The sequence below is a fragment of the Canis lupus genome, chromosome X, assembly GCF_048164855.1.
Source record: "Canis lupus baileyi chromosome X, mCanLup2.hap1, whole genome shotgun sequence".
Taxonomy (NCBI): Eukaryota; Metazoa; Chordata; class Mammalia; order Carnivora; family Canidae; genus Canis; species Canis lupus.
Window position 1 is genome coordinate 5,881,637 of NC_132876.1, and position 123,607 is coordinate 6,005,243.

Genomic DNA, 123,607 nt, shown 5'->3' on the forward strand with positions numbered 1-123,607 from the left:
CTTGACCGGATGAGCACTGGGTGTTATTCTATATGTTGGCAAATTGAACACCAATAAAAAAATAAATTCATAGGAAAAGTGCTCGCAGGGAGCTGGAGCCGGATCCCAGGAGAGGCGAGGATGCCCTTAGGCTTCCTGGGACACTAATAGAAGACCTGCGCCCCAGGGAGAGTCCACCACACACCGCAGCCGAGCTCCCCAAAGAGCTGCATTGCGTGTCCCACTGGACCCGGGAGCAGCTCGGTGGTGGCTCAGGTTGCGGCTCCGCGGGGAGGGAGCTGCTCGGCCCTGTTCCAGCAGCGCAGTCCCCGGAGCCCAAGGCACTCGGAGACACAGCCCAGGGGCCGGCGCTCCCCCCGGGACATGCAGAGGCTGGGAGGGCACAGGACAGCAAGGACACTCCTGCCGCCGGGCAGCCCCGCGTTGTGCAGATCAGCGGCCCCCAGCCCTGGAGCATCCAGGACCCTGCAGACTGAGAGCTCTGGTAGTTACTGTGGGAGCGGACTCCAGGGCTGGAGAGCTGGGCGCCACCACTGTTGTTGTTCCTCCTGGGGCCTCACAGGATAAACAACCCCCACTGAGCCTCATAGTGGCCTCACAGGATAAACAGGATCAACAACTTTCACTGAGCCCTGCCCCAGGCAGGGGGCTGAGCATCTCCCCCAAGTGCTCACCCCTGACAATCAGCACCGCAGGCCCCTCCTGCAGAAGACCAGCTAGACGGACAGGGGAAAAACAGGTTATTGACCAAGCAGCACTGGAAAGTTCCAGGGGAGGTTGAGGGATTTATAGTATACAGAATCAGAGGATACTACCCCTAGTTTTTTTGTTTTCTGTTTGCTTCCCCCCCTTTTGTTTTTTTCTTTCATTTCCTCTCTTCTCTTTTTTTCCTTCTTCTTTTTTTTCTTCTTCTTCTTTCTCTTCTCTCTTTTTCTCCTTTTCCCAATACAACTTGTTTTTGGCCATTCAGCACTGAGAAAAATGACTAGAAGGAAAAACTCACCTCAAAAGAAAGAATCAGAAACAAACCTGTCTCCCACAGAGTTACAAAATTTGGATTACAATTCAATGTCAGAAAGCCAATTCAGAATCACTATTATAAAGCTACTGGTGGCTCTAGAAAAAAAGCATAAAGGACTCAAAAGACTTCATGAATGCAAAATTTAGAAATAATCAGGCAGAAATTAAAAACCAATTAAATGAGATGCAATCCAAACTAGAGGTCCTAACGATGAGGGTTAACGAGGTGGAAGAACGAGTGAGTGACATAGAAGACAAGTTTATGGCAAAGAGGTAAACTGAGGAAAAAAGAGAAAAACAATTAACAGATCATGAGGATAGATTAAGGGAAATAAATGACAGCCTGATGAAGAAAAATCTACGTTTAATTGGGGTACCCGAGGGCACCGAAAGGGACAGAGGTCCAGAATACGTATTTGAACAAATCATAGCTGAGAAGTGTCCTAATCTGGGGAGGGAAACGGGCATTCACATCCAGGAAATAGAGAGATCCCCCCCTAAAACCAATAAAAACCGCTCAACACCTCGACATTTAATAGTGAAGCTTGCAAATTCCAAAGATAAAGAGAAGATTCTTATAGCAGCAAGAGACAAGAAATCTCTAAATTTTATGGGGAGAAATATTAGATTAACAGAATACCTCTTCACAGAGACCTGGCAGGCCAGAAAGGGCTGGCAGGATATATTCAGGGTCCTAAATGAGAAGAACACGAAGCCAAGAATACTTTATCCAGCAAGGCTCTCATTCAGAATAGAAGGAGACATAAGAGCTTCCAAGATAGGCAAAACTGAAAGAATATGTGACCACCAAACCAGTTCTCCAAGAAATATTAAGGGGGATTCTGTAAAAGAAAGAGGAAGTCCAATGGAACAATCCACTAAAACAGGGACTGAATAGGTATCATGATGACAATAAATCCATATCTTTCAATAGTAACTGAATGTGAATGGGCTTAATGATCCCATCAAAAGGCGCAGGGGTTCAGACTGAATGAAAAAGCAGGACCCGTCTCTTTGCTGTCTACAAGAGACACATTTTAGACATAAGGACACCTACAGCCTGAAAATAAAAGGTTGGAGAACCATTTACCATTCAAATGGTCCTTAAAAAAAAGAGGGGTAGCCATCCTAATATCAGATAAGCTAAAGTTTATCCCGAAGACTGTAGTGAGAGATGAAGAGGGACACTATATCATACTTAAAGGATCTATGCAACAAGAGGACTTAACAATCATCAATATATATGCCCCGAATGCGGGAGCTGCCAAGTATATCAATCAATTAAAAACCAAAGTTAAGATAGACTTAGATAATAATACACTTATACTTAGTGACTTCCATTGAGCGCTTTCTACAATCGACATGTATTCTAAGCACAACGTCTCCAAAAAACAAGAGCATTAAATGATACACTGGAACATATGGATTTCACAGATATTTACAGAACTTAACATCGAAACGCAACTGAATACACATTCTTCTCAAGTGTACATGGAACTTTCTCCAGAATAGACCACATACTGGGTCACGAATCAGGTCTTAACCGATACGAAAAGATTGGGATCGTCCCCTGCATATTTCAGACCGTAATGCTTTGAAACTAAAACTCAACCACAAAGAAGTTTGGAAGGATTTCAAACACGTGGATGTTAAGGACCATTCTGCTAAAAGATGAAAGGGTCAACCAGGAAATTAAGGAAGAATTAAAAAGATTCATGGAAACTAATGAGAATGAAGATACAACCATTCAAAACCTCTGGGATACAGCCAAAGCAGTCTTGAGGGGAAAGTCGATCGCAATACAACCATCCATCCAAAAACTGGAAAGAACTCAAATACAAAAGCTAACCTTGCACCTAAAGGAGCTGGAGAAAAAACAGCAAATGGATCCTACACCCAGCAGAAGAAGAGAGTTAATAAAGATTCGAGTAGAACTCAATGAAATCGAGACCAGAAGAACTGTGGAACAGATCAACAAAACCAGGAGTTGGTTCTTTGAAATGATTAATAAGATAGGTAAACCATTATCCAGCCTTATTAAAAAGAAGAGAGAAAAGGCACAAGGTAAAAAAATCATGAATGAGAAAGGAGAGATCACTACCAACACCAAGGAAATACAAACTATTTGAAAAACATATTATGAGCAGCTATACGCCAATAAATTAGGCAATCTAGAAGAAATGGACGCATTCCTGGAAAACCACAGACTACCAAAACTGGAAAGGAAGAAATAGAAAACATGAATAGGCCAATAACCAGGGAGGAAACTGAAGCAGTCATCAAACTCCTCCCAAGACACAAAAGTCCAGGGCCAGATGGCTTCCCTGGGGAATTCTATCAAAAGTTTAAAGAAGAAACCTTACCTATTCTACTAAAGCTGTTCGAACAGATAGAAAGAGATGGAGTACTTCCAAACTCGATCTATGAGGCCAGCATCACCTTAATTCCAAAACCAGACAGAGACCCCACCAAAAAAAAAAAGGAGAATTACAGACCAATATCCCCGATGAACATGGATGCAGAAATTCTCAACAAGATACTAGCCAATAGGATCCAACGATACATTAAGAAGATTATGCACCATGAGCAAGTGGGATTTATGCCCGGGATGCAAGGCTGGTTCAACACTCGTAAAATAATCAATGTGATTGATCATATCAGCAAGAGAAAAAACAAGAGCCATATGATCCTCTCAATAGAGGCAGAGAAAGCATTTGAGAAAATACAGCATCCATTTCCGATCAAAACTCTTCAGAGTGTAGGGATAGAGGGAACATTCCTCAGCATCTTAAAAGCCATCTACCAAAAGCCCACAGCAAATATCATTCTCAATGGCAAAGCACTGGGAGCCTTTCCCCTAAGATCAGGAACAAGACAGGGATGTCCACTCTCAACACTGCTATTCAACATAGTACTAGAAGACCTAGCCTCAGCAATCAGACAACGACAAAAAATAAACGGCATTCAAATGGGCAAAGAAGAAGTCAAACTCTCCCTCTTCACCGATGACACGATACTCTACCTAGAAAACCCAAAAGACTCCACCCCAAGATTGCTAGAACTCAAACAGCAATTTGGCAGTGTGGCAGGATCCAAAATCAATGCCCAGAAGTCAGTGGCATTTCTATACACTAACAATGAGACTGAAGAAAGAGAAATTAAGGAGTCAATCCCATTTACAATCGCACCCAAAAGCATAAGATACCTAGGAATAAACCTAACCAAAGAGATAAAGGATCAATACCCTAAGAACTACAAAACACTTATGAAAGAAATTGAGGAAGACACAGGGAGCTGGAAAAATATTCCATGCTCATGGATTGGTAGAGTGAATATCGTGAAAATGTCGATGTTACCCAGGGCAATTTACACGTTTAATGCAATCCTTATCAAAATACCATGGACATTCCTCAGAGAGTTGGAACAAATTATTTTAAGATTTGTGTGGAATCAGAAAAGACCCAGAATAGCCAGGGGAATTTTGAAAAAGAAAACCATAGCTGGGGGCATCAGAATGCCAGATTTCAGGTTGTACTACAAAGCTGTGGTCATCAAGACAGTGTGGTCCTGGCACAAAAACAGACACATAGATCAATGGAACAGAATAGAGAACCCAGAAGTGGACCCTGAACTTTATGGTCAACCAATATTCAACAAAGGAGGAAAGTGGGAAAAAAGACCATCTCTTCAATAAATGGTGCTGGGAAAACTGGACATCCACATGCAGAAGAATGAAACTAGACCACTCTCTTGCACCATACACAAAGATAAACTCAAAATGGATGAAAGATCTTAATGTGAGACAAGAGTCCATCAAAATCCTAGAGGAGAACACAGGCAACACCCTTTTTGAACTTGGCCCCAGTAAATTCCTGCAAGATACATCCATGAAGGCAAGAGAAACAAAAGCAAATACGAACTATTGGGACTTCATCAAGATAAGGTTTGCACAGCAAAGAAACAGTCAACAAAACTAAAAGACAACCATCAGAATGGGAGAAGATATTTTCAAATGACGTATCAGATAAAGGACTAGTATCCAAGATCTATAAAGAACTTATTAAACTCAACAGCAAAGAAACAAACAATCCAATCATGAAATGGACAAAAGACATGAACAGAAATTTCACAGAGGGAAATAAAAATTAAAAAAAAAAAGAAATTTCACAGAGGAAGACATAGACATGGCCAAAAAGCACATGAGAAAATGTTCCGCATCACTGGCCATCAGGGAAATACAAATCAAAACCACAATGAGATACCACCTCACACCAGTGAGAATGGGGAAAACTAACAAGGCAGGAAACCGCAAATGTTGGAGAGGATGTGGAGAAGGGGGAACCCTCTTGCCCTGTTGGTGGGAATGTGAACTGGTGGAGCCACTCTGGAAACCTGTGTGGAGGTTCCTCAAAGAGTTAAAAATAGACGTGCCCTACGACCCAGCAATCGCACTGCTGGGGATTTATCCCAAAGATACAGATGCAGTGAAGCGCCAGGACACCTGCCCCTGATGTTTATAGCAGCAATGTCCACAATAGCCATACTGTGGAAGGATCCTCGGTGTCCATCGAAAGATGAATGGATAAGGAAGATGTGGTTTATGTATACAGTGGAATGTAACTCAGCCATTAGAAACGACAAATACCCACTTTTGCTTCGATGTGGATGGAACTGGAGTTTATTATGCTGAGTGAGATAAGTCAATCAGAGAAGGACAAACATTATTTGGTCTCATTCATTTGGGGAACATAAAAAATAGTGAGAGGGATTAAAGGGGAAAGGGGCAAAAATGAGTGGGAAATATCAGAATGGGAGACAGTACATGAGAGACTGCTAACTCTGGCAAATGAACTAGGGGAGGTGGAAGGGGAGGTGGGTGGGGGGTGGGGGTGACTGTGTGACGGGCACTGAAGGGGGGCACTTGATGGGATGAGCACTGGGTGTTATTCTATATGTTGACAACTTGAACACTAATAAAAATAAGTTTATATAAAAAATGAAAAAAGCAGTTAAGACCAACTAACAAATGCCAGTTCTTCGAAAATACTCAGAAAACAGACATTTTTTTTTGCAAAAATGACCAGATACTAAAGAACAAAATCTCAAGTAAACAATGTCAGTTAAAACTGTAGAAAATATAGATGCAGAAGATATTTAAATGATGTAAAGATACAGAACAAATACATGATCCTCTCAGGATAACCAAATGATGGACGAGGAAATCTTTCTACATATGGAAATTTTTCAGCTAATAAGCTAAGAACAAATGAGAGAAGTAGAAAATTCCTATTATGCAACCCCATGCATGCAAATAAAATTGATGATCATCAATGATTGCCAACTTCAGCACAAAGGACAATATATAATATGTTCCTCATAATGGAAGTATGTAGCATTATCTATGTAGCAATCTTGGTTTTTTTTTTAAAGAAAATACAGCAGAAAAACAAGCATGCAAACTTAATTTGATCAAGTGTCTATTTGGGACTATCAATTTAAGGAACTAGGACGCCAAAGTACATGTTCAAGGACACCAAAATGTTTTGTTCAACATAATTCAGATTATGGGAAATGTCACAAAATTTGACCTGCTTTTTTCCCTCAAGAACAATAACTGCAAGGGGAGAAAAGAGTGATGTGGGAGGAAATCTACTGATTAAAAAAGACTAAAGGGATATAACCAAAAAAGTCACAGAATATAGGCCATATTTGTGATTCCAATAAACTTAAATTTTTTTTCCAGATCAGTTAAATGTGAAAAGTAACTGGACATTTGATACTAACAACTTCTTTAGATTTGTAGGAATGATAATTGTATTGCATTTATGTGTTACCAAAGATTTTTTTTTTGTCTTTTGGAAATGCATATTGAAATACTGATGAGATGAGATGAAACAGCAGTGTATCAGATGATCCTCACGTTAATCCATTGGCAGAGATGTGGGGAAGGTGAGGGTATATTGGAACCAGACTGGCCATGTACGAAAGATGATTACTGCTGGCCATTGGGTTTGTTATACTCTTCACTACTATTGTATGTGTTTTAGACTTTGTGTAATTAAGGTTTTATTATAATTATCATGCAATTGCTTTAGAAATCCTGGGTGAAATGGGCAATATATTTTTAAAAGAATTATTTATTTATTCATGAGACACACACACACACACAGAGACAGAGAGAGACAGAGAGAGGCAGAGACAGGCAGAGGGATAAGCAGGCTCCACGCAGGGAGCCTGACACGGGACTTGATCCCGGATCTCCAGGTTCAGGCTGTGGGATGAAGGCAGGCGCTAAACCGCTGAGCCACCCGGGCTGCCCAAAATGGACATTATTTTTAAAAAGAAAAGGACCATATCAGCCCATAGAGAAATAGAAAATTTAATTAAACAATACAAACTGAAACCATAGTCAACACCTAAACTATCCTTAGTTCCTGGACAGGCAGTATAGGTGGCCAAAGCTGAATGTTGCCAAATTTAACTCCAATTAAAGAAATTAAAAAATAAATAAAAAATAAAATGAGAAAAAAAGAAAACCTTATCTCCATCTTAACTCAAGTCTCCTGAAGCATACAAAAATATGGGGTTATTTAACTCGTTTTTCCAGGCTAGCTCTCTATACTTCTCATACCAGATGAGCACCCCATTTCCACACCGAAAACACTTGAGCCAAGTTCATTCTTACAGTAGCAAATATCCTAAGTAAATTGATACCATATTCATTATAGCAGTGAATTGACTGAACAAGCAGGCTTGGCTAAGAAGTGAAGAAATGATTTAAAGTAGAAAATACTTTGAATTTTATTTGGCCATGCTGACAAATTAAAGGGAAACATTATATCATGCCAATGGGTATGATAATAGCGCTTGAAAAAAATTCACCATAAGTACAAGACAAAAACTTTTAACAAATTTCCTAATAGCTACTCCAAATATACTTAAATGTGAAATGCGAGGTGCATTCCCAATGAAGACACGGATAAGACACAGATGTATGCTTTTACCTGTACCATTCAAAAGTACACTAGAACAGGGCAGCCCCGGTAGCTCAGTGGTTTAGCACCGCCTGCAGCCCAGGGTGTGATCCTGGAGACCCAGGATCGAGTCCCACATCGGGCTCCCTGCATGGAGCCTGCTTCTCCCTCTGCCTGTGTCTCTGCCTCTCTCTCTCACTCTGTGTGTCTCTCATGAATAAATAAATAAATAAATAAATAAATAAATAAATAAATAAATAAATATTTAAAATCTCTATAAAATAACAAAAACAACAGTACACTAGAACAGAGCCAGAACTATGCAAATCAAAATAAATGACTATCAAAAAGGAAGATAATGTTGCATGACAATATGATCATGTATATAGAGAATTCAGAGAAATAGGTATATGGGATATCTGAATTAGTAAGAGACTTCAGAAAAATTGTGTATGCTACATCACTATTGCAAGATCAAGGGCCTTCTACACACGCAAAAGTAATAACTATTTTGAAGATGTCATAGAACATATCCTGATAGATTGAGGTGAAAAAAAAGCCCTGAATAAAAGGAGCACTAAACCCTATTCATTGATGGGGAACAAAATGTTGTAGAGATGTCAATTCTGCTTAAAATTACTTTATTATTTTCTTTTCTTTTCTTTTTTACAGATTAGATGCCTTACCTGTACCTGGCAAGATGACGGTGAAGTGCAGGCTACTGTCTTCTGTTTCCAAAATCAAACCAGGAAAACTAGAGAAGGGAAAACAAAACTAATAAAAAAGCACAATATGAACAACAAAAACTTAACAGCAAAACATGAGAAACCCCTGGGGTAGACGGAAGACTGTGCTGAACTGATGAACAACAACAAAATCCCAGAGGAGAGAGTGCGAGGCTCTGCGTTCAGGGCAGCATTCAACATACCTGCCGTTCATCCAGATTCCAATATATGCCAGGCGCTGTGCAAGGTGCTTCTCATCCCTGACACATTCCTGTCATCCTACGGGGCAGGGCGGCTCAAACCCACGTACTTCACCGATGACAACCCCAATGCTCTCAGGGTTGGTCCTTCTCCCAGGATCCCATGGCTGGTGAGTGACAAGGCAGAGACTGGAACCCTGGTGCGAAGTCATGTCCAGTCCACAATGTTCCCATCCCACCCATCCTGTGGCCAGGCTTCTGACTCCTACTTCAGGAGTGAGGACAGCGTGGTGTCTCCCAAGTGACAAAAGGAAGGATGCCGTGGCGAAGGTAGAGACCTGGGCTAAGGAAGGCAGGTGACACTGAGAATCAAATACAGTTTGGAGATTGTCTGAGTTTTGTTCAGAGTAGACTGCAGATGCCACCATTTCTGTCCAGTTGCAGCACTTTCCCACGTGACAACATCCTTCCCTGGTCTTCCCCCATGTGTCCTCCTGTCCACCTCTGGTACCTGGCCTGCTGGCCAGCTTATCACTGCTACCTCCTCTCCAGGATGCACAGGGTCTTCTGTCCTCCCCTGACACAGAGCGTGCCTACCCCCTGCAAAAGCACCCCCTGGATACTCACCTTGGAATGACTCTGGTAGCCACAGTCCCTTTGACTTTGGGTAGGGACCTTTAAACCCTGGCAGTCCCTTTGGGCAATTTCAACACATTCTGAAAATGTTTCCCCAAGTGGGTGTGTGAGTAGACTGATTGGCTGCATAATTGACTAGATCTTTGGATACAAACTGGACTTTAAAGAGAGGGTTTTGGAACCTCCCTGATATTTGCAGTAAAATTTTAATGGGATGTGCTATTGGAAACTGGCTACTAAACACATATGCAGAGAAATGAACTTACCTAGGTGATCAAAACCCAGAGTTCCCCTCAAAAGTTGTAGTGAGAGAATACCATGGAAGGCAATGTGGAGCAAACATCTATTAGATTGAACTCTTAAAAACCCTACTACGAGGTGAAAAATGGTGCCTTAGTGGACGTGCTAGCTCAGATTAAAAGGGAAAAATAACTATCCTTCTTTGCGTACCAGCCCACAGGAAAATCCTGGCTTGCATTGTGCCTATTGGCCCTGGTGCAGGTGTTAAGGCATGTTCAGTCATGTGGAGGGCAGCAGATACTCAAAGGTTAAGATGTGACTCGTGGATCAAAAGGAAGGAGAAAATTCTCAGCCTACTGACATGATAGTTGCAAAGGGCAGCATAGAAAGGTACTATTGATTAAAGAATGGCAAATCCCCCCACTGACATTTACATGATCCTCTTAAAATTACGTGATATTGTATTTGAAAGCATCTGAAATTTGGAGACTATCCAAGCAAACCTGGCCTTCTCAGAAAGTCCTGCAAGAAGTGAAGAAGCTTGTGGTCATCACAAATTACAAGGGTCACTCTTAATTGAGCACCACCTACTGTGTAACAGTGTGTGGGAGAGACTACAAGTACTCACCACAACTCATCTTCCTTTCCCTCCTGGATACAGGGACACTACATTTCCAGTTGGCTTGTAGGTAGGAAGAGTCATGTGACTAGCTATTGTCACTGAGATATGAGCAGAAGCATTGTGTGTCCCATCTGAAGCCAGCATGCCATTTCTGTGCTTTCTCTTTTACTCAGCAGCCGACACGGTAATCTTTTTTTTTTTTCCAAAGATTTTATCTACTGGGGCACCTGGTAGCTCAGTCAGTTAAGTGTCTGCCTTTGGCTCAGGTCATGATCTCAGGGTCCTAGAATCAAGCCCTATGTTGGACTCCCTGCTCAGCGGGAGTCTGCTTGTCCCTCTCCCTCTGCCTGTCTCCACCACTCATGCTCTCTTTCTCTGTCTGAAATAAATAAATAAAATATTTTAAAAATATTTGATCTATTTATTTCCAGAGGGAGAATGAGAGCGTGAGAGAGCAGGGCTTGTGGGGTGGGAGTCAGAGTGAGAGGAAGAGAGAATCCCAAGCAGACTCCATGCTGAGCACAGAGCCTGACCAGGGGCTCAACCTCACGACCCTGACACCATGACCTGAAACAAAATCAGGAGTCCGATGCTAACCCAAATGTTCTTCCCAGGTGCCCTCAAACATGACAATCTTATGCTGAGATGGAGGCTCTTCAAAACAGCCTGGAAATTTGGGTCCCTTGAGAGTGGTGAGACCCTGCCAAACAGCATCAAAATTTAGGTGCACAAAAAACCAAACCTCTGCTGCGTTAAGCCATTCAAAGTTCGGGTTTTGCCTATTGCATCAACTAGAATTTGCATTAGCTGGCAAATACTCAGATGCTTTTATAGAGAATGACAAAAGCTTGCCACCCAGAAGGGGAAGGAGACAAGGGAACTCCCAGAGGATAGGGAAATCAGCGTGCTCTCACCCATCAGCACAATATAAATTCTCTAGGTCAGAGAACTGAGAAAGACAGCAGTGGCTTGGAGGTCTGAAAGCCCTAGAATTACCTTATCTATGCCCAGCAGATGTTGGGCACAGTTTTCTAGGGTATGCAAAGCAGGCAGTCCCTAAAAGGCTAAAAGTCAGCTTATTTGGAATACATTTAAAGCAACTAGATGTGTAAAAATTTGAGTGTGTTTGAGGATATTTTAGGAAAGGCCTTGGTTTCACATTTCTGCAGTCATCAAGAAACTGTGGAACACTCTGTCTCCGGCCCCCCTTTCTGAGAGCTTAATTTGCCTTCCTATTGTGCTTGGTTGGCCATTTCATCCTGAATGGTAGAGCTGTCCCTCTATGACTTGGCGGATACTGGTTCAGCTCGCTCTCCTTGTGAGGAAATCTCTCCTGCCACTATTTTGTTCTTTCACATCATTTTACTGATTTCCATGAAAAACGGGACTTTTAAAGTTACACATAGACTGGAATGGTTCCATCTGCCATTGAGTGTGTAATCATTAGGCATCTCTCCTACAGATGTTTTATTTTATTTTATTTTACTTATGAGAGAGAGAGAGAGAGAGAGAGAGAGGCAGAGACACAGGCACAGGCACAGGGAGAAGTAGCAGGCTCTATCCAGGGAGACGGACCCGGGACTTGATCCCAGGTCTCCAGGATCATATCCTGGGCTGAAGGGGGCACTAAAACACTGAGCCACCGAGGCTGCCCTCCTATAGATGTGTTAAGATATGCCATTTGTGTTACTTATCCTGCTTGTGCTTATGTTGGTGTTGACACGTTATGTGTACTGGAGGCCAGATTAAGTTGATCCAACACGATTGTGTGAGTTTTGAATAAGATATTGTTTAACACACATTTCCAGGTGTCAGGAGTATGATGAGTCAAGATACATGACTCCTGCCTTGCCTAGCTCACCCTCTGATAGGGTGGAATGGGCACATAATGTAATTTATCTCTGTTTCCAGAAGTGCTACAGCACATGGAAAACAACAACTTTTTTTTTTATTGGAGTCTCATTTGCCAACGTATAGCATAACACCCAGTGCTCATCCTATCAAGTGCCTTCCTCAGTGCCCATCACCCAGTCACCCAACCTCCCCGCCCACCTCCCTTTCCACCACTCCTTGTTCGTTTTCCAGAGTTAGGAGTCTCATGTTCTGTCACCCTCACTGATATTTCCCACTCATTTTCTCTCCTTTCTCCTAAATTCCCTTTCATTATTTTTTATTCCCCAAATGAATGAGACCATATATACTTTGCCCTCCGACTCTGCCTTTGACTTACTTCAATCAGCTTAATACCCTCCGATTCCATCTACGTCGAAGCAAAAGGTGAGTATTTTTCCTTTCTGATGGCTAAGTAATATTCCATTGTATCCATAGATGACAGCTTCTTTATCCATTCATCTTTCGATGGACACCAAGGCTCCGTCCACAGTTTGGCTATTGTGGACATTGCTGCTAGAAACATCGGGGTGCTGGTGTCCCGGCATTTCACTGCATCTGTATCTTTGGGGAAAATCCCCAGCAGTGCGATTGCTGGGTCGTAGTGCAGATCTATTTTTAGCTCTTTGAGAAACCTCCACACAGTGTTCCAGAGTGGCTGCACCAGTTCACATTCCAACAGGGTTCCCCTTTCTCCACATGGTCTCCAACATTTGTTGTTTCCTGTCTTGTTAATTTTCCCCATTCTCACTGGTGTGAGGTGGTATCTCATTGTGGTTTTGATTTATATTTCCCTGATGGCAAGGGATGTGGAGCATTTTCTCATGTGTTTGTTGCCCATGCGTATGTCTTCTTTGTGGAATTTCTTTTCATGTCTTTTGCCCATTTAATGACTGGAATGTTTGGTTCCTTGCTGTTGAGTTTAATAAATTCTTTATAGATCTTGGATACTAGCCCTTTATCTGATGGGTCATTTGCAAATATCTTCTCCCATTCTTTAGGTTGTCTTTTAGTTTTGTTGACTGTTTTCTTTGCTGTGCAGACACTTTTTATCTTGAATAGGTCGCAATAACTCATTTTTGCTTTTCTTTCCCTTGCCTTCATAGATGTGATCTTGCAAGAAGTTGCTGTTGCCACATTCAGAAAGGGTGTTGCCTGTGTTCTCCTATGGGATTTTGATGGAATCTTGTATCACATTTAGATCTTTCATCCATTTTGAGTTTATCTTTGTGTATGGTGTAAGAGAATGGTCTCGTTTCTTTCTTCTGCACGTGGCTGTCCCATTTTCCCAGCACCATTTTTTGAAGAGACTGTGCTTTTTCCAGCGGATAGTCTTTCCTGCTTTGGAATGAAGGTGATGCTGGCCTCATAAATGAGTTTGGAAGTACTCCATCTCTTCCTATCTTTCGGAACAGCTTTAGTTGAATAGGTATAGTTTCTTCTTTAAACGTTTGACAGAATTCCCGTGGGAAGTCATCTGGCCCTGGACTTTTGTGACTTGGGAGGTTTTTGATGATCGCTTCAATTTCCTCCCTGGTTATGGGCTTGCTTCGGTTTTCTATTTCTTCCTGCTGCAGTTTGGGAGTTTGTGGTTTTCCAGAAATGCGTCCATTTCTTCTAGATTGCCTAATTTATTGGTGTACAGTTGCTCATAACATGATTTTAAAATCATTTGTATTTCCTTGGTATTGGTGGGGATCTCTCCTTTTTCATTCATGATTTTATTAATTTGAGTCTTTTCTCTTTTGTTTTTAATAAGGCTGGCTCCTGGTTTACCTATCTTATTAATTATTTCAACGAACCAACTCCTGGTTTTGTTGATCTGTTCTACAGTTTTTCTGGTGTCTATTTCATTGAGTTCTGCTCGAATCTTTATTAACTCTCTTCTTCTGCTGGGTGTACGTTTTATTTGCTGTGTCTTCTCCAGTTCCTTTAGGTACAAGGTTAGCTTGTGTTTGAGGATTTTCTCCAGTTTTTTTCGGGGATGCTTGTATTGTGATGTATTTCCTTCTCAGGACTGCTTTGGCTGCATCCCAAAGATTTTGAATGGTTGTATCTTCATTCTCATTAGTTTCCATGAACCTCTTTGATTCTTCTCTAATTTCCTGGTTTACCCTTTCATCTTTTAGCAGGATGGTCTTTAACCTCCACGTGTTTGAATTTCTTCCAAATTTCTTCTTGTGATTGAGTTCTAGTTTCAAAGCATTATGGTCTGAAAACATGCAGGGGACAATCCCAATCTTTTCGTATCGGTTAAGACCTGATTTGTGACCCAGTATGTGGTCTATTTTGGAGAAAATTCCACATGCACTTGAGAAGAATATGTATTCAGTTGCGTTTGGATGTAAAGTTCTGTAAATATCTGTGAAGTACATATGGTCCAGTGTGTCATTTAAAGCTCTTGTTTCTTTGGAGATGTTGTTCTTAGGAGATCTGTCATTTGCAGAAGGCACCAAATTGAAGTCTCCCAGTAGAATGTATTATTATCTAAATATGTCTTAACTTTGGTTATTAGTTGATTGATATACTTGGCAGCTCCCACATTATGGGCATAAATATTCATGATTGTTAGGTCTTCTTGTTGCATAGTCGCTTTAAGTATGATATCGCGTCCCTCTTCATCTCTTACTACAGTCTTTGGGATAAACTTTATCTGAAATGAGGATGGCTACCCCTGCTTTCTTTTGTGGGCCATTTGAATGGTACATGGTTCTCCAACCTTTCATTTTCAGGCTGTAGGTGTCCTTAGGTCTAAAATGAGTCTCCTGTACACAACAAATAGATGGGTCTTGCTTTTTTGTCCAGTCTGAAACCCTGCGCCTTTTGATGGGATCATTAAGCCTATTGACATTCAGAGTTACTATTGAAAGGTATGAATTTAGTGTCATCAAAATACCTATTCAGTCCCCATTTTTGTCGATTGTTTCTTTGGGCATCCTCTTTCATTAACAGAGTCCCCCTTAATATTTCTTGCAGAGCTGGTTTGATGGTCACATATTCTTTCAGTTTCTGCCTATCTTGGAAGCTATTTATCTCTCCCTGTATGCTGAATGAGAGCCTTGCTGGAAAAAGTATTCTTGGCTGCCTGTTCTTCTCATCTAGGACCCTGAATATATCCTGCCAGCCCTTTCTGGCCTGCCAGGTCTCTGTGCAGAGGTCTGCTGTTAATCTAGTTGTTCTCCCCATGTAAGTCAGGGATCTCTTGTCTCTTGCTGCTTTAAGGATTTTCTCTTTATCTTTGGAATTGGCAAGTTTCACTATGAATGTCGAGGTGTTGAAAGGTTTTTATTGATTTCAGAGGGGGATCTCTCTATCTCCTGGTTCTGAATGCCTTTTTTCCTCCCCAAGGTAGGGAAGTTCTCAGCTATGATTTGTTCAAATACATATTCTGGTCCTCTGTCCCTTTTGGCACCCTCTGGAACCCCAATTAAATGTAGATTTTTCCTTCTGAGGCTGTCATTTCTTTCCCTTGACCTTTCCTCATGATCTTTTCATTGTTTTTCTCTTATATCCGCAGCTTCCTTCCTTGACATCAACCTGTCTTCTATGTCACTCACTCATTCTTCTACCTCCTTAACCCTTGTCGGTAGGACCTCCAGTTTGGATTGCATCTCATTTAATTGATTTTTACTTTCGGCCTGATTAGATAAATTCTACGTCATGAAGTCTCTTGAATCCTTTATACTTTTTTTCCAGAACCACAAGTAGCTTTATAATTGTGCTTCTGAATTGGATTTCTGACATCAAATTGTAATCCAAATCCTGTAACTCTGTGGGAGAGGGTACTGTTGCTGATTCTTTATTTTGTGGTGAGTTCTTTTTCTCGTCATTTTGCTCAGTGCAGTGGCTAAAAATGAGTTGTGTTGGAAAAAGGAAGAAAAAAAAGATAGAAAAAAAGAAAAAGCAAACAAAGAAACAAAGAGAAACAAATAAACACAAAAACAAGGAGGGGTATCCTCTGGTTCTATATACTGTAAACCCCTGGAATTGCCCTGGAGCTTTCCATTGCTGCTTGGTCCACAACTTGCTCTTCCCCTGTCCTTCCAGCTGGTCTTCTGTGGGAGGAGCCTGCTGTGCTTTTTCTCAGGTGTGTGCACCTGGGGGAGCTGTGGAGCCCCCTGCCAGGTGCACGGCTCAGTGGGAGCTGTTTACCCTGTGAGGCCTATATCCCTTGGCGGCCTCAACGCTCCCAGGCACAGGTGACACCAGGAGGAACGACCACACTGGTAGCGGCCAGCACTCCAGCCCTGGAGTTAGCTCCTGCTGTAAGGATGGCAGCTCCCAGAATGCACTGGCCTGGATGCCCCGGGGGTGGGGGGCGCTGTCGTGCACAGCTCAGCGGGGCCAGGTGGTAGGACCATCCCCGGTGTCCTGGGCCCTCCCGGCCTCCGCCTGTCCCAGGGAGACCACAGGATAGGGGGCTGTGTCCCCGTCACCCTGGGCTCCAGTGCCTGCACCACTGGAATCATGCTCCCAGGGCTGCCAAGTAACCTCCACCAGAGCCACCGCCTGAGCTGCTCCCGAGGCCCCACTGGACACCCGCTCCAGCCCTTTACCTTGGACCGGGGGTGTGGGGTGCTCTCCCCAAGGCACTTCTGTTCTGTGAGGGACCCCGGGAACCTGGGAGCTCCACTGCCCCTCCTGGGATCCTGCCCGAGGTCCCTGCCAGCACCTTTCTATCCGGGAATAATCCAGGTGGATTTTTTATCATTCCTGCTTCTCCGGGACTGGGCTTTCCTGTCCCAGGGTCTCTCGCTGCCCGCCCCCCTTAGCCCAGCTCCTTGTGGGGCCCCTCCCCCACCGAATTCTTTTTTATTTTTTTTCCCATGGTCCAACCTTGTTAGAAGCGCAAACTCCTCTCTCTGTAGCATTCCCGCCATTCTCTCTGTAAATCAGGGGATGATGTGGGTTTTCAGGACGATTTGAAAGTTATCTAGGTAAGTTGGTGGGGACAGGTGACTTGGGGACCCTACTATTCTGCCATCTTGCCCCGCCCCTCTCGACAACAACAATTTATAATTACAAATGTGTTTGCTTCTGAGAGAGAATAGTTTATTTACTCAGACTCAGATATAAAGGACACAGCCAGGTACATGGCTGAGAGCAGGGACTCTGGACCCAGGCAATGGGGGTTTGAATCCTGACTGCCACTTCCCAGCTTTGGGATCTTGAGGAAGCTCCTGTCCTCACTGTGCCTCAGGTCCCTTATCTATAAACCGTGGATAACAGTTGTACTTACCTAATGGAGCCGTTATGAGGACTAAGCCAAGTAATCCATGTAGAGCACATATGACAGACCTGGCACATAGCAAATGCCAAGTGAGTACTCGTGAATGTTGCAAATCCTGGCCTCACTCCACACTCATGTATGGTCTCAGGATAAAGTCAGTCAAGTAACAGAGGGTTCGTAAAGCAGGGGTAATACTTGTACATCATAGAGCTCTGGTGAACCTGAAGCACTTAGCCTCCTGCAGCACATGGTATTGCAGTTACTGTCATCCTTGGGGCTGGCACTGACATCCTCCCTTTTATCCCTCAATGCTCCAGAGGGCACTATTACATCTATCAAATATCGCCCTTTGCCACCATCCAATGGCCAGTTCTAATAAAATCCCTTCATGTCTGGAGCAGGCTTCTGTCATCATCACACGGCGCTGTTCATCAGTGTAGGGGTCACAGGCATTTTCTCACTGGAGCCCAAAAGCAGCCTGGGCATTTTGATTGTCCATGACCCTACCGACTTACTGCAGGATACATATATTGCTGTCATCATGATAAAAATAGCAACCTCTTACTAGAACTTTTCAATCTATACAACGGGTCATGGAAATGATCTCATTTGCTAAAGCAAGCAGCAAGGAACAATAGGCTTTGATTCTGGCTTTTGATTGAGCCCAAACCCAACACCTAGGGGGCTGGAGGTCTGGAATTTCTGTCAGAAAACATGGATGGCCCCTTTACCTCTGACTTAAGCTTCCAGTAGCTAAATCTCAGAGTCTAACTTGAATTTCCTCCTGCCATTCGCTTCTGCCACCATTCCAGAATGAAGTGGTCACAAGGAATAATTTGAAACCGGATGTTGACCACTCAGTAGGCTCTTCTCATTTAGATAAATAAGTAGATCAGGCTGTGCTCTGGCACTCCAGGCAAAGATGGTGGAGCGCAGTTACAGCTTTTCACTGACTACATTCAGCCCATCTGGTAAACTTGTCCAGATTGAATATGCATTGGCTGCTGTAGCTGGAGGAGCCCCTTCAGTTGGAATTAAAGCCGCAAATGGTGTGGTATTCGCAACTGAGAAGAAACAGAAATCTATTCTGTATGATGAGCGAAGTGTCCACAAAGTGGAACCAATTACCAAGCACATAGGCCTGGTGTATAGTGGCATGGGCCCAGATTACAGAGTGCTCGTGCACAGAGCTCGAAATCTTGCTCAGCAATACTATCTCGTTTACCAAGAACCCATTCCCACAGCTCAGCTGTGGAATCCTGTGAATATACTAAATTACTAAATTACTAATTACAGAGTTGCTTAAGTGATGCAAGAATACACTCAGTCAGGTGGTGTTCGTCCATTTGGAGTTTCCCTACTAATTTGTGGTTGGAATGAGGGGCGACCGTATTCATTTCAGTCAGATCCATCTGGAGCTTACTTTGCCTGGAAAGCCACAGCAATGGGAAAGAACTATGTGAATGGGAAGACTTTCCTTGAGAAAAGATATAATGAAGACCTGGAACTTGAAGATGCCATTCATACAGCCATATTAACCCTAAAGGAAAGCTTTGAAGGAAAAATGACAGAAGACAACATAGAGGTTGCAATCTGCAATGAAGCTGGATTCAGAAGGCTCACTCCGACTGAAGTTCAGGATTACCTGGCTGCCATAGTATAATAACCAAGTGACTGAGAAATCTGGAATTTCAGATAATCCCTCTACTTAAATATGTTTAAAGTATGTTTTGTTTTGCAGACTTTTTCATACTTATTTCTACATGGTTTAATGGACTGATTTTTTTTGTTTGTTTTACTATCTTTTTATTTTTTTTAATTTATTTTTTATTGGTGTTCAATTTACTAACATACAGAATAACCCCCCGTGCCGGTCACCCATTCACTCCCACCCCCTGCCCTCCTCCCCTTCTACCACCCCTAGTTCGTTTCCCAGAGTTAGCAGTCTTTACGTTCTGTCTCTCTTTCTGATATTTCCCACACATTTCTTCTCCCTTCCCTTATATTCCCTTTCACTATTATTTATATTCCCCAAATGAATGAGAACATATAATGTTTGTCCTTCTCCGACTGACTTACTTCACTCAGCATAATACCCTCCAGTTCCATCCACGTTGAAGCAAATGGTGGGTATTTGTCATTTCTAATAGCTGAGTAATATTCCATTGTATACATAAACCACATCTTCTTTATCCATTCATCTTTCGTTGGACACCGAGGCTCCTTCCACAGTTTGGCTATCGTGGCCATTGCTGCTATAAACATCGGGGTGCAGGTGTCCCAGCGTTTCATTGCATTTGTATCTTTGGGGTAAATCCCCAACAGTGCAATTGCTGGGTCGTAGGGCAGGTCTATTTTTAACTGTTTGAGGAACCTCCACACAGTTTTTCAGAGTGGCTGCACCAGTTCACATTCCCACCAACAGTGTAAGAGGGTTCCCTTTTCTCCGCATCCTCTCCAACATTTGTTGTTTCCTGCCTTGTTAATTTTCCCCATTCTCACTGGTGTGAGGTGGTATCTCATTGTAGTTTTGATTTGTATTTCCCTGATGGCAAGTGATGCAGAGCATTTTCTCATATGCATGTTGGCCATGTCTATGTCTTCCTCTGTGAGATTTCTCTTCATGTCTTTTGCCATTTCATGATTGGATTGTTTGTTTCTTTGGTGTTGAGTTTAATAAGTTCTTTATAGATCTTGGAAACTAGCCCTTTATCTGATATGTCATTTGCAAATATCTTCTCCCATTCTGAAGGTTGTCTTTGAGTTTTGTTGACTGTATCCTTTGCTATGCAAAAGCTTCTTATCTTGATGAAGTCCCAATAATTCATTTTTGCTTTTGTTTCTTTTGCCTTCGTGGATGTATCTTGCAAGAAGTTACTATGGCCGAGTTCAAAAAGGGTGTTGCCTGTGTTCTTCTCTAGGATTTTGATGGACTCTTGTCTCACATTTAGATCTTTCATCCATTTTGAGTTTATGTTTGTGTATGGTGAAAGAGAGTGGTCTAGTTTCATTCTTCTGCATGTGGATGTCCAATTTTCCCAGCACCACTTATTGAAGAGACTGTCTTTCTTCCAATGGATAGTCTTTCCTCCTTTATCGAATATTAGTTGCCCATAAAGTTCAGGGTCCACTTCTGGATTCTCTATTCTGTTCCACTGATCTATGTGTCTGTTTTTGTGCCAGTACCACACTGTCTTGATGACCACAGCTTTGTAGTACAACCTGAAATCTGGCATTGTGATGCCCCCAGATATGGTTTTCTTTTTTAAAATTCCCCTGGCTATTCGGGGTCTTTTCTGATTCCACACAAATCTTAAAATAATTTGTTCTAACTCTCTGAAGAAAGTCCATGGTATTTTGATAGGGATTGCATTAAACGTGTATATTGCCCTGGGTAACATTGACATTTTCACAATATTAATTCTGCCAATCCATGAACATGGAATATTTTTCCATCTCTTTGTGTCTTCCTCAATTTCTTTCAGAAGTGTTCTATAGTTTTGAGGGTATAGATCCTTTACATCTTTGGTTAGGTTTATTCCTAGGTATCTTATGCTTTTGGGTGCAATTGTAAATGGGATGCAAAAATTCTCAACAAGATACTGGCCAATAGGATCCAACAGTACATTAAGAAAATTATTCACCATGACCAAGTAGGATTTATCCCTGGGACACAAGGCTGGTTCAACACCCGTAAAACAATCAATGTGATTCATCATATCAGCAAGAGAAAAACCAAGAACCATATGATCCTCTCATTGGATGCAGAGAAAGCATTTGACAAAATACAGCATCCATTCCTGATCAAAACTCTTCAGAGTGTAGGGATAGAGGGAACATTCCTCGACATCTTAAAAGCCATCTCTGAAAAGCCCACAGCAAATATCATTCTCAATGGGGAAGCACTGGGAGCCTTTCCCCTAAGATCAGGAACAAGACAGGGATGTCCACTCTCACCACTGCTGTTCAACATAGTACTGGAAGTCCTAGCCTCAGCAATCAGACAACAAAAAGACATTAAAGGCATTCAAATTGGCAAAGAAGAAGTCAAACTCTCCCTCTTCGCTGATGACATGATACTCTACATAGAAAACCCAAAAGTCTCCACCCCAAGATTGCTAGAACTCATATAGCAATTCGGTAGCGTGGCAGGATACAAAATCAATGCCCAGAAGTCAGTGGCATTTCTATATACTAACAATGAGACTGAAGAAAGAGAAATTAAGGAGTCAATCCCATTTACAATTGGACTGATGTTTTTAAAACGATACTTATAAATCATAATAAACTGTTAAATCCAACTTCTAGCTTTTTAGGAGTTAGTAAAATTTTAAAATAGTGATTTCCTGCTTTTTATCACAGTTGACTTCTGGAAACTACACTGCAGAGCAGAAGGGTGAACTCATTCTTCATGCAATTTTGGTTCAGTCAAGTCTTGGTATATTCTTTACTGTCAGATATTGTCTGTCAGTAAAGCAGAACTGCTTTTAGTAAACATCATTGCATTTACAGCTGAGAGAAGCTCTAGGATTCATGAGATAAGACGGATAGCATAGGTGTTTTGTAGGCATCGTTAGATGTGGATCAGTGAGACCCCAGGACAGTGACATTGTACTAGAGCTATGAAGGGTGCTAGGCTGAAGGGTTTCCTATGGGAGATCCGTGATGTAAGTAAATAAAAAATGGTTTATTGGTTGGTTTGTCCATCACAAGTAGGTAAATATTTAAAAGGAGCCCCTCAGGTTCTTTTTTTTTTTTTTTTTTTTTAAAGATTTTTATTTATTTATTCATTCATAGAGACAGAGAGAGAGAGACAGACAGGCAGAGGGAGAAGCAGGCTCCATGCAGGGAGCCCGACGTGGGACTCGATCCCGGGTCTCCAGGATCACACCCCGGCTGCAGGTGGCGCTAAACCGCTGCGCCACCGGGGCTGCCCGCCCCTCAGGTTCTATTAGACTTCTTACACCCAAGGATGAACCTTAAGTGCTGGAAATAAAATCCTAATACTTAAACATCAAAAAAAAGATAAATAATAAGTAGATCAATAGCCTGATATGTGCGTGTCACACCCAAATACTCATGCATATCTTTCCACCACCCCGTCATGATTTATGAGTCAAGCAGCACAAGGCACGTGTTATGTTTGCTGACCATCAAACACATCCTGTGGTTACTTGAGATATAGTTGGGAGCCTTGGCCTAGATGGAAAATTGATGTCAACAGGATTCTCATATTTGGGATCAGCCTCTAAATAGTTCTATCATGTCTCTCTTCTTCTAAACCTACACTTGGGTTTTCCCATACATCTGCTCCCCTCGTATGTGAGGATGCATGCTGCTTTCTGGTCCTTGCTGTTATCCCAGAACATACAAAAGAGCTCAGCACCTGAAAAGGCAGTTCCCTGCAGGGAAGAGGTACCAGTAAGAGGAGCCAGACAGGCAGCTCTCTGTGAGGTTTCCAGAGAAACAGCTGTTGCAAGTCATTCCAATTTTGTTTAAGGGACCCCAAACCAGTTGCTTTCAAATTAGTTGTAAATACATTAAAACTGTTTGCTACTCAAAATTTCCCAGCATCTTAAGGAACCTTCGCGAGTCCTGCCATGAGGTTTCATTCCTGAATTGTGTCAAGTGCTGCCACACTGCCTGGCACATTGGAGGGAGCAGATAAACTGTGACCCAAGTTCATGGGAGATGTCAGCTCATGGAAGAGCTAAAGGAAACAAAGAGCATCTTGGTAGATGTGCCCACAACTTAGGCTTTGTTTCACTTGTTACAGAATGTAAACTGCTTCTTTCACCGTCTCTACCACCTTGGTTTCTAGATGTGTATGATGTTAGACCTGGAAGAGCCCTTAGAGACTGTATCAGTTGGGAAAGCCTACATTATGCTGTGCCCCTCACCCCGTGCATTTTCTGACCCAACCTTCTATTGTTCTGCTGCTCACTCCTGATTTATCTACTATTTATATACTACTGGTTCTCTTTCTCTGGTTGAACTCTTAACTGCTACAACACCTATAGGATGGATAAAATAAAATAGGATAAATGTTGGAAGGAAGCGAAGACATTGGAACCCACATATATTGCTGTTGGGAATGTAAAAGAATGCACCTACTTTGAAAAGCACTTAGAAAGATCCTAAGAAAGTTAAACACAAAGTTATCATATGACCTAGAAATTCCATTCCTACATATATACGCAAGAGAAGTGAAACACACGTTCACACAAATTTGTGTGTCTGAATATTCACAGCAGTGTTTTTCATAATATCCTGAATGCGGAAACAACTCAAGTGTACATCAACAGATGGGTAAAGAAAATGTCGTACTATGTCATACAATGACTACTCATGCATTCAAAAGGAATGAACTAAACACATAAGATAAAAAAAAAAGAAGGCGGGACTGATACTTTCTTCCACATGGATCAAACTTTAAAATATTCTGCTAAGTTAAAGTCCCCAAAACAGGCAAATCCACAGATGTGGAAAGGAGACCAGTTACTGCCAGAAGTTTTGGGTAAAAGTGAATGATTCCTAATGGCTATGGAAGTCATTTAAGTCATTCCTTAAAAGGGAATGACTCTTTTTGGGGTAATGAAAATATTCTAGAGTCAGACAGTGGTGATGGATTTAAAATCCTGTGAATATACTAAAATTACTAAATTACATATTTTAAAGGGGTGGATTTAGTTATGTGAATTATACCTAAATAAAAGTATTATTAATAAAAAAAGAAGGTGGTTCTCCTACTTGGGGTCTAAGAATGAGATGCAGTCTCCTACTCAAAAACTTTAATTTCTGTCTTTTGGGAGTGTGTGGATGGGCTGCCTTTTATGGCAGGAGCAGCAAGGCTCTTATACCTGCAATTCTTTTTTTATTTATTTATTTATTCATGAGAGTTACAGAAAGAGGCAGAGACACAGGCAGAGGTAGAAGGAGACTCCCTGCTGAGTGATGAGTACCAATGTGGGACTCGATTCCAGGACCCCGGGATCATGACCTGAGCCGAAGGCACATGCTCCACCATTGAGCCACTCAGGTACCCTACCCACGTTTCAACAGTGCTAAGGCATAGGGGGAATTCAGTCATTGACTATAAGATTCCCCCTTCAAGAGACGACTTGCTGCCCTGCCTCAAATATTATGATTCGCTGATAGTCCCTATCAACTTCTATGTGTTCTGTCTTTACGATATAGCCAAAGTCAGAATCTTCTAAGGATGGCCACTGGTCAATGACTAAGCAATGAGTTTTAGCCAGAACCACATACTTCTGAAAGCGAGGACCAGCTAGTGACTGAATAATCCAGGGGTTCACTTTAGCAAACCTATAGTCAGATCATTCAAGAAAAGAGAAGTGTCAAATTATTCAAATAAAGAATGAAAGAGTAGACAATATACATATAAAAAGGATTAGGGAAGAGGAGGGGCAAGATGGCGGAAGAGTAGGGTCCCCAAATCACCTGTCCCCACCAAATTACCTAGATAACCTTCAAATCATCCTGAAAATCTACGAATTCGGCCTGAGGTTTAAAGAGAGACCAGCTGGAATGCTACAGTGAGAAGAGTTCACGCTTCGATCTAGGTAGGAAGACAGGGGGAAAAAGAAATAAAGAAACAAAAGGCTTCCAAGGGGGAGAGGCTCTGCGAGGAGCCGGGCTAAGGCCGGGGCGAGTGTCCCCAGGACAGGAGAGCCGCGTCCCGGAGAAGCAGGAGCTTCACCAACCTTCCCCAGTCAGAAAGGGGCTCGCAGGGAGTTGGAGCAGGACCCCAGGAGGGCGGGGATGACCTCGGGCTCCTTGGGACACTAACAGACCCATGCGCGCCCAGGAGAGTGCGCCGAGCTCCCTAAGGGCTGCAGCGTGCATGGCAGGACCCGGAGCAGCTCGGAGGGGCTCGGGGGAGGCTCTGTGGAGGGGGCTGCAGGGCGGGAGCAGCTCGGAGGGGCTCGGGCGGCAGCTCCACGGAGGGGGCTGCGCGGCCCGGGAGCAGCTCAGAGGGGCTCGGGCGGCGGCTCTGTGGAGAAGCAGCTGCGCGGCCGGGAGTGCGAATCCAACAGCGCAGGCCGGGAGCACAGGGCGCCAGGACACAGCCCAGGATCCGGCCTCCCCCCGGGACAGGCAGAGGCCGCGAAGGCCCAGGACAGCAAGGACGCTCCTGCCCCGAGCTGAGCAGATCAGCGGCCCCGCCCCCGGAGTCCAGGCCCTGCAGACGGAGAGCTCTGTAGTTACTGTGGGGGCAGAATACAGGGCTCCAGAGCTGCCGCAGCCACTGGGGTTGTTCCTCCTGGGGCCTCACGGGGTAAACAACCCCCACTGAGCCCTGCACCAGGCAGGGGGCAGAGCAGCTCCCCCAAGTGCTAACACCTGAAAATCAGCACAACAGGCCCCTCCCCCTGAAGACCAGCTAGACAGACAAGATCCAGGGGAAGTCAAGGGACTTAAAGTATACAGAATCAAAGATACTCCCCCGTGTTTTTTGTTTTTTCTTTTGTTGTTTTGTTTTTGTTTTGTTTTTGTTTGTTTGTTTTTATTTCTGATTGCGTCCCCCAGCCCCTTTTTTCCCTTTCTTTCTTTTTCTTTCTCTTTTTATTCTCTTTTTTCCTTTTTTTCTTCCTTTTTTCTTTTTTCTTTTTCTCCTTTCTTTCCTTCTTTCTCTCCTCTCTTTTGCTCATTTTCCAATACAATTTGTTTTTGGCCACTCTGCACTAAGCAAAATGACTAAAAGGAAAACCTCACCTCAAGAGAAAGAATCAGAAACAGTCCTCTCTCCCACAGATTTACAAAATCTGGATTACAATTCAATGTCAGAAAGCCAATTCAGAAGCACTATTACACAGCTACTGGTGGCTCTAGAAAAAAGCATAAAGGATTCAAGAGACTTCATGACTGCAGATTTTAGATCCAATCAGGCAGAAATTAAAAATCAATTGAATGAGATGCAATCCAAACTAGAAGTCCTAACAACGAGGGTTAACGAGGTGGAAGAACGAGTGAGTGACATAGAAGACAAGTTGATGGCAAAGAGGGGAACTGAGGAAAAAAGAGACAGACAATTAAAAGACCATGAAGACAGATTAAGGGAAATAAACGACAGCCTGAGGAAGAAAAACCTACGCATAATTGGGGATCCCGAGGGTGCCGAAAGGGACAGAGGGCCAGAATATGTATTTGAACAAATCATAGCTGAAAACTTTCCTAATCTGGGAAGGGAAACAGGCATTCATATCCAGGAAATAGAGAGATCCCCCCCTAAAATCAATAAAAACCGTTCAACACCTCGACATTTAATAGTGAAGCTTGCAAATTCCAAAGATAAAGAGAAGATCCTTAAAGCAGCAAGAGACAAGAAATCCCTGACTGTTATGGGGAGGAATATTAGGGTAACAGCAGACCCCTCCACAGAGACCCGGCAGGCCAGAAAGGGCTGGCAGGATATATTCAGGGTCCTAAATGAGAAGAACATGCAACCAAGAATACTTTATCCAGCAAGGCTCTCATTCAAAATGGAAGGAGAGAAAAAGAGCTTCCAAGACAGGCAGGAACTGAAAGAATATGTGACCTCCAAACCAGCTCTGCAAGATATTTTAAGGGGGACTCTTAAAATTCCCCTTTAAGAAGAAGTTCAATGGAACAATCAACAAAAACAAGGACTGAATAGATATCATGATGACACTAAACTCATATCTGTCAACAGTAACTCTGAACATGAACGGACTTAATGACCCCATCAAAAGGCGCAGGGTTTCAGACTGGATAAAAAAACAGGACCCATCTATTTGCTGTTTACATGAGACTCATTTTAGACAGAAGGACACCTACAGCCTGAAAATAAAAGGTTGGAGAACCATTTACCATTCAAAAGGTCCTCAAAAGAAAGCAGGGGTAGCCATCCTTATATCAGATAAACTAAAATTTACCCCGAAGACTGTAGTGAGAGATGAAGAGGGACACTATATCATACTTAAAGGATCTATCCAACAAGAGGACTTAACAATCCTCAATATATATGCCCCGAATGTGGGAACTGCCAAATATTTAAATCAATTAATAACCAAAGTGAAGAAATACTTAGATAATAATACACTTATACTTGGTGACTTCAATCTAGCGCTTTCTACCCTCGATAGGTCTTCTAAACACAACATTTCCAAAGAATCGAGAGCTTTAAATGATACACTGGAACATATGGATTTCACAGATATCTACAGAACTTTACATCCAAACTCAACTGAATACACATTCTTCTCAAGTGCACATGCAACTTTCTCCAGAATAGACCACATACTGGGCCACAAATTGGGTCTGAACCGATACCAAAAGATTGAGATCGTCCCCTGCATATTCTCAGACCATAATGCCTTGAAATTAGAACTAAATCACAACAAGAAGTTTGGAAGGACTTCAAACACGTGGAGGTTAAGGACAATCCTGCTAAAAGATGAAAGGGTCAACCAGGAAATTAAGGGAGAATTAAAAAGATTCATGGAAACTAATGAGAATGAAGATACAAAGGTTCAAAATCTTTGGAATGCAGCAAAAGCAGTCCTTAGGGGGAAATACATCGCAATACAAGCATCCATTCAAAATCTGGAAAGAACTCAAATACAAAAGCTAACCTTACAAATAAAGGAGCTAGAGAAAAAACAGCAGATAGATGCTACACCCAGCAGAAGAAAAGAGTTAATTAAAATTCGAGCAGAACTCAACGAAATCGAGACCAGAAGAACTGTGGAACAGATCAACAGAACCAGGAGTTGGTTCTTTGAAAGAATTAATAAGATAGATAAACCATTAGCCAACCTTATTAAAAAGAAGAGAGAGAAGACTCAAACTAATAAAATCATGAATGAGAAAGGAGAGATCACTAACAACACCAAGAAAATACAAACGATTTTAAAAACATATTATGAACAGCTATACGCCAATAAATTAGGCAATCTAGAAGAAATGGACGCATTCCTGGAAAACCACAAACTACCAAAACTGGAACAGGAAGAAATAGAAAACCTGAACAGGCCAATAACCAGGGAGGAAATTGAAGCAGTCATCAAAAACCTCCCAAGACAAGAGTCCAGGGCCAGATGGCTTCCCAGGGGAATTCTATCAAACGTTTAAAGAAGAAATCGTACCTATTCTACTAAAGGTGTTTGGAAAGATAAAAAGAGTTGGAGTACTTCCAAATTCGTTCTACGAGGCCAGCATCACCTTAATTCCAAAACCAGACAAAGACCCCACCAAAAAGAATTACAGACCAATATCCCTGATGAACATGGATGCAGAAATTCTTAACAAGATAATAGCCAATAAGATCCAGCAGTACATTAAGAAAATTATTCACCATGACCAAGTGGGATTTATCCCCGGGATGCAAGGCTGGTTCAAAACTCGTAAAGCAATCAATATGATTGATCATATCAGCAAGAGAAAAAACAAGAGCCATATGATCCTCTCAATAGATGCAGAGAAAGCATTTGAGAAAATACAGCATCCCGTCCTGATCAAAACTCTTCAGAGTGTAGGGATAGAGGGAACATTCCTCAACATCTTAAAAGCCATCTATGAAAAGCCCACAGCAAACATAATTCTCAATGGGGAAGCACTGGGAGCCTTTCCCGTAAGATCAGGAACAAGACAGGGATGTCCACTCTCACCACTGCTATTCAACATAGTATTGGAAGTCCTAGCCTCAGCAATCAGACAACATAAAAGACATTAAGGGAATTCAAATGGGCAAAGAAGAAGTCAAACTCTCCCTCTTCACTGATGACATGGTACTCTACATAGAAAACCCAAAAGCCTCCACCCCAAATTTGTAGAACTCATACAGCAATTTGGTAGCGTGGCAGGATACAACATCAATGCCCAGAAATCAGTGGCATTTCTATTCGCTAACAATGAGACTGAAGAAAGAGAAATTAAGGAGTCAATCCCATTTACAATTGCACCCAAAAGCAGAAGATACCTAGGAATAAACCAGGCTAAAGAGGTAAAGAACCTATACCCTAAAAACTATAGAACACTTCTGAAAGAAATTGAGGAAGACACAAAGAGATGGAAAAATATTCCATGCTCATGGATTGGCAGAATTAATATTGTGAAAATGTCAATGTTACCCAGGGCAATTTACACGTTTAATGCAATCGCTATCAAAATACCATTGACTTTCTTCAGAGAGTTAGAACAATTTATTTTAAGATTTGTGTGGAATCAGAAAAGACCCCGAATAGGCAGGGGAATTTTGAAAAAGAAAACAATTGCTGGGGGCATCAGAATGCCAGATTTCAGGTTGTACTACAAAGCTGTGGTCATCAAGACAGTGTGGTCCTGGCACAAAAACAGACACATAGATCAATGGAACAGAATAGAGAACCCAGAAGTGGACCCTGAACTTTATGGCCAACTAATATTCAATAAAGGAGGAAAGACTATCCATTGGAAAAAAGACAGTCTCTTCAATAAATGGTGCTGGGAAAATTGGACATCCACATGCAGAAGAATGAAACTAGACTAGTCTCTTGCACCATACACAAAGATAAACTCAAAATGGATGAAAGATCTAAATGTGAGACAAGAGTCCATCAAAATCCTAGAGGAGAACACAGGCAACACCCTTTTTGAACTTGGCCACAGTAATTTCTTGCAAGATACATCCACGAAGGCAAAAGAAACAAAAGCAAAAATGAACTATTGGGACTTCGTCAAGATACGTTTTGCACAGCAAAGGATACAGTCAACAAAACTCAAAGACAACCTACAGAATGGGAGAAGATATTTTCAAATGACGTATCAGATAAATGGCTAGTTTCCAAGATCTATAAAGAACTTCTTAAACTCAACACCAAAGAAACAAACAATCCAATCATGAAATGGGCAAAACAGATGAAGAGAAATCTCACAGAGGAAGATATAGACATGGCCCACATGCACATGAGAAAATGCTCTGCATCACTGGCCATCAGGGAAATACAAATCAAAACCACAATGAGATACCACCTCACACCAGTGAGAATGGGGAAAATTAACAAGGCAGGAAACAACAAATGTTGGAGAGGATGTGGAGAAAAGGGAACCCTCTTACACTGTTGGTGGGAGTGTGAACTGTTGCAGCCACTCTGGAAAACTGTGTGGAGGTTCCTCAAAGAGTTAAAAATAGACCTCCCTACGACCCAGAAATTGCACTGTTGGGGATTTACCCCAAAGATTCAGATGCAATGAAACGCCGGTACACCTGCACCCTGATGTTTCTAGCAGCAATGTCCACAATAGCCAAACTGTGGAAGGAGCCTCAGTGTCCATCGAAAGATGAATGTATAAAGAAGATGTGGTTTATGTATACAACGGAATATTACTCACCCATTAGAAACGACAAATACCCACCATTTGCTTCAACGTGGTTGGAACTGGAGGGTATTATGCTGAGTGAAGTAAGTCAATCAGAGAAGGACAAACATTATATGTTCTCATTCATTTGGGGAATATAAATAACAGTGAAAAGGAATAGAAAGGAAGGGAGAAAAAAAAGACTCCTAACTCAGGGAAACGAACTAGGGGTGGTGGAAGGGGAGGAGGGCGGTGGGTGGGGGTGAATGGATGACGGGCACTGAGAGGGGCACTTGAAAGGATGAGCACTGGGTGTTATTCTGTATGTTGGTAAATTGAACACCAGTAAAAAATTAATTTATTTAAAAAAATAAAATAAAAGAGAATCAAGAAAGAAGAAAGATAAAATAAAATAAAATAAAATAAAATAAAATAAAATAAAATAAAATAAAAAGGATTAGATGGAAATACTATGAATAACTGTATGCTGAGAAAAGAGATGGCATGTATAAAATGTAGAGTTTCCTAGAAGACACAGAGAAACAACACTGACTCAAGAAGCAAGTCGGAATAGACCTATATAACAAGTAAAAAACTGAATTACAGATCAAACACCTTGCTTTTTTTTCTTTTTTCTTTTTCTTTTTAAATCAAAGACCTTTCTACAAAAAGAAGACTCGGGACCGGATGGCTTCACTAGTAAATTATGCTTTTTAAACTTTTAAAATTCCTCTTGGGTGTGTTGTGACGATTAACAGGTAAAGTAGTTGGAATGGTGCCTGGCACACAGTGACTGCTTGGTTCATATTAACTATAATTATAAAAAGTCTGTTGACTAAATGGCTAAACAAATTAATGGGGTGACAAGACGGAAGCAAAAGCCACTGTGAGTGTCTGTGCTGCCTATTATTACAAGAGGCTGGGGCATGGCAGTGTGGAGAGGTCTGATCAGAATCCAAAGAACCAGGACATAAAAGGACAGAAGGCTGGGGTGGCAGGCTGAAGGAAAGGCAAAGAGTAGTTAGCCCTGGGAAAGGGCCTAGGAACCAGGAGTCAGGGAGGACCAGAAAGCAGCCTTTGGGGAAAGCAAGTTTGGTAACAGGAGTTGAAAGCAGGCGTCCTCCCTGAAAACCCAAGAGGTTGGTAATATCACTAGACCCATCTAAGAGATGAGCAAACTAAGGAACCATGAGTTTAGGTAATTGTTTGTTTGTAACCTTTCCGGGAGATTCCTGGGTATAATCTGAAACTGGGTCCCATATATGGAGGCCAGGGGGAGATCAAAGAAAGATGCAGGCCACTCCAGATCGGGAGGTGGCAGGTTTAATAAACAAGGGAACTTATATATGAGGCTTGTCTTGCGTGGCTGCAGGATGAGTCAATCTCTACATCCACCCACCAGAATCCTAAGTCATTATCTAGTGGCCTCAGTCACATCTACTATCCAGATGCTGACCACACCACGCTGTAACTGGAGGCTACATCCTATGGCAGCTTCTGGGAGCAGGGAAGGTAAGCAGAATGCACAGTCCAAGGACGGGGGAGGAGGTGAGGAACCTCCCATTGCTGGGGTCCAGCTCAGAAGCCAACTGGAAGTCATGCCCTCGGTGACCTCCTCCAATAGTAATTGGACCAAGACTCCATGATTATTGGTGGAGACAGTCATAATGAAATAAAATACACTGAAAACAAAGGTGATGAATACTCAAAACTCATCACTTCTTAATTCGTTTCTAAGTTTCCAATTATCTATTCTCTTCAAGTAATTCACATGTATTATATACAAATGGTGGAAATATTAAATGCAATGGACTGAGGAGCAGTGATGCAGCAGAAGCTGTGAACAAAGCAGAAGAGGGAGGAAAAAGAAAATACATACGGGGGGGGAATATCTGATTAAGCAGAAAGGTGAGCGGAAATAGAAGAAGGTTCAAGATATGAGATAAAAAAAATTGTCATGAAGGTCCGTCGAGAGGTTGGCAGAATTTTAAACCAGGGCACAGAGGCAGGATTAGCGCCATCAGAGTAGGGGCAGCCCCTTCTCTGAGACAGGCAGGTAGGATGAAAGGTGGCTTGGGATGGGGGAAGGAAGCTTGGAGCTAAGAGCCCATAATCGAATGACTGAAGTTCCAAAGACCCCTAAGAGGAAATATTTAAAATCATACCTTTATTTTTTAAAGATTCTATTTATTTAAATGAGAGACACACGCACACATACAGAGAGAAAGAAATAGAGAGAGAGACGGAGAGACACAGGCAGAGGGAGAAGCAGGCTCCATGCAAGGAGGCTGATGTGGGACTCCATCCCGGGACTCTGGGATCACACCCTGGGCCGAAGGCAGGCTCTAAACCGCTGAGGCACCCAGGGATCCCAAAATCATACATTTAAAGTATAATCAATGATGCTGTAAGGAATTGCATTACTAGGGCTTCTGGGTGACTCAGTCGATTGAGCGTCTGAGTATTGATTTTGGCTCAGGTAATGATTCTGTGGTTGTGGGACCAAGCCCTGTGGAGCCTGCTTGGGATTCTCTCTCTCATTTTCCCTCTGCCCCTACCCCCACTCATGTCCTCACATTCTCTCTGTGTGTGTGTGTGTGTGTGTGTGTGTGTCTCTCTCTCTTTCTCAAATAAATAAATAAATCTTAAAGGGAAAAAGAAAGAAATTGTATTACTAAATCCTAGAGAAGCAACCAAGAACAGCAATGGTTTACCAGCCCCACCTCTGCAAAAAGTCATTGTAGGGGCAGTGTGACACTATTTCCAAATTGGACACGGCCACCACAACCTCGTCTTGCAGAGACAGTGCAGCAGAATCAGGGAGAACTTCATCATTGCTTGGGGGCAAGTTTTAAGATGAAGGAGAGACTCTGCACTGCCCCAAGAGCCACTTTCCTCCTCTTCCATAATCTCGAGCCTTCCCTTTCAGCTTCCTGTAAGTTAAATGTCGCCATGGGACTAAGCTCTGGCCAAGGAGACACTGGTGTCATGAAAGTGTCTCGGGAAAATGTGCGGCAGCCTTCCTGGAAGAGCCTGTGGCCTGTGCCCTATAACCTGCTTCTTCAGTTGCTCCTCACTCCTCTTGGCTGAGACGCTTACAGGAACAGCAGCTTGGACCCTGAGGGAACCTTGGGAACCCTGCCTATGTACAGCGGAGGAAAGAAGCCGGGCAGCCCGGGTGGCTCAGGTGTTTAGGGCCACCTTCAGGCCAGGTTATTATCCTGGAGAGCCGGGATCGAGTCTCACGTCGGGCTCCCTGCATGGAGCCTGCTTCTCCCTCTGCCTGTGTCTCTGCCTCTCCCTATCCCTCTGCCTCTGTGTTTGTGTGTGTTTCTCTCTTGAATAGATGGATGAAATCTTAAAGAGAAAACAAGGCAAGAAGTCAGAAGGACTCAGGATTCCAAAGCACTCGGTGGACGAACAGAACCAGCAAACCAGCCCTGAGCTATCTACCTGTGGCTTCCACCTGAGAGAGAAATGACCCTTCCTGGTTTGTGAGCCTCTGTCTGCGGCCCCCGCTAATCACAGCTACAGCCCATCTTAGGGGACCCAGGAAACAACTATCCCAGGCCCCTAAGGGCTCCCAGGGGCCCGACGGGCTAACAGACTTTCTGTTTCCAGCCCAGACAGAGGAACACTGACCACATTTCTAAAGCCTCGCAGTGACTTGAAGGAGTGAAGGGAATGGAGTCAACAGTGAGGCTGGGTCAAACGGGGCGCAAAGGGGATCCTGTCCCAGGGAGACCAGGGTGTCCGCTGCCCTTGCCAGAGACCGTGTTACACCCACCAGACCACGGGGGTGCTAAGCCTCTGACCTCCGCTCTTCTCCCCTGCCCTCTCTTTCTCTTCTGCCGCACTGACAACACTCTAAAGTCCTGGGGCGCCTGGGGGCTCAGCGGTTGAGTGTGTGCCTTTGGCTCAGGGCATGACCCCGGGGTCTTAGAGCTGAGTCCTGCATCACGCCCCCCGCGAGGAGCCTGTGTCTCCCTCTGCCTGTGTCTCCTCCTGTCTTTCAGGAATGAATAAGATCTTAGGAAACTAAACCAACCCCTAGAGTCCTGAGGAGGAGAGATCAGCCTTCCTACTTTTCTGTGGTCCAGTGCCTGACTCTGAGCCTTACCTCCCCCAGCGGCTCACAAGTTACTGAGGAAGGGAAACACGATGCTGACAGAGACCAGGAGGATTCCAACCACGTAGGTGACAGTCTCCTTTCGGAATACTCCTCCTCATGTTTAACCTACACCCCTCGCTCTGCTTCAGGAGTTTGCTTGTCTGTGCGACAGCTGCAGCTCACCTGGGATTCCATCCGTGACAGGGCAGCAGAATTGGTAGCCACACGGCTTCTCCATGTGCGTGATGCCTGTCACGCGGCTCAGGGAAAGTACGGAGAGCGCAGGTCTCCCGAAGGCTGCCGCGACGCACCTGCCCATTGCTCTGGAGTGCGGTGTCAGGAGCCCCGCCGCCCCCCCAACACGCGGGGTCCCCATTAGCCACCCTGCTGGGGACCTTCCTGGAAGGCACACCGATGGACAGTGGTTGGGGCCAGTCTCGGATCACCACGTTGCGGCAAAGAGCGCCAGGGTGGGCGAGTCGAGGTTCTACCTCGACCCACCTGCTTCGGGTACTCAGACCACCCGTGGACTACTGCAAGGCATGAGTTCGTCCTTGAGGCGTAGTTGGAAGGAAGAGAAGGCGCATAGTCCACCTCAGAGCCCAAGGCTGGGACATGGGCTCGTGCTGTGTTCGGGTGCCGCTCTGTAAACTGCAGGAGGGGTGGGCGGGTAGAGGCAGCTATGGCCTGGAGAGCTGGCATGGCTCTGTCTCTGTGAGCAGACTTCCACCCGTCTTCTATTCAGGATGCCACAAACGTTGTGCAGCCCCCGTCGGCGGGAGAGCACGGACGTCCTCAACACACGAGAATGAAGCCAGGTGGCCCCTAGGGAGGCCAAACCTACAGGTGAAAGCGCAGGAGGTACAAAGAGGCTACCACTTTATGAGCTTTGCCCACGGGCCCGGCCCTTGGATAGATCTGCCCATGTCAAGGTGCGGGATTGGAGGAAGGGGAAATCGAGGTGGCAATGCCAGCAGCCTGGTAATACTGGCATCCGGGAGCCCAGGTCTGTCCAGTGGCTCCCACTGAGTTTGAATGACACCAGGGGCCTCGTACACTGCTAGGCTAGACAGTACAGTATTAGCTTGGTCCCCCCTCCTCTTCCCTATGCGCCTCAGTCCCTGTGTCTCCACCTCATTCAGTCATCAGGGTCCACCAATTCTACCTCAAAAACGTCTCTAGCTCTCTTCCTCCCTTGGGCACTGTCTGCATTCAGGCCCTGATCATTTCTTGCCTTCTGACTGGTCTCCTTTCTCAGGCTCTTGCAATCCCTCCTCCACACTGCTGCTGGGGAACCTCAAGAAGTAGTAACAGGACCACTGAGATAGGCTTTGGACCTTCCATAAGTAAAGGAAGATGTCTACAGTTGAACACCAGCCCACATGAACCGTGCTTCTGTGCGGGGACTCTGCCGCTCTCCAGAGGACCCCACGGGTCACGACAACAGGCACCTTGCAGTTTGCCATCCTGAGAGGGAGTCGGAAGCCAAGAAGTGTGCACTGAAGCTAAGTGGGAAACCCAGAAATGCGGGCCTCTTTCCTCCTCTGTCCTGTATGCAAATGCTCAGTGCTTTCCGACTCTTAAAAATAGTCTTTGCACTTCACATAGCACCTTTCATCAGAGGATCTCACAAAAGGAGCTCAAAACCGTCTCCTCACAGACTCTTGAGCCGCATCCCTCTCTGAGCAATGGGCACCCAGGGGCGCAGGAAGGAAGGAGACCCGGTTCTAGGGCTTCCTTGGGAGGTTTTCATGCTGCTTCTGAATTTCTACCTGGCTCCCTGAAATCCCAGGTAGAACCCCATTTAATAAGAGGAAAAGAAACAGCATCTTGTATGTGGGAGAGAAACGGGGTGGGGGTGGCAAAGAAAGGCAGAATGTAGAAGAACCGAATGGTTATCCATGGCTACTACCTCCCCTGGGAGAGTGGGCAGGGGCTAGAATGATCCCTCCATTCACTTCTGGGTTCCACGGGTTTTTGTTGTGTATATCTTTTTGCAAGAAGGTATAGCTATTTAGAGCTTGGGTAATATCAGAAAGCAATCTCTTAATAACGTCAAGTATCATGAATACTGGTGAAAAGAGAAGTGAAGTATTTCGACAGGTAATATATTAGCACCGAACTGTATGGCCTCACGTTTTTGAGGAATCTAAAGAACAAAACCAATGAATAAACCAAGAAAAATCCGGGATGGACTCATAAAAACAGGGGACAAACTGGTGGTCACCAGAGGGGAAGGGGGTAGGAGCCGGATGAAATGGGCGGAGGGGTTGAAGAGGTACAACTTTCTAGTCACGAAACAAATGAGTCACAGAGATGAAAAGTGCAGGATAGGGAATAGAGTCGATAATACTCTAATAACCACCCATGGCGACAGACAGGGACCACACTTATCATGGTGAGAGCACTGAGTGACTCACAGAAATGTCGAAGCTCTACGTTGTACACCCGAAATAATATAACGTTGCATGTCAACGGTATTTCATAACCTTAAAAAAACTCAAACCCCCGAGATAGTGCTGAATATTTACATCGAATATAATATAGATCAATATTATATTTGTTTCTCCAAAACAAGTGTGAGATACTGTGCGTCTCAAACTGAAAGATATTGAAAGGAAAAGATTTTTAATGATATGTTATCAGTAAAAGGTTCTTATATCCTGTTTGTGATGATAGTTACATGGTTTAATGTCAAAAGTCAGAACTGTACAATAAAAAATTGTGATAGTCAATTATGTCTCTCAATTACGTCTCCAAAAATTAGTAAAACAGTAAGTACCACCAGGAGGTTAATTGTTCACGAGCAACTACCACTTCTAATTGAGGATTTCTGGAGTATAAGCCTGTTTATCAGCTTCCATACAGTATTTCATGGTGAGCTTGATAGCGTCATCAACACCATTTTACAGATGAAAGAACAGATGCTCAGAGATGGAATTTGCCCACCCATGTGCCTGCTAAGCAGCTGATCCGGAATTTTAGTTCACGACCGTGTGACATCCTGCCCTGAACCACCCTCTAAATGCCCATCAACATGGCCCACGTGAGATGGTGCACTCCATCCCTCGGGGCTGTGTTTGCTGCTGACGCCCTTGGCCTCTGGGGAGAATCTGTGGTGAATTCATTACAACTGTGTATTCAGGGTTCACCTTCACGTCCAAAGGCAGTAAACTTACACTCCCTGCCCACACTTCCACCACCCTGTCCCAAAGCAGCCTTGGTGGCTAATGCTGCAGGTGTCCGCCTGGTCAAGTCCTGACTAACCACCTGCCCCCAGATGGACCAGCCTCATCTAAATGAAAACCAGAAGCAGTTGGGTCCACCTAGCAAGGCCTGGCCTGTATTCCCTCCACATCCATAGGCTGGGCTCTATGGTGTGCTCTCCCATCTCCAGGGCAGCTGGGCATCCCAACTCCAGTTGCCTTTTGTGGGCCCAAACATCGTTCCAGGAAACTCAGGGAACAGGAGTGACATGTCAAATTATTATTTGCTTGCTGGTTTGTAGGCTCAAGCCAGCCAGGTGTCCTACCTGTGGGAGGGAGGAAAACACCTCTGTGCTAGGACAGGTAAGGGCAGCAGGGACTCAGCAGGCGCTGGGCTGCAGGAGACCTGACGCCATCGAAAGTCCCTGCACTGCCCTTCTGTCACCCACTGCTCAGACACAAAACCCAATGGGCGAGTGGGGACACGAGCAGTGCAGTGAGCCTGGCCACTGGCACCTGCCAGGAGCTAGAGAGGGGTACTGGGGGACGGGGTTGGGTTTGGGGTCCTGGAGAAGAGCACAGGATCAGCAGACGAGTGTGAGCTCGGGAGAAGGCCAAGGATCCTGAGAGGACACAGGGTCTGGGGAGAATTGCGCTCAGTCTGAGGAGGGGCTGCGAATAGGGTAGGGCAGCGGGGCACTCCTGTGTCTGGAGAAAGCTGCAGGGTCTGAGGTCAGAAGAGGAGGTGGGATGGAGGGGTGCAGGGTAAAGTGCAGTGAGCAGATTTCTGGGAGAGAGGTGGGGGAGAGGGTTCCCCGGAGGGGAACAGGATCTGGGGAAAGGGCACAGGACCAGGAGACAACAGCAGAGACTTGGGCGGGGCACAAGGTCCTGGGGATTTGGAAAGGACCTGGGAGGGAGGTGGGGAGGGCGATGTGATCCAGGAACAGCCTGCAGAAGGGCAGGGGGTCCTGGGGAGGGGCTTGGGGCTTGGGGCAGGAGCACGGGGTGAGAGACAGGGCTTGGCATTGGGACAGCACCCAGGATCCAGGGAAGGAAAGGGGTCTAGCGAAGGAGCGCAGTGTCAAAGCAGGGCATACACAGAGCGTGGGGAGGGACGTGGAATTGGGACGGGGATTAAGGACCCAGGAAAGGAAGGAACACAGTGTCCAGAGGAGAAGCTTGGGGTCCTGGGGAGGGACTCAGATTCCTGAGGAGCAGGAAGTCGCAGGGGTGGGACCTTAGGGGACTGAGCCAGCACTTCACCTGCTTCAGATGTAGTCCTTGTCCACTTCCCGGCAAGTGTACCACAGGATCACATAGAGGATGAGCAGGATCGTGAAGAGGAATAGAGCCACGAAGATGGCCTTGGTAACGGGGGAGACCAGGGCTTGCATGGTCCCTCCAAGGAGGTGCCGCGGGGCCCTGAAGGAGGGACCAGGAACAGAGCAGCGCGAGATGCCACCTGCACCTGCACAGGCAAGGAGTCCTGGTGGGGAGGAAACTTGCCCAGCTGCGTTCCTGGCAGCAGCAGCGCCTGCGCAGCACCCCAAGGCCCTGGGCCAAAGGCTTGGCCAGTGTAGGCTAGGGCACACAGAAGTCTCCGTTTCCCCTAGCAGAGACCCTCTGGGAGGGGTGGGCCAGTCGTAATTAAAGGAGCTAAGGGCCGAAAGAGGACTGGCAGGCACTGGTGGGGCACCTCCAGAGTGGGTTCGGCATCTCCTTGAGGACCCGAGGCTGCAAAGAAGGGTAGGGTGTCCCTTGTTTACCCCAGAGGTTCCCTAAAGGACGATCCCCCTCCTGTCTCCAGCACTTCGAGTACAAACCTATCAGGGAGGTTGCAAGCTAGCCCCACCCCCACTTCCACACCCTGCCCACTTTGCACACACATCCTTTCCTGCACTCCTGTGCTGTTCCCTGCTCTTTGTAACCATCCCTCAGGTGGATCCTTAAGCAGGAAGGAGGGGCCGAATGTGGCGGGGGCAGGAGGTGGGGGTTTTGATCAAATCCCAAGCCTTGGGGAGTGGGGGGACCACCATGGTGCATTTGAATTACTCCCAATCAGTCTTAAAGTTTGCTCACCCTGTAGATCCCAGTGTGTGGCATCTGGAAAAGGCTGAATGACAAATCACATTGAAAAGATTGGCTAGTGCTGTGGGATTTGGCAAAGGGAAGACTGACCTGATAGCGGAAGGCTGGGGATATATTAGGACACTGAAACCATTTGGTGCCATCCTGTCCCTGTGGCTCTACAGTGTCATGTGCTTGTCTTAACCCAGAGAGCGCACAGCATAAGATCGTACCTTAGGGACGCGCAGTGCACACGCCCACAAGACCACGGTGGCCGTCGGTGCAATCCCAGGGAGGTACGCAGCCTGTTCCAGGATCCCAATCCTGGCACGAGTATCACAAACCTGTGACTCATCCTTGGGGGAGGGGCTGGGGAGGTGCTGACCTAAGGGGATTGGAGGCAGGGGACTCTGCGGGAATAAAGCCCCAGGGGATGACATAAGCACAGTGTTCCAGTCCATGGAGCTGCTCCCCGAGATGGTGCACACAGGTGAACACTGCTGATGCTGACCAACAAAAACACCCGAATGGACAAGTATGCAAATGGTGGCCACTGGGGGGAACCGGGTTTCTCACTGTTGAAAGGGATGTTTACTTATCAACCAGGGCAGGAGCCTACAAGGATCCAGCTGGAACTGGATGTGAGTGGGGTTGGTCAGCAAGAGGCCAAGGGAAGCTTCCTGTAGAAACAGTAGATCAAAGCACAGGAAATGTGTGGGGACACACACAGGGCTGAGGTCCGTGTATAGGTTTCCCCGCTCTGTCAGCAGACACGGCCAAGAACTAGTAACACCCCAGTCGCAAGGAGCACACCCAGCAGGCACATCTTGGCTTCTAAAGCCATTCATGGAGGAAAGGAGCAAGGCCCTCAGACATCAGGATGATTCCGGACTCGGGCAGGAGATACAGAACATGAGTGACTAACAGATCGTCACAGTTCCCCCCACGTTCCTTTTTTTTTAAATTTTTTTATTGGAGTGCAATTTGCCAGCATTTAGCATAACACCCAGTGCTCATCCCGCCAAGTGCCTACCTCAGTGCTCATCCTGCAGTCACCACAACCCCCCGCTCACCTACCTTTCCACTATGCCCTGTTCATTTCCCAGAGTTAGGTGTCTCTCATGTTTATAGCAGCAATGTCCACAATAGCCACACTGTGGAAGGAGCCTCGGTGTCCATAGAAAGATGAATGGATAAAGAAGATGTGGTCTCTGTATACAATGGAATATTACTCAGCCATTAGAAATGACAAATACCCACCATTTGCTTTGACATGGATGGAACTGGAGGGTATTATGCTGAGTGAAATAAGTCAATCCCCCCACGTTCTTGTCCTCTATTCCCACACCCTGGCCACACCCCAAACACATCTAACACTTCTGTGGGCTTTCCCTCCCCCACCCCTCGCACCAAGCGATTCCCTGCAGCACCAGCTGGGTGTCCCGATTCCATTAGTGATTCGCTTCCCACACTCTCTACCCGGAGACAGCACCACACCCCACGGGTCAGGGACTCAGGCCCACAAGACCACTTCCCACCGTCGATGCCAGTCCCAGGGAGCAGGTCCCCAGGTTCCCCACGACTCTGCCTGAGAGGGCTATAAATCGGAGGTTCCCTCGGCCCTCCCACCGTGGAGCTGACCTTTTGCTAGAACAGGTCAAGGAACTCAGGGGAACACATTTACCCCTCGAGTAGAGGGCAAGAGCGGCCAGGTGAAGACAACCCGTGGGGGAGGTCTGGGAGGATCCTGTGCACAGGGCCACCTGTGCCCAAAGATTTGGGTGGCACCACTCTCCTGGAATGTGGAGGTGTTCACCCTCCAGGAAGGCCCCCACATCCCATTAATATTGGGATTTCATGGAGGCTTCCTCGTGTTGCCATGATTGATTATTGATTGCTTGAGCCTGGGTAACACATCCTCAGAGGGACAGAACGACCTCCCTCCTCCCTGGGCCCGGGGATCAGAAGATGAGTGTTGCCCGGTTCCCAATCTCCACATCCGAGGAAAGCAGGCCCAAGACACACACTAATGACCATGGTGTCTGTGGATGCCGATGTGGACCGGGCCTTGTACGTCAGGGCGTCACCCTGCCAAAGTACAGCAATGCTTGACCTTGCAGGGAGACTATGCCCATGTCACCCGTGTGATCTTATGAGCTGTGTGAGCTGTGCACAGCGTCAACCTCGTGGAGCATCCATCGGAGGCAGGGGGAGCGGTACAACACCCTGTCCAGTTGAGCGCCCTCCAGGGGCAAAGCCTGGGGCTTAGGCCTCAAGATCTTCCCTGCCATCAGTAGGGGTCCAGCTGTCCTCCGAGGGGAACGTTGTGCCAACACTCCATGACCCATAATTGGGGGACCGTGGGAGTACCAGGCACTGATGCCACCAGCAGCCTGACATGAGTCCCCGCCCACACGGCCTCTTAGCAGTGCCTCGGGGTCACTGTCATTCCTACTTGGATGCCAGGCCCCGGGGCCACATGGGGGCATGACGGAGTGTGTGAGGAGGAAGAAGATCGCACGCGCCCGGGGCTGGAGGAGCTATGGACCCTCGAGAGCCACCCTGAGGTTCAGGCGTGGCCCCGGCCAGGTCTTCTCCCCTTGTCTCCCAGCAGATTGGGGCCCCACGTCATCCTGTAGGCTCACTGCCCTGGGCAGGCCGCACATCAGACACCCAGCAGGCCAGCAGGTCAAAACCCCACCCAGGGGGTCGAAGGACCCACACTGCATCCCCACAGGGGGACAGTCCCGGGGACCCTTGGCTCTCTGTAAGGGTGGGGCCAGCATGGCTTGGCCAGCTCCGGGCCTGAGGACAGGCTGGGAGGCCCAGGACAGGCCCAGGAATGACCCCAGAGCAGTACCAGCAGTATTTGTCACACAGGGCAGGCAGGTGGAGGCCAGACAGCAGGTCAGAGCCCCGCCAAGGGGTGCATTCAGAGCAGGCTTGGCTATCGCGGGACAATGGGGGCTTCTGAGGAGCAGGACCGCAGCTGAGGCACTGGCTCAGGGCATTTACATAATATCAGGACTTGCTGCTGAGGACAGGGGACTTCCTGCATAATCTGCCATGGCCTGGTGACAACTGCCAGACACTTGGCCGCTGTGTGTGAACACAGACATTGCAGGACAGGACCTGGCACACCGGAGATGCCTCCCCGAGGACCCTTATGCTGGTTCTCGGCGCCCCGAGTGCTGTGCGCCAGCAGTCCATGGTGGCCTGATCAAACCCCTGGCCCGAGCAGTCACACTTCCCTCCCAGGACAGCATGCAGGGTCCCCACATCTAGCTGCGACTGTCCCACAGGGCCTGCTCCTGGGACTTGTGCCAAGGCCACCAGCCTCAGGATACCAGGTGCTCCTCCTCCCACCTCTCATGGGGCGGCCAACCTTCTGCACAGCCTGCCTCCTGGGGAACCAAAGGCCCTCCTGCCCGGCTCCACACAAAATCCTCATGTGAGCCTGTGGGGGAGCATCCCAGTGACCACCGCCATCACCCACTACACTTTCCTCTGCTCAAAGTGCCCGTTTCGGGACTGTAGAGTCCTGGCGGCTCTGGGGATGGCTGATAGCTCCACACCCCGTCTCTGGCTCAGCCTCAGAAAGCCAACCTCGCAGTGGTCTTCACGAGGACACCAACTTCACGGACCGGTGGCTATGACCCAGGAGTTCTCTGACAAGAACCCCTGGGGCACAGCCTCGCATGGTCACCAATCTATGAATATCATTTGGCGGCCCCTAGGGCACCAACAGCCAGCGCGGCCCGTTCAGCAACCCCGGGATCACAGGTAGGCAGACAAGGGATCCCCATTTGGGGTCCCCCACAGCAATATGAGCGCCAGTGAGCAGCAGCACTGGGCAGGGAGCAGTTGGCACTGGAGAGACAGGACCAGCCCGAAGGTCTGTAGGCTGAGGCTACGGTCAGGAGAGACAGAGCAGGGTGGGCAGCAGGTGCCATGGGGCTGCCGGCTAGGCCTCAGGAGCAGAATGACCCTGATCCCGGCCTGGCCACTGGGCAGCGGGCTGCCCACCTCCTGAAGGCACCTCATGCAGGGCCTGAGGGGATTTATGGCCTTGTCCAAGTGACTCCAGGGTAAGGTGGCAGGAAGGACTGCCCACTGGCCCTCTCTGCCAGGCACAGATACTCGTCTACAGAATGCCCCCAAGCGCCCACCGGCTGTGGGGCAGGTGCTTCCAAAGTAGGATCACATCTGATTGTCACTACTTTGCACACTCAAGGGGCTGTGGTGGTTCCGGGGGAGGGATCCCTCCTCACTCCTAGCACCCTGCTGCCAGTCCCGTGGCAGGAACCTCAAATATCTCCACGAGATGACAGTGTGCTCTTCCCAAGATGCACTGCCACCTGCCTGGCCCTGCTATTATCCCATTTCTGGAGAGACCCGCACATGGGACTCACGGGACTACTGGCAACTGAGGCCCGTTTGTGGTTGGGAGAAGGTCCAGCCTTATTGCAACGTCCACCACCACACCCCCTGCCCTAAGAATTTCCTGTTCTCGTGACATATCCCAGGATGGGAGAGCAAGGGGAACCAAAAAAAAACTGAGCAGAATGAGCTGTCTGCACACGACCCTCCCAGACCACATAGGATTCAATCGCCAAGACGATGGGGCAGGCTTCTTGCCCCGCTGGGGGCAATTGACATCTCCCAAAATTCCAGGAAAAGCTCGGGGCTGGCAGGCTGGCGCAGGTCTCAGGGCACTCCTCCCTGCCTTCCTGTGTGACAGCGGCCGCTAGACACAGTCGCCAAAAGGCGGGGTTACCCCGGGCCACTCGTATCCCCACTGCTCACACACAGGGCCTTGCAGGGAGCAGAGCTCAGCTGCTCTGTGGCTGTGAGGGAGCCGCCAGCAGGGCTCCCCTGGCCTCAGACAGGACCCTTCTCTTCCGCTCCCGCAAAACCAAGTGAATGCAGGAGTGCACATTGACGTTACTTTGGAAAAATGGCATATGGCATGGAGAAGAAGCAAAAGTGAACAAGGTTTCTTTTCCTATTTCCACCCTCCAGCACTTGCCTGCTGCACTCTTGGCCTTTCCAACAAATTCCAATGCCATTGCCCTGTGATTTCATCCAGAACCCAAACAAGGAGGGAAGGTCTCCCAACTTGTATCCAGGACATGACAAAACTGTTAACTCTTGAACTGAGTTAAGCACGAACGCAAGGGGGTGCGTGACACTCACACACTGGACTGCGGGAACCTTCTATCCCAAGGAACAAACATGGAGAGCTTCCTCAAGGAAACCAAGCTCTGGATGTCGGGGTCATCGCAGAGCCCAGGCCCCCAGAGAGGCTCTTGGCCCTGCTTTACCCCAACCTTCCCTGATCCTTAACTCCTGAGATTGCCAGGTCTTTCTCTTTACACACCCAACAGGACAACACTGAGAGGAAGCATCCTAAGGCCTCCCTTTTTGCCGGCCCCACAAAACTTTAGAAAGGGCCTGGCTGGCCCTGGAGCTGCGACCCCCCTCTTCCATATCTCAGAATCTGTTCTCATAGGACCAGGGAGGACCCCAGGTTGTTGCTACCGATCTGGAGCATGTAGTTCATGACCTGCAACTTGCTGGTTTCCTCGGAGGCCCTGGGCCCCCACAGAAACTCATTGCGGGCAGGGTCACTGCCCGCCACCTGCCGGCGCTCCAGGTAGCCTTCCTGCACCCAGACGTTGGTGAGGAGATCCCTGGGCTCCCCATAGACGATGTGTTCTTGGCCACCGTACACCCCCATGAATCCGAGAGCCTCCCACATCAGGGAAACATCCGTCCTGCAGGAGGATCAACCCCAGGACCAGCCCCAGGAGGCCGGTCTTGGGGAGACCCCACTGACCGCTCAGCATCCCATCCCAGGTGAGGCCCAGGATGGGGTTGAGGACGTAGGAGTGCTCCCTGGGATCCACTTCAATCACGTCTAGGCCAAATGCCAGCCGCAAGCAGATGGACGCTTGGCTCAAGATGGTGGGGAAGTCATCCTGGTATTCTGGGGTGAAGACCTCCAGCATCTCTGCCTTGCTGGTGGGCTCCTTGGTGCAATACTTGAGGAGCAGGAATACCACCAGGGCAGCCGTCTTCATGTGGAAACTGCCCTCCACCAAGGGCTCCTCATCTCCCGCCTCCCCTGGGCCGCTGGGGCAGGAGGCTCGGGCTGGCCAAGGCCACCAGCTGCCCCACCACTGGGGGAGGGGTAGGCACTTTGAGAGCCCTGGGGAGCACTCAGGGCCCTGGGAGCAACAGACTCCTCCTCTGGGGGGCCAAAGACCATGGCAGAGAAGGACAAGGGAGGGGAAGACAAGGAGGAGCAGGAGGAGGAGGAGGAGGAAGAGGATAGAGAGAGATGAGATAGGTGGTACGGGGGAGATGGGGTAGAGGGGGGAGGTGGAGTCTCCTCCTCCCCTTCCTCCTCCTCCTCCTCAGCCCCAGACAGCTGGGCATCCACCAGGCCCTGGGCCTCCTCTAGGTCTTCTCCCTGCTTCCAAAGCTTGCTGCTCTTCCCTAGGGGCATGGTGTCAGATTCGGGCTGAACCTGAAGAGAGAGGAGGGAGAGCTTGTCAGGGGGCAGCCCGGCCAAGACACCCCGAGGTGCCAGGGCTGACAGAGGCCATGCTGGGCTCCCCTGCACAGGGCTCCCCTGTGTTGGGCTGGGAGAACCCCTGACATCAGGCTCAGAGAGAGCGTGTACCTCACCTCGACAAGTGGCTCTGGCCCACACCTCCTCAGCTCTGTGTCCTGAGGGACGCCCACCTCAGACCGAGGCCTCCGCTGCCAGTTCTTGAAGTCCCTGCACGAGGGAAGGAGGAGGCACCTCAGGGTGTAGACTGTGAGCCCAGCCCTGGGGCCCAGTGTGGACAGGAGGGCTGGCTCGCTCTGGGATGTCCCCTGCAGTCCAGGTGGGACGGTCCCCCCCCATCGGCCGCTCAAGGGTCTGCCCCGGCCCTGTCCTTCTCAGGCCAAATATCCCTGCAAGAACACAGGGCCCCGACCCTGCACAGGAGGAAGCCAGGGGCCCAGCCTTGGCCACACCTGCCAAAGTCTCCAGGACTCCTCTTGGATCATGCACAAGGGATGGCCCAGCTCCTGCTTCCATCTGGGCTGGGATGGGGCACGTCTCGCTCTTCACCTCGAACCCCATGTAACCCTGGGAAGACTCCCTAGCTATCCCTGAGGCCACCCTCCTTGCACCTTCCTTGCAAGGCCCCCTGACACGACCCCCCACCAGCCAAAGTCTAGAGAAATCAGTCGGCCCACCTGTCCCACCTCTCCCCATGGCCCACACAAGTGGTCGGGGCGGCCTGGTCCCTAGGGATCCTGCTGTGGGAGGCATCCCCTCATTTCTCACCTCGACCCTCGCCAGGGCCTGGTCCAGGGCCAGGACAGGGCACCCGCTTCCTCTGCTGACCTGAGTCTAGACCCTCAGGCCCTGGCCCTCCCCTCCCTGAGCCCAGGAATCTGAAGCGGAGGGGGGGGTCCTTGGGACAGGCCCAACCCCGGTTTCCTTTCCCAGGGCTACCAGGGAGGGTACCCATATTTCTGGACCATCGCTTCCTGGGCCTGAGGGCTGGCTTAGGAGCCACTCACCACTTCAATGTGGGGTGGGCGGGGGTCCCCACACTGACACCTGGCAGGCCCTGAGAGTCCTGGGCATCTACCCCCCAGGTGGGCTTGCTCACAAGCTCTGACTGGGACTTCTCCCAGTGGGGTCCTCACCTCCTTGAGAATTGGGAGAGGAACAGGAGGAGGTACCCTGTCATGTCCTGTGTCCCCATCCAGGCAGGTCACAGACACAACCCCTCCCCCCAAGTCTCCAAGGAAGATCAAGAAGGGCTGGTCTGTTGCCTGGCCCCTGTGTCCTGGGGGTTCATGCCCTCAGGCTACCGAGAGTGTCCTCAGCATTATCCTGCCAGGGCCTGCTCTTCCTCCGGGCCCCCAACCTCCCATAGAGGACATGTGCCCCTCACACCAAGACCATACCAACCCCAGGCCAGCCCACCTTCCTGCCCCCACCCGCCCCAGGGACAAGCGAGCATGCCACTGAAGGCCACCTCTCTCCCATCCTCTGAGGGCTGCCGACAGGGCAGGGCCCCACTCCACTGCACTGGCTTCTTTGCTCATGGGCCAGGTGGGGCCAGCCAGGCCATCCTCAAGGTCCTCACCCTGACTCCCCGCAGGCTGTGTGCCCTCCAAACACACCCTCTCCAACCACCCCAGAGGCCCTGTTCCTTTGCAGCAAAAGCCCTCAGGCCCTAAAACCCAGACGTGGACATCAGGACGGCAGCATGGGCTCATCTTGCACGGGGGACTCCTTCCTCCCTGGACTGCACGTGCTGGGGCCCAGGGTCCCTCAGTCCCCCATCTGGTCCTCACCTTCAATCCCCTCAGGCCCCAGGTCAGCCCTGGGCGGGCTCCAATCCCCCTCCTTCCACCAAGCCCCCAGGCTCTAGGAGACTTGGCTGGCAAGCCAGAGCATGCCCCAAGTGGTCATCAGGCCCCGGGGAACCCCAGGACCCAGTCTAGTCTGCGTATCTAGGGCTGCAGTGCCCCTGTGGTCCTGCACTTGGCTGCCAGTCACACGTGGGCCATTGTCCCCCACCCCATCTGACCCCACTGCCGCCCACGACCACGCAGCTCGGGACTTGTCTACCCGCCCCCGCAGCCTCACGAGGCTGAAGCAGGGACAGGGCCATGGTGCTGGGGGCTCCCTGGGGACCCACTCCCTCGGGGGTCTGTCTCTCGGGGGTCCTTGCCTCCACCCATAATTGACCCCGGGCATCTCGGGCAGCTGTCCAGAGGCCAGGCCGCTCACACCAAGGCCCTCTCCTCCGCCCGGACCTCAACGGGGACAGGGAGTGACCGTCTGTCCATCAGGATCGTGAACCAGTCTGGGGGCTTCCCAGGGCTCACAGAGGGGACTGAGCCGGGGGGGCGGGGGACAGGCTCCCTGGGCCCTTCTTCCCTACTCCTGCTGGTGGGACCCCCTGGGCGCCTGGGCCTCTGCCTGGCTCCACTCGGCCTGCCTGCCGGGACTGACTGTGGACTGGGGTGCGGGGTCCCTCCGTCCTTCATGGACATCCTCGCCAGGAACCCAGCAGGACCTGGGCCCACTCTCTGCCCCCTCAGGGAGGCCCTGCTCTGAACACCAGCCCCCTGGTCTCTCAGAGCCCGGATGCGGAGGGGGGCCTCACCATGTGTTCCTATCTGCCCACCCCCCATGACCTTCCCGGGACCGACTCTGGGCTGAGGTGCGGGGTCCCCGGGGCTCCTCCACATCCTCACCGGGATTCCCAGCAGCACCCGGGGCCCTCCCCTCTGCCCACGTGTCCTAGGCCCTGCTCCTGACGTGAGGGTCCCCAGTGTCTCAGGAGATCGGGATATGGAGGTCTGAGCACCCATACTCCCACGTGAGGGCAAGTCCCCATCTCCCGGGGGGGCTTCACAGCCCTTGTGACCCTCCGACAGGATCCTTTTTGTCCCTGTCAATGGTCCATCCCTCAGTCCCCTTAGCCCCTGGACCCTCCCTCCGCCCCCCTCAGCGTCTGCTCCCGCCACACCAGGCCCCAGGCTCTCGGGTACCCGGATGTGCCAGGCCTGCCGCACCCGCCGCCACCATCCGGCCCCATCCCGCTCCCCCGCGGCCTTCCCGGGCTCACCGTGGGCCCTGACCTCCGCCGGGTCCCCTCTGTCCCCCTCAGGGTCCATCCCTCGCCTCCCCTTAGCCCCGGGACCCTCCCCTCCGCCCTCAGCGTCTGCTCCCGCCACACCAGGCCCCAGGCTCTCGGGTACCCGGATGTGCCAGGCCTGCCGCGCCCGCCGCCACCATATGGCCCCGTCCCGCTCCTCCATGGCCTTCCCGGGCTCACCGTGGGCCCTGACCTCCGCCGGGTCCCCTCTGTCCTGGGCACCTGTGCCCCCGCCCACCCACCCCGCCCCCACAGGCACTCCCTGTGCCCCTCCCCCCTCAGACCTGGCAAACCTCCCTTCAGACCATGCTCCTGAGCTCCCTGGGCTCAGGTCCTGACCCCCAACCCCCTAGGCGCATATCCCGGGTGGCCGCGTGTGTCCGGCCTCCCCAGAGCCACCCCCTAGGCCCGAGGTGGGGGCCCAGTGCCTCTCTCTCTCAGGGAGGGTGGGCCGCAGGTGGACGCAAGGTGGTGGGGTGGGGGACCCCGGGGGACCCCCGCAGTTCTCCCTCAGGTCCTCACCCTGCTCCGGGGAGGGCCCGGGCCCGTCCTGCCTCCGGGGACCGAGGCCACTGCCCCAGCCCCAGCATCCAGGCCTCGGCTCGACGCCGCGGCCCCGCCTTCCCCCGCGTGGTCTCTCAGGGTTCTGAAAGGGTCCCCCCACCCCCCGCCGCCCTCCGGGGCCCCTCCCCCGCCCTCCGAGCCCCCGCCCGGGCCTGGCCTCCTTCCAGGGGACCCCACTGTGACCCCCCACACGAGGCCCTCCGCTCTCTCAGACCTCCGAGGCGGAAGTCGGCCCACGTCACATCCGGACCCCGTGCCAGGGATCCCTAAGGGCTGATTGCACGTCCGCGGGAGACGGCCCCGCGTGGCGGGGGTAGGAGGACCCGTGTGGGAGGTTCCCTGGGTCCTCTCGCGGGTCCTCCGTGGACTCGCGAGATCTGCCTATTTTCCCATATTTATGTGTTTAATAAGTCAAATTCTTTTCTCAGTGCAGACACATGGGCACTTCTATTACACTGGGTTAAAATCCAACACCATTCTATATATTTGTTTTGTTTAACTTGTTCCAGGTTTGGCCACTGGACGCTCTTCCTGTTAGCTCCCTCTTTGTATACCTTCTTCATTCCCCCGGAAAAGTTTTCATTGGTTTGTTTTTATGTAATTGGGTTTTTTTTAGCATTTCTTTATTTTCAGGCACTACAAGTTGCTTCAGGCTCATCTTGCATATTTCCCTGTCCCATTTCTAGAATCAACAATTTTTCCATGGAGCCCTTGTTCCATTTACTGTAGAATAGTATGAGAAACCTAGGTCTGTGCACTACGTACACACATTGCATCTGTGATCATTGCTCCTACGGCTCCTTGGCGGACAGTGGAAGACATTATACGTGTGTTCACTACCTTGTGTGTATTCACATATGTATACAAATTTGTTGATGTAATCATCTGTATCTGTATTAAGCTACATAAGAGTTTTTACTAATGTTTCTGGCTCTAATCCACCACCATATACATCACTATAGCTTCCTCCTCTACAGTGAAAAACCTTGAGATTTGGAAGTTGTTTATATGTCAGTGTCCTGTTGTCTCTGCTGGGTAGCCCCCAGGGCTTGGTAATCTCTGAAGGAGCTGCTGAAACAGAATTCGTGGATGTGTAAAGCAGCACTTCAGTTCAAAAACTCCCTGGAACCTCATCAAAGTTATGCCTGCCCTCTAGCCTCTGGACTCTGATAAGGCTACCTGGCTCCTGTCTATGGAACTCTTGAAAGGTCAAGAGTACCCGTTATTTGAGTGTCTGAACTAATGAACAATTCTACTTTTGATGCTTTTGGGAGTTGAGATCACCTGTAACTAACTTTGGTCTTCCTTATCTGTCTGGAAAGTCTGTCTTTCTTACAAGAGCATGAGCTACAGGGTAAGCTGGACCCCAAGATGAGACTTTTGTTTCCTCACCTTTATTTAGCTTTATGACTCAGGGCATGTTATATGAGCTTTTGGCGCCTCAGTGCTTTTTCTCTATTCTGTATTTGAATAGTCACTGGGAAGCTCCTCGAGGCTGGGAATTAGACTCTACCCAGAGGAAGGTCAGGATAGCTGGATGAAAAACAGACACCCCTCAGATTCGACAGCCGACAAACCTGTATATGTTACTCATCCTTAAAAGTAACTTATATAATAATACAAATTCTCCACTGAGTGTTGGAAAGCCTAATTAGAAATTGTGAAATGTGCCCAAGTTTTCAGATTAAAGGTAATACATCATGGGAAATCATGAGTTGATACTTTGATTGATTATGATCAATCAATAATAATGATACTCTCAAGCATTCCTTAAATAAATAGCATAAAATTGCCTATTTCAAACTCTGCTATTGTGCAAAGTGTGACATATTAATATTGTGCAAAGTTTTCCATACTATTATTATTGTGTAAAGTTTTATTATTACTGTAAAATATTATGAAAATAATATTTATTATTTATATAATAATATAAATAATATAATTATAATATGATACATAATTATAATATACAATTATAATGGAAATTATATATAAGTTAATAATAAATATAAATACATAATTATAACATCAATGATATAATTGATATTATAAACAATGAGATTATTCTGTAAATTTTTCCATATTGTGTAAAGTTTTCCATATTAATACTTGAAGAATATGAAGGTATTGCTGTAATCACAAAAACTCTCAAATTGGCTGGAAATGAAGACAGTATACTAGGTCACCTTCTGTGATCTGGCGTAGTGTGGTATGGCCTAACACAAACTAAAAGAACACCTGTAAAGACTGGGATTTTAATTTTGATTCCATACATTGAAGGAAACTTCCACCAAATCACTAGGTGACAACTAAGCAAAGCTGGTTTTTTGAAAAGATAAAAAATATTGACAAACATTTAGTAAGACAGAAAAAAGAAGACTCAACTACTGAAATAAAAAATAGAAGTCAGGGTAATATTACAGATCTTTTATTTAAAGAGGATTTTATTTATTTATTTATTTATTTATTTATTTATTTATTTATTTATTTATTTATTTTGAGAGAGGCAGAGACATAGGCAGAGGGAGAAGCAGGCTCCCTGTGGGGAGCCTGATGTGGGACAGGAACCGGGATCACGCCCTGAGCCACAGGCAGATGCTGAAGCCCTGAGCCACCCAGGCGCCCCAGTATTATTGGTCTTAAGGAAACAAAAAGGATTGTAAGAGAGTACTCTGAACAATTACACTCCAAGAAATTATATAACCTAAATGAACTGGATACATTTTAAAAAAACATAAACAACGAAAAGTAACTCAAGAAGAAACGATTATTCAAACAGATCTAACAGGTAAGGAGAATGAATCTGCGTTCAAAAATCTCACAAGAATGAACATCCCAAGACCAGGTGACTTCACTCATGAATTCGACAAATACTTGAAAGAAGAACTTATACAAATCCTCAATTTCTTCCCACACTATGGAAGAGGAGGGAATACTTCCTATCTCGTTCTGTGAGGTCAGTAGTACTGAGGTAGTAAAGCCTGACAAAGACATTAAAAAAAAAAGTAAACTAACACTCTCTCATGATAATAAAAAAATTCAAGAAACTAGAAATAAAATTTTAACATGATAAAAGGCATTGATGAAAAATCCACATCTAGCATACTGAATGGTCAAAGACCCAATTTTTTCCATTAAGCCAAGAAATAAGAAAGAAGCCAAGGGCCGCCTAGGTGGCTCTGTCAGTTAAGCAGCTGGCTCTTGATTTCTACTCAGGTCATGGTCTCAGGATTGTGAGATCAGGCCCTGCACTGGGCTCCATGCTCAGGGGCGTCTGCCTGAGATTCTCTCTCTCCCTCTTCCTCTCCCTCTCCCCCTCCCTCTCTCTCTAAAATAAATAATAAATAACATTCTTTTAAAAGCCGAAAATGCCTGCATTTGCTACCTTTATTTTTAATATACTGGAAGTGCTAGCCAGAGTGATTAGGCAAAAAAATATATTTTAACAAATAATAAATAAATAATCATAATAGGAAAAGGAAAAAAAAGGAGTAAAAGCAGAATCAAATACTTAAAAATAAGTTTATCCAAGGAAATATAAGACATGTATACTACAACTTACAACATATTGTTCAAAGAATTTCAAGCAGTTTTCAGTATTTGGAAAGATATATTGCATTCATGGAGCTGAGGACTTAATTTTGTTAAGATAGCAGTTGTACTAAAGCAGTTTGCAGATTCAATACAATTCCAATAAGAAATCCAGAAAAAAAATCCTGCTTGAAGAAACAGAAAAGCTGACTCCAAAGTGTATATGGAGGGACGCTTGGTTGGCTCAGGTGTTGAGCATCTGCCTTTGGAGGCGGTGATCCCAAGGTCCTGGGATCGAGTACCACAGGGAGTCTGCTTCTCCCTCTGCTGATGTCTCTACCTCTCTCTCTGTATCTCTCATGAATAAATAAATAATATCTAATAAATAAATAAATAAGTAAATAGTCTATGGAGGGCAGATGCCCCTTTGGATAATTCTCTTGGTACCCTTTGGGTAAATACCTTGTAGAAAAGAACCGAGATGTCCATCAATAGATGAATGGATAAAGAATATATATATACTGTCTGGCACATTGGTGGTAGGAATGAAAAAATGGTGCAGCTGTTGTGAAAGATGTTTGCCAGTGGTAAAAGTCTATCAGTTTGTCAAAAAGTTAAACTTTTTAAAATTTATATTTATATTATTTACTTTTATTTAAATTATATGACTATCAATTCCACTCCTATGTATATGCTCAAAAAATGGAAAAGAGGTATTCAAACAAATACCTGTGTACAAATGTTCACCAAAATTCACAGTAGCAAAAGAATGAAACGACCCAAATGTCCTTCAATTTGTGAATGAATCAGCAGGATGTATCGGGCTATAAAGAAATATTCAGCCATAGAAAAGAATGAAGTCCCTATAGAGGCTTTACTGTGGATGCACCTGAAAGCTGCTGAGTGCAAGAAGCCAGACACAAAGATATCATATTGCAAATTCCGTTTATATGCAATGCACAGAACGGGTATATTCATAGAGAAAGCAGAGTAGCAGTTGACAGGGTTTGAGTGAGTAGGGAATGGGCAGTGACCACTGAGCGGATGCAAGGTATGCTTTTGGGGTGATACAAGTTCTTTGAAACCAGACAGAGGCCAATGTCGTACACCACAAATGTACGAAATGGCACTGAATTGGACACTATAGAATGACTTTATGTTATGTGTATTTACCTTAAATTAAATTAAATAAATAAATAAATAAATAAATAAATAAATAAATATTGATAAATGCTGTGAAACAAGAAAACATGAATCTGCTGGAAACCAAGGAATACCTTCCATTTCCTAATTGCCCTTTGCCCTCAACCTAGGTTCAAGCTCTGCGGCCTAACATGCTGGGTGAAAGATCTAGCCCGAGCCTCTGCATCTGGCCTCGTCTTCTGCCTTCCACCACACTGTGGCCTTTCTCTTTCCGTACATGGAACTGTTTTCTCTGACATTGAACAACCGGGTCCTCACTATCTCAACTACGTTCACTGTTCATTCCCACCTCGCAAACAGATGAGCGATTAGAGAATTGCTAAGTCCTACTCCTGTGAAACACAGATATACTAATTGGGGTACAAAACTCGTGTCCCCTTCAATGCGGTTTGGCTGTTCTTACAAGAAATATACACAGGATCGGATGAGTCCATATCACAGGCACATTGGCATTGACCTGGAGCTTCTGTTAACTGGGTGACAGATGAATTTAAGGAGCAAGGGGATCAGAGGATACTGGTGAGAGGATCTAATTCGGGCTGCTGGCCATGCGGACGGGAAAGATGGACAGCTGGGCACAGGCTAGTGAAACAAACTTACTTAGAGACCAGTAAAGATTTTTCAAGTGTGGCTGAGTCTTGTCCAGCCGGACATTCCAAGGCACTCTCTCTACTACAGGGCAGATGGCAGAGAATGGCTGGTGGTGACAAGACCTATCAGCAAAAAGAAAATCTATCACCTGTCCAGGTGTGAGCTGCTGAGAGCATGACTAAGACATGGACTGGGGGTGGAGAGGACAGAGACACAGAATGTACTCACGAGCCCTTCACTGCTTTCCTCAGAGAGGACACTTTTCCAGCAGCCAACCACTGCCCACAAGCTTCACTTCCTCTTCACTCCTGGAGCCATGTAATCGGAGACTACATTTTTGCTTGAACTCCATCCTCCTTGCCAGCGAGGCTTCTCCTTTAGTTTAGCAAACCTAACTGCGGTTTTGGCTTCATTCACCCAGATGCCACCCCCAGATCTCAGTAAGAAGCACAAGTGTGAGCAAAATCCTAAAACATCCCTAAAGAGTTACTGTGTCCCTTCTATCTCCACTACAGCATCTCATATGATACTCTGGAAAGTAGTCTGCAGGTTATGGTCCTTCACAGGTTGTGTAAGTGTTTTAAGTTGGATTCTTTAAATTGGCAGACTCTTTCTTCTTTTGAAATCCCTTGCAATCCCTGAATGAAGAGCAAAGCCCAAGCTCACAGAATCCAAGAAAAGGACCACCCTAATCCTCACACCTTTCACCAACTGGACTCTGGGTCTTTCCCACTCTTCCTTCACAAAAAAAGACCATAGTACCCAAACAGGTTTTTATAGACACACACACACACACACACACACACACACACACACTGGGTGGAGAATCAAAAATGTCTTGAGTGTACGGAACACAAATGTAAAGTGTGTTATCGAGGGATAAAGGACTCATGGCTACTGCAGCCTAGTGGAGTTTGAAACTGTATGGCACTCTAGATATGTGTGTATTGTGGGGGGCTTGAACATATGATTGGATTCTGGAAACAATGGAAGCATCCTCTATTTCAAGAAAACAAGCAATGGCTATTTCTGTGTTTCTTTCCAGCTTTGGTTGTCAGCTTCACTCTCAAACTACCAGACACATCCCACACACAGCCAGCCAGCCACAGACGTGAAAACTCTTCCTAGCATCTCCTGCTGGGTTCAGGAAGGACTTCATGGAATGAATGCTCTCTTCTCTTACCCAGAGAGGCACTCGCTTTGGAATGCTTCATTCTTCCGTTTCTGCCTATCTCTTCCCAGGCCAGTTTCATTAGTGTTACTCAACCTAAAATTAGTCTCAAGTATATGTAGGTATGCTAGATGGTTGGTTGTGAATAATAGTTACTGAAAAGCATTGGCGTAAAGCTTCATGAAGTCATGTTAGGCGATAATTTTTTTAGATATGACACAATCTCAAGCTGCTTGAGCTACCATAACAAAACAATATAGACTGGGTGGCTCACACAACAGTAATTTATTTCTCAAGGTTCTGGAGACCGGAAGTCCAAGACCAAGGTCTGGCAGGATTCAAATTCCAGTCTGAATCCCTCTCTTGTCTTGCAGATGGGCACTTTTGTTCTGCATCCTCCTATGTCCTTTTGTCTGTGCTTACACACAGAAAGATAGTGTAAGCACACTAATCCCATCATGGGGATTCCACCACCATAAAGTCGTCTAATTCTATCTCCCAAAGGCCTATCTCCAAATACCATCGCATGAGTGGCTTTAACCTGAATTTGTGGGTAGGGACACAGATCAGTCCATAGCAGATATCAGCACCCAAATGACAAAAATATAGATAAATGAAATTTCATAAAAGTTAAAAATGCTTCTGCTTCAAAGGACATAATTTAAAATATACCACCCACAGATTGGGAGAAAATACTTGTTCATCATTTATAAAAGTGTAGTATACAGAATATATAAGAACTGTTACAGGGATTCCTGGGGGGCTCAGCAGTTTAGAGTCTTGCTTTTGGCCCCGGGTGTGATCCTGGGGGTCCTGGGATCAAGTCCCATATGGGACTCCCTGCATGGAGCCTGCTTCTCCCTCTGCCTATGTCTCAGCCTGTGTGTGTCTCTCATCAATAAATAAATAAATAAAATCTTTTAAAAAATGAACAGTTAAAACTCAACAGAGAAAAGAAAAATCAACCAATTCTAAGAGGACCAAAATATTTGAAAAGACGTTTCTGCAAATAAGGTGTATAAATAACCAATAAGCACATGAAGAGATACTCAACAGGATCCTTAGGGAAATGCAAATCAAAGCCACAATGAGTAAAGACTTCAAACTTGCTGGCTAAAATTAGAAGACAAAAAGTAACAACTATTGGTGATGATGTGAAGAAATTGAAATCTTCATATATTGCTAGTGGGAACATAAAATGGTGCAGTCACTGTGCAAAGCAGTCAGCAGTTCCTGCAAAAGTTAAACATACAGTATAACCGTATTACCCATTGATACCACTCCCAAGTACATATCCAAGAGAAATGAAAATATATGCCCACACAAAAACCCTATCGATAAATGCTCATTGCACCTTTCCTTACACATAATAACCCAAATCAGGAAACAATTCAACATCCATCAACTGATGAATACAGAAAAAGTATGGCCTTTCTACTTAGTGTAATATTATTTGCCAGTACGAATAGATGAAACGCTGATACATGGTATAATATGGGTGAACCTTGAATACTGCATGCTTAGGCAGAAAAACTAGACACAAAAGACCACATATTTTATTATTGTATTCGTATGAAATATCCAGGCAATGCATGTCACTAGACACAAATAGTAGAGTAATGCTTGCCTAGGGCTAGGGGAAAGGGTAATGGGAAGTCACTCTGAAAGTTGAGAGCCTTTTCCAGTGATGAAAGTGCTCTGGAGTTAGATAGTGGTGATGGTCCACAATCTAGTGAATATAGTAAAAACCACTGAATTGTACACTTTATTTTCATCTTTTAAAAAGGTTTTGTTTATTTATTTGAGATGGAGAGAATAAGAGAGAGAAGACACAGGCAGGGTAAGGGGCAGAGGAAGAGGGAGAAGCAGACACCCCCTCATCTCCCACTGAACAGGGAGCCCGATGCAGGACTCGATCCCAGGACACCCGGATCATGACCTGAGCCGAAAGCAGACGCTTAACTAACTGAGCCACCAAGGTGCCCCTGAATTGTATACTTTAAAATGGTAAATTAGATGGCATGTGAATGAAATCTCAATAAAGAATAAGAAAGTGAAAACAGGAGAGGAGAGGGAAAGAGCACAGATGGAGAGGCCCTGGGTGGTGCAGCCTGCTGAGACTGCTGGCAGCTAAGACATTGGGGACTCGGGGAAAACCCTGACATCACAGGCCCTATACTTACAACCGGGAAAGGCAGCTCACCAGTGGAACATTTTGAAACTTGTAGCAACAACAAACCTTGGACCCAGCTAAATTACGGAGTAGATGTGCTACTCCCCACACACTAACAGCCCAGAGAAGAAGAGGCATGCCAATTCCCAGTCATAAATGCTATTCACCTCAGTCCCTGCTGTACTCCTACAGATGATGTCTGGCTGCAAATCAATAAAAAATATTACAAAAAACCAACACTCCAAAATTGAGAACAGTCAACCCACTGCCAATAGAAAAAAACAATAAAAGAACTGTACTCCAAGGTGATCTATATTTAAGCTATATTAGGTAGAAATTTTTGTTTTATTGTTTTATGATTTTATTTACTTATTCACAAGACACAGAGACAGGCAGAGACACAGGCAGAAGGAGAACCTGGCTCCCTGCAGGGAGCCTCATGTGGGCCTTCATCCCAGGACCTCGTGGACCACAACCTGAGCGATGGCAGACACCCAATCACTGAGCCACCCAGGTGCCCCAGGAAGAAACTGTAAGTCATCTATGATTAACATGCTAAATAATCTAGAAGAACAGATGAATTACGTGCATGAAGAGATTGGTAATTTTAATACAGATATAAGCAATAAGACAATCAAATGGAAACCCTAGAATTGAAAAACAATATCTGCTGAAAGGATTAAAAACCGATGGAACATGGTAGAGGAAAGACAGAATCAACTTGACATAAGTAAATTAGAAATGCGGGTGAGGCAAGATCGTGGAAGAGTCGGGTCCCCAAGTCACCTGTCCTCACCAACTCATCTAAATAAATTTCAAATCATCCTGAAAACCTAGGAATTCGGCCTGAGATTTAAAGAGAGAACAGCTGGAATGCTACGCTGAGAAGAGTTCGCGCTTCTATCAAGGTAAGAAGACGGAAAAAAAAAAGAAATAAAAGAGAATCCAAGAGGGAGGGGCTCCCGCAAGGGGCTGGCCTGAGGCCAGGCATCGAGAGCCCCCAGGAAAGGAAAGACCAGTCTCTGAGAAGCTGGAGCTTTACCAATCTTCCTGGAGGGAAAGGTGCTCACTGGGAAATCGGGCAGGATCCCAGGAGGGGCGGGAATGCCCTCAGGCTCCCGGGTCACTAATAGAGGAACTGCGCCCCAGGGGAGAGCATGCCACACACCTTGGGCCGAGTTCCCTATAGGGCAGGACTGTGTGCCAGGTAGGGCCCCGGGAACAGCTAGGCCAGGACAGGTCCCAGAGCCCAGGGCACCAGGGGACACAGCCCAAGATCCGATGCTCCCCCCAGGGACAAGTGCAGGCTTGGAGGACACAGGGAAGCAAGGACGCTCCTGCCAACGGGCAGCCCCGAGCTGTGCAGGTCCATGCCACCCGCCTCCGAGGCATCCAGACCCCTACAGACTGGGAGACTGCCATAGTTACTGCTGGAGCTGACTCCAGAGATGGAGAGCTGGCTGCCGCCACTGTCTGTTGCTCCTGGTGTCACCTTGAGCCTGGAACTGAGCAGGGCCACCGGGGGGAAGGGGCCTCAAAGGATAAACAGCTACCAATGAGCCGTGCACCTGGGAGGGCCTGGGCACCTCCCCCTGGTTCACACACCTGAGAATCAGCACCGCAGGCCCCTCCCCCAGAAAACCAGCTGGAAGAACAGGGGAAGAGCAAGTCCTTGACCAAGCAGCGCTAGAAAGTACCAGGGGTAGTTGACAGATTTACAGTATATAGGACCAAAGGATACCCCTCCTTTTTTGTTTGTTTGTTTCCCCCACGCCATCTTTTTTCTCGCTCTTTTTCTCCTTTTTCCAGTACAACTTGTTTTGAGCCACTCTTCACTGAGCAAAATGACTAGAATGAAAAATTCACCACAAAAGAAAGTATCAGAAATAGTAATCTCTCCCACAGTGTTACAAATTGTTCTCATTCATTTGGGGAATATAAATAATAGTGAAAGGGAATAGAAGGGAAGGGAGAAGAAATGTGTGGGAAATATCAGAAAGAGAGACAGAACGTAAAGACTGCTAACCATAGGAAACGAACTAGGGGTGGTAGAAGGGGAGGAGGGCGGGGGGTGGGAGTGAATGGGTGACGGGCACTGGGTGTTATTCTGTATGTTAGTAAATTGAACACCAATAAAAAATAAATTAAAAAAATAGATTACAATTCAATGTCAGAAAGCCAATTCAGAAGCACAATGATAAAGCTACTGGTGGCTCTAGAAAACAGCATAAAGGATTCAAGAGACTTCATGAATGCAGAATTTAGATCTAATCAGGCTGAAATTAAAAATCAATTAAATGAGATGCAATCCAAACTGGAGGACATAACGACGAGGTTTAACGAGGTATAGTGAGTGACGTAGAAGACAAGTTGATGGCAAGGAAGGAAGCTAAGGAATAAAGAGGAAAACAATTAAAAGATCATGAGGATAGGTTAAGGGAAATAAAAGACAGCCTCAGAATGAAAAATCTACATTTATTTGGAGTTCTAGAGGGTGCCAAGAGGGACAGAGGACCCAAAAGTGTATTTGAACAAATCATAGGTGAGAACTTCCCTAACTTGGGAAGGGAAACAGACATTCTGATCCAGGAGATGGAGAGATCTCCTCCCTAAAATCCTTATATGAGATAAACTAAAGTTTATCCTGAAGACTGTAGTAAGAGATGAAAAGGGACACTATATCATACTGAAAGGATCTATCCGACAAGAGGACCTAACAATCATGAATATTTATGCTTCGAATGTGGGAGCTGCCAAGTATATGAAACAATTAAAAACCAAAGTTAAGAATTTCTTAGATAATAATACACTTCTACTTAGAGACTTGAACACAGACTTTCTACAATTGATAGATATTCTAAGCACAACATCTCCAAAGAAATAAGAGGTTTAAATGATACACTGTACCAGACGGATTTCACAGATATTTCCAGAAGATTTCTCTTGTTTGATAAGGTTTGATTACTAAATCTCATCAATATTTAAAGAAGCTGTTTTGCTAACAACCAAGAAACCCTCTGTTTTTGCCTTTGGGATCTTTTATTGTCACCTTGGTTAAATACATGATAAAGTATTAAACTTTTCAGTGACCTATGATCCTATTTAGGCATATCATTTAGAATCTTCTGAGATTCATAACAAACTTCCTAAAAATTCAAATTCTAAATAATCATTTTGACTAATTAGGTTTCTTTATTTGCTAAATTAATTTTGGAAGTATTGTAAATAATGATTAATTTTATGAGGTTATATTATGTGGGTAAATGTTATGATGGTTCTAAAAGTTATGTAAAATTCTTAAACTTTTAATTTGTCCTGACATAATGTCATTACATGTAATTCTAATTAGTAAAACATTGTGTGCCACAGAAATAATTGGATTTCTGTGTTAACCACATTATAATAAAGTCTTATCAGAATTAAAAACAATTCGATATATATGACATAGTTTTCATCATTTTGTGTGTAGGGGGTAATTTTTGAGTATATACATATTTTACAAATAAATTATCTAAAGATATATATACACTCATAGTGTGAACTATTGTCAAAAGAAATCACTTTAGTAAAACTAAAAAAATTAAATTAGAAATTATTCAAATGAAATAGAAAGAGGAAAGACAATAACTGAAAAATAGAATAGAGTGTCCAAAAGTGGTGAGATAATATGAAATGATGTAGTTCGTATGTTATTCTGGAGTTCCAGAATGAGAAAGAGGAAAAGAACAGGGGAGACCATATATCTGAAGAGCTGATAGGCAAGGATTTTCTAACGTCAGCAAAAGACAAAATACACAAACAGATCCAATTAGCCCATGAAACAAGAGCCAGGATAAAAAGGACACACAAAACCCAAACATATCATGAGGATATGTCAAAGGGCCACAGAAGTCAATGAAAAGAGCCCCCAGTGGCCAAATCTGGAAAATTTGAGCAAATAAAATTTTACTGCATTATAACCCAAAGCATAATATAAATATCCGTGAGGACAAATTTCTTATGCCAAAGAATTCCAAATCCTTATTAATGTAGATAGTCTCCCACTCAAGGAGATGAAACCTAATCCTTCCTCTCTAACTGTGGCCAGCACATAGTCACTTCCTTCCAGATAATGGCGGAAAGAGAAAGAAAAAAACATTTGGTGGAGAAGCCTAACCAACACCATCTCAGCCAGATGATCAAGATCACCATCATCAGGGATGAGTCATATTGATAGAATGTACCCTTGATAGGATGTGATGAGAAGAGCACTTGACCTTTCAAGGCTTCCTCCACCAAACTCATAACAACAGTCGATTTATGAGAAAGACACCAGACAAATTCAAATAGAGGGATATTCTAAAGTATGCCTAACTGGGATCCCTGGGTGGCGCAGCGGTTTGGCGCCTGCCTTTGGCCCAGGGCGCGATCCTGGAGACCCGGGATCGAATCCCACGTCGGGCTCCCGGTGCATGGAGCCTGCTTCTCCCTCTGCCTGTGTCTCTGCCTCTCTCTCTCTCTGTGACTATCATAAATAAATAAAAATTAAAAAAAAAATAAAGTATGCCTAACTAGTACTCAAAATTGTCAGCATCAAAAAGAATGGAAAGACAGAGAAACTGTCACTGCAAAGGGGATCTTAAGGAAATATGATAGTTACATGCAATGTGGTTTACTGGACAGGATCTTGTATCTGGAAAAGGACATTAGGTAAAAATAAAATATAAAATATAAAAAATATTAATATAAATATTAAATAAATTAATAATTAAATGATTGGATTAACTATAAATGTTAAATAGAAATACACCTGAAACATCAAATCGATATGAATATGCATATCATATGAAAATAAAATATAAAACCTATGTTAGGGAAGGTTTGGTCTACAATGCCAAAAATTTTTATAGTCTAGCCTTTTATGGGAAATATATGTCAACCACGGTATAGAGCAAATGCGCATGAATGTACGGAGGGATTTATCATGTAGGTCGAAGGAAAGCCCCCAGCCCAAAGCTGAAACCCTGTGGCAGAGCCTCAGCAACAGCAGGGCAGATACCTTAAATGGGGAGGGAAGGTAACGTGTTTCTCTGTAAAGAAAAGCTTTGGTACCAAAAAGTGGGAGGTAACTACTTTGCTATTTTTCTCTCAATTATCCCACCTCTTGGCCACCAAAGCCAATCCATTCAAGGGAGTGCTTAACAGAGTGGGGAGACTATGGATCCCCTCCTAGTTAGAGGACAAGGAAAGGAATGTCCCGGTAGCCAGGAGAGGGGGGAATGATGAATGGGGTAAATACAAGCGAGGGATCAAGTTCCCTAGGATGCCCTGATTTTACCTGAGTTGCTCATGGTGGAATCTCACCACAAGGATGCCAAAAGCTTGGAGAAGGGAACCATCAGCCAGAGCTCAGTTTGGCCCTGGGTTAGTCAGAAACACTATGAATCCAAATATCACTGCTCCATCACAGCAAAATGCACGTTTATTTCAAGCACATACGGAGCATAACCCAGGATCAACTACATCCTGTGTCATTAAAATGTTTTTTTAAAATTAAATGATCCAGGGGCACCTGGTGGCTCAGCAGTTGAGTGTCTGCCTTCGTCACAGGTCATGATACCAGGGTCCTGGGTTTGAGTCCTGTATTGGGCTCCCCACAGGGAGCCTGCTTCTCCCTCTGTCTATGTCTCTGTCTCTCTCTGTATGTGTCTCTCATGAATAAATAAATAAAATCTTTTAAAATATATATTTGAATGATCTAGAGGATATTTCTGATAATAAAGGAATCAAAGTAGAAATCAAACAGTAGTGGAAGAACAAGAAAAGCCTCAAAACATTTGGAAATTAAACAGCATACTCTAAAATCATCCCTAGGGCAAAGAAAAGACTGATTTCAGTTTTATTTCTTTGTCTTCCGTTGTTTTATCTCTTTATTTCTTTCTTTCCTTCTTACTGCTTTGGGTTGTTTCTTCTTTTTCTAAGTTATGGTGGAAACAGATTATTGATTTGATATCTTTCTTAATCTAAGCATTAAATGCTATAATTTCCCCTCATAACAATGATTTGCTGCATTCCATAAGTTTTAAAACTCTATCCAGACAAAGTAAAAAGTTGAGAAGACGTACATTATCAATATCAGAAATTAAAGTGGGTTTCATTGCAAGATCACGAGCCCCACACTAGACATTAGAGAATAAAAAGAAAAATACTAAGACAAATCAATGTACATACGGTCAAGAACTTAAATGAAACTGTAGAATTCTACAAATACCAGAAACTACTCAAAGTTATCCTCAATGAAATTGCGTAAAGTGATAGTACCACAGCTATTCAAGAACTGATTTCAGTTTTACATTTTTTCAGAAGGATATCTTCAGAACCACCAGAACGTCAAAAATAAAGCATAGGGGCGCCCGAATGGCTCAGTGGTTGAGCATCTGCCTTTGGCTCAGGTCATGATCCCAGGGTCCGGGGATCGAATCCCACATCGGGCTTCCTACAGGGAGCCTGCTTCTCCCTCTGCCGGTGTCTCTGCCTTTCTCTCTGCATCTCTCATGAATAAATAAACAAAATATGTTTAAAAATGCCGTGAAAGAATAAAATGATGGCAAAAGGGGAGTCCTTGTAGAGTTAGCAAGCTGAGCCAATGTCCTCCAAGTGTTGGAGAGACAGCTCTACCGTTTAGGAAGAAATGACCAATTTAGTAAGAAATGGCACAATAGGAAGTCAAAGTAGGTTTGGAGGGGGAGGTTACAATATTCCAATGGGCTCTAGAAGTAGAAAATCAAGCCTTTGCCTAAAGTATCCCCTGGTACATTCAAGAGACAGAGACTTTTTTTTAAAGATTTTATTTATTTATGAGAGACACAGAGAGAAAGAGAGAGAGAGGTGGGCACTTGATGGGATGAGCCCTGGGTATTACTCTGTATGTTGGCAAATTGAACACCAATAAAAAATAAATTTATTTAAAAAAATTAAAAATTAAAAATTAAAAAAATTAAAAAAGATAAAAGATCTAAATGTGAGACGAGAATCCATCAAAATCCTAGAGGAGAACACAGGCACCTCCCTTTTTGTATTGGCTATAGAACCTTCTTGCAAGATACATCTATTAAGGCAAGGGAAACAAAAGCAGAAATGAATTATTGGGACCTAATCAAGATAAAAAGCTTCAGCACAGCTAAAGAAACAGTCCCCAAAACTTAAAGACAACCTACAGAATGGGAGAAGATATTTGCAAATGACCTATCAGATAAAGGGCTAGTATCCAAGATCTATAAAGAACTTAGTAAACTCAACAGCAAAGAAACCAACAATCCAATCATGAAGTGGACAAAAGACATGAGCAAAAATTTGACTCGTGAAGATATAGACATGGCCAAAAAACACATGAGGAAATGCTCCACATGCCTTGCATTCAGGGAAATACAAATAAACACCACAATGAGATATCACCTCACCCCAGTGAGAATGGGGGAAATTAACAAGACAGGAAACAACAAATGTTGGAGAGGATGTGGAGAAAGGGGAACCCTCTTGCGCTGTTGGTGGAATGTGAACTGGTGCAGCCACTCTGGAAAACTGTGTGGAGGTTCCTCAAAGAGTTAAAAATAAAACTGCCCTACGACCCAGCAATTGCGCTGCTGGGGATTTACCCCAAAGATACAGATGCAGTGAAACACGGGGACACCTGCACCCCAATGTTTATAGCAGCAATGTCCACAAGAGCCACACTGTGGAAGGAGCCTCGGTATCCATCAAAAGATGAATGTATAAAGAAGTTGTGGTCTATGTATACAATGGAATATTCCTCAGCCATCAGTAAGGACAAATACCCACCATTTGCTTCAACGTGGATGGAACGAACCGGACGGTATTATGTGGAGTGAAGTAAGTCAATTGGAGAAGGACAAACATTATATGCTCTCATTCATTTTGGGAATGTATAAAATAGTGAAAGGGAATAAAGGGAAAAGAGAAAATGAGTGATAAATATCAGTAAGGGTGACAGAGCATGAGAGACTCCTAACTCTGGGAAATGAACAAGGGGTCATGGAAAAGGAGGTGGCCGGTGGTTGGGTTGACTGTGACAGGCACTGAACGGGGCACTTGATGCAATGAGCACTGGGTGTTATGCTTTATGTTGGCAAATTGAACTCCAATTTAAAAAAAATGTTTGTTGTCCATGTGCTGTAGCACTTCTGGAACCAGAGAGAAAGAACTTTATGTGGGCATACCACCCTATCAGAGGGTGAGCCACTGAAGACAGGAGCCATATGTCATGACTCATCATACTGCTGGCACCCATCATGGGCTTTGTCACCCAATAGGAAATCAGGAAATGTTTCTTAAACAATATCTTATTCAACAATTACACAATCAAGTTGGATCAACTTTATCTGGCCTCCAGTACACATAACATGTCAACACAAATATAAGCACAAAAAGGGGATCCCTGAGTGGCGCAGCAGTTTGGCGCCTGCCTTTGGCCTAGGGCGCGATCCTGGAGACCCGGAATCGAATCCCGCATCGGGCTCCCGGTGCATGGAGCCTGCTTCTCCCTCTGCCTGTGTCTCTGCCTCTCTCTCTCTCTGTGACTATCATAAATAAATAAAAAAATAAAAAAAATAAGCACAAAAAGGATAAAGTCAAATGAGATATCTTAAACATCTATAGGAGAGGTGCCTAATGCTTACATACTCAACGGGACATGGAACCATTCCGTTATGGGTAACCTTAAAAGTCATATTTTTCAAGAAAATTAGTAAAATGCTGTGAAAGAAGAAAATGGTGGCAGGAGAGAGTTCCTCACATAGAGAGCGAGCTGAACCAGTATCCTCCAAGTGCTGGAGGGAGAGCTCTACCATTGAGGAAGAAATGACCAACCAAGCATAATAGGAAGGCTAATTAAGCTCACAGGGAGGGGGTCAGGAGACAGAGTGTGCTAGTTTACTGATGACTCCAGAAGTGTGAAACCAAGGCCTTTCCTAAAATATCCTCAAACAAACTCAAATTTTTACACATCTAGTTTATTTAAATGTATTCCAAATAAGTTTTTAGCCTTTTAGAGCCTGCCTGCTTTGCGTATTCTAGAAAACTGTGCCCAACATCTGCTGGACATAGATAAGGTAAATCTAGGGCTTTCAGACATCCAAGCCACTGCTGCATTTCTCAGTTCTCTGATCTGGAGAATTTACATTGTGCTGATGGGTGAGAGCACGCTGATTTCCCTATCCTCTGGGAGTTCCCTTGTCTCCTTCCCCTTCTGGGTGGCGAGCTTTTGCCATTCTCTATACAAGTAGCTGTGTATTTGCCAGCTAAAGCAAATTCTAGTTGATGCAATAGGCAAAACCCGAACTTTGAATGGCTTAACGCAGTAGAGGTTTGGTTTTTTGTGCACCTAAATTTTGATGCTGTTTGGCAGGGTCTCACCACTCTCAAGGAACACAAGTTTCCAGACTGTTTTAAAGTGCCATCATCTCAGCACAAGTTTGTCATGTTTGAGGGCACCTGGGTAGATTGGGCAAGCATCCGACTCTTCATTTTAGCTCGGGTTATGATGTCAGGGTCGTGAGATTGAGCCCCTGGTCAGGCTCTGTGCTCAGCATGGAGTCTGCTTGGGATTCTCTCTTCCTCTCACTCCGACTCCCACCCCACAAGCCCTGCTCTCTCACGCTCTCATTCTCCCTCTGGAAATAAATAGATCAAATATTTTTTAAAGATTTTATTTATTTATTTCAGACAAAGAAAGAGAGCATGAGCAGGGGAGACAGGCAGAGAGAGAGGGACAAGCAGACTCCCTCTGAGCAGGGAGTCCAACACAGGGCTTGATCCCAGGACCCTGAGATCATGACCTGAGCCAAAGTCAGATGCTTAATTGACTGAGCCACCCAGGTGCCCCAGTAGATAAAATATTTGAAAAAAAAAAAAAGATTACCATGTTGGCTGCTGAGTAAAAGAGAAAGCACAGAAATGGCATGCTGGCTTCAGATGGGACACACAATGCTTCTGCTCATATCTCAGTGACAATAGCTAGTCACATGACCCTTCCACAAGCTTCTTCATTTCTTGCAGGACTTTCTGAGAAAGCCGGGTTTGCCTTGAATACTCTCCAAATTTTTAAGCACCGATTATATGACAGATGCCTTCAAATACAATATCATGTAATTTTAAGAGGATCATGTAAATATCAGTGGGTGGATTTGCTATTCTTTACTCAATAGTACCTTTCTATGCTGCCCTTTGCAACTATGTCAGTAGGCTCAGAATTTTCTCCTTCCTTTTGATCCATGAGTCACATCTTAACCTTTGAGTATCTGCTGCCCTCCACATGACTGAGCTTGCCTGAACACCTGCACCAGTGTCATTAGGCACACTGCAAGCCAAGACTTTCCTGTGGGCTGGTATGTAGAGAAGAGGCCAGCGAACGATGATTATTTTTCCCTTTTAATCTGAGCTAGCATGTCCACTAAGGCACCATTTTTCACCTCGTAGGAGGATTTTAAAGCATTCAACCTAAAAGATGTTTGCCCCACATTGACTTCCATGGTCCTCTCAATACAACTTTTGAGGGGAACTCTGGGTTTTGATCTCCTAGGTAAGTTCATTTCTCTGCATATGTGTTTAGTAGCCAGTTTCAAATAGGGCATCCCCTTAAAATTTTGCTGCAAATATCAGGGAGGTTCCAAAACCCTCTCTTTAACGTCAGGTTTGTGTCCAAAGATCCAGTCAATTATGCAGCCAATCAGTCTACTCACAAACCCACTTGGGGAAACATTTTGAGAATGTGTTGAAGTTGCCCAAAGGGACTGCCAGTGTTTAAATCTCCCTACACAAAGTCAAAGGGACTGTAGCTCTCAGAGGAAGACATAGACATGGCCAAAAAGCACATGAGGAAATGCTCCACATCACTTGCCATCAGGGAAATACAAATCAAAACCACAATGAGATACCACCTCACACCAGTGAGAATGGTCTCATTCATTTGGGGAATTTAAAATTAGTGAAAGGGAACAAAAGAAAAAGAGAGAAAATGAGTGAAAATATCAGTGAGAGTGAAAAAACATGAGAGACACCTAACTCTGGGAAATGAACAAGGGTAGTGGAAGGGGAGGTGAGCGGGGAATTAGGGTGACTGGGTCATGGGCACTGAGGGGAGCACTTGGTGGGATGAGCACTGGGTGTTATGCTAAATGGTGGCAAATTGAATTTCAATAAAAAAATTTAAAAAATAAATTTACAATTGCTCAATGAAAAATAGTTCTGATGAATGGAATTGAGACTGCTGGAAATGATGAGGCAAGTAACTATATATTGGAAAACAGGAAATGTATAAAAAGGTATGAGGAATAAAATGCATGTTTGTTGAGGGAAAGATTGCATTTTTTCCCAAAATGAGATTGGCTCTTTATAGAGAGGTGAGGCTTATGAAATAATTTGAGTTAAAAAGGAAATTGGAGGAAGGTTATAAACGGGAATCTTGGGGAAAGAGTATGCATGATCTGGACTTACTATGATTGGAATATATGAATTTTTTAAATATGCTGATATAAAATTGGACTTTGTTTTTTTCTCTGGAAATTGGCTTAACTTTGTTAAAGACACAAAAGCTTCTTTTTATACTTGCTCTGTTCTCGATAAGAAATTATAAACTAGCTACTTTATCTGCCCAGAAAAACAAGATTTCTCTGTTTTTATTAGGTGTTTGATTACTATATATTCTCAATATTTAAATGAAACGCTGGGACACCTGCACCACTATGTTTATAGCAACAATGTCCACAATAGCCAAACTGTGGAAGGAGCCTCGGTGTCCTTCGAAAGATGAATGGATAAAGATGTGGTTTATGTATACAATGGAATATTACTCAGCCATTAGAAACGACAAATACCCACCATTTCCTTCAACGTGGATGGAACTGGAGGGTATTATGCTGAGTGAAATAAGTCAATCGGAGAAGGACAAACATTATATGGTCTCATTCATTTGGGGAATATAAAAAATAGTGAAAGGGAATAGAAGGGAAGGGAGAAGAAATGGGTAGGAAATATCAGAAAGGGAGACAGAACATGAAGACTCCTAACTCTGGGAAACGAACTAGGGATGGTGGAAGGGGAGGAGGGCGGGGGGTGAGGGTGAATGGGTGATGGGCACTGAGGGGGGCACTTGACGGGAGAACACTGGGTGTTATTCTGTATGTTGGCAAATTGAACACCAATAAAAAATAAATTTATTATTAAAAAATAAATTAGATAGATAGATAGATAGATGATAGATAGATAAAATAGAAAAAAGAAGCTGTTTTGCTAACAATCAGGTAACCTTCTGTTTTTGCCTTTGGGATCTTTTACTGTCACCGTGGTTAAATACATGATAAAGTATTAAATTTTATAGTGAACTATGATCCTATTTAGGCATATCATTTAGAATCTTCTAAGGTTCTTAACAAACTTCCTAAAAGTTCAAATTCTAAATAATCATTTTGACTAATTAGGTTTCTTTATTTGGTATGTTAAGTTACATTGGAAGTATTGTCAAATAATGATTAATTTTATGAGGTTATATTATGTATGTGGGTAAATGTTATGATGGGTCTAAAAGTTATGTAAAATTCTTAAAGTTTTAATGTGTCCTGACATAATGTCACTACATGTAATTTTAATTAGTAAAACATTGTGTGCCATAGAAATAACTGGATTTCCTTGTGAACCAGATTATTATAAAGTCTTATCAGATTTTTAAAAATTGGATATATATGACATGGTTGTCCTTTTGTGTGTAGGGGTAATTTTTGAATGTATACGTATTTTACAAATAAGTATATAAAGATATATATATATCTATATCTATATCTATCTATACATTTTGACCTTCCATATTACCAGAAACCCTCATAGTGTGAACAGTTGTCAAAAAATCACTTTAGTAAAACTAAAAAAAAAAATTAAATTAGATATTATTCAAATGAAATACAAGGAGGAAAAACAATAAATGAAAAATAGAATAGAGTGCCCAAAAGTGGTGCGATCATATGAAATTATGTACTTTGTCTGTTATTCTGGAGTTCCAGAATTGGAAAGAGGTAAAGAACAGGGTAGATTATATAGCTGAAGAGCTGATAGGCAAGAATTTTCTAAAGTCAGCAAAAGACAAAATACACACACAGATCCAATTAACTCATGAAACACTAACCAGGATAAAAAGGACACACAAAACCCAAACTGCTGAAATGAAAGGGAAGTTTCCATGAAGGAAAGAAGGGCCACAAGAAGGAAAAAATATTACATACAGAGAAAAATGGGAATTATGGTAGATTTCCATCCAGAAGGCAAAAGAGTGATTTTTAAAGTGTTAAAAGGAAGGGAACATACCTTCTAAATCCAGATTCCTGTATCTAGTGAAAATTTTGCTCAAAAGTCAATGGGGGGTGGTGTCCTGGGTGGCTCAATCAGTTGAACATCCAATTCTTCATTTCGGCTCAGTTCATGATCTTGTGGGTCCTGGTATCCAGCACCACAGTGGGCTCCTCACTCAGCAGGGAGTCCGCTTGAAGGATTCTCTTCCTCTACCCCTCCCCCCACTTGTGCAGGTGCACTCCCTCTCCCTAAAATAATGAAATGTCTTTTTTTAAAAAAAAGATGATGTGTCCCTCAAAAAAATTTTACAGACAAAAGTTGAGAAAATTCGTTGCCAGAAATACACAGTAAGAAATGTTAAAGAGAATCCTTGGTGCAGATGGATACAATAATATGTGTAAATATGGATATATACAAAAGAACAACAAGCACCAGAAATTGAAAAAATGAGGGTAAATATAAAAGACATTTTATTCTTATACTTATATACCTTAAAAAATAATTAACTGTCCAAAGCAAAGGTTGGCCAACTGCCACCTCTAGGTCATATCCAGACTGCGGCATGTTTGTATTCAGCCTCTGAAAACAGAATAGTTTTAAAGGCTTGTATCTTTAATGGACTTTGCATCTTGCAAGAAGTTGCTGTGGCCAAGTTCAAAAAGGGTGTTGCCTGTGTTCTTCTTTAGGATTTTGATGGAATCTTGTCTCACATTTAGATCTTTCATCCATTTTGAGTTTATCTTTGTGTATGGTGCAAGAGAGTGGTCTAGTTTCATTCTTCTGCATGTGGATGTCCAATTTTCCCAGCACCATTTATTGAAGAGACTGTCTTTTTTCCAGTGGATAGTCTTTCCTCCTTTGTCGAATATTAGTTGACCATAAAGTTCAGGGTCCACTTCTGGATTCTCTATTCTGTTCCATTGATCTATGTGTCTGTTTTTGTGCCAGTACCACACTGTCTTGATGACCACGGCTTTGTAGTACAACCTGAAATCTGGCATTGTGATGCCCGCAGCAATGGTTTTCTTTTTTAAAATTCCCCTGGCTATTCAGCGTCTTTTCTGATTCCACACACATCTTAAAATAATTTGTTCCAACTCTCTGAAGAAAGTCCATGGTATTTTGATAGGGATTGCATTAAACGTGTAAATTGCCCTGGGTAACATTGACATTTTCACAATATTAATTCTGCCAATCCATGAGCATGGAATATTTTTCCATCTCTTTGTGTCTTCCTCAATTTCTTTCATAAGTATTCTGTAGTTCTTAGGGTATTGATCCTTTACCTCTTTGGTTAGGTTTATTCCTAGGTATCTTATGCTTTTGGGTGCAATTGTAAATGGGATTGACTCCTTAATTTCTCTTTCTTCAGTCTCATTGTTAGTGTATAGAAATGCCACTGACTTCTGGGCATTGATTTTGGATCCTGCCACACTGCCAAATTGCTGTATGAGTTCTAGCAATCTTGGGGTGGAGTCTTTTGGGTTTTCTAGGTAGAGTATCATGTCATCGGTGAAGAGGGAGAGTTTGACTTCTTATTTGCCAATTTGAATGCCTTTTATTTATTTTCATTGCCTGATTGCTGAGGCTAGGACTTCTAGTACTATGTTGAATGGCATTGGTGAGAGTGGACATCCCTGTCTTGTTCCTGATCTTAGGGGAAAGGATGCCAGTGTTTCCCCATTGAGAATATTTGCTGTGGGCTTTTCATAGATGGCTTTTAAGATGCTGAGGAATGTTCCCTCTATCCCTACACTCTGAAGAGTTTTGATCCAGGAATGGATGCTGTATTTTGTCAACTGATTTCTCTGCATCTATTGAGAGGATCATATGGCTCTTGTTTTTTCTCTTGTAGATATGATCTATCACAATGATTGCTTTATGACTGTTGAACCAGGCTTGCATCCCGGGGATAAATCCCACTTGCTCATGGTGAATAATCTTAAAGTACGGTTGGATCCTATTGGCTAGTATCTGGTTGAGAATTTTTGCCTCTGTGTTCATCAAAGATATTAGTGTATAATTCTCCTATTTGGTGCGGTCTTTGTCTGGTTTTGGAGTTAAGGTGATGCTGGCCTCATAGAACAAGTTTGGAAGTACTCCAACACTTTGTATCTTTCGGAACAGCTTTAGTAGAATAGGCATGGTTTCTTCTTTAAACATTTGATAGAACTCCCCTGGGAAGCCATATGGCAGTGGACTTTTGTGACTTGGGAGGCTTAAGATGACTGCTTCAATTTCCTCCCTGGTCATTGGCCTGTTCCAGTTTTCCGTTTCCTCCTTTTCCAGTTTTGGTAGTTTGTGGTTTTCCAGAAATGCGTCCTTTTCTTCTAGATTGCTTAATTTTTTGGTGTATAGAGCAAATAATATGTTTTTGAATTCATTTTTATTTCCTTGGTATTGGTTGTGGGTCTACATTTCATTCGTGATTTTACTAATTTGAGTCTTTTTTGTTTTTATTTTTTTTAATTTATTTTTTATTGGTGTTCAATTTACTAACATATAGAATAACCCCCAGTGCCCATCACCCATTCACTCCCACCCCCCGCCCTCCTCCCCTTCTACCACCCCTAGTTCGTTTCCCAGAGTTAGCAGTCTTTACGTTCTGTCTCCCTTTCTGATATTTCCCACACATTTCTTCCCCCTTCCCTTATATTCCCTTTCACTATTATTTATATTCCCCAAATGAATGAGAACATATAATGTTTGTCCTTCTCCGACTGGCTTACTTCACTCAGCATAATACGCTGGCTAATGGTTTATCTATCTTATTAATTCTTTCAAAGAACCAACTGCTGGTTTTGTTGATCTGTTTCACAGTTCTTCTGGTCTCTATTTCACTGAGTTCTGCTCGAATCTTTATTAACTCTCTTCTTCTGCTGGGTGTAGGATTCATTTGCTGTTTTTTCTCCAACTCCTTTAGGTGCCAGGTTAGCTTGTGTATTTGAGATTTTTCCAGTTTTCTCAGGGATGCTTGTATTGTGATGTATTTCCCTCTTGGGATTGCTTTTGGTGTATTCCAAAGATTTTGAACGGTTGTATATTCATTCTCATTAGTTTCCATGAATGTTTTTAATTCTTCTCTAATTTCCTGGTTGACCCTTTCTTCTTTTAGCCGGATGGTCTTTAACATCCACGTGTTTGAAATCCTTCCAAACTTCTTCTTGTGATTCAGTTCTAGTTTCAAAGCATTATGGTCTGAAAATATGCAAGGGATGATCCCAATCTTTGGTATCGGTTAAGACCTGATTTGTGACCCCGCATGTGGTCTACTGTGGAGACGGTTCCATGTGCACTTGAAAAGAATGTGTATTCAGTTGCATTTGGATGTAAAATTCTCTTAATATCTGTGAATTCCATCTGGTCCAGTGTATCATTTAAAGCTCTTGTCTCTTTGGAGATATTGTGCTATGAAGAACTGGAATTTTCAGAAAGCACCGGGTTGAAGTCTCCAAGGATAAATGTTTAATATCTAATTATGTTTTAACTTTGGTTATTAATTGATTGATATACATGGCAGCTCCCACATTAGAGGCATAAATATTTGGGATTGTTAGGTCCTCTTGTTGGATAGACCCTTTAAGTATGAAATAGTGTCCCTCTTCATCTCTTACTACAGTCTTTGAGATAAACTTTATCCTATATGAGGATGGCTAACCCTGCTTTCTTTTGAGGACCATTTGAATGGTAAATGGTTCTCCAGCCTTTCCTTTTAAGGATAGGTGTCCTTCAGTCTAAAATGTGTCTCCTAAAAAAAAAATAAATAAAATAAAATAAAATAAAATGTGTCTCCTGTAGAGAGCAAAGAGATGGATCTTGCTTTTTTATCCAGTCTGAAACCTTACACCTTTGATGGGATCACTAAGCCCATTCACGTTCAGGGTCACTATTGAAATATATGAATTTAGTGTCATCATAATACTCATTCAGTCCTAGGTTTTGTGGACTGTTTCTTTGGGCATCCTCTTTCTTTTAAATAGTCCCCCTTAATATTCTTCCAGAACTCATTTGGTGGTCACATATTCCAGTTTCTGCCTATCTTGGAAGCTATTTATCTCTCCTTCTATTCTGAATGAGAGCCTTGCTGGATAAAGTATTCTTGGCTGCAGGTTCTTCTCATTTAGGACCCTAAATATATCCTGCCAGCCCTTTCTGGCCTGCCAGGTCTCTGTGGAGAGGTCTGCTGTTAACCTCATACTTCTCCCTATATATGTTAGGAATATCTTGTCTCTTGCTGCTTTACGGATTTTTGCTTTATCTTTGGAATTTGCAAGTTTCACTATTAAATATGGAGGTGTTGAACAGCTTTTATTGATTTTCAGGGGGGATGTCTCTATCTCCTGGATTTGAATGCCTGTTTCCCTCCCTAAGGTAGGGAAGTTCTCAGCTATGATTTGTTTAAATACACTTTCTGGTCCTCTGTCCCTCTCAGTGCCCTCTGGAACCCCCAATTAAACATAGATTTTTCCTTCTGAGACTGTCTTTTATTTCCCTTAACCTATCCTCATGATCTTTTTTTTTTATCCTCATGATCTTTTAATTGTTTTTCTCTTTTTTACTCAGCTTCCTTCCATGCATCAACTAGTCTTCTATGTCACTCACTCGTTCTTCTACCTCATTAACCCTTGTCATTAGGACCTCCAGTTTAGATTACATCCCATTTAATTGATTTTTAATTTTGGCCTGATTAGATCTAAATTCTGCAGTCATGAAGTCTCTTGAATTCTTTATGCTTTTTCCAGAGCCACCAGCTTTATTATATTTGTGCTTCTGAATGGGCTTTCTGACATCAAATTGTAATCCAAATACTGTAACTCTGTGGAAGAGGGTACTGTTTCTGATTCTTTCTTTTGTGGTGAGTTCTTCTTTCTAGTCATTTTGCGCAGTGAAGAATGGGTATAAATGAGTTGTGTTGGAAAAAGGAAGAAAAAAGAGAAAAAAAAGAAAAAACAAAGAAACAAAACAAACAAGCAAACAAACAAACAAAAACAAGGCAGGGTATCTGTGGTTCTGTATACTGTAAATCCCTCGACTTGCCCTGGAGCTTTCTAGTGCTCCTCGGTGGAGAACTTGCTCTTCCCCTATCTCTCCAGCTGGTCTTTTGAGGAGCCTGCTGTGCTGATTCTCAGGTGTGTGTACCTGGGGGTGCTGCCGTGCCCCCTGCCAGGAGCATGGCTCCGTGGGATCTGTTGACCCAATGAGGACTCTGTCCACTGGCCGATCCGACCCTCCCAGTCACAGGTGACACCAGGAGGAACAACCACACTGGCTGCGGCCAGCTCTCCAGACCTGGTGTCAGTTCCTCAGTAATGACCACAAATCCCAATCCCCACTGGCCTGGATGCTCCCGAGATTGGGGGCACTGACCAGCACAGCTCGGGGGCACCAGCGGGTAGGACCATCCCCGCTGTCCTGGCCCCTCCCGGCCTCCGCCTGTCCCAGGGGTAGTGCAGGATCCTGGCTGTGTCCCCTGTTGCCCTGGGCTCCGGGGCCTGCACTGCTGGAATCCTGCTCCCGGTGCCGCGCAGCCCCCTCTGCCCAGAGCCACCTCCTGAGCTGCTCCCGAGGCCCCAACAAGTGCACACTCCTGCCCTTTAACCCGCTCGGCCTTCGGGGTGTGGAGCTGTCTCTCCCTGAGGCACACTTCCTCAGTTAGTGACCCCGGGAACCTGGGGGCTCCACTGCACCTCCTGGGATCCTCCATGTGTTCACTGTGAGCGCCTTTCTATCAGGGAATATTGTTAAAGGTTCTGATTCTCTGGAACTGGGCTTTCATGTCCCAGGGTCTTTCACTGCCCCTCTTAGCCCAGCTCCTTAGGAGGCCAGTCCCCCAATGGATTCTTTTCTTTTTATTCACTAATTTTTTTTTTCCGTTTTCTTACTTCGTTAGAATTGCAAACTCATCTCTCTGTAGCATTCCCACTGTTCTCTCTTGAATTTCAGGCCTATGTCATAGGTTTTCAGTATGATTTGAAAGTTATCTATGTAAGTTGGTGGGGACAGGCGACTTGGGGACCCTACTCTTCTGCCATCTTGCCCCACCCCTCTCAACAATTTGTAATTACAAATGTGTTTACTTCTGAGAGAGAATAGTTTATTTAATCAGACTCAGATATAAAGGACACAGCCAGGTACATGGCTGAGAGCAGGGGCTCTGGACCCAGGTGTCGGGGTTTGAATCCTGACTGCCACTTCCCAGCTTTGGGATCTTGAGGAAGCTCCTGACCTCACTGGGCCTCAGTTCCCTTATCTATAAACCATACATAACAGTTGTACCTACCTAATGGGGCCGTCAGGAGGACAAAGTCAAGTAATCTATGTAGAGCACATACAACAGTCCTGGCACATTGTAAATGCCAAGTGAGTACTCGTTAAAGTTGCAAATCCTAGCCTCACTTGACACTCAGTTATGGCCTCAGGATAAAGTCAGTCAAGTCACAGAGAGTTCATAAATTGGGGGTAAAACTTGTACTTCATAGAGCTCTGGTGAAACTGAAGCCCTTGGCCTCCTGCAGCACATGGTATTGTAGTTATAGTCATTCGTGGGGCTGGCCCTGAAGTCCTCCCTTAGATCCCCCAACGCTCCAGAGGGCACTATTACATCTATCAAATATCGCCCTTTGCCACCATCCAGTGGCCAGTTCTAATAAAATCCCTTCATGTCTGGAGCGGCTTCTGCCATCATCACACGGCACTGTTCATCAGTGCAGGGTTCACAGGCATTTTCTCACTGGAGCCCTAAAGCAGTCAGGGCATTTTGATTGTCCATGACCATACCGACTTACTGCAGGATACGTATATTGTTGTCATCACGATAAAAATAGCAACCTCTTACTAGAACTTTTCAACTTATACAAAGGGTCATGGAGATTATCTCATTTACTAAAGCAAGCAACAAGGCACAATAGGCTTAGATTCTGGCTTTTGATTGAGCCCGTGTAAATGTAAAAGGATGCAGCTACTTTGAAAAACACTTAGAAAGATCCTAAGAAAGTTAAACACAAAGTTATCATATGACCTAGCAATTCCATTCCTACATACATACGCAAGAGTACTGAAAACACACGTCCACACAAAATCGTGTGCCTGAATATTCACAGCAGTGTTTCATAATACCCTTAATGCGGAAACAACCCAAGTGTACATCAACAGATCGGTAAAGAAAATGTCGTACTAAGTCGTACAATGACCTACTACTCATGCATTCAAAAGGAATGAACTAAACACTTAAAAAAAAAGAAGGAGGTACTGATACTTGCTTCCAATGGATCAACCTTTCAATTATTGTGCTAAGTTAAAGTCCCCAAAACAGGGGAATCCACAGACGTAGAAAGCAGATCAGTTACTGCCAGAGTTTGTGGGAAAAGGGGGAATGATTCCTAATGGCTATGGAAGTCATTTAAGTCATTCCTTAAAAGGGAATGACTCTTTTTGGGGTAACGAAAATATTCTAGAGTCAGACAGTGGTGATGGTTTTACAATCCCATGAATATACTAAAATCACTAAATTACATATTTTAACGGGGTGGATTTAGTTATGTGAATTATACCTAAATAAAAATATTATTAATAAAAAATGAAGTTTGTTCTCCTGCTTGGGGTCTAAGAATGAGATGCTGTCTCCTACTCAAAAACTTGAATTTATGTCATTTGGGAGTGTGTAGATGGGTTGCCTTTAAAGGCAAGAACAGCAATGCTGTTATAGCCGCATTTCTTTTTTTGTTTTAAAGATTTTATTTATTTACTCATGAGAGATACAGAGAGAGGCAGTGACACAGGTAGAGGGATAAGCAGACTCCCTGCAGAATGGCGAGCCCGATGCGGGACTCGATTCCAGGACCCCGGGTTCACGACCTGAGCCGAAGGCAGATGCTCAACCATTGAGCCACCCAGGTACCCTACCCACATTTCAACAGTGCTAAGCCACAGTTTCTAAGGTATAGGGGGAATCCAGTCATTGACTATAAGATTCCCCATTCAAAAAAAAAAAAAAAAAAAAAAAAGATTCCCCATTCAAGAAACAACTTGGTGTCCTGCCTTAAATATTATGATTAGCTGATAGTCCCTATTAGCTTCTATGGGATATATCTTTATGATATAGCCAAAGTCACAATCTTCTAAGGATGGCCCCTGGTCAATGACTAAGCAATGAGTTGTAGCCAAGGCCACACACTTTTCAAAGCGAGGACCAGCTAGTGACTTAATAATCCAATGGTACCCATTTGCCAAACCTATAGTCAGATCATTCAAGAAAAGAGAAGGTTCAAATTATTCAAATCAAGAATGAAAGAGTAGACAATATACAAATAAAAAGGATTAGATGGAAATACTATGCATAACTGTATGCGGAGAAAGGAGATGGAATGTATAAAATGTAGAGTTTCCTAGAAGACACAGAGAACCAACACTGACTCAAGAAGCAAGTCGGAATAGACTTATATAACAAGTAAAAAATTGAATTACTGATCAGACACCTTGTTTTTCTTTCTTTTTTCCTTTTTCTTTTTTAATCAAATCTTTTTCTACAAAAAGAACACTCGGGACCACATGGCATCACTAGGAAAGTATGCTTTTTAAACTTTTAATATTCCTCTTGCATATGTTGTGACGATTAACAGGTAAAGTAGTTGGAATGGTGCCTGGCACACAGTGACTGCTTGGTTCCTATTAACTATAATTATAAAAAGTCTGTTGACTAAATGGCTGAACAAATTAGTGGGGTAACAAGACAGAGGCAAAAGCCACTGTGAGTGTCTGTGCTGCCTATTATTACAAGAGGCTGGGGCATGGCAGTGTGGAGAGGTCTGATCAGAATCCATAAATCCAGGACATAAAAGGACAGAAGGCTGGGGTGGCAGGCTGAAAGATAGGTAAAGAGTAATTAGCCCTGGGGAAGGGCCTAGGAACCAGGAGTCAGGGAGGACCAGAAAGCAGCCTTTGGGGGAAGCAAGTTTGGTAACAGGAGTTGAAAAAGGCGTCCTCCCTGAAAACCCAAGAGGTTGGGAATGTCACTAGACCAATCTAAGAGATGAGCAAACTAAGGAACCATGAGTTTAGGTAATTGTTTGTTTGTAACCTTTCCAGGAGATTCCTGGGTATAATCTGAAACTGGGTCCCATATATGGAGGGCAGGGAGAGATCAAAGAAAGATGCAGGCCACTCCAGATCGGGAGATAGCAGGTTTAATAAACAAGGGAACTTATATATGAGGCTTGTCTTGGGTGGCTGCAAGATGAGTTGATCTCTACATCTGCCCACCAGAATCCTAAGAGTTTATCTAGAAGCCATAACTGGGTTCAGTCACGACTACCATCCAGATGGTCACAATACCATGTGGTAACTTGGGGTTATGTCCTTTGGCAGCTTCTAGGAGCAGGGAAGGTAAGCAGAATGCACAGTCCAAAGACAGGGGGGGAGGTGAGGACCCTCCCATCGCTAGAGTCCAGCTCACGAATGAACTGGAAACCATGCCCTCGGTGACGTCCTCCAATAGTAATTGGACCAAGACCCCATGAGAATTGGTGGAGACAGTCATAATGAAATAAAATACACTGGACACAAAGGTGATGAATATTCAAACTCATCACATCTTAATTCCTTTCCAATAGTTCCCAATTATTTATTCTCTTCAGGTAATTCACATATATTATATACAAATGGTGGAAATATTAAATGCAATGGACTGAGGAGCAGTGATACAGCAGAAGCTGTGAACAAAGCAGAAGATGGAGGAGAAAGAAAACACGTATGGGCCAGAGGGAAAAATATGTGATTTGGCAGAAAGGTGAGCAGAAATAGAAGGTTCAAGATATGAAATTAAAAAAATTTTGTCATGAAGGTCCCTCGGGAGGTTGGCAGAGCTTTGAACCAGGGCACAGAGGCAGGATTACTGCCAACACTTTAGGGCAGCCCCTTCTCTGAGACAGGAAGGACGGATGAAAGGTGGCTTGGGATGAGGGAGGGAAGCTTGGAGCTAAGAGCCCATGATCGACTGACTGAAGTTCCAAAGTTCCCTAAGAGGAAACATTCATAAATCATACGTTTAGTTTTAAAGATTCTATTTATTTAAATGAGAGACAGAGACAGAGACACAGAGAGAGAGATAGAGAGAGAGACAGAGAGACAGAGAGAGAAGCAGGCCCCATGCAAGGAGGCAGATACGGGACTCAATCCCGGGACTCTGGGTTCATGCCCTGGGCCGAAGGCAGGCTCTGAACTGCTGAGCCACCCAGGGATCCCCAAACAATGATGCTGTAAGAAATTGCATTACTGGGGCGCCTGGGTGACTCAGTCGATTGAGCATCTGAGTATTGATTTTGGCTCAGGTCATGATTCTGGGGTTGTGGGATCAACCCCTGTGTCAGGCTGCAGTGCTGGGTGTGGAGCCTGCTTGGGACTCTCTCTCTCCCTTTCCCTCTGCCCCTACCCCCACTCATGTTCTCGCATTCTCTCTCTCTCTCTCCCAAATAAATAAATCTTAAAAGGAAAAAGAAAGAAATTGTATTACTAAATCCTAGAGAAGCAACGAAGAGCAGCAATGTTTTACCAGCCCCACCTCTGCAAAAAGTCATTGTAGGGGCAGTGTGACAGTATTTCCAAATTGGACACGGCCACCACAACCTCGTCTTGCAGAGACAGTGCAGCAGAATCAGGGAGAACTTCATCATTGCTTGGGGGCAAGTGTTAAGATGAAGGAGAGACTCTGCACTGCCCCAGGAGCCACTTTCCTCCTCTTCCACAATCTCAAGCCTTCCCTTTCAGCTTCCTGTAAGTTAAATGTCACCATGGGACTAAACTCTGGCCAATGAGACACTGGTGTCATGAAATTGTCTTGGGAAAATGTGCGGCAGCCTTCCTGGAAGAGCCTGTGGCCTGTGCCCTATAACCTGCTTCTTCAGTTGCTCCTCACTCCTCTTGGCTGGGACACTTACAGGATGGCTGGAGCTGGAACAGCAGCTGGGACCATGAGGGAACCTTGAGAACCCTGGCGATGTATGGTGGAGGAAAGAAGCCAGGCAGTCCGGGTGGCTCAGGCAATTAGGGCCACCTTCAGGCCAGGTTGTGATCCTGGAGAGCGGGGATCAAGTCCCACATTGGGCTCCCTGCATAGAGCCTGCTTCTCCCTCTGCCTGTGTCTCTGCCTCTTCCTCTGCCTCTCACTCTCCCACTGGCTCTCTCTCTCTCTCTCTCTCTCTCTCTCTCTCTCTGTGTGTGTGTGTGTGTGTGTGTGTGTATTTGTCTCTCATGGATAGATGAAATCTTAAAAAGAAAACAAAGCAAGAAGCCAAAAGGACTCAGGATTCCAAAGCACTCGGTGGGCGAACAGAACCAGCAAACCAGCCCTGAGCTATCTACCTGTGGCTTCCACCTGAGAGAGAAATGACCTCTCGTGGTCTGTGAGCCGCTGTCTGCAGCCCCAACTAATCACGGCTACACCCCATCATAACGGATGCAGAAAACAACTATCCCAGGCCCCTAAGGGCTCCCAGGGCCCGACGGGCGAACAGACTTTCTGTTTCCAGCCCAGACAGAGGAACACTGACCACATTTCTAAAGCCTCACAGAGACTTGAGGGAGTGAAAGGAATGGAGTCAACAGTGAGGCTGGGTCAAATGGGGTGCAAAGGGGGTCCTGTCCCAGGGAGCCAGCGTGTCCGCTGTCCTTGCCAGAGACCGGGTTACACCCACCAGACCACGGGGGTGCTAAACCTCTGACCTCCACCCTTCTCCCCTGCCCTCTCTTTCTCTTCTGCCGCACTGACAACACTCTAAAGTCCAGGGGCGCCTGGGGGCTCAGCGGTTGAGTGTGTGCCTTTGACTCGGGGTATGACCCCGGGGTCCTGGGGTTGAGTCCTGCATCAGGCACCCCCCGCGAGGGGACTGCATCTCCCTCTGCCTGTGTCTCTTCCTGTCTTTCAGGAATGAATAAGATCTTAGGAAACTAAACCAACCCCTAGAGTCCTGAGGAGGAGAGATCAGCCTTCCTACTTTTCTGTGGTCCAGTGCCTGAATCTGAGCCTTACCTACTCCAGTGGTTCACAAGTTACTGAGGAAGGGAAACATGATGCTGACAGAGACCAGGAGGTGACAGTCTCCTTTCAGAATACTCTCCTCATGTTTAACCATACACCCCCCTCTGCTTCGAGAGTTTGCTTGTCTGTGTGACAGCTGCAGCTCGCCTGGGATTCCGATCCGTGACAGGGCAGCAGAATTGGTAGCCATGCGGCTTCTCCATGTGCGTAATGCCTGTCACGCGGCTCAGGGCAAGTACGGAGAGCGTGGGTCTCCCGAAGGCTGACGCGATGCACCTGACCATTGCTCTGGAGTGCAGTGTCAGGAGCGCTGCCGCCCCCCCAACACGCGGGGTCCCCATCAGCCACCCTGCTAAGGACCTTCCTGGAAGGCACACCGACGGACAGTGGTTGGGGCCAGTCTCGGATCACCACTTTGTAGCAAAGAGCACCAGGGTGGACGGGCCGAGGTTCTGCCCCGACCCACGTGCTTCGGGGACTCAGACCACCCGTGGACTACTGCAAGGCATGAGTTCATCCTTGAGGTGGAGTTGGAAGGAAGAAAAGGCGCATAGTCCACCTCAGAGCCCAAGGCTGGGACACGGGCTCGTGCTGTGTTCGGGTGCCGCTCTGTAAACTGCAGGAGGGGTGGGCGGGGGGAGGCTGCTATGGCCTGGAGAGCTGGGCAGGGCTCTGTCTCTGTGAGCAGACTTCCACCCGTCTTCTATTCAGGATGCCACAAACGTTGTGCAGACCCCGTCGGCGGGCAAGCATGGACGTCCTCAACACACGAGAACGAAGCCAGGTGGCCCCAACGGAGACCAAACCTACAGGTGAAAGCGCAGGAGATACAAAGAGGCTACCACTTTATGAGCTTTGCCCATGGGCCCGGCCCTTGGATAGATCTGCCCATGTCAAGGTGTGGGATGGGAGGAAGGGGAAATCAAGGTGGCAATGCCAGCAGCCTGGTAATGCTGGCATCTGGAAGCCCAGGTCTGTCCAGTGGCACCCACTGAGTTTGAATGACACCAGGGGCCTCGTACACTGCTAGGCTAGACAGTACAGTATTAGCTTTGGTCCCCCCTCCTCTTCCCTATGCACCTCAGTCCCTGTGTCTCCACCTCACTCAATCATCAGGATCCACCAATTCTACCTCAAAAACGTCTCTAGCTCTCTTCCTCCCTTGGGCACTGTCTGCATTCAGGCCCTGATCATTTATTGCCTTCTAACTGGTCTCCTCTCTCAGGCTCTTGCAATCCCTCCTCCACACTCCCGCTGGGGAACTTTCTAGAAGCCCTGACAGGACCACTGAGATAGACTTTGGACTTTCCATAGGTAAGGGGAAGACGTCTCCAGTGAAAGACCAGCCCACATGAACAGTGTTTCTGTGCGGGGACTGTGTTGCTCTCCCGAGGACCCCAAGGATCAGGACAACAGGGGCCTTGCATGCTGCCACCCTGAGAGAGAGTCAGAAGCCAAGAAGTGGGCAATGAAGCTAAGTGCTTCATTGGAAGCAAAGGTTCCATTTTGGAAGCCCCCAGAAATGCAGGCCTCTTTCCTCCTCTGTCCTCTATGCAAATGCTCAGTGCTTTCTGACTCTTCAAAATAGTCTTTACACTTCATATAGCACCTTTCATCAGAGGGTCTCACAAAAGAAGCTCAAAACCATTTCCTCACAGACTCTTTATCCACATCCCTGTGTGAGCAATGCCCACCCAGGGGCGCAGGAAGGGAGGAGACCAGGTTCTGGCGCTTCCTTGGGAGGTTTTCATGCCGCTTCCGAATTCCTTCCTGGCTCCCTGAAATCCTAGGTAGAACCCCATTGAATAAGAAGAAAAGTAACAGCATCTTGTATGTGGGAGAGAAAGGGGGTGGGCAGTGGCAAAGAAAGGCAGAACATAGAAGAACCGAATGGTTAACCATGGCTATTACCTCCTCTGGGAGAGTGAGCATAGGGCTAGAATGATCCCTCCATTCACTTCTGGGCTGTATGGGTTTTTATTTTGTTTATTTTTTGGAAGAATGTATAGCTATTTAGGGCTTAGATAATATCAAAAACAATCTCTTAAAAACGTCAAGTATCATGAATACTGGTGAAAAGAGTAGTGAAGTATTTTGACGGGTAGTATACTAGTACCTAACTGTATGGATTCACGTTTATGAGGAATCTAAAGAACAAAACCAATGAATAAACCAAGAGAAAACCGAGATGGACTCATAAAAACAGAGGACTAACTGGTGACCACCAGAGGGGAAGGATGTAGGAGACAGTAGAAATGGGCGAAGGGGTTGAAGAGGTACAACTTTCTAGTTATGAAACAAATGAGTCACAGAGATGAAAAGTGCAGGATAGGGAATAGAGTCGATAATACTCTAATAACCACCCATGGCAACAGAAGGGGACCACACTTACCATGGTGAGAGCACTGAGTGACTCACAGAAATGTCAAACCTCTACGTTGTACACCCGAAATAATATAACATTGCATGTCAACAGCATTTCATAACACAAAGAACTCAACCCCCCCAATAGTACTGAACATTTATATTGAATATAATATAGACTAATATTATATTTGTTTCTCCAAAACAAGTTTGAGACGCTGGAGAAAGTCCATGGTATTTTGATAGGGATTGCATTAAACGTGTAAATTGCCCTGGGTAACATTGACATTTTCACAATATTAATTCTTCCAATCCATGAGCATGGACTATTTTTCCATCTCTTTGTGTCCTCCTCAATTTCTTTCAGAAGTGTTCTATAGTTTTTAGGGTATAGATCCTTTACCTCTTTGGTTAGGTTTATTCCTAGGTATCTTATGCTTTTGGGTGCAATTGTAAATGGGATTGACTCCTTAATTTCTCTTTCTTCAGTCTCATTGGTAGTGTATAGAAATGCCACTGATTTCTGGGCATTGATTTTGTATCCTGCCACCCTACCAAATGGCTGTATGAGTTCTAGCAATCTTGGGTGTAGGCTTTGGGGTTTTCTAGGTAGAGTATCATGTCATTGGCGAAGAGGGAGAGTTTGACTTCTTTGCCAATTTGAATGCCTTTAATGTCTTTTTGTTGTCTGATTGCTGAGGCTAGGACTTCCAGTACTATGTTGAATAGCAGTGGTGAGAGTGGACATCCATGTCTTGTTCCTGATCTTAGGGAAAGGCTCCCAGTGCTTCCCCACTGAGAATGATATTTGCTGTGGACTTTTCGTAGATGGCTTTTAAAATGCTAAGGAATGTTCCCTCTATCCCTACACTCTGAAGTGTTTTGATCAGGAATGGATGCTGTATTTTGTCAAATGCTTTCTCTGCATCTAATGAGAGGATCCTATGGTTCTTGTTTTTTCTCTTGCTGATATGATGAATCACATTGATTGTTTTACGAGTGTTGAACCAGCCTTGTGTCCCGGGGATAAATCCTACTTGGTCATGGTGAATAGTTTTCTTAATGTATTGTTGGTTCCTATTGGCTAGTATCTTGTTGAGAATTTATGCATCCATGTTCATCAGGGATATTGGTCTATAATTCTCCTTTTTGGTGGGGTCTTTGTCTGGTTTTGGAAGTAAGGTGATGCTGTCCTCATAGAACGAATTTGGAAGTACTCCATCTCTTTCTATCTTTCCAAACAGCTTTACTAGAATAGGTAGGTTTCTTCTTTAAACGTTTCATAGAATTACCCTGGGAAGCCATGTGGCCCTGGACTCTTGTGTCTTGGGAGGTTTTTGATGACTGCTTCCATTTCCTCCCTGGTTATTGGCCTGTTCAGGTTTTCTATTTCTTCCTGTTCCAGTTTTGGTAGTTTATGGTTTTCCAGGAATGCGTCCATTGCCTAATTTATTGGCGTATAGCTGTTCATAATATGTTTTTAAAATCGTTTGTATTTCCTTGGTGTTGGTAGTGATCTCTCCTTTCTCATTCATGATTTTATTAATTTGACTCTTCTCTCTCTTCTTTTTAATAAGGCTGGCTAATGGTTTATCTAGCTTATTAATTCTTTCAAAGAACCAACTCCTGGTTTTGTTGATCTGTTCCACAGTTCTTCTGGTCTCGATTTCGTTGAGTTCTGCTCGAATCTTTAATAACTCTCTTCTTCTGCTGGGTGTAGGATCTATTTGCTGTTTTTTCTCTAGCTTCTTTATGTGTAAGGCTAGCTTTTGTATTTGAGTTCTTTCCAGTTTTTGAATGGATGCTTGTATTGCGATGTATTTCCCCCTTAGGACTGCTTTTGCCGCTGCCAGTTCTTGAAGTCCCTGCAGGAGGGAAGGAGGAGGGTCCTCAGGGTGCAGACTACCAGCCCAGCCCTGGGGCCCAGTGTGGACAGGAGGGCTGGCTCGCACTCTGAGAGGTCCCTGGCAGTCCAGTTGGGACGGTACCCCTGGGCCTCTCAAGGGCCTGCCCAGGCCCTGTCCTTCCCAGGCCAAAAATCCCTGCAAGAACACAGGGCCCCGACACTCCACAGGAGGAAGCCAGGGCCCCAGCCCAGGCCACACTTGCCAAAGTTCAGGGCCACCTCTGGCTTCCATCTGGGCTGGGATGGGGTGCCTCTGTGTCTTCACCTGGACCCCACACAAGGCCTGGGAAGACCCTCCGGCTAGCCCTGAGGCCACCCTCTTTGCACCTTCCTTGCAAGGACCCCTGCCACGACCCCCCACCAGCCAAAGTTCCGAGAAATCAGTTGGGCCACCCATCCCGCCTCTCCCCATGGCCCAGACATGGTCCTTAGGGATCCTGCTGTGGGAGGCATCCCCTCATTTCTCACCTCAACCCCCCCCCAGGGCCATGTCAGGGCACCCGCCTTCTCTGCTGACCTGATTCCAGACACTGAGACGCAGGCCCTCCTCTCCCTGAGCCATTTCTCACCTCGACCCCCCCAGGGCCATGTCAGGGCACCCGCCTTCTCTGCTGACCTGATTCCAGACACTAGGCCCAGGCCCTCCCCTCCCTGAGCCCAGGGATCTGGAGAGGAGGAGTGGCTCCACGGAACAGGCTGCACCACGTGTTCCCTTCCCAGGGCTGCCAGGGAAGGGCACCCAGATTTCAGGACCCTCTGCTCCTGGGCCTGAGGGCTGGCTTGGGAGCCACTCATTCCTTCAATGTGGGGTGGGCGGGGTTCCTCACACAGACTCTTGGCAGGCCCCGGGACTCCTGGGCATCTATCATCCAGGTGGGCCTCCTCCTACACTCTGACTAGGACCTCTCCCAGGGGGCTCCTCAACTCCCTGAGAACTGGGAGAGGAGCAGGGGAAGGTACCCTGTTATGTCGTATGTCTCCGTCCTGTCCTGTGTCCCCTGCCAGGCAGGTCACAGCCGCAAAGCCCCGCCCCCCCCAGTCCCCTAGCAATATCAGGAAGGGCTGCCCTGGAGAGTGGCCCATCTGCCCTGGGGTGCAGATGCCTTCAGGCTCCTGAGAGTGTCCCCAGCATTATCCTGCCAGGACCTGCTCTTCCTCCGGGCCCCCAACATCCCATAGAGGACACCTGCCCCTCACACCGAGACCATAACAACCCCAGGTCAGCCCACCTTCCTGCCGCCCACCCGCCCCAGGGACAAGTGAGCATGCCACTGAGGGCCAGTGCTTTCCCATCCTCAGTGGGCTGCCCACAGGACAGGGCCCCCCTCCACTGCACTGGCTTCCTTGCTTACGGGCCGGGGGGGCCAGCCAGGCCGTCCCCAGGGTCCTCACCCTGACTCCCCACAGGCCGTGTGCCCTTCACTCACACCCTCACCAACCACCACTAGGCCCTGCTCCTTTGAAGCACAAGCCCTCAGGCCCTAACACTCAGAGGTGGACATCAGGACCGTAGCACGGGCTCATCTTGCACGGGATCCTCCTTCCTGCCTGGATTGCACGTGCTGGGGCCCAGGGTCCCTCAGTCCTCGGTGTGGTCCTCACGTTCAATCCCCTCACGTCCCAGGTCAGCCCTGGGGCGGCTCCAACCCCGCTCTTTCCACCAAGCCCCCAGGCTCTAGGAGACTTGGCTGGCAAGCCAGGGCACATCTCAGGGGGTCATTGAGCCCCGGGGGCTCCCAGGACACAGTATAGTCTCATCGCTAGGGCTGCAGTGCCCCTGCGGTCCTGGCCTTGGCCACGAGCCACACGTGGGCCATTGCCTCCCACCACACCTGACCCCGCCGCTGCCCACACCCTGGAGGCAGTGCTCCAGCCCAATGGCCACAGTGTGGGAGTCCCCGTCGCACCAGCCGCCACGCAGCTCGGGGCTTGTCCACCCCCCCACCCCCGGCAGCCTCCTGAGGCTGAGTTGCTGGCAGCTCCCTGGGGAACCACTCCCTCGGGGGTCTCAGTCCCTCGGGGGTCCTCGCTTCCAGCCCTAGCTGACGCTGGGCCCCTCGGGCAGCCTCCCGAGGCTGGGCCACTCACCCAGGCCCTCACCTCCACCCGGACCCCAACGGGGACAGGAGTGACCGCCTTTCCATCAGGACCAGGACCCAGCCTGGGGGCTTCCCAGAGCTCACAGAGGGGGCTGAGCTGGGGGGCGGAGGATAGGTTCCCTGGGCCCTTCTTCTCCCCCTGCTGGCAGTGCTCCCTGGGCGCCTAGGCCTCTGCCTGGCTCCACTCGGCCTGCCTCCCGGGACTGACTGTGGACTGGGGTGCGGGGTCCCTCCGTCCTCCATGGACATCCTCGCCAGGAACCCAGCAGGACCTGGGCCCAACTTCTGCCCCCTCAGGGAGGCCCTGCTCTGAACACCAGCCCCCTGGTCTCTCAGAGCCCGGATGCGGAGGGGGGCTTCACCACGTGTTCCCAACCCCCACCACGAACTTCCCGGGACCGACTCTGGGCTGGGGTGCAGGGTCCCCCGGGCTTCTTCCGCATCCTCCCCGGGATTCCCAGCTGCACTCGGGGCCCTCCCCTCTGCCCACATGTCCTAGGCCCTGCTCCTGACGCCAGGGGCCCCCAGTGTCTCGGGAGGCCCGGATGTGGAAGTCTGAGCACCCATACTCACACGGGAGAGCAGGTCCCCATCCCCCGGGGGGCCTCACAGCCCTTGTGACCCTCCGACGGGGTCTCCTTTGTCCCTGTCAATGGTCCATCCCTCAAACCCTTAGCCCCTGGACCTTCCCTCCACCCACCTCAGTGTCTGCTCCCGCCACACCAGGCCTCAGGCTCTCGGGTACCCGGATGTCCCAGGCCTGCCTCACCCGCCGCCACCATCCGGCCCCATCCCGCTCCTCCGCGGCCTTCCCGGGCTCACCGTGGGCCCTGACCTCCGCCGGGTCCCCTCTGTCCCCCTCAGGGTCCATCCTTCGCCTCCCCTTAGCCCCTGGACCCTCCCTCCGCCCCCCTCAGCGTCTGCTCCTGCCACACCAGGCCTCAGGCTCTCGGGTACCCGGATGTGCCAGGCCTGCCGCACCCGCCGCCACCATCCAGCCCCATCGCGCTCCTCCGCGGCCTTCCCGGGTTGACCGTGGGCCCTGATCTCCGCCGGGTCTCCTCTGTCCTCCCTCAGGATTCATATCTTGCCTTCCCTTAGCTCCTCAGCCATCGCGTCTGACCACCTAAGAGTTGCTCCTAACACCTAGTCTCTCAGAGACCCCGATGAGGAAGTGGGGCCTCACCACGTGTTCCCATCCCACCTCCCACGACCTTCCCCGGACTAACTCTGGGCTGGGGTGTGGGGTCCCCCGGGCCTCTTCTGCATCCTCACTGGGATTCCCAGCAGCACCCGGGGCCCTCCCCTCTGCCCACGTGTCCTAGGCCCTGCTCCTGACACCAGGGGCCCCCATTGTCTCGGGAGGCCCGGATGTGGAAGTCTGAGCACCAATACTCCCACGTGAGGGCAAGTCCCCATCCCAGGGGGCCTCACAGCCCTTGTTACCCTCCGCCGGGTCCCCCCTGTCCCTCTTAGGGTCCATCCCTCGCCTCCCCTTAGCCCCGGGACCCTCCCCTCAGCCCTCAGCGTCTGCTCCCGCCACACCAGGCCCCAGGCTCTCGGGTACCCGGATGTGCCAGGCCTGCCGCACCCGCCGCCTCCATCTGGCCTCATCCCGCTCCTTCGTGGCCTTCCCGGGCTCACCGTGGGCCCTGACCTCTGCCGGGTCCCCTCTGTCCTGGGCTCCTGGGTCCCCGCCGTGTCACCGCGTCCCCACCGGCACTCCCTGTGTCCCTGCCCCTCTCAGGCCACTGCCCCAGGCCCTGGCATCCAGGCCTCAGCTCGACGCCGCGGCCCCGCCTTCCCCCGCGTGGTCTCTCAGGGTTCAGAAAGGGCCCCCCCACCCCCCGCCGCCCTCCGGGGCCCCTCCCCCGCCCTCGAAGCCCCCTCCCGGGGCTACCTGCTGCCCGGCTGCCGCCGGCCCGGGCCTGGCCTCCTTCCAGGGGACCCCAATGCGCCCCCCACACGAGGCCCTCCGCTCCCTCAGACCTCCGAGGCGGAAGTCGGCCCACGTCACATCCGGACCCCGTGCCAGGGGTCCCTAAGGGCTGGTTGCACGTCCGCGGGAGATGGGCTCTGCGTGGCGGGGGTAGGAGGACACCTGTGGGAGGCTCCCTGGGTCCTCTCGCGGGTCCTCCCTCCCCGGACTCGGGCGGGCTGCGGCCTCGGCTCTCTGCAGACCTCAGTCGGTGCCCCTTACACCGAGCCTCTCAGGCCCCGACGTGTCGTCCCTGAGCGCCCGAGGGGTGGTTGCTGCGGCTCGGGCCCCACCGGCTCTGCAGGTCCCGGGGTGGCCCAGGGCTGCCGGCAGGGGCACAGCAGGGTTCGGCGGCCCCCAGCGTCCTGGCACAGGTCGGCTCTCAGTCCTCACCCAGGAGGCCCTCATCAGGACACAGGCCTGCTGTGCAGCCGCAGCGCCCATAGCCCCGGGGCAGGGCAGGGGCAGGGGCCGGGAGGAAGCGCCCCTTCCCACGGGGTCCCTTGGCCAGCAGCCAGACTTTAGGGACATCGTGTTAAAGGTTTAGTTTCCTGGGGGCGGCCGAGCAGCTGCAAGGGTGTCTAGGGGTGTCCCGTATTGCGGGGCCCACTGCAGGGAGTTTTCCCCTGACATGCTGCGTCATCGGGAGAAACACACCGTCCCTCTCTACCTAGCGTGTGTCCAGTGCACGCGTATGTATAAGGTGTGCAGATTATAGGTGCTGGTATGCAAATGTACGTACATATCACCTAAATACGGACAGCGACACACGTATGTGCGTGTGTGTTCCCGTTATACATGCGTTTGTATATGTATTTATATAGGTGTAGACTATATATATACTTTATCAAAAATACCTTTTCTTACTGTGTGAATTGCTTTGATACTCCCTACTCTATTTCAGGTTGATTCTGTATATTCTACTTAAGTGATTTTTTTAAGGGGCATTCCTTGCCACTAAGATGATTTCAGGGGGTTATTTGCATAGACTCTAGAGTCCAATGCCTCAATCATCCTGTCTTTCCCCGTGTCCTCTTAGCACCCCAGGGCTAATGTCATGTGTACTCTGAGGCCTTGCCTCAGATTTATGCTGGGAAGCAGAAGCAGAAGTTGGAAATTGCTCCGCCTATCAATCCTGTCATCTGCATTGATGCAGGCTGCATTCCCTCCCCACATCCCTGATGTTCCCTGCATCCCCAACCCAGACTCAATATCCAGCTCAGCAGTCTTCAGGGTCCCCCAAGGCTTTCTCCTCATTTATTGTTCGGACGTTGTTTATTCTGTGTGTGTTTTTCAAGACTTTCATTTCTTTCTTTCTTTCTTTTTTTTTTTTTTTAAGGTTTTATTTCTTTACTCATGAGACACACAGAGAGAGACAGAGAGGCAGCAACACAGGCAGAAGGAGAAGCAGGCTCCACGCAGGGAGCCCGATGCGGGACTCGATCCAGGCTCTCCAGGACCAAGTATCTGCCCAAGACTTCCTTTTTTTTTTTAAGTGAGGTTTTAGTTGCACAGAAATGAAAACGGAAATTCCTTCCTCATCGTATTCTGATAGAAGCTTTTTCCATTAGCTAGTGCTGAATTTCTTTCAAAGGAGTCTTCTATACCCAGTCGTGATCAGATGTTTTTAGTTCCATTATTTTGTTAATGTAGATAAATACAGTTGAAAGATTTTTCTTTTTTTTTTTTTTTTTTTAAGGATTTTATTTATTTACTCATAGACACAGAGAGAGAGGCAGAGACACAGGCAGAGGGAGAGGGAGAAGCAGGCTCCATGCTGGGAGCCCGACGTGGGACCCGATCCCAGGTCTCCAGGATCACACTCCAGACTGCAGGCAGCGCCAAACCGCTGCGCCACCAGGGCTGCCCAAATACAGTTGAAAGATTTTTCTGACGTTAAGGCAGATTTCTGTTCACTGGGCACCGCCTCTCGTCCGTTTCGTTCACTACGATTTTGAATATGCATATACTTATTCAGGATATTTGCTGCTATATGAGTGCTTTTGGCTTAAGCGTTCTTTCAAGGTGGATTTCTCCTCTAGCATTTACATCCAGGAGCACTAGCGTGGGACATTTAATTGAAAACAATGCCCATATTTTTCTTTAGTTTGAAGGAGTTTTGCTAAGATGATGACTTCTCCCCAACCATTTGGCCGAATGAGACCACAGGGCGGTGGGGTGGGGGTGGGGGGGGGGAGGTGGGAGTCCAAAGTGGCCGAGGAGTTGAGAGACCTAAGTTCCTCTGGTCCCCGGAATTCAGCGAGACAGCTACTAAATCATTCTGAACCCCTGAGAACTGAACCGGAGATCTACAAAAAGAATAGCTGCAACTCTACAAAGAGAAAAGCATCCAGTTTCTGCAAGACAGGAGGTGTGGAGAAGTGAAATGGAAGCGATACATGGGAAGATGGGCGGGGGGGGGGGGGGGGCAAAAGGGAGGCGATACATGGGAAGATACGGGGGAGCCAAAAGGGGGCGAGCTCCAGCAGCCTCCACCAGAGAGTGATGGAGCAGCAGAGAGCGCAGAATCCGGACCTTTAGAAGTCCGCTCCGGTGAGGGACGGCCCTGCCTGCCCGGTGCTCAGACAGTGAAGCGGGTGCAGAATCCTAGGTGGGACAGCGTGGTCTCAGGATCCCCCGGGGTCACAGGAACACTGACAGTGCCTGAGTGCAGCAGAGCTCCCAGACATCGGAGCAGGGAAGCCGGCTGCAGCGGGCTCTTGGCCAGTGGTGGCCGTAGCCCTGGAACCCAGCAGGGTCAGTGGGTCCCAGCACCCTCAGCGCAAAGGCTCTCCGAGCAGGAGCCCAGCAGGCGGCAGAACCGGCAAGCCCCCCCTTGCTCCCCCTGGGGAGGAGCAGCGCACATGTCCACACAGCAGGAATCTGCAGGGTTTGGAAGGCGAAGCAGGGTCCGTGCCTGAGATGGAAATGCTTGGTCACAGGCTGGGTGAGCACAGTGTGCGGTCCGGTACCAGGGAGACAGGAGTGATGGGTTGCCTTTCACTGGGGGTGCGCTAAGGAGCGGGACCCTGAGCTTTCGGCCCTGGGGCTGGGGATGAGGAGGCCACCACTTTCGCTCTCAGCCTCTAAAGAGGCCTGCAAGGCCTTCACGGAACAAAATCCACAGAGAGCAACCCGGACCAGATTACTTAGCCTGGCCCCCTGGCAAGGGCGGTGCACGCCCACTCGGGGCAAAGACCCCTGAGAATCAGCGCAACAGGTCCCTCCCCCAGAAAGTCAGCAAGAGCGTGCGGCCCAGACCAACTTTACCGAACACTGAGAACCGCAAAACTCCAGCGCTAGGGGAATATAACATACACAATTCATAGCGTTTTCCCCCATGATTCTTTGGTCTTTCCATTTTATTTATTTATTTTTTTTTTTCGCTTTCCTTTTGCAACCAATTTCTTATTTTATCAAACTTTTAGGAAATATTTTTTAGTTTTCATTCTTACAGTTACATGCTATCCTTCCATTGTTTTTAATTTTATTTGTGTAAGTTTTTTTTTTTTTTCTTTACACCCTTGCGGTGCAGTTTCTTCCACCAGACCAAAATAACACGTAGTGTACGGTATATGATTCTGTTTTCTTCACCTGTCTCATCAAAATCGCTTTTTTTTTTCTTTTTTCTCCTTCTTTGTTTCTTTCTTGTTAAGTTCTTTCTATGTTCTGTCTCCCTTTCTGATATTTCCCACTTATTTTTTGTATCCCCCAAATGAATGAGACAAAGACTCCTAACTCTGGGAAACGAACTAGGGGTGGTGGAAGGGGAGGTAGGCAGGGGGTGGGGGTGACTGGGTGACGGGCACTGAGGGGGGCACTTGATGGGATGAGCACTGGGTGTTATTCTATATGTTGACAAATTGAACACCAATAAAAAATAAATTTATAAAAAATAAAAAAATAAGGTCTTTCTAAATTTTCATCTTTACAGTTACATTCTATCCTGTCAATGTATTTAATATATATAATATATATGCAAGGTTTTTTTTCTTTACAATTTTGAAGCCATCTTTTTTTTTTAATTTTGTTGTTTATTTATTCATGACAGACACAGAGAGAGGGAGGCAGAGACCCAGGCAGAGGGAGAAGACCGCTGAGCTGCCGGGGCTGCCCTTCTTCACAATTTTGAGATGTAGTTTCCTCTAACCGAAGGAAATACACTCAGAATATAGTGTATTGCTCTGTTTTCTTCACCTGTCTGTTGATATTTCTTCTTTTTTTCTCTTTTAATTTTCATTTTTACAATTGCATTCTATCCTTTCCTTGTATTCTATTCAATTTGTTTAGTACCTATAAAAGTTTTCCTTTTGTTACAATTTTGGGATTTAGTTTTCTAACAAACGGACCAAAATACACACAGGATCCAGTGTATTACTCTATTCTCTTCACCTGTCTGATTATATTCTCTCTTTTTAATTTTTCTTTTCAGTTCTGGGTCTCTTGTGATTTGTGTAGTGTATATTTCTCTGGGGACATTGTTGCCATTTCAGTATTTTGTTCTCTCATTCATCGATTCTTCTCTGCACAGATGGAAAAAACCTCATCTCATAAAAGAGAACCAAAGGCAGTACTGAATGCCAGGAACCTAGTGAGTATGGACATAAGTAACATGGTAGAACTAAAGTTCAGAATAATGATTATAAAGATACTATCGGGGCTTGAATAAAGCATCAAAGACACTAGACAAAGCCTTTCTGGAGAAATAAAAGAACTAAAATCTAATCAAGTTGAAATTTCAAAAAGGCTATCAATGAGAAGCATTAAAAAATGGAGGCGCAAAAAAAAAAAATGGAGGCTCTGACTGCTCGGATAATTGAGGCAGAAGATAGAATTAGTGACATAGGGCAGCCCGGGTGGCCTAGCGGTTTAGCGCCTGCCTTCAGCCCAGGGCGTGATCCTGGAAAACCCGGGATCGAGTCCCATGTGGGGCTCCCTGCATGGAGCCTGCTTCTCCGTCTGCCTGTGTCTCTGCCTCTCTCTCTCTGTATGTGCGTCTAATGAATAAATAAATAAAATCGTTTTTAAAAGCCCCAATCAAAAGTTATAGGGTATCAGGTTGGATAAAAAAGTAAGGACCATTGATACGCTGCCTGCAAGAGACTCATTTTAGGCCCAAAGACACCTCCAGATTTAAAGTGAGGGGGTGGAGAAAGATTTATCATGCTAACGGACATAAAATGAAAGCTGGGCTGGCAATCTTTATATCAGACAGACTAGATTTTTTTAAAGATTTTATTTATTTATTTATTAAGGAGAGACAGAGAGAGAGGCAGAGACACAGGCAGAGGGAGAAGCAGGCTCCCTGCAGGGAGCCTGATGTGGGGCTTGATCCCGGGACAATGGGATCAAGACCTGAGCCAAAGGCAGATGCTCAACCACTGAGCCACCCAGGTGCCCCCAGACAGACTAGATTTTAAAGCAAAGACTGTAGGGGCCCCTGAGTGGCTCAGTGGTTAAGCGTCTGCCTTCGGCCCAGGTCGTGATCCTGGGGTCCTGGGATTGAGTCCAGTATCAGGATCTCTGTGGGGAGCCTGCTTCTCCCTCTGCCTGTTTCTCAGCCTCTGTCTCTCTCTCTGTATGTCATAAATAAGTGAATAAAATCTTTAAAAAAAAAAAAAACACACACACACACTGGAAGAGCCAGAAGTGGCATGCCTTCTGTTAGAAAGCACTAAGAAGCCCACAGTACCACCGAGGAGTAATGTTCTCCCGAGAAAATTGAACTTGCTTCTGGCCTCCAACTGGGGTGAACATATAGTGACAGGAAATACAGCTCTCTTCAGGAGAAGAAGGCACAGGGTCTGCTCTGTGGCGAGAGCTCTGGGCATCTGCAGGAACGTGTTTGCTTTGTTTTGCATCCAGTCTGCTCAAGAAAGGCACCATTTCCCTGCCTACCACAGTGATGCCACAACACTGCCCAGCAGCCTTGCCTATTCCAAGCCAATGGTGCCTGCCTTTCCCTTTATCCTGGGAGAATGGCCCCTGGATGCTTAGATCTGCATTTGCTCCCTATCCCCTAGGTCAAGTCAGAAAGCTAGGATAAAATCCTGGATCTGACAAGCCAGTTCACTGTACCCGTGCCACTGATCTTGGCGCAAGGCTGCTCTAGGCTCGGAGGATCAGGCCCTCCAGACTAGCCTCTCTAGACCTCTGCCTCCTGCTCTCTGTTGCAGGGCCCTGAGCTACTGCATGCCGTTGTTCTTCCCCGGGCATTTGCTTTTGCCACGCTGCTAGTGGTCCTCTTGGGACATCCTCAGGTCTCGCCCTCAATGTCACCTTTTCCATGAGTCCTTCTATGAATACCCAATCCTAAATTGCAACCCCTCCTCCCACCCCATCCCCAACACTCTGCATTCAGCTCTGTGGATTCGATTTGTTTCCATAGCATTGAAAACTACTCAGCCTACTTCACCTTTCACTTCATTTCATGATTCACTTCAGTGTACACCGCTACACATGCTAGGCTATGAGCACTACAGAGGCAACGAATCTGTTCAATGCTGTATTCTTAGAGCTTTGAGCAGCGCCTGGCACATGGTACATGTTTACTACTCATGTTGAGAATGAATAAAGAACTGCCAGCTCCAAGGTCCTGGTCCTTGGAGCCTCTCGTCCCTAAACCCCCTTGGCATCTCTAACCCCCACAACTATCCAAACAGGCAAAGTTTGAATGCTCCCGTCCATGCTCTACTTATTGGCTCATGGACAAGGTAAGCCACTGAGTTTACCGGGGACTCTGGAGACCCCTAGCCCCAGTCCCTGGTTTGTGCTCCTGGTATTCTGGCAGAAGTCAGCGTAGTAGGATTCCAAACAACTATGGCTGACTGCACACTCTCTCCTGCCAGCAGGCAGCTATGGCCTTCACCCTTATGCTCTGCTCTTCCTTCTTGTTGGCTTCGATCTATAAGTTGCTACAGTCAAGGACTCACGTGTCCTGGGGTTTGGGTTGGGCCACAGAAGGTTTTACAGATAGCCAGTTCACACAGCGCATGCCCATTGATTCCAGAGGGCACACCCATGTTCACATATGACCATAAAAAGACTTCCCTAGCGAAGGTAGAAAGGAGGGTAACTAAAAAAAATAAAAAAAAAAAAAAAAAAAAAAAAGAAAGGAGGGTAACTAAGATGGTTTGCAAGGTTACTTTCAAACCCAAAACACTCCAACCACTAGGATTTCTCCCCATTTCCAGAATGCAGGTGCGCTCCTTGCCTTTGCACATACTGTTCCTGCATCTTGAGGTATCGGAGATACTTTACTTGCAATGAGAAGGGCTCTTGCTGTCGGTGCTGTCCTTCCTGATAATGCCAAAGGCCAGCCTTCTCGTGAGAAGGCATCAGACACACTCAGAGGGACATTCTACTACAACTGGACCAGTACTCCTCAGAAATGTCAAGGCCATAGATATAAGCAGAACACTGGCCTTCCAGAGATGTCCGCATCCTAATGCTCACAGCTGGAATATGTTAAGTTACACATCAAAGTGGAATTAACGCAGAAGATGGAATTGAAATTACCAATTGCCTGACCTGAAGATAGGGAGATTGTTCAAGATAATCCAGGTAGACCCAATGTAAATACAATGCTCCAAATGTAGAAGGAGACGGTCATGTGAGAGACTCAACTGCCCATTGCTGGCGTTGAAGATGGAGGAAGGGTCTCTGAGCCAAAGATGGTGGTCACCCTCTGGGTGCTGGAAAAGTCATGAAAACACATTTCTCCGTGGAGACTTCCCAAAGCATCACAGCCCGGCTGATGGCTTGATTTTAGCCCAGTGAGACTCTTCTGGGGCTTCTGACTTCCAACATTTGTGTTGTTCCATTAATGAATTTGTGCTGTACCACTAACTTTGTGGTGATCTGTTACAACAGCAATAGGAGGGCAGCCCCGGTGGCACAGCGGTTTAGTGCCATCTGGTGCCCGGGGTGTGATCCTGGAGACCTGGGATTGAATCCCAAGTCGGGCTCCTTGCATGGAGCCTGCTTCTCCCTCTGCCTGTCTCTCTCTCTCTCTCTCTCTCTCTCTCTCTCTCTCAATCAATCAAACAATCAATCAATCTTTAAAAAGAAAAACAACAACAACAGCTGTGGGAAAGTAATACAGTTTCAAAAAAAACAGGAAATACGAAGGAGCTATCTCATATTGGAGGACATGAAGCAGACATAATGACTGCATGTAATGTGCCATCCAGGGTTGCAAAGAAAAAGGGCACATTCCTACCCCTTTGCCCCCAGGGCTCTTGGCCCCTTGGCCACTTTATGGTCCCTCCGACTGTACCACCACTCTGGACAATTGCAGGTGCTCAATTGGGACATACACAGGAGTCTGCAGCTGAGCTGGAGAAACAAGACCACCCATGAGGACAGTGCATGCCTCCCCCCACATTCCTCTTTGCAGGATCAAGAATCCTATCCCCCACAGTGAGAGAAACTGAGGGACAAGGTTGAGGGACTGGGTCCTGACAGTTGGAGAATGGCCAGCACGAAGCTGGGGGTGTAGGAAACTGCATGAAGCTGTTTCTACAGAAGCCTCGGGAGCCAAGGGATTCATTACCACACTGTGAGCTCACAGAGCACAGTCCACTGTCTTCTCTTACTAGGGGACATAATTCAGGCACACATGTTTTCCTAGGTGCAAGACTCCGGATTCTGCACCTTAAGGTGCAAGGCTGGGGTGGAGGTGTTCAAAAGAGGAGCTGCCCCACAGGAAGCTGCCTGTCCCCGGTGGTTCTTGTCAGAGAACTCCTGAGTCATAGCCACCGCTCTGTGCAGCTGGGACCCTCGTGAAGGCCACTGTGAGGTTGGCTTTCTGAGGCTGAGCCAGAGTGGGAGTGTGGACCTGTCAGCCATCCCAACAGCCGCCTGGGAACCTAGGGTCCCGAAACGGGCCCTTTGAGCAGAGGAAAGTGTAGTGAGTGACGGCGGTGGTCACCGGGATGCTCTGCCACACCCCGCAGGCCCTTGGGCTCACATGAGGATTTTGTAAGCAGCCGGGCAGGAGGGCCTTCGGGTCCCCAGGTGGCAAGCAGGCTGTGCAGAAGGTCGGCCGCCCCATGAGATGGGGTTGGAGGAGCACCTGCCATCCCAGGGCTGTGGTCTTGGCACAAGTCCCAGGAGCAGGCTCTGTGGGGCAGTCGCGGCTGGACGCGGGGACACCTCTGCTAATGTTGCTTGCTGTGGGGAACTGGTGGGTCCCACAGTGTTCTTACTCAGCATTGAGAAGGACTGTTGGGCTGTAGCAGCCAGGACACCCCCGGGCCTCTTCCCCCTTTGTTGGAGTCATTCTGGGGAGCATCTCTTTAGCCACAGCCTCTTGTGTGGACACATCCACCCAGGCCCTGAACTGTCATTGCAGGGCAAAGCAAGTCAGACAGGAGCTCACTGGCCTTGAGGACTCACTCTCGGTCCTTGTCTTCCGGATCTGAGAAGCCTCTGCTTTTTCCCAGGCTGAGCAAAAGGCCTGCTCTACACTCTGGTCTCCTTTGCGAGGAGTTGAGCTGCTGCCTGGCTCTTGCCAGACCTGCCCTGTGGCAGATACCCGTGCAGGTGCCTTAAGGCCCTTCGTGGGCAAATAAGTGTTTGCAGGTCTCCATCTGGCATCACTGAGAGCCTCCTGCTAAAATCCGGGGAAGACAGCTGGGAGGCAGGGCTAGCGCAGGGGTTGCAGGGCTCGAGGAAGGAATGGATTCCAGAAATGCGTATTGAGATGGAAAAATGCAGACTAGCGTATGATGCTGGCTTGGAAGTTAGAGGAGGGGAAAGAAGTGAAGAAGATTCAGGAAGGTTGTGTTTCACACTACCTGGTTTTGTGTGCTTGTGTTTGCTTTTCCTTTGAATCTTTCTTTCTTTTTCAGAAACTTACCCATTACCTTTTGTTCAGTTGCTCTTTGCCCCTTTTATTTTAAAAAAAATCTAATGATCTATTAATTTTAAACTATTTTTTTTCGACTTGTAAAAAATTTGCAAAGATAGTACAGAGTTTTTATATGCCCCTCACTCAGTTTCCCATTATGACGGAAAGCGGAAGCGGTTGCTTCTGTCAATGTGGTATATTTGTTGCAATTAATGGGATAATTTTGACACTTCATTTATTACTAACTGAAGCCACACTTTACTCAGACTTCGGCAGTGTTTACCCAGAATCTGTGTTCTGTCCAGGATCCCCGTCAACATACCGCCTTACGTTATTTGTAGTGTTTCCTTGGCTGTGGCAGTTTCTTTGTTTCTGAGGAGCTTGACTCTTTTCGGGAGGAGTGATTAGATAGTTTGTACATTGTCTCTCACTCGCAATGTTTCTGATGTTTTACTCATGATTAGTCTGGAGTTCTGTGTTTTAGGAAGGAAGACCATAGCGGTGAAGTGCTACTGTCATGACATCCTATCAACACTACATACCAGTAGCTTGATTTATCACTGATGTGGTTTACCTTCACCACCTGACTGAGTTAATACCTCTTAGGTGTCTCCACTGTAAACTTACTGGTGTCAGCCCCCTTTGCATACTGTCCCCTTTGGAAGAAAGTCACCATATGTGGCCCACACCTCAACGCAGGGACTTATGCTGTACTACCTTCAAGTGAGAGTATCTGCGTAAACCAGAATTGTTCTCCATTGGAGACCTGCCTATTTCCCCATATTTATGTGTTTAATAAGTCAAATACTTTTCACAATATAGACACATGGGCATTTCTATTACAGGAAGAAATTACATGTGTGTTCACTACCCTGTGTGTATTCACATATGTATACAAATTTTAGATGTAATCATCTATATGTGCATTAAGCTACATAAGAGTTTTTACTGATGTTTTTGGCTCTAATCCACCACCACCTAGATCACTATAGCTTCCTCCTCTACGGTGAAAAACCTTGAGATTTGGACGTTGTTTATATGTCAGTGTCCTGTTGTCTCTGCTGGGTTATCATGGTTATCTCTGAAGGAGCTGCTGAAATAGAATTTGTGGATGGGCTAAGCATCAGTTCAGCTCCAGAACTCCCTGGAACCTCATCAAAGCTATGCCTGCCCTCTAGCCTCTGGACTCTGATAAGGCTACCTGGCCCCTGTCTATGGAGCTCTTGAAAGGTCAAGAGTACCCGTTATCTGAGTGTCTGAACTGATGAACAATTCAACTTTTGATGCTTTTGGGGGTTGAGATCACCTGTAACTAAGTATGGTCTTCTTTATCTGTCTGGAAAGTATTTCTTTCTACCAGAGCATGAGCTACAGGGTAAGCTGGACCCCAAGATGAGTCTTTGTTTCCTCACCTTTATTTAGCTTTATGACTCAGGGCATGTTATATGAGCTTTTGGTGCCTCAGTGCTTTTTCTCTGTTCTGTATTTGAATAGTCACTGGGAAGCTCCTCGAGGCTGACAATTAGACTCTACCCAGAGAGAGGGCAGGAGAGCTGGATGAAAAACTGAGACCCCTCAGATTCGACAGCTGACAACCCTGCTATATGTTACTCATCCTTAAAACCGACTTATTTAATGATATACATTCTCCAGTGAGTGTTGGAAAGCCTAACTAGAAAATGAGAAATGTGCCCAAGTTCTCAGATTAAAGGTGATACATCATGGGAAATCATGAGTTGATACTTTGATTGATTATGATCAATCAAGTAATAATGATACTCTCAAGATGTTCCTTAAATAAATACCATAAATTTGCCTATTTGAAACTCTGCTATGGTGCAAAGTGTGATTGTTTTCCGTGACAATACTAGCTGAATGTTGAAGGTATTGCTGTAATCACAAAAACTCTCAAAATGTCCGGACATGAAGACAGTATACTAGGTCACCTTCTGTGATGTGGTGTAGTGTGGTATGGCTTAACACAAAGTAAAAGAACACCTGCAAAGACTAGGATTTTAATTTTGATTCCATACTTTGAAGGAAACTTCCACCAAATCACGAGGTGACAACTAAGCAAAGCTGGTTTGGTGAAAAGATAAAAATTTTGAGAAACATTTAGTAAGACAGAGAGAAAAAAGCAGACTCAACTACTAAAATAAAAAAATCGAAGTCGGGGTAGTATTACAGATCTTTTTTTTTTTAAAGAAGATTTTATTTATTTATTTATTTATTTATTTATTTATTTATTTGAGAGGCAGAGACATACTCAGAGGGAGAAGCAGGCTCCCTGCGGGGAGCCTGATGTGGGACAGGACCCCAGGACCCCGGGATCACGCCCTGAGCCAAAGGCAGATGTTCAAGCCCTGAGCCACCCAGGCGCCCCAGTATTACAGGTCTTAAGGAAACAAAAAGGAATGTAAGAGAGTACTCTGAACAATTATACTCCAAGAAATTGTATAACCTAAATGAACTGGATATATTTTTTAAGACATAAACAACCAAAAGTAACTCAAGAGGAAAAGAAAATTCAATCAGATCTAACAGGTAAGGAGAATGAATCAGTGACCAGAAACGTCAAAGAAAGAACATCCCAAGACCAGGTGACTTCGCTCCTGTATTCTACCAATACTTGAAAGAAGAAAGAAATCCTCAGGCAGCCCCGGTGGCACAGCGGTTTGGCGCCGCCTGCAGCCTGGGGCGTGATCCTGGAGACCCTGAATCGAGTCCCGCGTCAGGCTCTCTGCATGGAGCCTGCTTCTCCCTCTGCCTGTGTCTCTGCCTCTCATTCTCTCTCTGTGTCTCTATAAATAAATGAACAAAATCTTTGAAAAAAAAAGAAGAAAGAAAGAAAAGAAAGAAAGAAAGAAAGAAAGAAAGAAAGAAAGAAAGAAAGAAAGAAATCCTCAATTTCTTCCCAAAATATGGAAGTGGAGGGAATACTTCCTATCTCGTTCTGTGAGGTCAGCAGTACTGAGGTAGTAAAGCCTGACAAAGACATCAAAAAAATAAAATAAAATAAACTGACACTCTTTCATTAAAAAAAAAAGCTTTCAACAAACTAGAAATAAAAGACTTTAACATGATAAAAGGCATTCACGAAAAATCCACATCTAACATACTGAATGGTTAAAGATTGAAATTTTCCCATTAAGCCAAGAAATAAGAAAGAAGGCAAGGGCCGCCTAAGTGGCTCTGTCGGTTATGCAGCAGGCTCTTGATTTCTACTCAGGTCATGATCTCAGGATTGTGAGATCAGGCCCTGCATTGGGCTCCATGCTCAGGGGCGTCTGCCTGAGATTGTCTCTCTTCCTCTTCCTCTCCCTCTCAATCTCTCTCTAAAATAAATAACCAATAATATTCTTTTAAAACCCGACAATGCCTGCTTTTGCTTCTTTTATGTTATTATACTGAAAGTGCTAGCCAGAGTGATTAGGCAAAAAAATAATTTTAATAAATAATAAATAAATAGTCATAATAATAAAGACTAATAAAGTGGGAAAAAAGTTTAAAAAAAGAAGTAAAAGCAGAAGAAAATACTTAAAATAAGTTTATCCAAGGAAATATAAGACATATACACTACAACTTACAACATATTGCTCGAAGAATTTAAGAAGATTTCAGTATTTGGAAAGATATCTTGCGTTCATGGAGTTGAAGACTTAATTTTCTTAAGATAGCAGTTGTATTAAAGCAATTTACAGATTCAATACAATCCCTAAAAGGAATCCCAACAATCCTGTTTGAAGAAATGGAAAAGCTGATTCCAAAGTGTATATGGAGGGACGCCAGGGTGGCTCAGGGGGAGCATCTGCCTTTGGCTCAGGTGGTGAAACCAAGGTCCTGTGATTGAAACTCGCAGGGAGTCTGCTTCTCCCTCTGCCTACATCTCCACCTCCCTCTGTGCGTCTCTCATGAATAAATAAATAAAATCTAATAAATAAATAAAGAAATAAAGAAAGTGTATTTGGAGTACAGATGCTCCTTTGGATAATTATGTAGGTATCCTTCGGGTTGGGTAAATACCTCGTAGAAAAGAACCGAGATGTCCATCAATAGATGAATGGATAAAGAATATATATCTGGCACATTGGTGGTAGGGATGAAAAATAGTGCCGCTTTTGTGAAAGATGTTTGCCAGTGGTAAAAGTCTATCAGTTTGTCAAAAAGTTAAACTTTTTAAAATTATATTTATATTTTTTACTTTTAATTTATATGACTATCAATTCCACTCCTATGTATATGCTCAAAAAATGGAAAACAGGTATTCAAACAAATACCCGTGTAGAAATGTTCACCAAAATTCACAATAGCAAAAGGATGAAACGACCCAAATATCCATCAATTTGAGAATGAATAAGCAAAATGTATAGGCCTATAAAGAAATATTCAGCCGCAAAAAAGAATGAAGTCCCGTTACAGGCTTTAGCAGGATGCACCTTGAAAACTGCTGAGTTGAAGAAGCCAGACACAAAGATATCATATTGCAAATTCCGATTATATGAAATACACAGAACGGCTATATTCATAGAGAAAGCAGAGTAGCGGTTGACAGGGTCTGAGGGAGGAGGGAATGGGCAGTGACCACTTATCGGATGCGACGTTTGCTTTTGGGCTGATGCAAGCGCTTTGGAACCAGACAGAGGCGATACTCGTACAACACCGCAAATGTACGAAATGGCACTGAATTGGACACTATAGAATGACTTCATGTTATGTGTATTTACAATAAATAAATAAATAAATAAATAAATAAATAAATAAATAAATAAAAACTATTGATAAATGCTGTGAAACAAGAAAACATGAATCTGCTGGAAACAAGGAGTACCTTCCCCTTCTCTCAATGGCCCTTTGCCCTCAACCTAGGGTCAAGCTCCGCGGCCTAACATGCTGGGTTAAAGGTCTAGCCCGAGCCTGTTCGTCTGGCCTCGTCTTCTGCCTTCCACCACACTGTAGCCTTTCTCTTTCCATACATGGAACTGTTTTCTCTGATATTGAGCAACGGGGTTCTCATTATCTCAACTACGCTCGCTATTCATTCCCACCTAGTAAACATATGAGTGATTAGAGAATTGCTAATTTCTACTCCTGTGATCCAGATATACTAATTAGGATACAGAACTCGTGTCTCCTTCAATGTGGTCTGGCTGTTCTTACAAGAAATATACACAGGATCAGATGAGTCCATAGAACAGGCACAGTGGCACTGACCCTGGACCTTCTGTTAACTGGGTGACAGATGAATTTAAGGAGCAAGGGGATCTGAGGATACTGGTGAGAGGGTTTAATTCAGCTGCTGGCCATGCGCACAGGGAAGATGGACCGCTGGGCGCAGGTTAGAGGTAGAAACTTACATAGAGGCCAGTGAAGATTTTTTAAGTGTGGCTGAGTCTTGACTAGCCGGACATTCCAAGACACTCTCTCTGCTACAGGGCACAAGGCAGAGAATGGCTGGTGGTGACAAGACCGATCAGTAAAAAGAAAATCTATCACCTGTCCAGGTGTGAGCTGCTGAGAGCATGACTAAGACAGGGACTGGGGGTGGAGAGGACAGAGACACAGAATGTACTCACGAGCCCTCCACTGCTTTCCTCGGAGGGGACACTTTTCCAACTGCCACCCGCTGCCCGCAAGCTTCACCTCCTCTTCACTCCTGGAGCCATGTAATCCGAGACTACATTTTTGCTTGAACTCCATCTTCCTAGCCAGCGAGGCTTCTTTTGTTTAGCAAACCTAACTGCGGTTTTGGCTTCATTCACCCAGATGGCACCCCCAGATCTCAGCAAGAAGGACTGCACAGTTGAGAGTAAAATCTTAAAACATCCCTAAAGAGTTACTGTGTCCCTTCTAACTCCACTGCAGCGTCTCATATGATACTCTGGAAAGTAGTCTGCAGGTTATGGTCTTTCGCAGGTTGTTTAAATGTTTTAAGTTGGATTCTTTAAATTGGCAGACTTTTTCTTCTTTTGAAAGCCCTTGCCATCCCTGAATGAACAGCAAAGCCCAAGTTCACAGAATCCAAGGAAAGGACCACCCTAATCCTCACTCCCTTCACCAGTTGGACTCTGGGTCCTTCCCACTCTCCCTCCACAAAACCCTTTGCCAACCATTGATGACTCTGGGAGGTCCCACCCAGAGCCAGCTCTCTAAGGTGAGATCTTGAGGACACTGCCTCACGTCTCTGAGAACTTGAGAAACTATCTAAAATGGGAAATTTCATGTTTCCCACACACTGTTTGCAGTAACTGTTGTGATAAGTAAAACACCAATGCCCACAGGAGGTGTTCTGAATCAAGAGGGGCTGTAATCTCAAGCACCCATTGCTTTCTTGTAGGCGTCCATTTAATTGCCTTTTAGTATGAGAAAAAGACCATAGTACCCAAATAGATTTTATACACACACACATTCACAGCATTTTACTGATTTTCATGGAAAATATGACTTTTTAAAGCAACACATAGACTAAAATGGTTCTGTCTACTGTTGGGTGTATTAAGATTAGGCACCTCTCCTAAAGTTGTTTAGAGACATGTACTTGTGTTACTAATCCTGTGTTTATGGGTGTGTAGATATGTTGTTCATATTAGAGGCCAAATAAAATTGGTCCAACAAAATTGTGTGTTTTGATTGAGATGATGTTATTTTCCAAACATTTCCTGATTTTCTACTGAGTGCCCAAGGCCCACGCTGGGCCCAGGAATACAGAGTATGACATGTGACCCCAGTTCCAACTAGCTCACAATTCTGGTGGCAGGGTTGCTACAAATCTGTTTTCCAGAGTCCTAATGATGCAAGGTTTGCTTTTGGAACCACACAGAGGCTATAGTCGTACAACACCGCAAATGTATGAAATGGCACTGAATTGGACACTTTAGAATGATTTCTATTGTGTTATGTGTATTTACCTTAAATTAAAAAAATAAATATTGATAAATGCTGTGAAACAAGAAAACATGAATCCTCTGGAAACCAAGGAGTGCCTTCCCCTTCTCTCAATTGCCCTTTGCCCTCAACCTAGGGTCAAGCTCCGTGGCCTGACATGCTGGGTGAAAGGTCTAGCCCCAGCCTCTGCATCTGGCCTCGTCTTCTGCCTTCCACCACACTGTAGCCTTTCTCTTTCCGTACATGGAACTGTTTTCTCTGACATTGAGCAACCAGGTCCTCATTATCTCAACTACATCCACTATTCACTCCCACCTAGTAAACATATGAGCAATTAGAGAATTGCTAAGTCCTACTCCTGTGAAACACAGATATACTAATTGGGGTGCAAAACTCATGTCCCCTTCAATGCAGTTTGGCTGTTCTTACAAGAAATATACACAGTAACGGATGAGTCCATATAACAGGGACCTTGGCATTGATCTTGGACCCCCTGTTAACTGGGGACAGATGAATTTAAGGAGCAAGGGGATTCGAGGACACTGGTGAGAGGGTTTAATTCATCTGCTGGCCATGTGCACAGGAAAGATGGACCGCTGGACACAGGCTAGAGGTACAAACTTATATAGGGGCCAGTGAAGATTTTTCAGGTGTGGCTGAGTCTTGACTAGCCGGACATCCCAAGACACTCTCTCTGCTACAGGGCACATGGCAGAGAATGGCTGGTGGTGACAAGACCGATCAGTAAAAAGAAAATCTATCACCTGTCCAGGTGTGAGCTGCTGAGAGCATGACTGAGACAGGGACTGGGGGTGGAGAGAACAGAGACACAGAATGTACTCACGAGCCCTTCACTGCCTTCCTCAGAGAGGACACTTTTCCAACAGCCACCTGCTGCCCACAAGCTTCACTTCCTCTTCACTCCTGGAGCCATGTAATCGGAGACTACATTTTTGCTTGAACTCCATCCTCCTTGCCAGCGAGGCTTCTCCTTTAGTTTAGCAAACCTAACTGTGGTTTTGGCTTCATTCACCCAGAAGGCACCACCAGATCTCAGCAAGAGGACTGCACAATTGTGAGCAAAATCTTAAAACATCCCTAAAGAGTTACTGTGTCCCTTCTATCTCCACTACAGTGTCTTATATGATACTCTGGAATGTAGTCTGCAGGTTATGGTCCTTCTCTGGTTGTTTAAATGTTTTAAGTTGGAATCTTTAAATTGGCAGACTTTTTCTTCTTTTGAAATCCCTTTCCATCCCTGAATGAAGAGCAGGAAACAAGGAACCAGAGCATACTTACTGGTAATGATTGCTTTTCTGCTTCAAAACTTTATTACTCAGAAAGTGTCACTTTCCTCACATATGCACACAGAGATAAATATGAATACATCTCCCAGCTTCCTCATAGTCAAATTTCATAAGCAGTATGCGCTAAAGCAAGACATTACTCAGCAGAACACACAGGTGAAAGCTGACAGTGTCTCTCTAGCACTCGGTTCTCCTACGGTCATATTGTAAATTCTGCACTTGTCCACAGCCCGCATGTATAATGTGTCTCATATAGTTTCAGCAATTAAACTGTCTATAAAATGAGCTTGAAACACAGTTGATTAATCCTTTACAAGGTGAGGGGTTATCCGTGGTTACTTTTTTTAAAAAAGATCTTATTTATTGATTCATGAGAGACACACAGAGACGCAGAGACAGAAGCAGAGGGAGAAGCAGGCTCCCTGTGGGGAGCCCAATGCAGGACTTGATCCCAGGACCCCAGGATCAAGAACCTTAGCCGAAGGCAGACGCTCAACCACTGAGCCACCCAGACATCCCTCTAGGTTTCAATTGAATGGATGACTATCTTCAGGTATCCACCAGTAGCCAGAATATCCCCTAAAGAGATGGCCTGCTACATTCTAATCTCTGTAGAGAGAATAAAACGTGACGTGACGTTCGTTCTTTATGTGGAGGAGTCCCCTGCTCTAGATTACAATGTCGCAACTCTGGGCTTCCCAGGCCATTTCTCTAGCTAGAGGGCTGAACCCAAAGCCCAAGTTCAGGGAAATCAGGAAAAGGACCATGCTAATCCTCACTCCCTTCACCAACTGGACTCTGCGTCCTTCCCGCTCTCCCTCCATAAAACCCTTTGCCAACCATTGACAACTCTTTGAGGTCCCACCCAGAGCAAGCTATCTAGGGTGAGATCTTGAGGACACTGTATCACCTCTCTGAGAAGTTGAGAAACTATCTAAAATGAGAACAAACATGTTTCCCACAGACTGTTTGCCGTAACTGTTGTGATAAGTACAATACCAGTGCCCACAAAAGCTGTGCTGAATTGAGAGTGGCTATAACCTCAAGCTCCCATTGTTTTCTTGTAGGCATCCATGGAATTGTCTTTTAGCATGAGAAAAAGATCATAGTACCCAAATAGGTTTTTATACACACACACACACACACACACACACACACACACACACACCATGAGTGGAAAGTCAAGAATGTCTTGAGTGTAAGGAGCACAAGTATAAAGTATCGAGGGATAAAGGACTCATGGCTATTGCAGCCTAGTTGGAGTTTGAAACTCTATGGCACTGTAGATATGTCTGTATTGTGGGGGGCTCGAACATCTGATTGGATCCTGGAAACAATAGAAGCATCCTTTATTTCAAAAAACAAGCAATAGCTATTCTTGTGTTCCTTTTCAGCTTTGGTTGTCAGCTCTACTCGCAAACTGCCAGACACATCCCACACACAGCCAGCCAGTCACAGACATGTGAAGACTCTTCTTACCATCTCCTGCTGAGTTCAGGAAGAACTTCATGGAATGAATGCTCTCTTCTCTTACCCAGAGAGGCACTCTCTTTGGAATGCTTCATTCTTCCCTTTCTGCCTGTCTCTTCCACAGGCCAGTTTCATCTATCTAGTTCATGAAGTGACAGTTAAGTCACTCCGAAATTTGAGAGCCTTTTCAAGTGATGAAAATGTTCTGGAGTTAGTTAGAGGTAATGGTCCACAATCTAGTGAATATAGTAAAAAGCACTGAATTGTACACTTTATTTTTATCTTTTAAAAAGGTTTTATTCATTATATGGTCTCATTTATTTGGGGAATATAAAACATAGTGAAAGGGAATAAAGGGGAAAGGAGAAAAAATGAGTGGGATATATCAGAAAGGGAGATAGAACATGAGAGACTCCCAACTCTGGGAAAGGAACAAGGTGTGGTAGAAAGGGAGGTGGGTGGGGGGTGGGGGTGACTGGGTGATGGGCACTGAGGGGGGCACTTGATGGGATGAGCACTGGGTGTTATGCTATATGTTGGCAAATTTAACTCCAATAAAAAATAAAAAATAAAAAAAGGTTTTATTTATTTATTTGAGATGGAGAAAGAGAGGACACAGGCAGGGTAGAGAGGCAGAGGAAGAGGGAGAAGCAGACACCCCCTCATCTCCCACTGAACAGAGAGCCCGATGCAGGGCTTGATCCCAGGACACCCGGATCATGACCTGAGCTGAAGGCAGACACTTAACCAACTGGGCCACCCAGGTGCCCCTGAATCGTATACTTTAAAATGGTAAATTAGATGGCATGTGAATGAAATCTCAATAAAGAATAAGAAAGTGAAAACAGGAGATGAGAGGGAAAGAGCACAGATGGAGAGGCCCTGGGTGGTGCAGCCTGCTGAGACTGCTGGCAGCTGAGACAGTGAAGACTCGGGGAAAACCCTGACATCACAGGCCCTACAGTTAGCACAGGGAAAGGCAGCTCACCAGTGGAAGATTTTGAAACTCGTAGCAACAACAAAACTTGGACCCAGCTAAACTACCAAGTAGATTTGCTACTCTCCACACACTAACAGCCTAGCGAAGAAGAGGCATGCCAATTTCCAGTCATAAATGCTATTTACTTCAGTCTCTGCTGTACTCCTACAGATGAAGTCTGGCTGCAAATCAATAAAAAATATTACAAAAAACCAACACTCCAAAATCAGGAACAGTCAACCCACTGCCAATAGAAAAAACAATAAAAGAACTGTACTCCAAGGTGCTCTATATTCTAGCTATATTAGGAAGAAATTTTTATTTAATTGTTTTAAGATTTTATTTATCTATGCATGAGAGACACAGGGACAGGCAGAGACACAGGCAGAGAGAGAAGCAGGCTCCCTGCAGGGAGCCCGATGTGAGCTTTGATCCTGGGACCTTGTGGATCACAGCCTGAGCCGAAGGCAGACACCCAATCACTGAGCCACCCAGGTGCCCCAGGAAGAAACTTTAAGTCACCTAAGATTAACATGTTAAATAATCTAGAAGAATAGATGAAATGATGTGCATGAAGAGATCAGTAATTTTAACACAGATGTAAGCAATAGACAACCAAATGGAAACGCTAGAATTGAAAAACAATATCTGCTAAAAGGATTATAAACACACTGAACATGGTAGAGGAAAGACAGAATCAACTTGAGATAAGTAAATTAGAAATTATTCAAATGAAATACAAAGAGGAAAAAACAATAACTGAAAAGTAGTATATAGAGCATCCAAAAGTGGTGAGATAATATGAAATGATGTAGTTTGTGTGTTATTCTGGAGTTCCAAAATAAGAAAGAGGTAAAGAACAGGGTAGACGATATATCTGAAGAGCTGATAGGCAAGAATTTTCTAAAGTCAGCAAAAGGGAAAATACACACACAGATTCAATTAGCACATGAAACACTAAAAAGGGACACACAAAACCCAAACTCTTGAAAATGAAAGAGAAGTTTCCATGAAGGAAACAAGGGCAACAAGAAGAAAAAAATATTACAGACAGAGAAAAATGGGAATTATGGTAGATTTTCATCCAGAATGCAAAAGAGTGATTTTTAAAGTGTTAAAAGGAGGAGAATATACCTTCTAAATCCAGATTCTGGTATCTAGTGAAAAATTTGTTCAAAGCTCAACGGGGGGGTGTGCTCTGGGTGGCTGGGTCAGTTGAGCATCCAATTCTTGGTTTCGGCTCAGGTCATGATCTTGTAGGTCCTGGGATCCTGCACCAGAGTGTGCTCCTCACTCAGCAGGGAGTCTGCTTGAAAGATTCTCTTCCTCTGCCCCTTCCCATACTTGTGCAGCTACACCCACTCTCTCTAAAATAATGAAATAAGTCTTTAAAAAGGATGACATGTCCCTCAAAAAAAATTTACAGACAAAAGCTGAGAAAATTCATTGCCAGAAATACACTGTAAGAAATGTTAAAGACAATTCTTCATGCAGATGGAGTATACTAATATGTGTAAATGTACAAAGAACGACAAGCACCAGAAATTGTAAAAATGAGGGTAAATATAAAAGACATTTTCATCTTATATTTAGACACTTTAAAAGATAATTAACTGTCCAAAACAAAGGTTGGCCAACGGCTACCTCTAGGCCAAATCCAGACTGCGGCATGTTTGTACTCAGCCTTTGAAATCAGAATAGTTTTAAAGGCTTGTATCTTTAATGGACTTTGCAATCTGCAAAACCTACAATATTTACTATCTATCTTATTATGGGAAAAATGTGCTGACTTCAGGCATAAAGCAAGAATAGCCACAATATATTGAAGCCTTTGCAAAAAAATGAACAAATAAAACTTGTGACAATAGTATAAGGGATGAGAGGGAGGAAATGGAATATCCTTATTGTTTTAAGGATATTATATTATGCCTAAGTTGGAATAATATTATTTGAAGGCACGCTAATAAGTAAAACTTGATACTGCAAAAACAGACTACAAAAATCCAAAAGATATACAACTATCAACCAATTTACTGTATAAAATGGATGCTGAGTGAAGTAAGTCAATCGGAGAAGGACAAACATTGTATGTTCTCATTCATTTGGGGAATATAAATAATAGTGAAAGGGAATATAAGGGAAGGGAGAAGAAATGTGTGGGAAATATCAGAAAGGGAGACAGAACATAAAGACTCCTAACTCTGGGAAACGAACTAGGGGTGGTGGAAGGGGAGGAGGGCGGGGGGTGGGGGTGAATGGGTGACGGGCAGTGAGGGGAGCACTTGACGGGATGAGCACTGGGTGTTATTCTGTATGTTGGTAAATTGAACACCAATAAAAATAAATTTATTAGTAAAAAAATAAAATAAAATGGAATAATAAAAAATTGGCAATTTATCAGAAAAAAGTTTGCAAAAAGGGGAGAAGGGTCAAAGACAAGATGGATGAATAGAAAGCAACAAGCAAGTGGTACATTTAAAACAACCCTCTCAATCATTAAATGGAAATGATCTGGGGTCAAGATCAAGTAAGAGTACTCTTCCTTGTCTATTCCACTGAAAGCAACTATAAACCTTAGAGAAAAAAAAATATGGAGCAGCCACCTGAGAACAACAAAAAATAAGTATTATATACAGGCATGTATTTTCTTGCTCTGTCAGCTGGGAGAGTCGAGAAGCAAGGACGTACCAGGGGCAATGGACCCCTGCAGCATCAGTTTCTAATCTTATTTCCCAATAAAGAAAACCAGGGATCCTTAAAGAAATAAATGATTCTAAGGCTCATGCAGAAAATAGACAAGATAAGCCTGGGACATCTTGTCATGCCAGAATATAAGGAAATGCTCAAAACGAACAAACAAATAAAACAATGATGAGCATAAGACAAAGGGCCACAGGAGTCAATGAAAAGAGCTCCCAGTGGGCAAATCTGGAAAAATTTGAACAAATAAGTAAAATTTTACTGCATTATAAACCAAAGCATAAAATAAATATCCATGAGGACAAATTTCTTATGCCAAAGAATTCCAAATCCTTATTAATGTAGATAGTCTCCCACTCAAGGAGATGAAACCTAATCCTTACTCTCTAACTATGGCCTGCACATAGTCACTTCCTTCCAGATAATGGCGGAAAGAGAAAGAAAAAAACATTTGGTGGAGAAGCCTAACCAACACCATCTCAGCCAGATGATCAAGATCACCATCATCAGGGATGAGTCATATTGATAGAATGTACCCTTGATAAGATGTGATGAGAAGAGCACTTGACCTTTCTAGGCTTCCTCCCCCAAACTCATAACAATAGCCTACTTATGAGAAAGACATCAGAAAAATTCAAATAGAGGGATATTCTGCAGTATACCTAACTAGTACTCAAAATTGTCATCATCAAAAAGAATGGAAAGTCAGAGAAACTGTCACTGCAAAGAGGATCTTAAGGATCATGACAGTTACATGGAATGTGGTTTACTCGACATGATCTTGTAACTGAAAAAGGACATTAGGTAAAAACTAAATATACAAATGTAAAAAATAATAATATAAATATTAAATAATAAACAATTAAAGGATTGGATTAAGATAAATGTTAAATAGAAATATACCTGAAACATAAAATCGATATGAAGATGCATATCATATGAAAATAAAATGTAAAACCTATCTATCTTAGAGAAGGTATGGCCTACAAAGCCAAAAATGTTTATAGTCTAGCCTTTTATGGGAAATATATGTTGACCACCGGTGCAGAGCGAACTAGCATGAATATACTCAGGGATTTATCATGTAGGGCAAAGGAAAGCTCTGGCCCAAAGCTGAAACCCTGTGGCGGAGCCTCAGCAACAGCAGGGCAGATACCTTAAACAGGGAGGGAAGGTAACAGTGTGTCTCTGCAAAGAAAAGCTTTGGTACCAAAAATTGGGAGGTGACTACTTTGCTATTTTTCTCTCAATTATCCCACCACTTGGCAACCAAGGCCAATCCATTCAAGGGAGTAATCAACAGAGTGGGGAGACTATAGATCCCCTCCTAGTTAGAGGACCAGGAAAGGAATGTCCTGGTTAGCCAGGGGAGGGGGAAATGGAAAATGGGGCAAATACAAGCAAGGGATAAAGTTCCGTAGGAAGTCTTGATTTTACCTGAGTTGCTCATGCTGGAATCTCACCACAAGGATGCCAAAAGCTTGGAGAACCAAAACATCAGCCAGGGCTCAGCCTGGGCCCTGGGTTAGTCAGAAACACTATGGATCCAAATATCACTGCTCCATCACAGCAAAATGCACGTTTATTTCAAGCACATATGGTGCATTCTCCAGGATCCACTATATCCTGTGTCATCAAAATGCTTTTTAAATTTAAATGATCCAGGGTCGCCTGGGTGGCTCAGTGGTTGAGCGTCTCCCTTCTGTGCAGGTCATGATACCAGGGTCCTGGGATGGAGTTTTGCATCGAGCTCACCACAGGGAGCCTGCTTCTCCCTCTGCCTATGTCTCTGCCTCTCTCTTGGTGTCCCTCATGAATAAATAAATAAAATCTTAAAAAAAATAAATTTAAATGATCCATAGGATATCTTCTGATAATAAAGGAATCAAACTAGAAATCAAACAGTAGAGGAAGGACAAGAAAAACCTCAAAACACTTGGAAATTAAACAGCATACTCTAAAATCATCCCTAGGTCAAAGAAAAGACTGATTTCACTTTTATTTCTTTGTCTTCCATTGTTTTGTCTTTTTCTTTCTTTCTTTTCTTTCTTTCTTTCTTTCTTTCTTTCTTTCTTTCTTTCTTTCTTACTGCTTTGGGTTGTTTCTTCTTTTTCTAAGTTATGGTGGAAACAGATTATTGATTTGATATCTTTCTTAATCTAACCAATAAATGCTATAATTTCCCCTCTTAACACTGATTTGCTGCATCCCATAAATTTTAAAACTCTAGCCAGACAAAGTTAAAATAGAGAAGATGTACATTACTAATGTCAGTAATGAAAATGGGTATCACTGCAAGCCCACGAGCCCTACACCAGATATAGAGAATAAAAAGAAAACTACTAAGAACAAATCTATGTACATAAGGTCAAGAACTTAAATGAAACTATGGAATTCCTCAAATATCAGAAACTACCCAAACTTATCCTCAATGAAATTGCATAACATGACTTGTACCATAGTTATTCAAGAACTGATTTTATAGTTTTAAATTTTTCTAAGAAGGATATCTTTAGAACCACTGGAATGTTAAAACAATAAAGCAGAGGGGCACCTGGGTGGCTCAGTAGTAGAGTGTCTGCCTTCGGCTCAGGTCATGATCCCGGGTCCTGGGATCGAGTCCCACGTCGGGCTTCCTGCTGGGAGCCTGCTTCTCCCTCTGCAGATGTCTCTGCTGCTCTCTCTGCATCTCTCATGAATAAATAAATACAGTATGTAAAAAAAATCAAGCAGAAACTGTTAGAATCAATCTCAATAAGACTCTGGAAAACAGATTTGTAGCAAACCTGTCACCAATATTGTGAGCTACTTGGAGCAAGGGTCACACGTCATACTCTGTATTCCTGGGCCCAGCATGGGCCTTTGGCATTCAGTAGGAAATCAGGAAATGTTTGCTAAATAACATCGTCTCACTCAAAATACACAATTTTGTTGGATCAATTTTATTTGGCCTCTAATACGAACAACCTATCAACACAACCATAAATACATGATCAGTAACACAAGTACATGTCTCTAAACAACTTTAGGAGAGGTGCCTAATCTTAACACATCTTAACACCTGAATCTTAACAGAATCATTCTAGTCTATGTGTAACTTTAAAAAGTCACATTTTCCATGAAAGTCAGTACAATGCTGTGAAAGAATTAAATGATGGCAAGACAGGACTCCTTGTAGAGTTAGCAAGGTGAGACAATGTCCTCCACGTGCTGGAGGGACAGCTCTACCATTTAGGAAGAAATGACCAATTTAGTAAGAAATGGTACAATAGGAAGTCAAATTAGGTTTGGAGGGGAGGTTACAATATTCCAATGAGCTTCAGAAGTAGAAAATCAAGCCTTTGCCTAAAGTATCCCCTGGTGCATTCAAGAGACAGAGACTTCTAACTCTATTTCGAATTGGGGGAACATTGTGACCCCTCTCCTGCCAGTATACACATGCAATGCCAGTACCAAGAAACAAGTGCCTGCACAGCCTGAAATCTGGGCTTCACATGTCTATCACTGTTATTGGGAAGTGAGCCTGAGACAAGTACTTAGTAAGTTAGTTCACTTTAAGTCAAAATTTAAGAATTTGTGTCTGGTTAGCAACTCTCCCATTCTAGTGACAGAGAAATCAAGTTGGTCAAGCTGATATCCAAGCAAAAATAATAAGCCTACAACTGAGATTCAGATGGAAACCATAATTGTGTACATGACCGTGGGTTAGAGGATTCATGCCATCCAATAGGGAACTGCAGCTGGTGTTTTCAGTTCCTCATCAAGACTTCCTGCTTTCCTGAGTTTGGGGCCATGATGTAGATCTGCCACTGGATAGAGCTTAATCTGAAAGAGTCAAGAGGGAACACATGTAAACCAAATGTGGTTCTTGTGAAATATTTTGGTCTCCAAATGAACAAAATATTGTTCTCATATGAGAGTTTAAATGGCACCCTTCTGAGGTACTGATAAGTACATGCCTTACTAAAAGCTTTTAAACCGGGATCCCTGGGTGGTGCAGCGGTTTGGCGCCTGCCTTTGGCCCAGGGCGTGATCCTGGAGACCCAGGATCGAATCCCACGTCAGGCTCCAGGTGCATGGAGCCTGCTTCTCCCTCTGCCTATGTCTCTGCCTCTCTCTCTCCCTCTATATGACTATCATAAATAAATTAAAAAAAAAAAATAAAAGCTTTTAAACCTTCCTAACACCCAGGGAGGAAGGTGAGCAAACAGGCAGTATATGAGAAAATGGCTCCGAACTCCACTGCTAAGAAGAAGGAAGGATGGGGGGCCAGCTGTGATCGTGGCACTCTGCTGCTTCATTCCCTGCCACCCACAAAGTAAGGTCCTTGTGCTGTACTCTGATATTCAGGCTCCGTCTAAAGATGTATCCAAACTCCCTTATCACCTCTACATACACCATGATCCTGTTCATTTTTGTCCACATTAGAAGACTTCCATTACACTTCAGGAAGTAGAGGCTGAATTTTTTTTGTTGGGTTCTTACCTGTGTGACAAGTTGGCCATGGTTAGCACTGATACCTGGGATGGTAATTTAGGAAATTAGCCAAATGCTGATCCCTCCTTTCCCTCCCTTCCTTACCTCTGCACCTGAGCTCGAGAGAAGGAGAAATCCAAGGCACACTACCACAGCTGGGTTATAAAGGTCAACATCAATGGTGATAAATCATGTTGATAGTATGTGCCCTTGATGTGATGTGATGAAGATGGCACTTTATCTCTCTGGGCTTTCTCCCCAAACCCCATAGTCCCAGTCTAATACTTTGGGATAACATCTCTTTTTTATTATAAATGGATGTTAATTTTGATTAGATACTTTTCTATATACAATTAGATCTGATTTTTCTCATTCAATCTGTTAATGTAATTTAAGGCAATCCTGGTCCTAAATCACCCCCAAATCCACCCTCATTCCTCCCCATTCCGCCCTAGATTATACTGCGGTTGACCCCTGTAAGTTAATTCCCAAACTCACCAACATTTGGCTGCCATTCTGGTTCAGCGAATTGTCACACCATTAAGAGATTAGAACCCAGAAGGGTGGAGAAGTCAGAGATTTTTCTCCTCCTTCCTCTACAACAACTAGCACTTCCTTCAATGGCTACATATTCTTCATGCCTCCAGCTACATCAGATTGACCCATCATGGCTCTAGATTCTGCTGAATCCTGAACCCAGGTACTAGTAACACTCTTTCCCCTCTTTGTTCTTCAGGCCTAGAGGTGGGAGTGATTTCCTTGTAATGCTAATTATTGGGTTTCCCAATTCTCCTCTGCTTGGCTTCTCTATCACTTGCATGACCAATTCCTTGCATTAAATTTCTTCCATGTTAAATATTTACAGTGGCTTTGATTTTCCTGAACCATTCTGACTATTACATGTGACCAATTATATTGGTTGATCTACTAGTGTTAAACTTCTTTGCATCCCTGGGTTAAACTCAACTCTGTCACCAGCAGCTAATTATGTTTAAATTTCTCCTATAATTAATAACAAAAATAGTAAAAGGGAATATAAGGGAAGGGAGAAGAAATGTGTGGGAAATATCAGAAAGGGAGACAGAAAATAAAGACTCCTAACTCTGGGAAAGAAACTAGGGGTGGTGGAAGGGGAGGAGGGCGGGGGGTGAGGGTGAATGGGTGATGGGCACTGAGGGGGGCACTTGACGGGATGAGCACTGGGTGTTATTCTGTATGTTGGTAAATTGAACACCAATAAAAAATAAATTTATTAAAAAAATAAAATAAAAATAAGCATAAAAAATAACAAAAATAAAATGAAATACTGCTGAACCCTGTAACTTCCTCAAAATAACATTATAACAGTCTTACCATCTTTGCAGTCTTCTTATAATAATTTTACACTTCCTAGTTTTGAGATATACATTGATAATACTCTAATAGCATAAGTAATAGAATGATCTGCCAACTTGTTAAAAATTTGAGCAATACAGGTGCCCCTGGGTGGCTAAGTCAGTTGAGCATCCAATTCTTGATTTCGGTTCAGGTCATGATCTCGGGGTCATGAGATTGAGCCCCATGTCTGGCCCTGAGATCAGTGGGGAGTCTGCTTAAGATTTTCTCTCTCCAAACAGGAGGGTATTTTGCTGAGCGAAGTAAGTCAATCGAAGAAGGACAAACATTATATGGATTCATTCATTTGGGGAATACAAATATAGTGAAAGGGATTAAAGGGGAAAGGAGAGACAATGAGTGGGACATATCAGAGATGGTGACAAACCATGAGATACTCTTAACTGGGAAATGAACAAGGGGTAGTGGAAGGGAGGAGGGTGGGGGGTGGGGGTGAATGGGTGACGGGCACTGAGGGGGGCACTTGACGGGATGAGCACTGGGTGTTATTCTGTATGTTGGTAAATCGAACACCAATAAAAAATAAATTTATTATAAAAAAAGAACAACAAGATGAATAAAGGAATAAATGTCAATTATATATATAAAAAAAAGAAAATATCTGTGAGGGTGAAAAAACATGAGACACACCTAACTCTGGGAAACCAACAAGGGGTAGTGGAAAGGGAGGTGGGCGGGGGATTGGGGTGACTGGTTGAGGGGCACTGAGGGGGGCACTTGGCGGGATGAGCACTGGGTGTTATGCTAAATGGTGGCAAATTGAACTCCAATTTAAAAAAAAGGGACATAGATAATAATTCACTAATACCCAGATGTGCCAGACCTGCCACACCCGCCACCACCATCTGGCCCCATTCCGCTCCTCTGTGGCCTTCCCGGCCTTCCCGGGCTCACCATGGGCCCTGCCCTCCGCTGGGTCCCCTCTGTCCTGGGCTCCAGGGTCCCCGCCCCCACAGGCACTCCCTGTGCCCCTCCCCCCCCTCAGACCAGGCAAACTTCCCTTTGGACCGGGCTCCTGAGCTCCCTGGGCTCCGGTCGCCACCCCCACAACCTGAGCGCGTGTGTCCGGCCTCCCCAGGGCCGCCCCCCAGTCCCGAGGTGGGGGCCCAGTGCCTCCATCTCTCGGGGAGGAGTGGAGGCATGAAGGTGGGATGGGGGACCCCCGCAGTTCTCCCTCAGCTCTCCGAGCCCCCTCCCGGGGCTACCTGCTCGCCTGGCTGCCCCCGGCCCCAGGCCTGCCCACCTTCGCTCGGCTGGGACCCCAATCCGATCCCCCACGAGAGGCCCTCTGCTCTCTCAGACCTCCGAGGTGGACATCGGCCCACCTCACATCGGCCCACCTCACATCGGGACCCCAGCGCTCCCAGCAGGTGGGTCTGGCGGAGATGGGCTCCGGGTTGGGGGGTCGGGGGAGCAGGTGGGCGGGGCCCTCCTTCAGGCTGGGAGGTCAGGCCCGCCCCGACCTCCCTGGGCTCCTCCCAGGACTCTGGCCGGCCTGGGCCCGCGCCCCCCACCATGCCAGGCAGTCTGCATGCATCCCCCCTCCCACAAGCCTCAGGTCCCTGCTTCCCGACCTGGAGGCAGAGTGGAGGCCGGCCTCTGTCCCCCACCTGCTGGTCCCCCACCTGCTGCTCGCTCCTCAGCTGCACACGAGGAGTTGCGTGCCCACAGA

General features: G+C 45.7%; 2 long non-coding RNA genes and 1 pseudogene across 2 annotated transcripts; 2 read left to right on the top strand and 1 right to left on the bottom strand.

Moving 5' to 3' along the window:
- The first annotated feature begins 18,438 nt into the window (after positions 1 to 18,438).
- LOC140628266 (proteasome subunit alpha type-2 pseudogene) lies at positions 18,439 to 19,215 on the top strand (annotated as a pseudogene).
- Positions 19,216 to 37,641: 18,426 nt separating this feature from the next.
- Positions 37,642 to 93,376, bottom strand: LOC140627404 (uncharacterized). Its single transcript, XR_012026170.1, has 3 exons — positions 92,796 to 93,376; positions 46,938 to 47,031; positions 37,642 to 46,776 (listed from the first exon to the last, which is right to left on the bottom strand). It is a non-coding gene; the product is annotated as an uncharacterized lncRNA (long non-coding RNA).
- On the top strand, positions 92,791 to 95,031 carry LOC140627405 (uncharacterized). Its single transcript, XR_012026171.1, has 3 exons — positions 92,791 to 93,247; positions 94,213 to 94,336; positions 94,595 to 95,031. It is a non-coding gene; the product is annotated as an uncharacterized lncRNA (long non-coding RNA).
- The last annotated feature ends 28,576 nt before the right edge of the window (positions 95,032 to 123,607 follow it).